The 144,179-nt window shown below is 44.5% G+C and overlaps 1 protein-coding gene across 6 annotated transcripts; it reads right to left on the bottom strand.

The window, feature by feature from the left end:
* Positions 1-57,129: 57,129 nt before the first annotated feature.
* On the bottom strand, positions 57,130-119,183 carry chl1b (cell adhesion molecule L1-like b). Of its 6 annotated transcripts, none has more exons than XM_068595262.1 (27): positions 118,926-119,183; positions 84,459-84,666; positions 82,989-83,006; positions 81,606-81,714; positions 81,253-81,443; positions 80,596-80,718; positions 79,710-79,880; positions 79,438-79,464; positions 79,139-79,250; positions 78,836-79,017; positions 77,711-77,842; positions 77,212-77,352; positions 76,279-76,390; positions 75,849-76,015; positions 75,595-75,760; positions 75,351-75,475; positions 74,849-74,950; positions 74,303-74,500; positions 74,007-74,077; positions 73,022-73,244; positions 72,165-72,280; positions 71,769-71,973; positions 71,512-71,634; positions 67,407-67,586; positions 61,822-61,953; positions 60,777-60,849; positions 57,130-59,110 (listed from the first exon to the last, which is right to left on the bottom strand). In XM_068595262.1, exons 2-27 carry the CDS (start codon positions 84,559-84,561, stop codon positions 58,903-58,905), a joined length of 3,510 nt encoding a protein of 1,169 aa, XP_068451363.1. In that variant the 5' UTR covers positions 84,562-84,666; positions 118,926-119,183; the 3' UTR covers positions 57,130-58,902. The 6 variants fall into 6 exon arrangements, with proteins under 6 accessions (XP_068451363.1, XP_068451364.1, XP_068451365.1 ...); XM_068595263.1 differs by lacking the exon at positions 118,926-119,183 and adding an exon at positions 118,552-118,744; XM_068595264.1 differs by lacking the exon at positions 118,926-119,183 and adding an exon at positions 92,920-92,985.
* Positions 119,184-144,179: the final 24,996 nt, after the last annotated feature.

The following is a 144,179-nucleotide window of genomic DNA, read 5'->3' on the forward strand; positions in this document are numbered from 1 at the left end:
GGCAGAATGAGGCGATAACCCTGAAAGGAAAACACGGTTTATATTCTGAAATGTGGAGGGATGCACTGACATGTACAGGTCACCTTTACTTCCTCCTCCGAAAACTAAATCCATTAGACAGCACAGAATGAAACCAGAGTTTCTGTGTAAAACCACATTATCAAAGCCTTTCAAATGTGTCATTTCCACGCAGTGCATCTTTGTGTTCACCTCTGTTGAACAAACGGTGGATTAACTGAGTCCTTATCCAACTCTGGTTCAACCACAAATATATTTAAAAAGAACGCCCTGCAGCACCCCTGGAAGACACATAACTTGCGTGCTCATTTTGCAAACGCCGAGAAGCAGCTCAAACTTTATGTTGGTTACTCAGCTGTATTTTATGCAGACAGCACTGCACTCCTGCTGGAACTAGAATGAAACGATACTCTTGTGAATTGTTTATGCACTGTATTGTCTCAGTGTTTGTTTCTTTTTTTCTTTACACAAAGGGAATCTCGGTGGCCGAAGGTCCGCCTGCCTCCGTCGTGATGTGCTGATGAGGATGTGAAGGGGGCCATATGTAGTCTCTCCATGACCCCCCTGAGAGTAATAGATGGGGCTACACGGACGTGGCAGGTTTATTAAGTCAGCGCTCGGAAATTAAGCCTCCAAGTGGAATATTAATCATCATTTTACAGAACTAAGTGACAGAGGAGAGTGATCATTGAATACAATTTTAGGGGTGGGTGGGGAAAAGAGGGGAGGGGAGGCATTTGACAAAAGAAATGGCCGGTGGCATATTTATTGTGCCCTAGTGCTTTACTGTGTGTGTGTGTGTGTGTGTGTGTGTGTGTGTGTGTGTGTGTGTGAAGGGGTGGGGGGGGGGGGATTTTCCTTTTAATGATCTTTTTATATGAACAGTTTCTGCACACACAAAAAAACAGCAAATTAACACGAATGACTCGAGACATCTGCAGAAGGAGGTGAGGCAGTGACTAAGCACTTGAAATGTGAGATAAACATCAGAAACTGCAAGTAAATCCTCGACACACACACGCACACACACACACACACACACACACACACACACACACAGACACACAGAGAGAGAGAGACACAGTCAATAAGAACACTAGGTGGGCGATTCTTTTCAGGATAAGCTTGAAACATTATTATTTGCTATCAAGGTCTTAATCACCCACTCGTTTTTAATTAATATTTAGGATACTTGATAGCTAGGGTATTAGTATTTGTTGTGAGTGTGAAGAGAAAAATATCTCATGTTAATAAACGAGAACTGTCGGTGAGAAAAACATTGTGTGAGGTGTCTCGCGCGCGTCTACCTGATCAATTAAACGGAGATGGATTGAGGGGAGGTGAAAGGCGCACCGTTGATGTGCGTCAAACAAACGGAATGATTCTTGCATTAAAGATTAACGCTTCTCCACAACGCGGGCAACCACATGCACCCGCGCAGACGGCTGTGCGCGGCAGCGCGACGGAATGCGCAAAAGGATCACGATGTTTGCCACTCCGGCACGGAATGAGCTGCTGGCTGCTTCAGTCTTGAACTTTCTTGAAAAAAAAAAAAAAAAAATGCTGAAAGATGATGACGCGTGGAAGTGTACAGCGCATCAACGGGACATCATCTCATTCTATAAGGTTCACGCCACGGCAAACCGCCGTGGCGCGGCGAGGCAGCGCGTTACCCGCACAGAACTGTGGAAAGGTCGCACATATTGCACATGGCACAATAACTTTGACGGAAGCCTTACCTGCACCAGCACAGGAGACGCGACGGCCAAGCAGGAGGAGAGAGGACGTCGGGCGGAGAGCCGAGGCGCGCGGTGCAGTGTGGATGAAAGGACTGCTCAGAACTCCAAAGTGCGTCTGTCTGATTTTTCTTTCCACGCCAATAAAGCGCAGCGAGATTCGGACCAGCCCCCTTTTGTATCAAACTCTGTCCAACTGTTTCCTCCTCATCACCATAAAATCCGAGCTGAGAATCCCAGCACGCATGCATGCTTTACTCGTGGACTTTATGGAGGCAATTGTATGCATTATGGAATGATTTTGCATCAGTTAAAACGCGATTACACGTGGCTCATATACCTCCCGCATGGTGATAAGCTTTGATTCAAGTTATCTTATGATAAATAATATTATGGTTTTAATATATTGAATCCGTATTATGCAGATTTTTGGAACAGCCAGCTTTGTATGAATGAAGGTATGAATGTTTGAATGAAGTATTTGAAAATGTGTGTTTTTCGGCAGAATTATTTTAAGGAGACATATTGTAACGTCCGCGGCAGGAAGACTCACAGACGTTAGTCTCGTTCACTTGTTGGTTTATTAGACCAAGGTTCACACACAACTATTCGGTAATGGTGCTCTTCGTTAACGCTAGCCGACTTAAGCGTTTTTCACACACTACACCCCAGAGCCAACCACAACACACGTACCAGCCCCGAAAAACCCGCCTCTCCCCCTGCTCCACCAATCACAGGCCACAACCCCACCAAACGGACGCTGCTTTCCTGTGATTGGCCGGAGAGAGAGAGATCCCTGTCCGAACATCCCCCCTCCCAAACAGATACCTGTATAGGGTCGCTACACTATCCCCCCGTAACAAAGTCTCTTGCCCCCAAGGGACAGCCTAAACAACCACACTACCCCAAAGAATGGACCCCACATGGAACAAAAAAAATGTGTACCTATTTTTTTTTTTTTTTTTTTTTTTTTTTTTTTTTTTTAACCGGAAGATCAGGGTGGACTACCATCACTTCCAGTGAGACCAGGGCGCATTCTTGCCCTCTCTGGAACCTAAGGTCTCACTTCAACTATTAACCGTCCTCTATGGGGCAACAAAGTCTCTGAACCGGCCCGGGGTCCTTCTCTGTCTTCTCACACGACCCGTCTGAGGGACTGAGTCCGCTGGAGCAGAGATAGCGGGGGGGACTGCCTCCGACGCTGCCGGAACACCCCCGCTTCGGGCCTTCGATGAGTGTGTGTCGGGTGGACGCGGCGGAGCATTCGCCTGTGCCCCTGATGACGGTGGAGTCGCGACCCCTCTGTATGGGGCTAGACGGTCTCGGTGCAGTACCACTCTCCGTCCTTTGGGCGGTAACTGCAACCTGTAGACGACCTCGCCCACCCTCTCCAAGACTGTGCAGGGACCGACCCATTGGCTGTCCAGCTTTGGGCACCGACCCTTCTTTCGCTGTGGATTATAAACCCACACAAGCTCCCCAGCCCGAAAGTGCTGCCCTCTTTCCCTCACGTCATAGTTACGTTTCTGCCGAACACCAGCGCTGTGTTGCTGCTTCCTCGAAAACTCATGGGCCGATTCTAGGCGATCTTGCAGTCTCCTGGCGAACTCGGGGCCCGGGGGAGTGAACGAGGTTTCAGGTGGGCGGCCAAAAGCCATTTCTGCGGGGGTGCGCAGTTCTCTCCCCAGCATGAGGAGGGATGGTGTACAGGATGACGACTCCTGGACTGCCGAGCGACACGCCATGAGCACTAAGGGCAGGTGCTTGTCCCAGTCGCGCTGGTGCTGCGCAGTGAGGATGGCAAGCTGCTGACCCATGGTGCGGTGGAATCTCTCCACTAGCCCATCACTCTGCGGCCGCAGGGGAGAGGTGCGCGTCTTGTGCATGCCCAGGCGCTCACACATAACCGCAAACACCCGTGACTCGAAGTTCCTCCCCTGATCACTGTGAATGGTCTCCGGTACTCCAAAACGACTGAACATGCCTTCCACTAGCGTCTCCACGACCGTCTCTGCCTCTTGGTCGGGGATAGCGTACGCCTCAGGCCACTTGGTGAAGTAGTCGATGGCTGTGAGAACGTAGCGATTCCCTCCGTCCGAACGGGGCAGCGGCCCCACCACATCCACGGCTACTCGTTCCATTGGTGCCCCCACGAGAGACTGCTGTAGCGCCGCATGTGAGCGGCCTGGAGGTCCCTTTCGTGCTGTGCAGAGATCGCAGCGACGGCAGAAATCCTCCACATCTCTCCTGCACTGCCCCCAGTAGAAGCCCTGGCGTAGGCGACGTAGTGTTTTGGACACCCCGAAGTGCCCTGACCCTGCAGCCCCGTGCATGGACTCTAGCACCGCGACACGCAGCCCCTTGGGGACCACCATCTGCCATTTTGCCTCCCCTGTTGCTGGCTCCTTCCAGGCCCGCTGGAGTACGCCCAGACTCAGGCGTAGTGATTCGAATTGTGACCACAGCCCTTTGAGGGATTTGGAGGACCCGGCTACCTCCTCCCACTGCGGCCGCTGCCCGGCGCCCACCCACTGTATGGCCGCGTGTACGTCCGTGTCCTGACTCTGTTGGCGTTTCCACTCGACCAGGTCCACCGCATGCCGCTCCGTGACCTCCTCCAGTCGTCTTACCACCGCACAGTCCCCCTCCTCCTCTCTCAGGTCCTGCTCTCTGGACTCCCTTCGGTCACAATACCGGCACTCGTCTACGGCACAAGGGCGCCTTGAGAGCGCGTCGGCGTTGGTGTGTCGTGCCCCGGCCCGATGCTCCACGACGAACTGAAAGGATTGGAGCTCCTCCAGCCACCTGGCCACCTGCCCCTCCGGCTCTTTGAATGACATGAGCCACTGCAGAGCCGCATGGTCCGTCCTCACGGTGAACGCCCGCCCACACAGGTAGTATTTGAAGTGACGGACTGACAGCACGACCGCCAGGAGCTCCCTGCGGGTGACGCAGTAGCGGCGCTCAGCTTTGTTGAATGACCGACTGAAATACGCCACCACCCGTTCTCCGTCTGGTCTTAACTGCGAGAGCACCCCCCCGATGCCCCTCCCGCTGGCGTCCGTGTCCAAGGTAAAAGGCAAGTTGGGGTCGGCGGCGGCCAGCACCGGAGCGTTAATCAGGGACCCCCGCAGACTGTCAAACGCTGCCTGGCACTCCTCTGTCCAGGAGAACTCCCTGTCCTTCTGGAGCAACTGAAACAGTGGCGCCGCTGTCCCCCCGAATCCCTTTACAAACCTCCTGTAATACGAGGACAGGCCCAGGAAGCTCTTTAGCTGTTTCGGATTGGTGGGAGTAGGCCAGTTGGCCACTGCCTGCACTTTCTCCTGCAAGGTGCCGACGCCTTCGGCTCCTACCCTGTGCCCCAGGAAGGACACCTCCCTCTGAAGAAAGTGGCACTTCTCCGGGTGCAGTTTCAGGCCCGCTGACCTGATCCTGCCCAGCGCTAACCGCAGTGATGCCAGTGCGCACTCGAACGAGTTGCCATGTGCCAGGATGTCATCCAAGTAGACCAGGCACTGCTCACGGGGAACCCCTTCCAACACCCTGTCCATTAACCGAACGAATGTGGCAGGGGCATTGCACAGTCCAAAACTCAGGACCTTAAACTGCCACAGGCCCCGTCCGGTGCAGAACGCCGTCTTTGGTCGGGACTCCGGATCGAGCGGAACCTGATAGTAGCCGCTGCGCAGGTCCAGTGAGGAGAACCATGAGGACCCTGAGACCAGGTCCAGGGACTCATCGATCCGGGGCAGTGGGTACGAATCTTTCCGGGTTACCCCATTCACTGGCCTGTAGTCGGCGCAGAGTCTCCAGCCCCGTGTCTTCTTCGGCACCATGACCACAGCGGCCGCCCACGGACTGTCTGAAGGCTCTATAATGCCGGCTTGGAGCATGCCTGCAACCGCTTCATCGCAAGCATGTTGGCGCGCTAGTGGGAGGCGGCGGGGGCGGCACTTAATAGGCCTTGCGTCCCCTGTGTCTATCACATGCACTGCTAGGTGAGTTTGTCCTACCTCTTCTTCGTTTCTGGCGAAGATGCCCCGGAACTCCCATAGCACCTGCCACAGCTGCTCCTGCTGGCGGGGGTGCAACCCGTCCCGGTTCTTGTCCCATATTGCTTTCATCGCTGCCAGCAATTCTTGGTCCTCTTCCTGCACAGTGGGGTCAGCCACAGCTGCGCTAACGCCCGATTCTGAGGAAACAGAGGGGGACAAATCTTCGGGTTCCGCCTCTGTCGCACTTGCTGATGGGACAGACAGGGGCAGAGTAGGGGAGACGGTGGGGCTCATTTTGATGCACGGCCCTTTTTGGAAGCTCACTGTGCCCTGTTGAAGATCCAGCTGGCAGCCCGCGGCCTTCAAAAAGTCCAGACCTAATATGCACGGGTCTTGTACTGTTGCTACCCACACCAGGTGGCACACGGTCACCCCCCCCACCGATAATGTCAGCCTCGCTCTGCCCTCCATGGGAGCCAACTCTCCCGTGACCGTGCGCAGACGCACCGAGGTGGGGTCAAGTACAGAGTTAACTGGAACCATCTCCGGTCTTACTAATGTCACTGTTGACCCAGTGTCCACCAAAGCCATGCAGGCCACTCCTTCCACCATCACTGAGACATAATAAGAGTCGCCCTTACCCGTACGCCCCACCGCCACTACAGGCTCCAGACCCGAGACGACATCCGATCCTGCGGCACACAGAGCCTGACTCCCCCGGTTGTGCTGCTGGGCCCCCTCCTCCGTTGTAGGGGACTGTGAGCCTGGGGTTGGAGTTGTCGTCGGGGTCCGCATCTTCTCCTTTATGCGGGCCCCGAACCGTTTCCCTGCGACCTGCTTGACGCGGGGCACTCTCGGGCTAGGTGCCCCGGTTGTCCACACCCCCAGCAAAGCCTTGGACCTGGCCGTGGCCGGTTGGTTTGCTGCAGCGACACAGCTCTGATCAACTCAGTCATCTCGGTCAGCCATGCCGGTCTCTCCTCCTCAGCAGGCCTCGCCATCGCAGTCCTCACAGTCTGTAGTCCTTCTCTCCGACCGTCTCCGGCTACTACACTCCCCACATTCTCCCTTTCCACAGCCATCTCTAAGGCCGCCTGGAGGGACTGTGGGTGCTGCAGCTGCACTTGAACCCGTAAGTCTGCTGGATGGATGGCCCGAATGAACTGGTCCCGTGCCAGCTCGCTTTGAACTGAAGGAGGCATATGGCTGTACGCCCTTCGTGATAGACTCTCCACGTCGTTAGCTAACGTACGCAGCGGCTCTCCTGGTTTTCTGCAGCGGTTGTTCAGCTCGTTACGCAGTAATCCCGGCTGCACGCACTGCCCAAACCGTCTCTGAAGGGACCCCACCAGTGCGTTGTAGTCTTGCCTTTCTTCCGGGCTCAGCAATAGCAGGCACGATAAAGCATCGTCTGTAAGACACAGCGCCAGCTGCAGGGCTTTTGTCTTTATAGGCCACTCTGCGGCATTGGCCAGCAGCTCGAATTGAGCCAGGAAAGCCTCCCAGTCCGACCGACCCGCGTACCTGGGTGTCTTTATTGCCGGAACTGCCACGGTGCGCCAAGCGCTGCTGTTGTCGCGCTCATTCCCCGGAGAAACGGCGCGAATCGCCGGCGACGGGCTCATACCTGCGTCCCGAGCCATCCTCACCGTGGCCTCTCTCAGGCGGTCCCGCGCCTCCCTGAAGCACGTGGACGCGCCGGCAGTCCCCCCGACAGCTCCTTTCTCCTCCATGCTTCTGTCTTCCTCCTTCACCCTCGTTCCCCAGCCGCGGTCCATTGTCGCTCGCGAGCTAGCCACTAGCTCCGCTCGGTTAGCTCGCTCGGTTAGCCGCTGTCCCGGCTCGAATCAGCTCCACAACGGCTTACTCACGTCCGGTAAATCACTTCTGACACCAGTGTAACGTCCGCGGCAGGAAGACTCACAGACGTTAGTCTCGTTCACTTGTTGGTTTATTAGACCAAGGTTCACACACAACTATTCGGTAATGGTGCTCTTCGTTAACGCTAGCCGACTTAAGCGTTTTTCACACACTACACCCCAGAGCCAACCACAACACACGTACCAGCCCCGAAAAACCCGCCTCTCCCCCTGCTCCACCAATCACAGGCCACAACCCCACCAAACGGACGCTGCTTTCCTGTGATTGGCCGGAGAGAGAGAGATCCCTGTCCGAACATCCCCCCTCCCAAACAGATACCTGTATAGGGTCGCTACAATATCATGCTCATGTTCAGGTTCATACTTGTATTTTGGGTTTCGACTACAACATGTTTACCTGCTTTAATGTTCAATAAAGATCATTTTTATCACACTGGTTCAATAAAGATCATTTTTTATCACACTGTGTCACACTGAGCATACTTATTTCAATTGTTCTCTGAAACTCTCTGTTTTAGCGCCTGTCTCTTTGTAAGAGACAGGCGCTAAAACATTGATTTAACAGCTATATTTAACATTTAGCACAGACAGATAGAATGGAACCAAGTTGCTCTCCTGTGTGTCTCATTGTGTTATTGACATAGCCGGGCCGGCTGCACGTGCTTTTAGTGCATGTTAGCACGTGTTAGCATGTGTGAGAATAGCTAGCTTGCGGCTGCTGTCTCTGGTTGGAGAGTTTAATCAGTCTAATAAAGTCTCCCTTTGCAGCTGATGACATCATCCTGACCAAAACTATTATCTGGATGCCTGTGATAAACTTTGTCAGCATTTTGTTACCAACGTGACCAACTTTTGCTTTTAGCCGACGGTTGAAAAATAGTCCAGTCTACAATGGTCCGCATTTTCCAAACTAGCACATATGTCTATTTTTTTTTATTGTTGCAGTCGGGGGACTCACGGCGCATTAAAAGCTGCAGTTTCTGAATTTGGGTTTTGGCATTTCTCTGTTGACTGACAGTTTTGATACTTTGATACAGTATGCAGAAAAGTGCAGTAGTTATATAGCACGTAAACCTGCTTTAAATTCATATAATTCATAATATATGTACATATATATATATATATATATATATATATATATATATATATATATATATATATATATATATATATATATATATATATACTCTATACTGTATTTTTTCAGGAAAACCTGGGATCGGAAAATGCAAAATCACAAAATCATTCATCAGTTAACAAATATTCCAACCCTTACTTCAGCTCATTGAAATAAATCATAACACACTGAACTCACTACAAGATCTTGAAGACTGGATGGTGGATGGTTAATGTGGGTGAAGTCTTGAGCAGCGTTCTAATTTGATTAAATAACACTAATAATACTTCTTTATAATAACAGAGGAGTCTGGAACGAAACGGCCGTGTGGCAATACAAAAAAAGCCAAATTGGAGAGCGGTCCTTTTGTAATTTGAATAAATCCAATATCGGAAGTCTGAAAGTCTTTCCACTCTGGAGCTCAAAGCCAAATCAGGGTGCCTCACCTCATCCACTGAGGTCACCGCTTTCGCACCCCTGTCCTCTGCTGAACCTTGATTAATTTGTTTGTCTCCTTTGTCTCAAGGTAATGACTTTGAGCTTCACCGATTTATTAGTTGAGTTCTGGGAGAGGAAAAACATTTCAGATAAAAAAAAATTAAAAACACACAGACAGGAAAAAGATAAAAGCTAAGTGGGCTAAAAGTACTTGAGATGATTAAAATTGCACGATAACAAAAAGAGAAGAGGAAGCCTTGAAACCCTCTGTTAAGTTGTGAATGATAAACAACCGATACGACGAGACTCTTTCTGTGAGAAGAGATTACAAGAGATTGACTTTACATAAGAAACAGTTCCTGGTTTGATAAGTTTCATGTTCAGGATAAAAGTTAACACAGAAGATATTTCAATCCATAGTCACACCATTTTCTCAATGAAAATGGAGCAGCCCTCGATAAAATTTGCACCTCACCATGCTCTGATCAAATTCTATTATACATTACCCGCATGGAAATACTGATAAAATCCTGAGATGTGATATGTTTTTTGCAGGGAGATTTTTCTCCTTGTCCAGACAATACAGAGTAGGCATTTGGTTTTTTGGCCTCATTCTGAGGACCTTGGCTAGAAAAGCAGCACAGAAAGAGAGAAAAAAGTCATTATCTTTACAGATGATAACTCCAGGGGCCTTTCATGTAAGGACAAATCCCAGAGGAAGGTATTCCTGCAGTAGGCACATCATTATCAATAGAGTCAAGTCCCTTGTGAAATACCAACCCCTCCACCTCTAGAATAGAAAGGAAGCTACAAGGGTAGATTTCAGTTTCATGATCTGTGGAGAATGGGCTCGAGATCCAGGAATACAAACTCCACCAAGGGCAAATATACAGTTATCAGAAGTGTCTACATAATTAAAGTATTCATTTCATGTAATTACTGGCTAATCCGGTGGGACAGCCGAGTGTTACATTATGAACTTCCTGATATTGAACAACGTGAGTAAGTGTTGCAGAGCACAGTAATCGTAGATGGGTTCAATCATCTTGGTGAGAAATAGTGACGGGCTAAGTCGTTCAGGAAAAAGATGTGTTCCCTGAACCGAACCAGCCTGAGAACTGAGAATTCAGTTGGACAAAGATTATCATTATCATAATAAATTGTACTGAAAACAAGAATAAATTAAAGTAGGATGTTTAACATATACTGCAAATAAAAAATGATTGAAGAAAAGAGGTGTAGTGCACGAAAGAGATAAGACAAAGTATGATACAACAAAAAACTTTTAATAATACAGATTTATTTTTCTTTTTTCAGATTCAGTTTTCTTTCTTACGTATGTCTCATCATATGTAGGAAGAGGTTCAGAGAAACAGAAGATTATCATTGGTGCAACTCAGAGCTGAGAAGTTGATTTATTGTGAGATATTTGATCATGCAAAAATGATGGCAAACCAACCAGTTGTTGTAAAAAGATGTATGTAGGCCCGTCAGACGACGGGACAAAGAGACTCCAAAACTTTACTGCTTGTAAAACAAAAGTTTGACCATTTTCTGGACAAAATAAATAAGACCTAACATGTTTATTTGTGAGCTGGAGAAGCAGATTTAGTTGAGGAGCCAGACTACCTGTTTGCCCTTGTTTCCAGTCTTTGTGCTAAGCTAAGTAAACCAGCTGCTATTTATTTAGCAGTTTTATTGATTTGCTTCGACAACACAAAGCACCTTTAGGGAAAAGATCACGTTGGTTAATCAACGCTAAATCAACATGTGTTTGTCTTTCTGGTCAACAGTGATCAAGTCCTCCACTACTACTGTAAGTAGCATTAACGTAGCCAGGGAACATCGTCTGCGTCAAAGTGTACTTTGACTTTTACCGGCTAAAATCAGGTCACGGAGGAGAACTAACTCATTTTCAGACATCTCATGGTCGACATATTCTTGAAATGAAGTAAAGAGAGTTTGAAGAAATGCTCTTTCTCTTTTGGCGACTCTTTTGGCGACTCTTTTGGCGTAACGACAAGTTACTGAGAGCAATAACACTCAAAACTCTGGGCGCTCCACTGTCACCTTTGTGATGCTACTAACACACTTCAAGAATGCTAGTCGCTGTGTGTGTGTTTGTGTGTGTGTGCGTGTGTGCGAGCCGTAAAAGCCGTATACCTGTAAGTCAGCTGTTCTGTAAGCAGTGTCACAGAGCCTTTACATCCCAAACAAAGAGCTAGCTTGGCGTTGAATCGGCTGCTGTTATGACACAAAGGACGGTTTAGTGCTGAATTTCAACCAAATCTCATCGATTGACTGTGAGGAGAAAATGAGACAGCTGCATTTTGATGATCCCATTGTAATTTGCATAATTACATTCATTCAATGAGGGTTAAATTGAAAACATAAAGGGCAAAGACTTTTGGCTCCGACATTGAAGTGGTGGATAGCACCACACAAGCTTGCGTCCTTTTATTTTCTCACTATAGGAGAGACACATAATACAATATGTCCTTCATTTCATTGCTGTGTGTTGAAAACAGACTAGTTCTAAAAGTGCGTACTCACCTATTACCTGAACTGTTTACTGCACAGCACGTTCATAATTATAATATATGGTATTTTAATATTGGATGCACTATGAGAGTCCTGCTGCTTCGGCTCTCTCCCTGAACATCTGTTGTACTTTGTGGTTATTTCATATCAACTGGATGAGATTTTCCCATTCATTGCACACTTAAACAAAAAGAATCACAGGGTTCTTATCACAGGAAACTGTCAAGCAAGTATTGTTAATGATTTATTGTATCCATTTTCTTTATCTCTTTTTGAGAAATATGTAAGGGAAGGCAAGTATATTCATTCAGCGTATTTCATACACAAAAGCCATTCGAAGTGCTTCATAAACATAATGAAACATGAGAAAAAGAAAAGAGGACATTTGGTAAAAAAGGAAGGATAAAAAGAAGATTAAGAAAAATAAAAAAAATACATCAATTATTTGACACATATGACCTTCACCTAAGAGATCTGTGTGAAACCAAAAGTCAACCATCTACTAATGTACGAAGGATGAACAGCGGCCTCCTGAGCCCACCTTGCGTGACAGGTCAAGCATAAATATAATCCAGGACTAAATATTAAAATATCATTTACAACGCAGTTTCGTTGTATGGGAACCTTAGAACCTTTAGACCTGGTTTGCAGTGACGTGGCAATGAGAACAACTGTTAAATGACTGGACAGGCTGTTGATAGTATGTTATTAACACCAAACACTAGGCTAATTGTCAAAACACTAATATTTTGTTTACGCTCTTACATAGTAATAATAATAATACAATTTATTAGTTGTTAATAAGCAATTTATTACAATTTATTACACCGTAAAAAGTATTAAAATACAGTTTTTTCCCACTCAAAGTTTGTTGGACCACATTAGATTGCAGTACAATCATCTTCCTCGTGTCAGATACAGGAGGTTTCTTTCATTTGCAAACCCTGGTATGATTTTTGTGTGACACCCATAGTCCGGGGTGCTGCACACTGTGTATTAGTAATGATTCATAGCATGTCCTTCTACTCGCTGTGAGTAACATTTCAGAGGAAATAGACAAATCAGAGATGCTTTTTATATCCAGACCTTTCAACCGAGATCTGACCCGTCTGTAATAAGTGACACCCGGGCCCGGCTGTGTAATTTATGTGCTGCCTCAACAAATTGCTTCACATGGGACCAGAGGAGAGCCTTTCTTTTCTGGCAGATAAAACCCACATAGACAGCGCCTTCTCATACTTTAGCTTCAAGCTGTTCCCACCCACCACACCGTCACCACCACTACCCTTCAAAGTTAAAGATGGTCACATAAATGCTTTTCCTATAAACAGCTGTGCAACTGAAAAGGAACATAATGACTGTGATTGTATAAAATCCCACCACCATTTGTCATATTATTATGGCTGTTGCAGCTTTAATCAGAAAACCTCACGGTAATGTGTCTGTGGTGGCTTCCTCTATTGCCTTAAGTCACACTTCTGTCTTATTACATCTCTGAAATTTTATTTGCTTGCTGAGGCAACACAGGTTCCTCCCTCTAATTGTGTCTTTGGGGAGCGGGCTCTTCATGTGTGAAGGAAGGGCTTTTGTCCAACTTTTATTTGGCCACAGACAAGACAGGGTGACTAACTGTAGGAACAGGAGTTTTAAAATCCGACCCCATTTTGAAAACGGATGGCAATCTTTGCAGGTGTCGTAATCGCCGATCTAAAAAATGCACACACTGTACAAGATACAAACAGAACATAATGGCACATCCCTCACGACAGGATATTAACAAGGTTATTGTGGCAGAGGGATTAATGTCACACCCCGCGTGTTCTCTCACATGATTTTTATGAGAAAGCAGATTTATAGCCATTGCGCTGGCTTTCTTCTCCCATTGGCTAAAATGCTCACATATGGAAATTATTGATGTTAGCATCCATATTGTAACTACTAAATATCAAACATGTTTTCAGTTAATAGGGCAACCTTGCTGAGTCATCAAACGGTTTGGGAGATTTAAGACTTTGTCTGATAACCTGGGCTGAACATCGGTACGGCCCAAGGGCCCCGTCCAGAGGAATTCTGGATAAATTGGGCCAAAAGTCTTTAAGTCTGAGCCAGGCCTAAGTTTAACTGTATTCTGAGCATAATTGGAGAGAAAAAACTTGCCAATACTGACATCTGTCCGATACTGAAACAAATAGCTGGATCGCGTATCAATGAGTCGAGGCCGATCTGGTATCTAATACCATTATTTATCTTATACCATGATTCCTGTCACCTTCCCACAGTGAGGCATACAGCTTATTAACACTGATATTGGATCGGTCGTCGGTATCCGCCGATAACCAAAGCCCAGGATCAGTGCATTCCTATAACAAAATGTGATGCATTATAAGGAATAGTGGATGCATAAATAATTCAACTTTGACTTTGGACAGATGGAGGAATAGCTTATGTTTTCATTATATTGTCATCCACATTGTATCGCTCAAGAGACTTCATTCTAGTACACTGTAGTTGTGAGGGGTAACTCTTTGCATGGACTATACTTTTCTGGAAGCATCTGGACACACTGCTAATTTTTGTGAAAATCAAGTGGAAATGCGACATACATTACAGGCCACAAGCACACTGTGCATTTCTGGTTTCATGAGGACCAAGCCGCTGGAAGCAGCGGGACACAGTATGCACTGCCCACCTTTGTTGGAGTGTGAAGAATGAGCTGTTCAAGATTGAGAGGTGATGGACAGCGCATTATTTTTTCATGAAAAGCTAACCATGTGCCTTGTGTCTGTGCCATCTTGTCTGACATGCCACCCCCAGAGTACGTGTGATGCTTATCTGGGCAGGGGAGAAAATGTTCCTTCTGACGCACAGCGACGCATCATCAGACTCGTCTCTCCTGCATCTAAATTAAACGTAACAGCTGATGAGGCTCCGAGACAATCCTGCCAGAAGGGAAACAATTAGCAACAACTGGGGAAAAAATGATATGCAACCTTGAATTGTCAGCATGTGATTGTCTCTAAATGTGCAATAATAGTTATGCAGATTTTTTTTTTAATGGATACAAATTTTACCAAGTGGGCTGTTTCTTGCCAGCAGTATCAATTGTCCTTTTATGTTTGTAAAGGTGTCCTGGGCAATCACTGCGGAGTGGACTTTTAAGTGGACTTTTAAGCCCATAATGGATTTATTTCTATGTAAATTTTCTTTGCAATCATCACAATCATAATAATGTTAGCTGGAAGAGTCCTCGGAGAGCACAGACATTCACAAAGGACGTTTCCATTAATGAAAAAGAACCCGTGAATCCGCCCCGTGATTCAGGTTCGCTCCAGAATGTACTCGAGTTCGTCTTTGGTCCATGAGAACAGTACACGTCTTTCCAATGAGATCTATAGACTACTCCACAGAAGTAGGCTTGAAAACCTGCAATATTCCTCAACACGCCATGAAACAAACATCTGCCATTGTAGTACAATGTTTACTATATTCACATCTTTGTTTACCATGGGAGTGTCATTCATTTTGCAAGAAATTGGCCGTAAAACCAACTAATGGGCCCATTTTGACCTGATGACGGCGTTATATGGAAAGTTAAAGGACCACCAATATTGTTACTGTTCATCATTCGTTCACAATTCATCCTCAAATGAATACAAGCCCCAGGAAGAGCACAACTTTTATGTAGTGGCCAAAAGGTGATATTACAGGTTTCTAACGTGATGCTATTGGGCCCAAAAATATCTTTCCTATATACCTACATTGAGAAAGAGATGTTTGGTAATCAGCAGATTTTTTTTTTTACAGATTTGTATTAAATGTCTGTGGCACCTATTCTGTTGGAGGCAGTAAAATATGATATCATTAGTATGTATTCTCGTAAAAGCTTTTGTCATAACCAATTAAACACAGGTGTTAAAAACTGAATAACATCTATTCAATCATAGGTTATCTTCACCTCTCAATAGGGGGAATTTACTGACCGTCAGCATACAACCACACGTCCATGGTTTCACTATAACCAGAAACCAGTGTAACTGTGTGTAGACCAGCAAATTAGTCTCGGCTAATGTCCATAGGCCAGCCAATCACCCATACCATGACACTAACAATAGATGTGCATGGAAAAAGACAGTAATTCTCTCACACACACCAGAATGAAGCCCACTTGGTGCCCAGGATGCTGTACATCACCAGCCCAGGGGGACAGCAAACCCAGTGCCCCGGTATGGTCTGTGATTATGAAGGTGATGACAGGTAACCCTGCAGACCTCGCTGCAATGCATTGTGAGATCGGTGAAGCATATAGCTTATTAATTAAACATCAATACTGTTATGGTGTTTTCCTGTTGTTTTTTTTGTAGTTCGTGTCCTCTGTGTCCCCACACGTCCTGTTGCCTGACTTGTCCCTGATTGTGTATTTCCTTCACCTGTCCGTGTTTCAGACACCTCCCTCCTCGTGTGCTTGTCTGTTTGATTGTCCTGCCTTTATTGTTTCTACCTGTGCGTCATTACTTTCACCCTCCCCTATTTATCTAAACCCTGTTTGTCTTCTGCTCCGGTGTCTGAGTGTACTGTGTGTTAGCCCGTTTGTGCCGCAGCCTTTTTGACCCATTATGCATCTGTCTTTTTGTTGTTTAATAAATTACTTTCTATTGTCGTACGCGTTTGGGTCCTAACTCCAACCAACCACCCGTGACAGGTACTCTGTGTTGGCCGATACCCAAAGCCAAAGTATTCTTTACTGTGACCAGGATTTTTTTTCTCACTTTTAACTATACCTCAAGTAACTGTCTTGTAGAAAGAATTTAAAGCAAGAGGAAGAGTGTCACATTGCACAGTAGGTAGAAATAAAGGGTAGTTTATCTTTGGAGTCAACCAACAATTTGGTGCCTGCTTCAATTTCGATTATACTATTTAAATGATAATCACATTTTATTCACACAAAGTGCACATTTCAGCCTTAATATTTATTGTGTATTATTCAAAACAATTTACACATGGGCTGTTCTTCAGAAGAGTTAGAAAAGCGTTAAAATAGGCCTGGATGTATATTTGCAATTAGGTCAGCATGTCAGCCGCTGCTATAACGCGCGTCGGACACACACTCGTGGTTTTCAGAGGCCAACCGGCTTCCCAATTCCCCATCTGATCCTATGCAGAAACACAGGCAGATAAAACAGAAGCAAGGTATACGGCGAGCCAGAAACCCCGGCATGACAGAGGAGGGAACACCGAAGCTCATTAACAGCAGCCGCCTGGACTGATCCCAGTACTCAGTCTGGGGAGTAAGAGCCAACTCGCTCCATTACAGGGAAGAGAGAGACTTCTAAAGGGCATGACCATCTGGAGCAATCCTCACTTGTTTTTTTTTTTCCTTTCTGTAATGGGTGGGAGGCAGAGCCCAGACTCATCAAGCAGGTTGATAATCAGGTGCCACTGAAGCTCATTCATGTTGCTCTGTGTCGGGTCAATTGTGGCCGCTGGTGAAATGTAGCAACTGGATGAAATTAAATGAGGGGAACAAAAAAAAAAAAGAAGCTTTGAGGTGATATTATGCAGAGTGGGTGTGCTTTGAAAAGCTCAGTGTTGGTGAAATATTTTTATATGAATCCAAAGCAGCCCAATCATTCAAAGCTACGGGACTAAATGTCAGATAGAAGTAGGACATGTTTTTTAAGTAGGAATAGGTGCAACCAACTATTTTCCCTTGTGTCGTTAAGAGTCCGGGAAATAACAATGCGATGGTGCGGGGACAGGTGAGAAGTGTGCTGAGATGACATTTGTCCCCCGAGGACAAATGGCTGCATATGAAAAATTGATATGGGGCAGAAAATAGACCTCCAGTTTGATATAGAGTAAGGGTGACCACAAGGCTAGGGATCCAAATTATAGCAGCACAATTTACCCAAATTAATTATTCACTGGTGCAGGAGCCATGGTATCAGTAGCTAGACACACAATTACAAAGACACGAGGTCGGGCTTGTTTAAGGGAACATCCAGAACAAAACTAACGAGGACTGACACACTGATTGATCGCACGGTCCTGAAGCCATTTGTCCGTCCCCCACAGCTAGTAATTTGCTGAGAAAAGTGTCTGTGTATAAGAAATATAAGATGAATTCATTAATGTTTCTAATGTCTTTCTGCAAAATTAAGGAATAGATGTTCTTTCGAAACGATCTGCCCCGCGACATATTGTCAGCAGTGTTGTTCTAGTAAACCCTCGGGAGTCTGAAGAAGAAAAAAAATAATTACCTCTTCAGAATGACATCACATTATACATGAAGTGCCCTCAAAAATGTCGCTGCAGTTACCCCTATTGCTTCCCAACTCAGGGGAACTGGTAAACACTCACAAATGACAGCGAGACTTAATAAGTCAGCTGGCGACCACGTTGCATGGGACACTGCTTCCGCGCTCGGATCCGTGCTCAGGGCAGATACATAGATAATCAAAGTGTGAGCAGGTTTTACATTTCAAATAACCCACGGTGCATTACCAGCAGTTATTTACAGTGTAAGCACTGCTCATTAATTTTTAAACAGGCCCTTAAGGTCTGGTTTGACAGACAAAGCGAGCAAGCAAAAGTAGGGGAATGAACTGTTGTTGTTTTTCAACTCGCACAATATGAAACATAGTAATGGCACCGAGCAAAGTGCTACGGCATGCATTATTAATGCGTTGATGATGCAATATGTAAAGGTCATGGCCACTGTCTCTGCTCACAGTCATTCATCATATGTTGTCGCCATGTACGATGATGATACACAATATCTGTGTCCGATTTGAGAGATTCAGCAAATGCTTTTATTCGAAACAACCGTTTAGCTGCACGTGTTGTTCGAGATTCATATGGTTTCAACCCTATTGGTAATTGATAATCCGGGGCAATATTGTTTTGGGATCCCGACTTGCAGTGAAATCCTCGCAGGAGATGAAAAGACAGCTTAGCAGGTGTCTTTTCTTGTCGTGAACCCGACGCCACTGGGAGTAACGTGAGTCCCAGACGCCGCAAATGAGGCCGCGCAGCTGGCGCGTCGCCGTCCGCGAGCCCGACGTTGTTGGGAATGCGCGTCAGGCGCGTACGTGCCGACGCACTCTGCGCAGTGCTTGGTATTCCTCCTCTCTGCGACGAGCTTTGTGATCTCATTACCCGTGCGTGTCTCATTAATTCCCGCCATGGCCGCGTGGCCCGCCTCTATACTGCTGCCACCACCTCGAAGAGACCCTGCGGCCGCCGCAAGCTAGCCCGAAGGCCTCCAAACAAAGCAGGGGGCGAGGGGGGAGGAGGGGGGAGCGGTGGCTTGTGAAGGAGCCACAAATCATTGATGAGGGTCAGAGTGTCTCAAACTGTGAGAACTCACCTTGGGCTCGGCTTCTTGCAGCCCTATAAATGAAGACCGTTGAGCTCTCTGATGGATGGTCTGTAGCACCATACAAGGGAATTGTCTGTCCATGTTGAGGAAGGCTTTGAACAGCTGCAGCGTCACATAACATGAGGCTGTATTTGTGTAAATGAGTTCATGGAGAAATAGGGAAGTTATCACTTCCCGCACTCAAAGTGCATAGCTGACGCTGGCATGACGAGGTCCATCATACTAATTAAACTAGATGGAGCTGCGACTTAGCCACGTTATGTGTTGTGTAATGAGGGTGCTAATGATGCTTTAAACGTGTTTATTGAAACGCTCGCCACAATGCGCTTACTTCACCCTTTTATTACACAGCTTCACGACCAACTTCAACATTTCCAAACGACAACGTTTGTCATCGGCATTGCTCAGATTGAAGTCAACCCACTGCGACTGAGTTTGCAAAGTGGAACACACAGAAATTGTAGAGATGATGAGATTGCTTTCTTTTACAATAGTAAGACGGGGACAATTAAGATTTCTTCAGATGATATCCAATGTGATGGAACATTGTGATCTCACAGGAGGGTGTTTGAATAGCACGCCACTTTTTAAGGTCAATCCGCAAGTCAGAATGTGCATTTTTAACATTTTCACGATTGATTTCATTAACTAACCTAACAAAACAAATCAACAAGACCCGATTCCACACAGGACATGAACACTGGACATCAACTGCTGGGTGAAAGTCCTGTGTTAGTGTTTCCCGTCCACTTACATGTTACAGCTGCTTGTAAGAACAGTTTTATTGTGATTATTTGATTGTTAGTTCACGCCATTTATTTATTTTTGCCACCAAAAAAATATGTTTTAATGATTTAATGTTTAATGTTTAATTGTTTCTTTCCAAAAACATTAGTATTGTGTTTTTGATTAACAACGTTTGAATAACTAACCCATCAGAGATTAATTGAGTTTAGCTTCTGGGTTTTTTGAGCTGTATTGTACATTCAGATAAAGTATGTGTCACCTATTTGCAATAATATTTGACTGTATACCACGAGTTCACCAAGAGTTTCATACTCGCTAGCAAAAATATGAAATACAGCAGCAACAACATCAACCTGATGGGTTTCATGATGCAGTCACAACATATGCAAAACCTTTTACCACATCATTTCCATGCACTCTTCTACCGATTTACTCTATGAAAATGAGCTTTTCATGCAATGTGCACAAGTCCAGTCTCCGTGATGTGATAGTAAGTGGTGTGTTTTGACAGCCAGTCATTGTGTGTGCACTCCAAAAGCTAAAAACAGTCCTTTTTTTTTTAAAGCAATTCCAAAACCATCTTTCAAGTGGTTAAAGTGTTGCTGCAACCGGTGAAAGAGTGGATGACACTTTCAATAACAAAGATCCCTGAAAGAAATGAAATTAAACTGAAATGACAAAAACAAAAAATGACTAGTAGGTTGTTGCCATGTTTTCTTTTTCCAGAGCTGCAGACATGTTTGTAGAGTAAATAGCAGCATGTGATGCACCTGAGACTAGTGTGCAGTCCTTTGGTGGCCCGAGTTCCTCACCACACATCTGTTTTGTGTCTTTTGGTTTCCTGTGCGTGTCCAGTCTAGGGCTGCGGTCAAAAGGTTATCTTTACTTCAGAAGGTTCTTCTCTAGCCTCGGAAACACTGGACCTTCCTTTACCAAATGAAAGGATATCGTGCCGGCACACAATTCCTTGCGGCGGCGACATTTAAAGTGACGCAACATCCAATAAAAAACAAACAATATGTCTATCTTAGAGTGGATGTGGCTCATGTCTGTGGCTCATGTCTGTCCTGCGACCGCAAGGGTCATGGTTTGATCCCTGGTCTCCCCATTGTTTGCATGTCAGTGTCCTTGAGCAAGACACAGGCTCCCTGGATGCTTCTCAGCTGTCCACTGCTCCTAAATTGCTATGGATGGATTAAATGCATAGACAAAATTCCATGTAAAAATATGGAATATGTTGAACGTAATCAAGTTTTATCACAGGTTCAACGATTATTTTCATACAGTCAAACTAATGGGACTCATGTTGATGAATATGAATAGACATTCTATTTAATGTATTCATTGTTGAAGAAAATCGTATCACAAATAGAAAAACAAATGTAACAAAACAAGAATACAAAATAAAATACAAAGAGAAAAGAATGCACAAAGGAAATATTCATATTGAACAGTTTCATTGATATTGCGTCTATTTTTACTGGAAACGGTGTTGATGGAAGGAGCTGCGCTTTCTGTCCTTCACACACCACGAAGCACACCTCTCACAGAAGAAGGTCGTAATGTAGCCTGTATGCAACACAATAAAAGATTTCACGGAATCACATTTTAGTTGCGTCTTTTGCGGTCGTGCAACGGCAGACCTCCACTGTGACGTTCATCATTGCACCATAATTAGGTAGCTTAGTGAAAGTGTTGTAAGATTTTGTTGACGCACCACAGTTGTCTTTTCCTAGCTCCTCATGAAGTCTCCTTCACATCTTTCCCTGACGCCGTGACGTCTTACATAGAGGTCAAGGAAAATTGGTTAGGAATAGAGGTTAGGAGGTCATCTCGGGACATTTTGACCGTGTTCAGATGACAGAATTAGCACAAGGGTAATACATTTTCTCGTTCCTTTAGTAACATGAGCAGTTTGTCGCAGCTGCTCGGAATTATGTTTTTAATTAAATTATTTAACGGTGTCAATTCATTACCGTAGTTGTTCAAATATTGCTCGACATTTTTCCTGTGTAACGAGGGATTATTACTGCAATTTGTAGGTTTCAATGATCCGGCTAGACCTTACAATTAGAGAGCCATCACAATTTATAGTTTAATCCAGACCTGAAGATATTTAATGAAAAGAGCTGCATCAACAAATGAGCCCCAAGTGTTTGTGTGTTGGTCTAAAATAATGTACCTGCGTATGGAAGGACCTTGTCCTCATTCACCTGTTGTCTCCATGCTCTCCAGGCCTTTTTCACAGTGTCAATGTCTGCACAGGTTATGAATTGTTTCAATCTCTTTAATATCAGCAATGCAATCTAAATCCATGGGAAGAAGACCAATAGGAAAATTAAACAGGACTCACTTGATATGCAGAACCTCTGCTCCATTGTTTTGCCGCACCGTGTACAGAATGTCCTTGCCTCTCCTGTTTCTTGCTGTTTTTTTCCTTTGCGGCATCAGAACCAAGGATTTGCCATCTCTATGAGCCGGTCCTGTCTGGACTGAGGCTGGCCAGCCTTTTGCATTAACCTAGAAAGTTGTGTAAATCACCAGAATCTTCACCTTAGCAATACATTGCAAAGACAGGGAAGCGATACAACATGTAGCGTCCATCAGCTGGATCAACAGCCTCCTATTTCCTCATGGAGTATTTGGACTGGGACTCCTCGTGGGTGCATCCACCGTCTGTTGGGACTGAGGTGGATGCCTCGACAGCAAGGTCTGCTGGATGGATTTCCCTTTAATGGCCCTGGAACCAGAGAAAAAACTCATTCAACTATCCCTTTTCCCTCTGGCCCCCTGTGTTTCCACTCTTCTCCTTTTTCCATCAGGACTGAGGCGGTTTGGCCTTTCGCATAAACATTAAAAGTGCTTCGAGAGAGGAAGCCTGACTGGAGTGGCTTGGACACTGGTAGATGGCGCACACGAGGAACTTTGTCCAGAAACTAAAACCCAAAATAATTCTTTACATTTGCACTGCAGGTTCTAGATGGGAACAAACCTTGTGTGTGCGTTGGGTATGACGCAGCAACCAGTTTGTTGTTGAATAGGAAACATCCTTTATGCCGTACAGTCTGTCTGCAGTATTCATATTCAGTGCCGGGTAAGCGGAGTGCAGAAGCCCTCAACCATTACACTCCAACTCACTGTTGGCTAACGCGAGGAGCTAGCTTACTGCTCGATACAAATAGGGAAATGTAAATTTGTAAAAAGGAAAATTTCCCCCTGTTGAAAATGCCGAAATCGTGTTTTCTACTATTCCACTATATTAATGTCACACTTGGCAATCATTGGACCAGTGAAATGTCAATATTGTATTCTGGTTGTTGATTGGTTAGAATGGACATCCTGCGCCAGAGCATTATTTCACGTGTTTTGATCGATAACAGTGTGAATAAAATAATGTACATTAAATTGATATATAAGGTACCGTCCTAATAGGACCGCAGGGCTCCGTCCTCTCCTTCCCACCTGCCACCACCTTCCTGCCGGCCCTGCAGGTGTTGCTGTTAAACCATTTTGTTCAACATGTCAATCATGTTCTAATAGATGTTTCCAAAGAATATAGATTATTTCATTTATGGTACTGATATTTAGCAACAGTTCATTTCAACCAGTTACTCTTACATAAAATGTTCCTCTTTCATCTCAAAAACAGACCAGCTTCTTTAATACCACGGGTTCGTCAACGGTTGCGAACACGTTGAAGGAAAACAACAGCAGCATCAACCAGAGAAAAAACCCTCAGGCATTTGTTTTTCTATATTAAATAACAATCAGTTATTGTGTATTAACAAGGGATCACGGTACTACTTTGATGATGCAATCAATTTCGTTCCATGTGTTCGTGACCTTCAGCACATCATTTCCATACACCGCCTCTTCTAATGGGTTTTATGTATGGCACCTGCAAAAGTTCAGTGTACATGATGTGATAGCAAGTGTTGTATTTTGACAGCCAATCCCTATACACACTCCGCAAGCGTTTTTAGCAATTCCAAAACCATGTTTCAGGTGGTTTAAGTGTTGCCACAACCAGTGAAAGTGTTGAGAGTGAGAATTTGACAGCTTCAACAACATGAATCCCTAAAAGAAATGAAATGGAAATGAAACACTTTGTGCTCGTGGAAGGCCCATGTGGCATGTGTGAAATTGCTCGCGGTATTTGTCGTTATCGTACGCCAAAGACTCACATGCAATCGATTGGTGTTGCAGCTGGATGGTCGGATGCCAACTTGGCGACACTGAACAAAAATATTACGGATTGAACAGATTTTTTGAATCATAATCTTCTCTTATTCAACCAATTGCGGTATAGTTTTTCCCCAACTCAATTAAAGTTATCAACTGCTGCTGCACAATGTTGGGAAATTAGTAAAAAAAAAAAGAAAAAAATGGGAAAAAAGTGCAAGGATTATACAATTATACTATAAAGTTGTATATGACTATTGCTGAAGAAAATCATATTTTAACAGTGATTATAAACAAAAGAAAAAAAAGATATTTAAATGATATATTACATGCTTGCCTGTGTCACTGTCACATGCAAGGTTTGCAGTATTCTCATTGTTCTTAACAGCATGACCTTTTCTCTACCCTTCTTAATTATGAATGTGTCACTGCAACATTAATAAGCATAACCATATGTCACAGTCCGCCCCACTCTTTAAGGTCTTTACGGTTTTTTCCTTGCTTTTGTGTCTTTCATTTTTGCTTCCTGTTTATATTTTGCATATATTTATTTTGATACCCTCCCCTCATTCAATTCACTTAGTGCCTTTTTTGTGTTTTAACGCCAGTTGAGACAAGATAAGATAAGAAAAAACTCACACACAAACCATTTTTTAAATGCCAATATGGTCGCATGGAAATATGAAACACAATGCATAGCAAACTATTTATTATTCCTTCATCCTACCAACTGGTGTTCAAACCCAAACCCCAGAGCTCTACTTTTGTTGTCAAATTTCACAGGTGCTTAATTCTATCGCTCCAATTTTTTATGATTTTGTAAATCAATTTGTTCATATTATTATTTTTTTCTGTTTCAATTAGTGCTTTTTAAATATAAAGGTATCGGGATCCTCAGGCACCTCCCTCAAAAGCCTCTAGTTGCATCCAAATAGAAAAGATAAATGTTTGGATCAAAATTCAAAGGATAAAACTCTATCAGTGGAGACAGACGCGAATGCAGCAGACACACATTTCCTTGTGGGTTTCTTGTTTTACACAATATGTAAATCAACTGTAACTTTCCAAAAAGAAGTTAAAATGTTGCTATTATTATTGTTGTTTTCTTGTATGATGGTGGAAGCGCTACGGAGAATTGTGTGAATATTGACGAGCCTTTCAAAATGACAATAATCTTTTTTTGCTTTAAATCAGAAGAAACTCAGAGTCAGCCATTTTGAGCAAGTAAAGATGTGCACGCACACTGTTAGAGCTACTGAATTATGTTGTCTGTCATTTTACTTTAGAGATTTTTGCAAGAAAGGATTACCTGTCAAAAACCAGCAGCACTCGATATCAGACAGTCGGCTGCAGCAGAAGTCGACTTCTTCCAGCTGTAGGCAAACTGCAGTTATGGAAAGGTGACAGGCACGGATAACAAAACCTGCAGGTTTGTGTTTGGCACATATGTCTTCCAAGTTCGGTGAAATGAAATGTGAAAACGACATGGAAGCTAAAGAAGATGTGTTGTGTTTCATTCCTCTAACAACACATTCGCTGCTGTTATGAGTTGATGGAGCATTCAAATCATTTGCTATTACTACTTTTTGGGGGATTATTCCAAAAACTACATCCATTTAGCACAGATGCCCTCTCTCTCAAGGTTAATATGTGCATGAAAATACGACAAACCGAGCAGAAAACACAACGTCCTCGGCGAAGGTACGTTAACGGATGCGTTCTCTTGTTGACATGTAATTATCTTTCGGTAGCGTAGAGTACCGGATCATACCGGCCTACTTTCACCACTGCACCTTTCCCCCATTAGCTCCAGCTCACCTGTTCTCACCCCCCTGCGTCTCCATAGCAGCCCAGTTCTTTTGCTCTTTGTCGGTTTGTCTTCATCTTTTGTTTGTTGTTCTGTTACCTGTTTGCCCGTGACCTTTCCTGCTATTTCTTGCCCGTCGTTTGGACTCTAAGCCTGTAAGCCCCGTCCAATAAATCATTGCATTGTTCCTCCCGTCTCCGCATCCTTTCTCTGCGTTTAGGTCCTCCCCCTGCTGTCTGCTCTCCCGAGCAGCGATGGAGATCAGACAATGGAGACCATCACCAAAAAAACAGGTTCGGCCTGCAACTGTCCTCAACACGGCTTTTAACAATGTTAAAGGCGTACCGAAAAAAAAAGCAGGCGCAAATTATAAGGCAAAAGGAAAAAAATAAACTTACTGAGGTCTCAATTTTCTAACACCTCCAACAGTTGTTTTTACGGTCGAGTAGGAAGATGCTCCAAACCATCTCAGCAAAGCTGTACATTGCTCATAACCAATTTTACCAAAGAATCAGAGTGAGTTAATGGGATTCATGGTAACTTTAGGAAATTATTAAATTCACGATATACTTATCATCTGTTGTGCTCTGACATTAACTCATTAACTGTATATCATTATCTTATGGAAATGTAATATATATATATATATATATATATATATATATATATATATATATATATATATATATATATATATATACATATAATTAAATGTTTTACTGTAGCATTAAATTGTTTATTTGGGACTTTTTAAGTGCCCTTGTATTTGGGATTATGTCTTTATCTTGATGGTGGTCATGTGATGTCATGGGAACTCTTTACTTCCAGCATTTGCAATCATGCTTCAAAAGTCATAGAAGTGGTGTTCATTTGTGAAGATGACCTTGCTGATCAAAAAGGACAAAAGAAATTGAGGGAAGCAGTGTAATATATTTGTGGTTGGCCTACAAAAACATATTTATTCCTGCAGCACTTTATTAAGCACAAAGCAAATGAAGCCTCATGTGAAATGCAAAGTTTGCTTCTCTTTGTTTTTACAGCTATCTGTTCATAAAATCCCGTCTATCTCGGTGTGCTCTGGAACCGAGCTCTGGAGTCAACGGCTATTTAAGGCACAAAGTCCTCAACGTGATGAAAAAGCCATTAAAGAAATGAAAGATATCAGTTAATAAGACACATTTCACTGATTACATTACTACTTCATGTCAAGACTCTTCAGGGCTCTGACTGTCTCTGTGGCTCTTCTTATTGTACACTCTGTGGATATCTGTGGTCAGAAACAATCTTTGGGTAAACATTTTAATAATGAAATGGCATCCCTGGATTGCAGGCAGGATGGAGTCTGTGTTCAATACTTTTCTAAATCATGACCTGCCAGAGGTTCTGGGCCATTGGCCAAAATGTTGAGTAATTAAACCCAACAGAAACACCGACTGAAGCAAACCCACCAGCCCGGTGCGTTTGGTGGCTACGACTATAATGTACAAACTATCCACTGTGTGGGCAGAGGAGTCAACCTCATATACTGTAGAGATATAATAAAGCAGTATCAATAAAACTGCACATAAAACCCAGTTTTGGCGACTTTGTGCTTCATTAAACTCATAATCTCCAATACAAGCCACCCACCCAATGAGACTTTGTACTGTTTTTACGAGAAGATAAAGAATGATGCTTTAAATGCTTAAAATTATTAGCTAAAATGAAATGTTAGGAGTAATCTTGAAATTCCAGCGTCCCGTTTACTATTCCAATAAGGGGAAAAAAACATATGCAGGATATTTGACAATTCGCTTGGCAGCAGAGACCTCTGTGACCACCAGGGACTCCATCAAGGAGCATTTGCGACCGGCACCATGAGTGATGAGTAACATTTTGCCGAACGGGGTCAAGGTCAGTGACGCTCTGGTTGTGTGCGCACTGAATACAAGGTCTCACGGCTCAGGGGCCAAGCAGTTCTTTGTTAATCAAGCTGTGGCTCTGTTTCCCTGCTGGATGACACATCACAGCGGGCATTAAGCACCAGTGGTTCTGACATCCCTCCTGGGAACAAAAAGAAAACTGTGGCGCACAAACCCTGAATGACAGCGTGGATCCTTTCTCTGTATCTTCCAGACAAGAAATGGTTTACTCCAAAGACCCGGCAACGTGTTGTACTCTTAACGTGTCCTTTCGTACAAAGAAAAGTAAAAATAGACACATTACATACACATTCTAAAAGAAAGTGCTTGTTGAATGGGCTGTGTAAATTCAGGGTGAATGTCTTTGATCCTCTCTCTTTTGTCCTTTACCCTCTGCAATCGCCAAGAGGGCTTGAGATGACACGGTAAAATGCAGAGAGCCACCGGGGGTTTTCACAAGACACAACAGAGGTATAAAAGCTGCATTACACGTCCACTCTGGATAGAAACTGTCAGAGACGATCAGGTAAAACGTAGAGCTCTTACGGGATAAAACCATGTGGGCATGGGAAGTTCATGCTGCGATTAAAAGCGGCTGTGTTGCCAGACACATACTGTAAGTCGGAGACAGAGAGCTGCCTATATATCACAAATCCTATTTTGTAGATGACAGTGGCATTTGCTTTTTCGTTCTGCTTTCACCAAGTGTTTAAGGCTTTACTTAAACGTGCAGAACTCCAAACTGTGAAAATTGTCAGCAAAAGCAAAATCCTACCCCGCAGCAAATAAGGCGTTACCCATTTCCCCGGTGTCAGCGGCATAAAAACACTAAACAGCCCTGACGAATCTCGCTCCTCTTCATTTTTTCTTCTTCTCTATTTCCCCCGAATCGACTGTCAACAGATCCTTGAGACTTTCAATTTTGTGACATTTGTGGGCGAGCGATTTAAAGCGCAGACACCGTCAAGAAGAAAGTATTGACATCTGCTGAGAAACTGAGGAAATGCAACGCATCCCCTTCACCTTCATACAGGGGAACTCACAATTGGAAGTTTCAGAGGGGAGGCAGTGCCCTCAGACGGAGCTCAAAGACATGGTTACTGGACTGTTCAATACTAAACGAAGACTTTTTGTCTCTGGAGACCACTGAAGCCTTCCCGGAGCGCAGCGCTGCAGACTTTTCCTCTGTGGCAGCCTCCAAGGTGCAGGAGATAAGAAAAATGAAAAATGACACAGAGGAGAGGCTGAGCACTCTTGTTCTGGAAAAAGGAGACGTGCTCTCTCCGAAGCATTGTTTACGTAAACTTTTTGTCCTCAGGAATAGTGTCTTTTGTCTGCTGCCATTGATGATCCCACGCAGAGCTGTTCACAATCAATTCATGTCCTATTCATCATATATTAAAGTAGCAACAGAGAAAAGTACACTTGAGCAATAATGAATAATGACAGCGTCAATTAAAATTCCCTGTAAACCGCACTTTTACTATCCAATAGTGGCCAGCGGGTTCCAATCTCCTGGGGAAATTATGGCCTGAGGGCCTCTAGATTACAAAATCTTTGTTTGTTATTATTGTATTCATGAAAGACTTACAGAATGGTGTGAAAACACATTCATAAAACAGATTTCCAATGCGAAATAAGAAAAATAACTAAATAAAATAGTATGACGGCGTGGGTTGTTTTTTTTTCCATTCAAATATCCTCTACAAACACATATTTAATCAAGCAAAAGTGTAAGATCATCAACAGAATTGTATATGTTCTCTATTAAATCAGACACAATGACAGCAACCCAATGACACTTTTTCTTCTCTCATGTATATCCAGAATCTCATTGAGCAGCAACTAAAACACTATCAACCTGTGAATGTAAAGAGATGTAAACAAAAGCTCAAACAACAAAATCAAGGGGTATTATCCAATGGGCATTAGTTTTTAGGATAACGCTGGCGGACAAAAGAGTCTAATGGGATATTTTTTGGATGATGGAGGTTCTGGAATAATGTCAGAACAATGGGCGGTCCCTGTGGAGGGTTGAGTCCTCACAGCATGACACTAAACATAGTTTACACCTCACCCTTATAAACAAGTTCAATTTAGTTCTAGGTTTTAGCTTGGCAAGGTTTTCTTTAATTGTGTAGGTAACCATGGCCTTTAAAACCTGACTAAATCAAAACCACGGTGTAACCAAGATTTAGTATAACTTTGCCACAGGAGATCAACAAAAATGTCAGTTTCAGTCCTTTTGGCTTCCGACAAAAGACTTGTTGAAAAAGAGAAAACAGTCATTAACTGGTGGCCAGCCAGAAGGTTTGCTTTATCATTTATTTGTACAGCTATTCATATTCCCACCACATTGCAGAATTCATAGCTATGCCCAACTTGAACAACACTTCATGACTTGTGAAGTTCAGTTTATATTTTCTATTCTCTAGTGGCCTTCTAATTAACCTAATTTCAATCAACCTGCAGGCAGCGATTATCTGGTGAATACACCCGTCTAATAGGCGTTTTATAAAAATATTGTTTTGATTCATGCCTCATCTTCAGGCAATGATGCAATTAAGTTTCTAATTATGTATCATTCTCGCAGAGATACTCCACCTGTCATTAGATTTGATGTGTTTTGCGCGTCAAACACAACACGATCTGCTCTGAAGATGCAGAGAGACGGAAATAAAAGTTTCCATCACTTGGGTTCTGCTGAGTTTTTGCCGCGAATCAAATCACGGCTCTCCATTTTGATATTGGCTTCACGAAGGGTTTGATGCTCCCTGCGTTGGCGACCGCGTTGAAGGGAATGAACAGCATCTGTGCTGCCAGCTGAGTTGACTTAAGCCTCCTGGCAAGCGTTTCCTTTGGAGAGCGGCTGTGGTGTAGAGAGAACACAACACTTCCCCACATCCCCGTGTTTGTTTTTATATTACATGGTTTGTTTCAGTCAAACTCCTGTCGCTCTGTTTGTCTCTTTGGGGCAAGACGTACTACGGTGGAAGTCTTCGGAGGATGGTTGCTTAGCAACAATGGCTGTGGTCAGGTAAATGTGTTCATAAAGCGTGTTTGTCAAAGTTTGTCGCATCGCTTTCAGAAACAAACGTGAAAAAAAAAACACTGGGGAAGACGTTATTAGAGGAGAAATGTGTTGGCATCCAACTTATTTTCTGAGCCTTATAGTGGTGCAACAATAGTGGCAGCACTTGCATATGGTCTGGATGTGATAAGAAGTGATAAACACAAATCCGTCAGATCGCTTCTTTAATTCAGTGAGCAACATCCCTTCAGTTTCAGAATTTAATCTTTTTAACCTCTCACCAAACATTTGCCCAAAAAACAAACCTTTATTAGGAAGTGTCTTCAGAATGACTTGTTTAAAATGTCACAGAGAAGCAAACAGAAGTTAACAACAATCCAAAACCACCGTAGCCGAGTATTATTCTCATGGCGTCCACTAGGAGATGCAGTCATTGACAGAGTTACCATGGCATTATCCAGTGGTTTATGCACTGTCATTTTTAACCCTCAAGTCCATCTTGGATTATCAATTCATTACCATTACATCTTTTTTTCAACTGACAAAAGAGGGTGTACAACAAAAACACATTATGAGACATTTTTCAGTGACCACAAAGGTTTTAATTAAGTTGAATGAACTGAAAACGCATGTGGTATCAACTTGTCACTCACAAGGTAGCCACGCCCCAATGAAACAAGAGATTAAGTCCATAAATAAATACACTGTTTACTGAGGGAATAAGCCAATTGAGAAGTAGAGTCGTTTTCTCATAGACGTCTATACAATTTGACTTATTTTTGCAACCACAGGAGTTACCGCCTGCCATTAGAAAAGACGTAGTTTTCATGGCACGTCCAAGTTTGCCACTTGGATGGACATGGCTTTTAAGTAACTCCAATGTGAACCCATCCGCAGCAATACCAGATACTCAGAGGAAGCTCCCCGGAAGAGACAACATCCGCACAGGGAAGAGGTCGGGGTGAATGGCTGGGTCAAATAAACACATTACTTTTACCCAGAAGCTCGTTGTTTGTGTCCCTTGTGAAACCAAAAGTCAGAGTTGACTTGTTAACATTGACTGTTTAATTTACGTAGACTGAGCAACACACACACTTATTTGAACTCTGACCATGATCTTTTCCTTTGAATTCACAATTTTAACCACGTTTTTTTAAAACGGCGACTGTGGTGGCATGACATAATACATTGTGTGCACCTGTGTGGAACATACAGACCAACCCACAGTATTAGGAAATTGTAACGTTCAGGTGGATCCAGGAGATGAGTCAAATTCCTCGTTTGAATTGACTGCGGAGAATTAATTTAAAAAAATGTATCAAGGTTCACATTGAAATACCGGCAGAATGTTTTCTCTAATATGACGAACAACATAAGACTCAGTCCTGAAAACGTCTGAAGAATCTCTGCTCTGAGAATCTTATTCTCAATCGGCTGTGATGGCTCCATGTTGCGGACAAAGGTGAAAAGACCCAGTAGTTGAACAAAGTTCTTTTGTTTTTATGACTTTGGTTAGAACCATTTACATTTATTAGGGCTGGGCAAGTTAACGCGTTAATATTGCGTTAACTTTTCAATCAATCAAAACGGCGTTAATTATTTGATCATGTGTTAACTGCATTTTTTTATTTTAAAAAAAATTGAGGGGGCTTTTACTTTGAAGGGGATAATTTAATTTACATAAAAACTATATATGTATGTACTAGTTGCTCCAGACTGATGTTATATTGTTCTTTTAACATTACCTTAAAATAAAAGCATGCAATACACATAGTTTTTTACTTCATTGTCGAATTTGGCGCATAATGCGGAATTAACTTTTAATCTGCGCGTGGAGCCTGCTGGTAGACTGCCGCCTGTGAGAGCTTTGTGGGGCGAAGCTGCTCGTTGCAGCACTCGCTGCTCAATGAGAACACAAGCTAGATAACAATACGTGCTTTCACGTCAGGCTCAATTCGTCAACACTGCCTGTCGGCGAGGCTATGGAAACGCGCGCGCACCTACATAACTCTCCATCAAAGTAAAAGCAGTGTCGCTGTTTTGCAGTTATGGCGTTTATCTTATTTATTTATTTTGTTTGATTGACGTCACACGGGCCGGACTGGGAGCGCCGTAAGACGCCCAGGTCTGAACTACACCGTCTCGGTAAGATTTAAAGCGATAAGCCCCTCCCAATGCAAAAAAAAAAACAAACGTGCAAAAAAACAACAACATGCAGTCAATGTATGATCAAATAGTTAACGCCTTTAAAGGATTGCCAAATTAACTCTAAATTATCGCGTTAATCTGCCCAGCCCTAGTTAAAACATATCCAATGTTGGGCAAAATTCTTAATTAATGACTCTTCATAACTGCTTATTTGATTTAAACCGAAAACGTTGCATAATATGAACGCCTCCATATGATATAAGGCAGAAAAACAGCTGTGCAGGAGGGCCATTATTCAGAGATGACGCAAAGAAAAAAACAACTACTGTGTCCTCTAGCGTACAGTATGAACTAATACACCATCCTTATTGTGCGTTCTCTACAGTTTCATCAAGCCCCGAAGAAGATAAATGATGTGCAAAGGAAGCCCTGTGGAAAGAGATCGGCCGTGTGAGGCAACGGCAGCTCCGGCTCTGTTTACTGTGCTTTGTAGTCACCGGGCCCACGGCCATTTGTCACAGTGTTGGGCGCATCGGCGTACAGTAGAGCCCGCCGCGAGCTGCTCCGTCGTTCATCAAGCCGAAAGCTAATGAAAGACTTTTGACTTAAATGAGACAAAATTGAACAGAGCCGTTTGTGTCGTCCCAGTGTGAGCATCCTTTGTCATTTAAATGCCTGAGATTCAAATGACCCACATTTGCTTGTCCCGACTTCCTGCGCGCGGAGAAAAATACACAATGACACAAAATTATCATTTAAATGAGACGTAGTTGTGTTATTTGTAACAATGTCATTATCTTCAAATATGCCAGGCATAAAATTGCAATGTGATTACCCTCCCTCAAATTGTAATTTAAATAAATCAGCATGACAGTGATATGAGCGCGCTTCAGTTTTTTTAAGTCGGTGCTGGAGTTTAAGTGAGTTGTTTGACGAAATGTGTTCCAACACGAGGAATACTATCCAGTTCTATGACGGCGACTCCTAGAATAAGAATAAATGTACCGTGTTGGAAAGGTTTCAATCAGCTCTAATTTACAATGCAGAGACAGTAGCCTTAATAGTAGTGCACAATGTGACGCAGCCACAAAAGTAGACTTCGCCTTTTTGTTCACAACCTTCATCTATGTATCATTAAAAGTTATTCTGTGGAATATAATACATTATGTTTTACATTTCCAGAGCTTCATTAACAGGACTAATGTTGTATTCGATACAGGCAGCGTTCTGAGGCCTGAAAGCCATTTTGAAATCAACCCTATTAGTTTTCAAGCGAATCAAACTAAACACATAAGTAATGAACAAGGCGGTAATGTTGGTCGAATTAAAACATATGTTTGGTTACAACAATAGTTATTGTTCATGCAAAAATCTTGATTAATGCAGCTTAAAATTTCCAGGTATTTCGGCTTTATCAGGGAATATGAGTTGCTCTGAGAAAAACTTTTTCACATATTGCCGTTGCAACGCCTTTCGACTTTTATCTATGATAAAAATGTATTTGGAGTAATAGATTAGATAAAAGACGGTGCTCATGCTTGCAGAGGAGTCTGGTCGGACCATAAAGCTGCTTCACTGTTTTTGACATGGCTAAAGTGAGATTAGACTATAAAAAAGATGAATTGGTTAACTAAATCTCAGTATTTCAAATCAAATCGTTTTGAAATATTTTTTTAATGAAAAGTTTTTCAAAGTGTCAAATATGTGTTGTGTAAGCCTCCATTTCACTAAGGCCTCAAGGTAACTCCTGCCTCCCCCGGGTTGAGACTTCGTGGTATCGAAGGACGTTCAAGGTGAGCGTCATCACAATGCCTCGAACATCTCCTGGTGACACAGACGAATAGCTCTTCACATACAAACGCTGATCCAACAGTGTGTGCTATAATCAAGAACAATTTCCACTGTGTTCTGGTATTTTTCAATCATTGTTGCATCAGAGTGCTCAAGAACAAGTCCATGGCAAATTACCGTACTTTTAGAGATACAAAAGGCTTTTTGCCGTATTCTTTTACAGCCGCCCTATTAGACTAAATCACAAGGGAAGACTACAAAGCTTCTGTAGGACAGGAAAGGACATAATGGGACTGGCTGGGACAGTATACCTAAATAATCCCAAAAGGGGATTTGGTGTGTTACATTAAGGACAGGGTACCAATGAATGATACATGCAATATAAAGAAAGACTATTAAAAAACAGAGTATGAAACAGGCCCACAGGGGCACATAAGTGGCCGTAATTATCCTCTTTAAGAGCAATAGTACATGTTGAGATTCAGCCTATTTGTCCTTGGGAATTTCATGTAACGCATAAAAGCTTTTCCACTTTGCATAAAAAGGTGCAACATTTGAGATTCAAACACACAACAAGATCCAAAATGAAAGTAAAGGACGTGGGAGGCACTGCTCAGACCTCCCAGGAACTTGCACTTGGGACAGGCCTTGGCATGACGTTCTTCAGCATTGTGATCCTCATAGTTATTTTTTGGGGACATCGGTGCAGTTAATGGGCAGAAATCCAGCAAGTCCCATTGATTGATTTTCCAGTGATGGGTGCTGCTGTGTAGCCTCCGGTTCAGACTTTGTACCATATGTTCCTCATTTTCAACTCCTCGAATGTTAACCAGGCGAGGGTGGGTCGGTGTCGTGTTAATACTGAAGCTAAAGTTTCAATCAGAATACCACATGTGGAGATCTCCATGGAGAAATTCTGGCGGTGGGCACATAAAATAGGGAGCAAAGAAAATATGAGCATATTTATTAGACTTGGAAATTCTCCCACTGAGATGAAAGGCACCCTGGGAAAAACATCCACAGCTTTATGTTCTTTGATGCTTTATTATTTGTATTATGTGACTTGTACGGCACGTTAAAGTATTAATCCTTGAGATTTTCACAATAGCAAACCAAGTTTTTGATACTACAACTATTTCTCAACAATAACCATTTAATGTTTTTGCATAAAGCAATTATGTCACCACTTTTGTTTGTTTTTTGTTCGCCATGCAAGCGAAATGCTGCAGCATTAAATCCTGCAATATTGTGGTTATATTTGATTCATAAGTAGCTGTTTACTGTTCAGTCTCTTTCCACCATGTTACAACTGTATTAAGTTACTGCTGGTGTAATCTCTATCAACGTATCTGTATATGAAAGCAGAATCTGCATTGATAGTGCTTTGTTTTGCTTTTGTAGTCTAAGTAGCATTGACCAATCACGTAAATGCAATTTTAAAGCCATTGTCTTAAAATCTAGCTTTTTTAAAATAATTTCAATCTGTTTACTGAGTATAACCTGGCTACTCATGAAACAATAGACATCATCTCTCAACTGTCACGTCTCAAGTTGCTAAATCGGACTGTGAACAATGACCAGCATACAGAAGAGGAAGTCTTGGGCCGGATATCCAAACAGCAACGTTAAGGCCAGTGGGCAGCGCACACGCACAGCCGTATGTTCACGACTTCTGGAAACATTAAACTGACTTTTACTAATTTTCTGGAGACTTACCATTCGTCAATGTGTCAAACAGAGTTTGCTATCAATCCACTACTTTAATGTTGAAGTTGTGTTGCTGTGGATCAACCCTTCTATTTGTGGGATGGAACTTTAATTTAATTTAGTTTGTTCAAGGACCGTATTCTTTTCATATATCTCTCCTCTGTTGGAAAGTGTGGTCCAATAATCATCAGCGTATAGCTGAATTTGTCAGCCGTCTGTAGTGACTCTGACAGTTATATTTAGTGCAACACCCAAAAAACCTCACACTTGACTTTTACTAACTGGCAGAGTAAAAATAATTTACGAAGATGACAAGTGAGATAATGACATGTGTTTGCTAAGTAAGTTCATGCCGCATTGCGAGAATTTGTGTATGTGCTGAGTTTGTGTTTCCGCCATGTTGCTGCGACTGGGTTGGCATCGTCTTTACGGATGTTGGTAAGCCTTTCATAGGATTTGGAATCTTAATTATGACCTTTTGTTTAAAGCGATTGCATTATGCTCCGGCATAAACTCAAGGATAAAGAAAACACACATTCCCTCGAGTAAAAATGATTTATCTCATAGCAAACATGGTATTAGTCATTGCTTAAGGCGCTTGCTCTTGTCAATTCAAATACCATCTGGGTAAACACAGTCCCCGCTGCCCATCTGTTTTTTTGTGTGTTTTTTTGTTGTCAATTTCAAAGAAAACAGTTTGCGCTGCTTACAACTTGACAGGTGGGAAAGGTTTGAAGTTGGCAGCTTGCCACAACATCACAGCCAGCGGGCTGGTTGGTCCTGTAGTATGTTACTGTAGACGGAAGCCATTGGACACTGATGATAATCAACGCAATTGGTGTCGGAGGTAACTACAGAGGAGGTTTTAAAATAATTTGTCAAATTTAAGCCAGCAGTATGAAGTTCGACGAAATAGTCTCATTAATGGACCTTTCCGGTATTATTTCTCACAGGTTCATAGTAATCATGTGCAATGTTTGTCAGGTAAATGTTGGCCTTTTCGTGTCATGAAAGAATAAGGCTGGGTATTTATATTTTTAAATATACTTTTTAGCTCTAATTTTTATGGATAGTGACACTAATGATGACAATGAGTTCATGTTTTTGCTATAGATAAATTGCTATGTGAAGATAGTTTGTAAAACATCTTTGAGTACTCGTCATTCCTCGGTACTTGCCCTCATTTCCCTTTTTTCCAAAAATAATTAGGCGAATGTCTCAATTCCCCTGAGGTGATTGGAGGGTTATTCAGATTACCTGTTGTGCGGGGTGTAAGGACTTGCTCGTGATTAACAATTGTGAGCAGTTTGGTGTATTTCCCTGAATAGGCAATCAGGGTGTGACTACGCCCTTTCTTTAGAGAGGTGGTGAACTGAACACCAAGGGCATTCTGAGCCAGGAGCCCTGCTCTTTAGGCCCTCCAGACTTCTTTTTTTCTGATTGGTGTGATTTGAGATGTCTTTGAGTGTTTTGAAACCAAGCGAGAATGAATATTAAAGAACAGCTTTTTGACCTGCATCAGGACACATTTTAGTGCTACTCTTTCATTCAACAATGATCGACTGCCTTGAGGCTTTTTTGTTTTAGTTTTGTTCATTCATTTATTTTCACTCAAAGTCCATTCATACACCCCTTTATTATCAAGGAGGCATTTTTTTTTTCTATGTGAAAGCAATTTCTTCAATATTTTTTAACTTGGGGTAAAGAGTCTAATCTTGGCAATCAGTATTGCCCCACAATTCCCATGAAAAGACTAATACCAACAATGGGCTCCACCAAGTGTCATTTAGGCTTTGAGTGAGGTGTAAGTTGAGTGCTATTTGGGGTGCTTGGGAATTTAGTTGCTGTAGGCGTAGGAACATTCAGATTTTTTCTTATTTTGCGCATCACTATTTGCATGTTTTTTTTTAAAAATATGCCGGAAGGGTTGTTGCAGAGCTTGAGGGTGTAGTTACCCTTGTTAAGGACTTGGATCAGGATCAGGGCCCTATTCCACGTACGTGGTTCAACAAATCCGATCAAATGTCCCATTATTCAGCTTAATCTAACGAGATGATTGACTACAGGATATGTCGGTTCCACGAAGGTGGATCCGCCCACAAACCGTCTCTGATGTTGTCTTTCTAAAACGGCAAATAAACTCTGAGAAAGACTGCGTCTTTTCTCTGCTGATGAGCAGAAGTTGACCATGACTACATGTGATGAATTTAAGTCCGTAATCATGACAAAATCTAATGGTGCTTTTACATTCAAGCGTATCGAATATTTGCAACACTCCCTGTTGTGAACGCAGCGTAACGCCGCGTAACACGAGTCACTTAAGCAGTGCAAAATATCAGACAAGTAAATGTGTCAAATAATAAATGTATCGGCTAATTTTAAGTGCCTCATCACCCAAATCAATCAGAATATATTTGTTTAAATGTGCCTGCTGGTAGTTGTATACAAATTAATATATACTTATGAGAATATATGTACTGTATGCACGTATGTATCATGAACTATGTGTATATTCATGTAACCTATGTGTGTTTAGATTACCATATAACTAGGAGTTTGAATATTTGTATGGGCGGATCAGTATGTATGTATTATTCATAATCAGAAATTCAATCAGTTGATGAGTCCACCTTCATCGTGTTCTACAGTAATGATATGTATCATGTACTAATATAAGTATGAGTGCTTTCAACACATCCATACGTTTCTTAAGCGCTAAATAAACGTTATGAGCAGCACGGCATGCAGCGGCTTTCACCATGTTCTCCGCATCGCGGACACAAACGTGTACCACTCGCAAAAAAGCGAGCTTTGCCTTTCGCTCTTTTTTTTGTTACACAATCCTTCTGCGATCCAGTCTGCATGTACACTATGTATTGTGTACAGTATGTATTGTGTACACTATATATCGTGTACAGTATGTGAGACGGACAGCGCTCGGCTGCGCCGGTGTTCAATGTACGGCTCCAGAAAGTCTCGTAAATAAATAAATCCTTGTCGGCAGAATCGATAGCGCTCATATGAAGTCACAATGATGTAAGAACGGATTTTGGGGATCTGGAAGAACTCTCTTCCTATAAAACTAATATTGCTCCTTCATCAATAAGGAAGGGAGCTGCTTTTTGTCCGGTGGGAGTGGTCAACCTATCCAGTGAACTTTCAGTAAACCTGCTCCGGACCAGGTTAGGGGATTCGATGTGTTGCTGTGGTGACTGATCTAAACTGGCTTCGTGGAACCGAAAATCCAGATCTACGTCATCTTATCCTGGAAATTATCCAGCTATATCAGTAAACCACGTACGTGGCACAGGGCCCAGGGCCTAAAAACCTTGGAAAATCCCTAATTTAGTATGCATCACAAGGACCAATCACATACTGTTAGTGACTGGTATAGTCTGCATTTCATGATAAATAATCCACAAAAGAGAATGTGAGAAATGATACAGGAGGTAATTGAGTGCTGGTATTTATTTTGTTTATTTTTTCAATCCACCGTCCTTTAAACCATTGAAGACTCAGCCTTGTAAAGACCGCAGTGTACAAGTGAAGGCTCACTAATGATGAGCAGTGGTCAAAAATGAAGGCCTGCCTTTGAAAACAGACTTTGATAAAAAAGCATTTGTATTGGGTTGTAATGAAATACTCCCCTTTTTTTTATTTCCTCCATGGCAATAAACCGCTCTTTGCTGGCTCAGCAAACATCAGATGATAAAAGGATGGCGGATGCACATTTGATTGTGAAATCTCCGCTATAAAAGCGAGGATAAAGTGATTCTAAATCAACCATAAAATTGCAGATGGTAATCCAGTGCACGCCAGTAAATATGTTAAATGACTATCATCATTATCGCCTCTCCCTGCATGACCCACGGCATACATCATTACCTTATCAATGAGATGGAACTTCATCTTTCTTGGAGGAAAGTGTTTTCTTTGATTTTCACACAAAAGAAAATACAAATAGAAGATACATGTAATATTCCTCAAATGGTTGGGCCAAGAAAGTAAAATATTACCCCTCTGAGGCTGTAAAGTCATATCTCTTCTGCAGCCGGTGAAGTTGAGGCTGTACTTATTAACCTTATACATTTGCTCGAACATCCCCAAGACACAAAAATAAACGCAAAGCTCCAAATTGATTTATAGACCGAGATCAAGTTGAGATATGCGATCTCTGCAAAGGCAAAGCAGTGGCAGCAGGATTCCGGTCAGTAAGACAAGGAAATCAGATAATCTGCTCCAACATCAGATAAGCGTCAACCTGTTGGCTCCTTCCATCTCCTCTCATGCAGAGAGGATCAATGTCAACGAGGTCATCATTCCTGTAAGTAATCGTTGCATGGTGGCAATGCTGGTGGATAATGTCAAGTTTCTTTTTTTTGGGGGGGGGGGGGGGGGGGGGCTGTTCAACTTGCTATGGACAACAACACGGTATCACTTTGAGCTACCAAATGTATTCTGGGTGATTTGTGTGTAGGAGGGAGTGACACAGAAAGGTTTCCAATCCAAAACCAACACGGTCAATACATTTGGCGACAGAACAAAAAAAAATCATACAATTGGTCCCCATGCAACATAGAGGACATCCTGCAATGGAAATGTATTCACACAGACAGTGCATGCAGATTAATTCATTAGTAAGGCCCTCGCATAGCAAAATACCACTTTAATTTAATGTATGTGGATGTAATAAAAAAAATGTTGTGATGCTCACACCATTAAAAATGACATTAACCAAGGGTCGTAACCTTTTCGTTATGAAGAGCCATTTTAACATTTTCTTGTTAATCAGTGTGACATATGAGTATCGGGTAACATCAAGGTTAATTAATGTGACACCACGTTGACATTAAAATCACTGCAATGTGCATAGCAACATAAAAAAAACAACTCTCAATCAGGACATTGTATTTAGATCCGTAGAGATATGTTTACACCAATTTGTAAGTTTAAACAATCATTTAAATTAATACAAAGTGCCCAATGTATACGCTTTGCATTGAGGATTAGACATTTGGGTTTTTCCTTTCAACTCCAAAAAATTAAAACAAAGACAAGAGTGTTGTACTCAACCTTTTGGACATTTCACATTGTGTTAAAAAACTTTTACTTAATAATATTTACTAGAACAGCGGTTCCCGAACTCAAGAATGCCTCGGCCCAATTTGAAATCTGAAAATCTTCTGCGGCCCACCCAAAGATTTTGTTGACGGGGGGGCTTAAGACCGCAATGACTGTACAAATGTATTAACCGACCGTATGTTTTGAATTCCATTTTCTTTGTAATAAACAATAAAACTAAAACACGCGTTTAATCAACGTAGCTGCTTTTCACTGCTTTCCCTTGGAGGGATAGATTGAATCCATTTAAGAACCCGAAAATGTCGGCCAAATACGCCAACTTACAAAGCCACTTGAAGTCACAGAATTGCTCTGACAGTTCAAACCGGGAGTTCACACAAAATGTCCTGACTTCGTCACGCAGTTCAAAAAGTCGGTGAGCACCTTACCAGTAAAGCCACCGGACTTCAGTGTGCAGGAGAAGCTGCCGGTGGTCGCTTCCCATCTCCGCGCATAATATGGCAAACAGGTGCACTGAAGGACTTTTGATTAAATGTACTGTTCTCACCGCTTCATCCAAAACCGCCTTTAATTCCGCAGCCATCGTCTTTGTTGCCAATGTCAGCTATTGTATTGTGTTTCCGGGGCTTTTATTTTGAAGGAAAAAAACGGAAGAAGAGGTGCAGAGAAATGTTGGTGGTGAAAAAGGGAAGACGTGAATAAAAAAGTCGCCGGCTTGGCTGACAAACGATCGTGTTATTATTTTATTAATACCACACAGTATAGGCGCAAAAAGAACCTACTGTGAACGTGACATTACTTATTAAACTGTGAACGTGACATTACTTATTGAACGTAAAGTCAACAATATTAGTTTTGTGTCAAGTAAACTTCACGTTTTTTTATGTCATTTTGAGCATTTGTGTAATTCTGACAACATTTTATGTCATGGATGGATTGATGGAAATATTTGGTATCAGTATACAACTTTTGCATCTTGTCTGACATTTTAAATAAAAGTTATGCGCGTTTGAACAACATTGGTAGTGAGCAGCTCTGGCAAAGAAGATGCTGTGCATGACAAATATTTGGTGAGGGAGAGAGAAATTGGATTTGAATGTGCATACAAGAGATGAAACTATAAAGCCAGAGCGGCATGTTAATGTCAGGTGGAAAGGATGCCACCGCCTGAGGACATTTTACCCTCTTTACTCTCCCTGCGACAGAGAGCTAAAGACAGAAAGAGAGTTTTGACAACCAAAATCTGTAGGCGAATGCTTCTGTTCGCTGCAGATTTATTATGGCCATTTTGCGGTATGTGTCAGCAAAAGCAAAGACTTGTTTATTTCTTAGCTCTCTTATTTCATCCACTTTTCTGCTCTCTTATTTCGTCCACTTTTCTGTTTTTTTCCTCTCCTGAAGGTCGAAAGCAACGGAGACAAAATTGCTATGACTGTGGTGCATCCAAACTGATCCTCTCAGAGTAGGAGGGTATTTCAAAGTGCCGTGTTAGGGACTCGGCTCAGAGCTTATCCCCCAAGTAACCGGTGTGAAAAATGTGGACCGAATCTTTTGAAAGACCTCTTCTTGCCTCTGCGGGCCATGCGGGGCCCCCCCACCTCTCCTCGTGGGGCGGCACGAAGGAAGTCGCAGCAGATAAGGCAAACCCTCACCTGATTGGATAAAAGTGTGGCGAGGAGCCTACGAGGGAGCATTGCAGCAGCTGGGAACCAGAGAGGGGAGGGGGGGGGTCGCAGCGAGGGGAGGGCCACTCAAGCCAGAGAGTCATTAGTTTTACCCTGAGCTAAGACCGGGGCCCATGAGGGACGCCGCTCACCTCGAACCAAGCGGTGTCAGAAACAAGGCTTTTTCTGATCGATTATTGTACAGACATTTTTGCTGCACAATTAGCTCTATATATTTGAACATCAGTATATCCTGCTTTGTTTGATGCATCATTTTGAGTTTTTAGCAATGAGTTATTTTTTTTTCTACGTCTTGTATGTATGTATGCATTTTTAATGTAATTCTCACACATATATATACATACATATATATATTTACACATATATATACATATATATATACATGTATATATACATATATATATGTATATATGCATCTGTCTGTATATATATATGTATATATATACATATATATGTGTATATATATATATATATATATATATATATATATATATATATATATATATATATATATATATATATTGAGGGAGAGTTGCTGAAGTATGCATCAAAACCCCACATACTCTAATCCAGCTATCTGCATTACACGTCCCCAGATGGTCTGTAAATAAAACAGCTAATGCCCTGAGACTCTTATGACAACAGATACAATGTATTAACATATGTATTGCCATGCACTTACATTAAGATGTCTATTTGTCCTTTGCAGAGGACGTTTTATTCAGGGTAATAATTGTCAAACCAACAACAGTGAACCAGGATTTGCAAGAGGCATTAAAGGAAATTTGTTCAGTACTCTCAACAGCACTTCAATAAATAATACAAGCAGCGCTGAAATTGCAGTGTTATTGAATGCAAGCCGGGGGCAATTCCTGGATTACCCTTTTTCTTCCTCTATCAGATCACATTACACCCAGAGTGGGAGTATTGATGGCAAAGGAACTTTATTGGATTTAATCATCGTTTGAACTTTTGACTCTCTCTAATCATCCACTAATGCAGCTATTACATGTTATAAGTGCTGCTACTGTGGGTTTTTTATGATTTCATATGGATCTATTGCATTTTCAGTGCTTTTAATCTTATAAGTATAGAGACCATGCTGATAATTAAATCTACGATTACTTATTTTATTGGCCACTTGGGGGCAGCGGAAACAAGTGGGGAACACATCGTTGACATATTATCACCTTTGCCGCCAGCTCGGTTTCCCTGATAGTACTTTGGTGGGGATTTGTACAGTGCAACTGAAATTGACTATAAAGGTGTGAACCACAACAGTATACAGGCAGCTACACAATGATCTGAAACTCACATTTTTAACACATTTTTAATGTAATTCTCACATATCGTATAATTTCATTGTAATTCGTAGTAATTATCGGGATGTGCATGCTGCCACCAAGGAAGTCTGGGAACAAAATCTGCATTAGGAGGTTGGATTGATTGGTCAAACAAACATTGGACTTTCATCCAGGTGGTTCCTCTACAGATTTATCTCTTAATTATCACCAATTTTGCAGCTCGACTCCACTTTACTGGGACCTTTTTGCTTCTTTTTTTTTTAAGGTCACTGTTACACGAGCGTAAAACAACCTTTTCTTTGACCTTGTTTCGGGCAGCAACAGGTGGCTATCTTGGTGAAAAACAAAGATACTTACATACAAAAAAAGGTGGATTCATAAGTAATAAAACCAACTCTTCCTGTCCTCCTCCTCTGTTGGTAGAGCAGGTGTCTTTCATTTTTGCTCCTCAGTGCAGAACGAGGCACGAACATGTGGCTGCAGATGAATGGAGAAGCGAGGTCAAACATGGAGCCACCTGGCTCTGAAGAGGCCGATGCCTCACTCCCTGACCTGACAGTGTTGGGCTGTGTCCAAGGAGGGGCTATCTGAGATGTCTAATATAGGCCCATCTGCCATCCTCCCTGGGGTCCCCCACTACCTTTGCCCCGCCATGTGTTCCCCTGTAGCCTACATTCCCAAATCGGTGGCAGCCCACATTCAGCATCTGTCTGTGCTAGATACGTCGGCTTGTGCTGCCTCGCTCGCAGCTTCTCCACGAGTACCGGAAAGGAGAGTCTTGCGTATTTCCATACCTCTTCAGTAAATGATCACCTCCCCAGACAGAAAGCGCTGGGTTGCCTGAGTTTGGATTGCGCATCGTCAAGTGCCGAGCCCAGACGGTTGACATTGCTGTGTAATCATCATTACCCTCACAACTGCCTTTCAAGTTGGGTCACAGGCGCTCAAGTATCATACAATAACAGCTATGTAAATGCTTGGATGTTCCAACTGCCCCTCGTCTGCAGAAATGCATTTTAGTGCTGGTTTAGCGGAGCTCAGTTTTGTGAAAACTGTGGTCTGTTTAATATTGCTTTTTATTTCTGTGGTTTGTGATCACTTAAGAAAATATACAAAACCTTCGATGATGAGATTTGTCGTTTGACCATAAAACAGTGTGTAGTAGCGCCCAGCAACACCTGTCGATATCGGTCTTTGTAACTTGGTTAGGTTTCGGAAAAGATAACTCTGGAAGTGTTGTTGCTTAAAACCAGAAGTGTTTTTTTTTTCCCCAGTAGAAAACCAAAATAGAAGTATGAACCTGAAAATAAAAAAATAAAAACTGCCAAGACATATTCAGACAAGAAATTTGATCGTTTTTTAAAATGACTAATAAAAGATAGTTTTTTTTTTGGTGCACAGCAGATCAGCTGACAATTCAGCATATATGAGGCTGACAATTCACTTTATATGGATGAAGTTTCCAATACAAATGGATAATAAATCAATGCCGTGTTCACACCAAACAATAAGATTTTTCACTTTGCGTCTACCGTGTCAGTTGTGTCACGCCACAAAAAAAGGGCGTTCACACCAAATCAACGCTGATTGACTGACGCAACTATGACTCGCGCGTTTTTGTTGCCAGAGTTGGGAAATTTCAACTGGCGCGACAACGTGTCGCGCCCAACGCTTTGTTAGCCCGTCTATGCAGCTCTGCATTGACTTTACATGTAATCTGGTCGTGCGACCAAATCTTGTCGCGTTTGGTGTGAACAATATAAGATTGTACTTTTCAATTCATCTATCCATAATGTCATGTCCATCAGAGAAAACATTATATTCCTTGTAATTATGACCGGATTTTTCCAGGAAACTTCATAGTGGATTAAGGACATACATAAAGCCTAAATGCATCACCTCCTAAACTAGATGAACTTCTCAACTGCAAAATGTTGAAACTGGCACAAAACGTGCACTGGTCTCGAAAAGAGTGAACATTGGTATTGCACCTCAACTGGAAAATAAAGCAATCAGACAGGCACCACTTCATGATTTAGTTCTGCAAATGTTCCACAATGCCAAATGGATATTCAGCATGTCAGAAAAAGAAAAAAAAAAGTTTCACTACATTTCTTTCCTACTTTTTAAAAGTTGCTGCTCACAGGGCAAAAAAATGTGTTGATGAATGAAGCTCTCATTCAAAGTGAGTTGCTGACAGCCCTGGAGACCCGGGGGACCAATTCATTTGCGGCGCAATACGTTGCGATCGGTCCTTCAGATGTCCCAGACGCCTGAGCACTTTGAAAGAGTCACAGGACTGTGCTGCCGCTGGAAATTCGGTGCATCTGCGCTTTAGAGCGCAAAGCTCCCGCTGCCACTGTTAGGCAGGATTTCTCATTACCCGACCGTATGAATCAGACATCAACTGGGTTTGATTTGCACTCATAATTTCCGACATCGACCGCAATGGCCGGTAAGTGGCTTTAGGTGTGTGTCTATTGAAGAAACGGATTGTTATATGTGTGGCTTTATCAAGGAATATGAAGTCATCTGGTATGAGGCAATGGCATGCAGACGTTTTATCACCCTTGCACTGTGAAATGATAATTGGATCCACTGTTTCCTTTTTGCTTTTGTGATGTTGGCCTTGCAGCGGTTTTTCCTTTTTTCCTCTACTTTTCTTTTTTTGGCAACATAGAAAGAAATTTATATGGCAGAGGAAAGGGTCCATTTTTCCTCTTTACTTAATGCAGCGATTCCTTTCCAGTTCATTTGAGTCGCGTATTATTTATACCTCTGATTTTGGTGAAACGCCGTCGGAGTGCATTGCCGGGGACAGAAGAAAAAAAAGGCTCCCGCACGTCATTGGAGCTCTTAAAAGTCCACCTTGTGCTTTAAGTCATTGACCCCCCTCTCCTCTATTCATCACCGAACAAACGGCGATGCCCGTAGAGAGACGCTCGCCTCTATTACCCGCTGTGAATTCCATTAGAGAGACGGACACACAATATAGCATTTCTCTGAGCCTTTGACTTTGTCATTGTTATGGACTGAGGGGTCATGGATTGATATGTAGGCGCACAAAAGGCTGGTTAAATATGATACTGTAGGCTACTTTATGGCTTTCACATTATCGGCTAATCCTCTCACCTCCATCCCAAGTGCCGCTCCGGGGTTGCTTACCTGAATACAGCATCGACGAATTAATCATGTGACCCCCGTGACCCGACACGATGCCTGTGTTGGTTTGACGGTGGCACTCGTATAAGTCCACCTATTCACGGTTCACCTGGGGGCTATTTCACAAAACCCAGATGGCGGATTAAGATTTCACAGCTATCCTGGCTGAATTCTAGCCGTGACTCGGTTTCATGAAAGCAGTGGCACATGAGTTACCTTGGGGATCCGTTCTGTGCAGCTAGCCTGCTCCAGACCAGGCGACCAGCCAGCATGGATTAGTCCTGGTGCCTTTTCTGTACAGTCAGCAGTCACACGCCAATCAGAAACCTTTGTGTTTTTATACTTTTTCCATGTTATTTTGTATGTATTTTACATTAAAAGGCCAAGGTACATATTGCATAACAATTAAGATGGATAGATATGTACTTTATTAATCCCTAAGGGGAAATGTAGTACTATTATTGAATAAATATAATATAAACAAATATAATGTATAAGTAATATCGGTGACATTGTTCATGTGACAACTGTCATTGACATTGTTAGTTATGTTGTGTTTTTATGAAGACTGCGCTCCTTATTGCTGTGAGAGGTTTGAAAAACATATTAGGCTATTAGTTGATGAAGCGAGTGATTTCAACGCCAATTAAAATGTTTTTTCAATGAAGCCTGTAATTAGAGTACTATTTACAGTCCTTTATACATCAGAGTTTCTTTCTTTTGATGGAGTACCCTTTTTCTGACGATGTCATAGATGATAAAGCGCTCCCACTCAGAGAGGGTTTTTGCTACAGGATTTAGTGTTTCCAGTTGGCTTTTACTCACTACTACCTGCCTGAGTGATACAGATTTTCTTGGGATGGCATACCTGCGTAGACTGCTGCGTCCCGAGATTCAGCATTTCAATTTTTGTGCTCTCGGGTGAATTTTCCGGCATGTTGCTGAGAGACTAGGTTATGCCTGTCAGCCATTTCAATTCACTCTCTTTGCAGATCCCCAGCCAGCAGCACAGCACACATACAATCTTGTCCATGCAAGTATAATGGCCTGAATAGAAAATGGCATCCTGCCTTTTTAAGTCCCATTTCCAGTTTCTCCACCACCTGAGAGTTGTCCAAGCAAGGCCTGTGACATCATTGTTGACTGCACTGTCCTTCGTCTGCCTCGGTAACCAAATGGCTCCCACAGTAGCATAAAGATGGAGCTGTGACGATACTAAATGCAATATCAATTATGTGGAAAACAGCAATAGCAGACTGGTCAGAGACCAATTTGTTGGGAATTGTTTTTAGTTAATTTATTCCTTTTTGATCTATTATGATAGATGTATGTAAATATATGTCTGTAGGTTTATAGATCAGTATGTATGTAGAATGTGTAGATAAAGGTATGTGTATATATAGGTATGTCTGTATGTCTGTAGAGACGTGTAGATATAGGTATGGATGTAGAGATGTGTAAATATAGGTATGTCTGTAGATATCAGTGGCGGGCCGTGAGATTCTGACTTAGGCCTTTAATGACTGCCATATAGTCCACATCAAAAGGCGGACTGGGAGGAAAAAGTGTCCCTCGAGCACAGACCGACACACTGAATACACGTTCATACAGTTCCCCACCAACCGCTCCGCCACACGGCTCCACCACGACCACACAGGGCGAGGGAACGGCGAGGGCCAGCGCAGCAAGGGAAGAGCACAACCCGTCGCGTCAACAAAAATGCATGTTGTCCAAAAACGAAAACCAGGACACTGACCCTGCACAGTGCAGACATGACATTGCAGCACAGCTGCACCAGCGAAAACCTCTCCCTGCGCCGAGGTGCATGGGGAGAGGCCGTGTTGAGAAGCACCAGCGGCCCCAGGTGCAGCAGCAACAGCGCTGTGGCTTGTTTATGATTAAATATGACTTCAAATGTAAAAAACAGCAACATAATCAGCATTTCACACACCAGATGCCATGCACCTCTGTGGGAAAGGGGTCATCAGTAAATCCCGATATTCTAGCTTTTAGGTGAGACGCTAGCTTTACCTACAATGTTCACAGCGCATGTTAATGGTCATGCGGGCCCTGTGACCAATCACATGTCTAAGGTCTCCAGAAGGCTCTTCCATGTATTTTAACTAGGCTACTCTTACATAGAGGTAGACAGGTGAAATGTGATTAGATAAAAAATGCTGTTAAGCAGGTCCCAAGAAGCCATACAAGAGGGCTGAAGGAGCAGATGAACAGCTGAAGGCAGCTGTGCAATGAAAGAGTAAGCTAATAGGGACAAACTATTATAATACATGTAGTGTATTTGTGAAAAACAATTACATTTTTTTTTTAAAAGCTATAACTTTTTATTATAAATATATATATATATAATAAATTAGTTCTAACTTTGTGATTCTGTTAGGCCTTTTGAGGCTTAGAAGGCCCTGACGCCCACCACCGGTAGATATAGGTATGTCTGTAGGTACAGTAAGGGCGTAGGTTTGGTCTCAGCATTGGTAGAGACACTACCAATGCATCAATTTCGAACACTTAGGTAATAGGTTTAGGTTTTATGGAACAGCCTTATCACATAATTCATAATCCAAAGTGCTGGTGTAGCGCCCTGAAATATGTTAGTTTATGTTGTACTGATTTATTACGACTGTCCATTTCCAATAATTTGAAGTTGATTTATATGTTGTTATTCCAATGTTTGAAAACATTGATTACCCGCACACGTACTGACTGCGAAGGTAAGACAGTATTGTATTGATCCTGTAGAAGACAGCGCTGTCTCTTACAGAGAGGAGGAGGTGCAGCATGCAGGCTGAAGACAAAAGTGTGTACTTGTGTTTAACCTGGATTGTTTTAATAAAAGTTGCAAACTGAAGAAGGACGTGTTTGTGGACAGTTCCTTTTAAGGGCGCAGCACTGACATAAGGTCACATTGCCCAAACGTTCTACAATCTCCTTGCTAATGCATGGCATTTTTTAACAAAATGCCATGACTAAGACCTCCCCTGAAGCCCTGATGGTCCAGCTGCTGCTTCCTCACTGTGTTTTCACAGGATTTCTGAGTTTCCTGAATGCATTTCAAAATAATGTAAATTTGCACTGTGTGGGTAGTTATTATACTACTAGCTAACTAACAACGACCTGACAGCTACTTAATACTTGCATTCTCCTGTCTACAATGCCCAAAAGAGGCAACAATATCAATGCTGAGACCAAACAAAATACTAATATGAGGCTTGATTATTTCCTGGCGTATTTACTTACCCTGTCAGATTACTGCCAGCTCTCATTCTGAAAGTCAAGATTCACGTAGTGCTTCTGACTCGCTACTTCAGCCAATTAAATGACAGCATCTTGTCTCACAGGCTCAAAGGCACATTGGAAAACATGGAAATCTACTTTTCTCTCTTCTGGGTGACGATCATAGTATAGATAGCAACACAAAGGAGTTTTCAAATGCTTTGTGCAAAATATTTTTTTCATATTGGTGGGAGCGTTTGTGTCTTTCCCAAACTCTGGTCGTGATTAGTCCCTATGGACGCTATGCAAACCTACACGGTTGAGGTATAGAGATGTGGAGATGGAGGTAGGTATGTGTAGCTATAGATAGGGAGGTAGATATAGAGATGATCGTCTCTTTTTCTCTTCCATGTGTCTTTATGACAATTTGTGGTTATAAAGCTTCATAATTGTATCCATTCCCTAAATATTTATTCCATATATATTTACTTATTTTATAGGTATTTATTTATTTTCAAAGTCAAATTTCCTCATTATCTTTTTATATCAGTTCAAGTCCTGCCGTTCAGTTGTGATAGTTGGTTTTCTTCTCTGACAATCTTTTTATTTTTTTGCGTGTGTGTGTGTGTGTGTTTGCTGCACAGACATCTGACAGTTTGTGGATTGTGTAAAAACATACATCAGATACAGATAGCAGTAGGAATAGTGCATGGTGTGAATGTCCTTCAGGTGATACTCAATGCATTTTCAGACTGGCTCTCAGGCTCTTTTACAAATATGATATTTCCCTATGAGCACTGCATCCCCGACACCTTATGCATTATGGACTAAATGAGCCTTTCCAACGAGACCTGATATGTGCGTCCTCCTACAGTCCACCGACACCGACGCTCACCTCGTGCATCAGCGCCTTCACCCTGCCACATTATATAGAACCAAGTGTTTGACCTGGTGTTGACAGGTGCCAAGCCTCTGCCTTTTTAATAAATAATACCCACTGGATCAAGGTTATTGTCTGGTGGCTCCACAATAGCAAGCGTGTTGCCAGACTTGGCGCGACAATGTCAGACTGCCCTCAACCATGTGCATAGGACTGGAATAACATCGCACGACCTTGAATGAAGAGGAGTCAGAGTCAAAGCTTGCTTCGTAACTGTCTGACGGCGATAGAGTGCTCTTCTATATTTTCTGTGTTTTGTGCTTGTAGAAAGTCCCCTTCACATTTTTATAATATTCTATACGAAGTGACGACTGACAAACTGAGCAACAGTTGAGTACGAATAAAATAACTCACAAGTAATTTGTGAAAGAAACTAGACGGGGGGGTTAAATATGCTTTCAACAGTATTCCACCCTGTGGGGACATTGATTAAACGAAAGTTTGCATCACTGGATTCTCCTTCTGTTAACTGTTAAATTGCGCCTCGAATGGTATATGATGACGGTTTCAGTAAAGAGCAGGTATTAGCAGAATGACTCTATTTTTTTTTTTACATTCAGTCTGCAACAATTTGTCTCACTTACAGAACGTCACCGTCAGTAAATCGGCGATCGATCTCGTGGTCTGAAAAGCCGAGAACGATGCATCTGTCACGCACACCCGGCTTCACCCCGTCCTCCTCCGTCCGGTGCTTGTAAATACAGAGAGCAGATACAGCTCCAGAAACTAGACCACACTTTGGTTTCTGTGAAGTATGATCAATTCTATAATTGAAATTGAACAGAACTTGAGTTGAACCATCATCATGCAGTGCAGCGGTGGCTCGGTAGAGGGCGCAATTCTTAAATCAGAGCCAACGAGCTTGAGGAATTATTATCGAATGTTTAATATTACCTCGAATGATGTCATAGAGTATGAAAAGACCTGCAGAACTTAGTCTAGTTTTAATTATTTTGTCGTATTGGGCTCTCTTCCCAGTAATGCACACCAGCTCAGCAGTGGCCTTCTCCTGATCCCGCCTCCCTCAAATACAAGTCAGTATACGTAGAAGAGGCACACTCTAAAACCAATAAAACAATGGATTTCATGGTATCCAATCAAGGCCTCGAACAAGGGATACTGCCCCTGTTCTGCTCGTGTCAATAATTGAAGCTTTGTGTTGCTAGCAGTGCTGCACTATCGCCGCTGAGCACGATGGGTCGATTAGAGATAATGGATGGATGTAGCAAGAAGCAAAGCTGAGCTGTCAAGTGGCGCGTGTTTGCTTTTCTCATTCAGTTGTTGAGTAAATGTTGGTGTCAAAGCTCAATGCGTAAAGCTAGCCAACATTGCTCATGTGTACATTTCAGAGTTCAATCAGTCACACCTGGTTGCCTCAACACCAGCTGCTACTGACGTAGACAAACTGTAGCATAAAAGGGTGCAGAAATAAATCAGTGCTCATAGTTGTGTATACATAAATGCACAACTGTTCTGAGAGTGAGACTTATTGCTGTTAATTTCAATGCCGGAGCATGTTTAGCTAGTTTAGCATAAAGACAGGAGGGAGCGGCGAGCCTTGCTTCCAGTCGTTATGCTATGCTAAGCTAACCCAAAGAGACTTCAGCTCGGTCGTTGAAGGGCAGACATCGATATTGATATTGAGATTGATATCAATTTTGGCATCCAGTCGTCAAAGAGAGGAAAGCAAATGAACTGCTTTGCTCTTAATGAATGAGCTCATTCGCTCTCAAAACCAAAATGTTGTTTTGGGTAAAGCAAGAAGAAATTCTCCCTAAAAAAAAAAAATAGCTGTGTATTATTGACCTTCATGAATGATACACTTCATTAATTATTGTTCATTCAGCAGAACCACAGGAGGTGAACAATCCTCCTTTTGTCAACATTTAGTGAATCATTTGCTCTTCCTTGGATATAAGAAGCATGTTTGTCGCACATTTCTTTCTAACTTCATTATTCCTTCATTGTGAAATGCATAAAGTCGCTGTCCACGTGTGATGTCAGTTCCTTAGTCATTGAGTTAAAAGAGAAAAATACGTTGGTTAAAAACTATTTGATGTAACATATGCAGCTCCAGCAGCAAGGCCTTTCTAATGGATAGGGACACACACTTACACACACATGAAGTTAAATGCTATGCGAATAAGGGCAGGCACGGTAAGTCATGATCATCAAAGCGCCATTATTGCACCGTGGATAGTACTGTGTCCTTTGAGGGGGGAGGGGTTTGTCTCTACACGGATTATTAACTCCTCCTAATGCTGGGCCAATGTGCGAGCGGTAGAGGCTCCACTCTCTGTCAGTGTCTTTGTCCGAGACGCCCAACATTCATCAAACTTACTTTGGTTGCTGTTAAGAGTTGTCAATCCAAAGATTTCCAATTCACTCTCAGACCAGATCTGATATCCAAGTGGAGCTCAGCTCTATTTTTAACATTACCTTTTAGCTTTTGTGGCTTCCCACAACAGACAACAAAATTCTGTAAGACATCCACCGTGCTGAATGAGATGTCATTTGAAAGGTTGCTGCTAATGGACGAGCAACGCAGCGAAGGACACCGACACCTCCAAGGCCACTCGGGTAGGAGGGTGGTGGGGGGGGCAATCTCCTGTTTTGAAGATTTTAAGGGTTTTATCGACGACACGTCTTCCTTTTCTTCTCTTTTTTTCAAGCACTGGAACATCTGCACAGCCTTTGTGCGCCATAGTTTTGCAACATCAGCCACCTTGGTGCAATACATCATCCTAACTGTAACAACAAATGCGAGCACGCCGTTTCTGTGTGCATCTGGCTGCTCGACGCTTTATCCCCAACTGGACGTCAAAGACTGTGGAATTGTCTGAATGATGGCCGCTGCTTCTGTGAATACTGGCTTGTGGCTCTGGATTTAGTTTGGGATTCAATATAAGTTATTACATTCAGTATTTTGTCTATATTCATCAAGTATTAAGTGTCAAGGCATGGCCAGTCATTTGACCCCTTCACCTTTTTATAGTTTATTTATTGGCCCCCTACCAGTCAATATATAACGTTCCAATATATCTGGGGACTGTGCAAGCATGCTGTTTTTTTTAAAAGTCCTAACTATATTTTGTATAGTTTTAGTCAACAAAAACAGTTTTTTGTCATCAACATTACATTCTACATATTTTTGGGTCAAAATAGACCTTGTTTATGTCGTTAACTTTAACGTAAGTGAGAGGCCTCAAGTCCTCCTGACTCCTGATATGGTGCGGGAAACGGAACTGCTGTATACATTTTTTTTTCATTTAAAAAATATATAGTTTGTCTCTTTTTTTGTAAAGGAAGAGGTAATTTTTCACTACTTTTCCCTCGTATTTTTTCTGGACGTTGATACAGTTGCAATCAGCGTGTAATGACGCAGGTGCCAACTCGTCATCGACTTGACTTACTCATGGGAAACAAAAAAAAGGCCTTTAGTTTTAGTTCACAATGACAGCTCAGCCAGAACATCGATGGATTACCAAACAGGCCGACCGGGCACAGGCCCAAGAGCCGGAGACACAAATCAACAAAGAGACACAAATCAACCAGGTGGACTCTCAAAATGACCACAAAGAAACATCAAATGACTTAAAAGAGGGACAACGAAGCAACTATACAAAGAGACACACAGTGACTACAAGGCACACCAAATGATAAAAGACAGTGACCACAAAGAGACACACAACCATGAAGAGACATGCAAAACAACCACAAAGAGACACAAAACTACAAAGGGAAATGCAAAACAAAGACAAATAGACACAAAACTACAAAGAGACACGCAAAACAACCACAAAGAGACACAAACTACAAAGAGACCTGCAAAACGAAAACAAAGAGACATACAAAACTATAAACATGCAAAAGGATCACAAAGAGACTCAAAACTTCAAAGAGACACGCAAAACAACCACAGAGAGACACAAAACTACAAAGAGACCTGCAAAACGAAAACAAAGAGACATGCAAAACTATAAACATGCAAAAGGACCACAAAGAGACTCAAAACTTCAAAGAGACATGCAAAACAACCAGAAAGAGATGCACAATGAGCAGAAAAACGCAACCACAGAGTGACACACAATGACCACAAAGAGTAATTCAATTTATTTCTGCTCAAAATAAAACATTCTTAACTCCTCGGGAGAACCAGAGGAAGAGGCATAATAACACCTTTGTATGCAATCACAGACTCTAAAATTCACTTTGCGTTATACCTGAACAGTTATAGAAATAACTTATAACTCGCAAAAGAACAGATTTTCTTTCCAACTCAAAGCAGTACTTACATGTTCACACAGTATGGATGTTTGAAGGCTGCAACTCAGAAACATATTGCTGTGACCTTATGTTGGACTTTAGAATAGACATTTACTAAGTGTGAGGGCTGTGGTTTCGGCAGATAAGTGAGCATTTAAGAGCACTTTACGATCAGGAACGAATTATCACAATTATTCTTGTATTCTTTCTTTGTACTTGCGGCCATGTGAAATGTTCTACTTCTCTTGACAAATCCTTGAACCGTATCGTCGTCTTAAAAGTACCAAGAGGCTTTGTCCAAACTGTATTTCTCTCGCTGTGAGGCAACATCTCCCTGGAGAGCAGTAATTATATTTTAGAGTTAAGCCCCCGTGAGCGCCTCCCCCACCCAGCAATGCTAATGACATGTGTAGAGACGCGTCCAGCTGTTCACATTGTCGCCAAAGAGCCGGGGACCTTCAAAATAGCAACCTGAGGGTCCATTATCAACACCTGAAGGTCGCATACAGGAAAGCTGTCATCACTCAGCCACGGCTCGCCTTAGTCACTGCGGCGTGGTTCGTGTGTGTGTGTGTGTGTGTGTGGGGCAGATGTGACGGTAGGGCGGTGAGAACCCTCACAGTGACACTCGGCGCTCCCTACCATCACCCATCAGACGTGATTACAGCCCTCGCTCCGTGATCCAGTGCCCTGTCTGAGGAGCTCACTCCTTTTCGGTTTCTCAGGATTCTGCCCGAGCAATCGAACCAGGAGCCCGACTCAGACGGAGACGCGACCCCGGCGCCACATTTGTTCAAGTCGTACCACAAACGGGAACAGTTTTGTCAAACACGTTCTGTTTTATTCATGGGGAATGAGGATGTTTCATCAAGCAGACCGGTGTCATATATAAACTTTTTTTGTGTGTTTTTTTTGCAATCGCTGACTGGAGGTGGAGGAAGAGATGTATTCACCCGTGTGTTCGTCTGTGGAGGCGTACAAACAGAACGGGGGGGGGGGGGGGGGGGTAAACGAGGCAGGTCGGACCATTACCACGATGTAAGAAAGTAAAGCAATTTTAATGACATTGAGAAAAACAAAAACAACCACCAATCAACATTCTTAACATGCAATGGCTGGATTTTTACAAAACATTGCAATTTTTTTTTTCATGGTGCTAATATTAATGCTGAGTGACAGAGTGACTGAGTGAAATGGCAGTATATCGAACGTAACAGTAAGGCCTGTTAAGACGGATGTAATGGTGACTACAGTCTATTTCATCTCAGCATGCAACCAAATTACAGTAATTTGATAACATTTAACAAACAAACAAAATGACAGGCGCTCTTCTTAAAGAGCCGCTCCACCAGATCACATGGAGTTCGACTCAGTGGACAAAAGTTGGTTCATGTTCTGTGGCTCCGGAGGTGCTTTGTCAAGAAGACTGATGATGATGTCACAGTGAGGTCACCGGGGGTTATCCCAATTTGGATTTTGAGACTGCGTTACAAAGCGGGGTCTGGGGTGTTTTCCGACAAGATGAATTCTGGGAAGTGGAGGTTTTTGTATTTTTTGGAGCTTTACCCGAAACTTGGCGCCGCTTCCACTTTTACCAATTCTAAAAAAACATTATTGGAGTGCAACACTAAATCACTGGAGAACTGCTTTAAAGGAATAGTTTGATGTTTTGAGAAATATATGATTATTGATTTGTTGACATCGTTACCTTTTATGGGACGATCGCTGCCAGTCTTCATGCTAGAATAAGCCAACCAGCCATAGCTGTAGCGAATATGCATATTTCCCCAAATGTTCCCACTATTCCTCTGACCTCCTCCAGTGTGAGGCGACTTATTGAACAAAATTGTGTTTTCGGCGCCACTTCATTTAAAATACCGGCTTTCGGCAACAGTGGCCTTGTAAAATAGTCAGTCTATAAACTGGATTTGACCATAGTGTTGCTTTTTAATACAAATTCAGGTATAAAAGTGATCAGGATTACACAACAATTTCTAATAATCGGATAAATAATAATGTATAATGGGTTTGATTTTCTGAATGTCTTTCGTGTCTGGTATGGCAGTGTACGGCGCTGTTTATCGTAAGTCCAGACATGTAATCTGTCTAATGCATCTAAATGCTAAACAAGAGACATTAAAGCTACGTTTTACTTTTCTTCTAACATCACAGGGAGATTGATGACTCGCTGCTTGTGATATGTAAATGTCCTGGTTATTTTGTCAGGTACAAAACCACTGGATAGAATAAGTTAATAAGCTTCCCTTTTCATATACATCTTCCATCATATTTAATGAAGCCATTTCAAATATAAAAGGTCAGTAATAGTCGGCTGCAATTGAAAAATATCAACTTGATATTCCCACTTATCTGAGAGGCAAAGCTGCACATGATGATGTGCAGTGGAGAGTGAAATGTTCTGAACATTTGTACAAACAGCACTGACGTAATGGAGATGACTTTTTTTTTTTTTAAAAAGCAAGAAAAGAAAATCCGAGCTAAATTTGTGGGTGCGTGTGTGTAATAATAATTATAAAAAAAGACACTTTGCACATACAATATACACTATATATACACATTATTTAGTAACGGTCATCCTGCTGCGACTCGACAAAAACAGAGCTGTATAAAATGAGGGTGGCAGTGTAGCGGTCGGCGATGACGCATTACAGTTGACACCAAACGCGTGTGCTCGGTATGGATCATGTCTGTCTTCTCTTTCATTTTCACCCCCCCCCCACCCTTGGCGAGTGTGATGAAAACGTTGCCGGGGGAGACGGATGTATGGATGGGACCGGCGGCCGTGCTCCGCTCACGCCGGGGTCTGAACGGTGGCCTTGATCTCGGCGGACGCCCTCTTCCTCTCCTTCCGCCCCGCGTACTCGCCGATGAAGGAGCCGTCCTCGTTGAACTGGACGTCCTCGTCGCCGTAGTCCACCAGGCTGTCCCCGCTGTCCCCGGCTTTGATCTCTCGGCTCAGCGAGTGCTGGCTGCCCTTCAGCGGCTTCTCGTCGTTGTCGCTGCGAGAGAGGGCGCAGTGGATTTAGAATCGCCTCATTTCACCCATGGCTTCACTCTTATGGTTTATAGGGGAGGACGAGTGGGGGGGGGGAGGGAGGACGGTGGGTGAGGTGGGACGCACACACACAAACACGCACTCGGGCTTTACTATCACTGCCTCTACGATGAGCTTCTGTGACTGGCGTTGGCCTGTGAAATAATGGCAGGGACCACCATGTTGAAACAGCATTAGCCCTCAAGCTACACGTGCATTGATGCATTTGACGAAGTGTGCGGCCGGACGAATAAACCGTGATGAGGTTCATAAGAAGGTAACTTGCCATGATAGCCGTTGACATGAACGTCACGTGACCAGGGCGCCGTTGCGCCAGCTTTTTTGTGTAGTCAAATCTAGCCTCGTTAAATCCCGAGTGTTTGCCGAGCGGACATTTAGGCGCATATTAGCACGCGTGTGTTTTATTTTTACGAGCGTCGCGGATGAAATTTCGAATGTTCATGAATATCCTCCGCTCTCGCGCTTCCAGACAGATTCAGGCTCTCCAAACACGCAACAGAAGCGGGACGTTGGAGTGACGAGAACTGCTGACTAGCGGGTTTGGCAGAGGTCGACACGCCGACGGAGTCAGTGCCTTTATGTCCTCCGTGAAGTCTGCTGGAAATGAGGCGATGTGCGTTTACATATATTTTTTAAAGCTTTTTTAATGCTACATTGCTTGTCACATTGTAAGTTAATTGACAGTTTAGCCTTGTGTGTGTTTTTCCCTCTAAAAGGGTCAAATTCCATCTAATTTTTGCCAATATTGAAGAGGGGATCACATTCAAAGTGTTTAGTAGCGCTTCTACGACTATTTCCAGGGTGTCAGTATCGACGTTATCACAAAAGAAGAAGAAAAAATGCCCCTGCAGTGAAAAAAAAAGTATTTTTTTAATGTATGGATTTTCTCATCAAACTTGCAAAAAAAAAGCCAACAAGCAGATATTCCAAAAATGTTGAAATGTCCCCTTTGTGTTTGAAAGAACAAATACCACAGTAAGCCGCTGGTCTGAAGCTCGTAGTCAAAAGAACTTAAGAGGGACTTCACACACAAACAAAACCTCCTGGAGTCGACGTGACGGAGTGTGAATCCTGTCACACATGAGCCGCTTCTGACTCCACCGCATCAGCGCTTGTTGCGCCGTGCGCAGCCCGTCGAGTGGGGAATTACACCGGGACCCTGAACACACCGCAGCCCTGAAGATGGGCTGCTTTCGGTAACACGGATTGGTTTGAGCATCGCGCTCAAGCGGCCTGCTTTCAGAGACAGGAACGGCTCAACCCTTTGGGGGACGCGGCGTCCATCACAAGGAACTAAGGGCGCCTGTGAAAAGGGATGCTACCACTCGGACAACAGCGACATGTAAACAGCTCAGGGATGCTACCGCTGTTCATCACATACTTTCCAGTTACTCGAGCCGTCAAATGTGTTGAGCGCAAGAAGAAGCGTTAGGCTCCGCCTGCACCTCGTGCATGCCGGGTTGTCTTTTCGCCGAGAGGAGAAAGAGAGTATCGAGAGAAGAGGACACCAGAAAGGAGGATTTCATACACTGTTGCACATGAATTGCAGTGATGTGGTGAAATAGTGCTCCAGGGTGTGTTGGGGAGAGGGGAGGAGGTGCTCCGCTTACCTGTATTCACAAAATGTGTCGTCATTCATGCCTTGGGACTCCACGTCTGGGTGAAGGTCCTCTTTTTCTTTCACTGCTCGCGAAATGAAAAGAAGAAGATATCAGCGATTTTCCCCCGAGAGACGGCCGCCGATGAAGTTTCAGTCTCAGTCCTCCAATTCCCTGCAACTGATTCACTGAATGAAAGAGCGCTGCAAGCCTTGGAAACAGATTGCGACATTTCAAATCGATTCAAGGACAGCCTTTGCCGTCTCATTTCTGACATTTTAAATCAAATCCGAGATCAAAATGAAGCTCCATCTCGAACAAACTACGCTTTCTTTTTCTATGAATTCCTACAGTATTCGTTAAAAATTCTACTCTCGTGTGTGATGTAACAGGAAAAGTAAAAAAAAAAAAGAAAAGGGAATGCAAGCAAAGCTTGTCGGAGCTGCGAATGATAATGAGAACTTAATGAGAAAACAAAGGACAGGGCTGCGTCTTGCTCTTTTTCTTTTTTTTTTTCTGCTGACGAGTGGAGCGATCGCTGCCCGGGCGACAACCTGATGGCCATTAGCCGTGAATAATAAAGCCGAGGAGGACTCTCGTGAACCCAACAGGATGAACATGGAGATACCGCGGCGCTTATGTCATCACTCCCTGCTCGGCCACCTCGTGTGCAGCATTTGCATTTTGTCTCGCTGTGGGCTGCACTTTGTTTATATTGGTGCTGGAGGGAGGGGACCAAAAAAAATAAAAAATAAAAAGCTGCGTGTCTTAATGAAGCCAAATTCAAATGTGGGACGTACAGTAGAAAGGCACATTTCCCTATCTCTACACAAGCCTATTTTCTGTATGAATTTGCATTGAAAAAATTGTTTTGTGGCTGGAAGCAAAAAGAAAACACAGCTTCCTGTAATGGAGGCCAGTGTGATTGATAATCTCGCTCATGGCAACAAACAGCTGAATAGAAATATAATGATGCTCCAAGCAGCAATTACTATTCAAGCAAGGTGTTATGTGTGTGTGTGTGTGTGTGTGTGTGTGCTTGGCGGCGAGTACCTACCAGAATACTTCCCCCCTTTATTTCTGTTGACAAAGCAGGCGATCAGCACAATGAGGGTGAGGAGAGCGATGGCGCACATCAGGCCGATAAACCAGCCCTGGGTGGAGACTCCTCCGTGGACGCTGGCCAGACCTGGGGAGGACAAAAGCCGGTGACTTTGACACGCCTTGGCCTTTTCAATCGGGACACTTGATTGAACGTTCGCGCCGCCGCCGGGGGCCTATCTGATGGCGGGCCGCGCCGCTCGTTTGGAAGCCATCCAATATTAATATTAAACAGCTAATCCCGCCTGTCTAATTAATCAAGTAAAATGGACGCTGTACAAATGTAATTCCTCTCGGCGGGTCCGCGCGGCGAAATTAAATCCAAGTGACGACGACGACGACCACACGCCGAGGATGGAGTCACTGCTCAAGGTCGTTTTAGGTTTGCCTGCATTGCCCCCCCTCCTCCTCCTCCCTCTCCTCTTCCTCCTCACCTGTTAACTTGGTCGTGATAACGTCTTCAAAAATGCTAGAATTATCAAGCCAGCTGTTGGGAATAAGGCGCACAGTGTACTCTGTCCCCGGGTCGAGCCCGTCGATGACGTGGAAGGTCTTTGAGGTGTTTAAGGCCTCTGATATCTTCCAGACGCCCTCACCTGTGTAGAGGGCGGCGGGTCAGGATGTGTTAGTACAGGATACAACAGCACACGGCTACTGAATTCACCAATGAAGGGGACATGGAGGCCGACTACAGGCACAACGCACCGTCACTAAAACTCACTCGTCACAAACTACCACAAACTACCAGAGGAACCAGAAAACACTAAAAGAGTAACGTGAGCTTACGGTTGTTCATATGTGCAATATAAAACTCTGTGTGCTCTCCTCCGGGTATCCAGCTGATATTTGCAAAGCTGTCGCTTACAGCTGAGCTAAAACCTAACAGGGCCGAGGCTGGAGGTGAAGTGAGAGAAGGGGAGAGAGAGGGAAAAAGAGCGGTTAGTGAAGGACATCAGGGAGGGAATGTCATGAGAGGAGGAGGAAGTCGCTCCTCTCCTATTAAAGAAAGAAAGCGAGCGAGAGTGCCCTTTTGTTTCCCAACACTATTGTAAGGAGGTTTCAATCAAGTCTGGGGGGTGGAGGCGCAGTGGGTGACCAGGAACAGAGAAAGGTGGATGCTGAAATGGGAAATTAAAGGAGATCGATCAAAGAGGTTTGCCAATTTGGCAAATCTCTTTGCCAAATTGACAAATTTCACAGTTCAACTGAGAAGAGTTTATAAAGCCGTAATAGTCAATTGGTTAAGTTATTATCTTTCAAACATGTGATGTATAGTTATGACACGTGTATTAAACACATATTGGATTACATTCTCGTCTGTCGGTCTTTCGCGTACGTACGACTCTGGAAGTGTAAAACCAGAGGCGCTATGCTAATGCTAAGGGGGCTTTGGCTGGAAAAAACCCTGTCAAATTACCCCTACAATTCAATTTTTACTTTTTACATTTTAACCCTATAAAATGCTAATTCCTTTGGGTTAAATTTATATTTTTAAAAGCAGTCAAATGACAATGTTTCAAGTATCTAATAATAGGGAAAGATTATCAGTAGATTAATTGACGGAGCATTTAGTTATTGAAAAGAGTGAAAAATGCCTAAAAGCAGTTCCCCGGAGATCAAAGTTGTTTCTGTCGATTAACTTATCAAATAATGGTTTCAGCTCTAAATCTTTGTTTAATAAAAAAAAAACACACAACAAAAACACAAAAAATCTGAATCCGCCTTTGAAGCCGACCATGTGTAATTTAATTCCCATTAGCAGCAGGGAGGACATGAGCCCTATGTCCTCACTGCTGACTACAGCCCCGGTTACACTCTTTTTCTTTGAAGATCCAATTATGAGCCGGCTTTAATAATTATATTTTATGTTATTTGCTTTGAAGGCGGAAAAGCTTTAAGCTTAAAAAAGGCAGAAGGGAGTTTGATCGTGCGCTGTCGCCTTTCGGATACCCGACCGCGAAGACAAACAATCTAATAATGCCGTGAATGATGTGCGTCATTAGTATGGGGGACGTGTGCTCTGACAGCCACCGCCTGAGCCGGTCAACAAAAGCACGATCCACGTCATTTCCCCCGCGGCAGACATGCAAATCTTTCGGGCCGCGTGTCTCCAGCTCAGGTGCGTTATTTGCTCAGGTGATCATTCTCCACGCGAGGACACCTGCGCCGGCCGTCCCGACCACCGCAGATGACGATGCCCTCTGACTAATGTTGATGGATTAGTCTGCGAGCTATGGTAATTCCAATCATTGGAACTGCCCGATGACTTCGACTGATAAACCTCCACCTCCCCCCCCCCCCCCAGCTCCAAAAAACACTAAAAATATCTCAAGGCTGGCTGCCGTGTTTCCTCACTGCGCTCCTTCAACTTACTATTAAATGCTGCAGGAAGCAGCTGCTCGCCCAGCGGGGAGCTCGTGTCCTGGAAGACGCCCGCTTCAAAGTCACATGGCTTTTTTAATTCATTTTTTTAGAAAAGGAGAGGCCAGAAAATATTTTCATACAGGAGCTTTCAAGGGCCCCCACTTATCTCAGTGTCCCGTAAATATCACCCTCCCAGTTTGAGCTTGCGCTTCCCCCCCCAGCGCGGCCCAGGACTTTATTTTTTTTCGCCCCTCTCTCAGCTCTGATGCTGCCCCGGACGGCTTTTTGTCCCTGTTTACCCAGTTGAAGATTTCATGGACATGTCACGTGACCGTTTGGTCAATACCCTGACGTGTCCACTACACAATCAATCGCTGCCGATTAAGAGATATTTGTCCACTTCGAGTGACTGCAATCTACATCTTCACTGTCGGGCTGTCAAATATAGATCTACTATCTTAGGTTTCCCTGTGGTGCAGCCGAGAAATTAGAAACTAGAAACTAGAACCAGCTGTTTTCATCAGCGTGCTACGGAAGCCCGGTGAGGACAGTGAGGAAGCAACGTGAAGGTGACCAGCCTTTTCAGTCTGATCTCAATGGTTTTCTTGTGGGTTTGCCAGTAAAAGCATTCCCTTCTTCTCTTATTTCAAACAGATGGAAAAAAAACAGATTTTTTAAAAAACAGACTGTAAACAACAACCAACTGAAAGCATCTGAACCCGAGGGTTTTGAAGTACAACGGTCGAATACGCGCTACTTTGATGCCACCAAAGCTGAAAAAATATATAAAATGTGACTATTTCCCAAGAGGATGATATATTATTAAAGAAATCGATAATTGATTAATAATACTACTATTTCTGGTTATAATGACAAACGACACCGGCGTTACCAGCTGTTACTTCACGTAAATTCTGTCTTTAACCTGACGGTTGTTTCTGAGTCTCCACGTAGCCAAAGAGTGTGCATGAGGAGCAAGAAGCCTCACTCAGTGTTTTTCAACACAGTGATACATCTTCAGTTTAGCAAAGCTAAATTCCCATTACCTAGGAAACATTTATCATATCAATAATATTAAAATGGCTTTTGAATAATACACAATTTTTGTACAGATAAAAAAACATATTGCCGGTTCTTTAGTCATGAACACGATGACATGTTTTTCTCTTTCTGACCTAATAAGACCTTCGTACCATGCACTCAAACAATAAAATGGAGCCATTTCTTTACATGTCGATCCTCATACAAAAATGTATCTGCGATTCTAATCTAATTAGCCTTCATAAAATAGCGGCATCGCGTCACCGAGCAAAACATAGCCCAGTGTTTAGTTTCCTGCTCTTCTCTATTCCACAGTTTTCCCTGACCCGGTGGACAGATGCTTGTCGTGTCATTATGCGCTGCCGCTCTATATGGTGGAGTGCTGGGAGGTGAGGGGGAAGCTGATTGGCCTGAAAAGAAAAAGGCCGCGTGGTTATCAATCGGGACAGAGCTCGGGCCGCTACGTTCTACCGTTAGCGCATGCGTGCTATTTTCAGCTCAACTCCACCAATAGTAACGAGCACGTCTACTGAGAAACAAGCTAGACTCTGGACAATTTTTTTACTTCATTTTTTATACACGAGGTGAGATGTTTCTTCCTTGTTTTCGTTCGTTTTTTTGACATCATTGATGGGGAGAAGGATGAATGTCTGACGCTCTCCCTGGGCTTGCCTCTTAAAGCATTATTTATTTCCTCAGCTTGAGCTCGGCACACGAGTCTGCTGTTGTCAGGATAAAAGTCAATATTCGTTTACAGTCACTAATGAGCCCAGATTAATATGAATTTATAATTAGGTTACTCATTACCATTGCTATTAGAGAGAGAGAGAGAGAAGCCACAAACTTTATCCGAGAAGTTGACAATGTTCTAATGAAAGGAGGCATCAGAGTGCTCTCTGCTGATGGCAAGGGCAAATGGCTGACAAGGTCAATGATCTGCAGTGGAGCCGAGTGTTTGGAGCTTTTTTAATTCCGCACAGGAGGGAAAAATAAAACGCGTTGACCTGTTTGAGAGTCGAGAAACCCTGGTGATTTATTCAGGCCTGCAGGATCCACACCTGTCCACACAGTTCTCCATCTAGAAAGCATGCAACCGCTACCTTAAAAGATAACGACTGCTGTACGCTGTTTATTCCCTATTGGGTGTGCAAGGTACGACACGTTGCAGTTTCTACGTGAACACAGAGCTACATACTGAGGCCAAGGCAAGTTTTAGTGAAATTCACAGACACACACACACACACGTAGCGGTGGCACGTGCAACGGCTTGACAAAAATCTACACCGTAAAAAAAAAAAAAAAAAGTCCTCTTCCCTCTAATCATTATTTTTTTTGCTGCAAATAAACAACCCCTAAGAGCCAATTCAGTTCTTTTCCGTGATTGTGCGGATTCTTCCAGTAAACACCAAGTAATCGCTTGTTGAATTCAACACCTGCAGCGTTTCAACAACAACTTGAGACGTGTTTTGTTGGTTTTGTTTTGGCATAACACAACCCGGATGACGCACTTGAAGCTTTCAGGGTTGCGCTTGTATTAAAAACAAAAAATTGTATTCATTCATTATTTCTGATGACGCTGTCTGTTCCAGCGGTTTCCCCCGTTTCATTTCCCGTCCGGTCGGCCATCGTAGCTGCCGCCCCGCAATCTCACAGGAGCTTGACTTTTGAGTTCTCGCCAGCGTGGAGTGCGGTGCGCAGTCCTCGACAAATGATGTGTAATTGAAAAGAAAAAGATTACACGCTGCAAGCCGGCTCATTATGATTACTTACCGGGCAACTCTTGTCGTGATTACACAATTCAGTATCAGAACCTTCAGTTTCCCCTCCCGCTCAATGCAATTTTCCTTCTTTGCTGATTGTTTCATAGCTCGCTCTCTCCGTCCAATCAATAAGCACTTGCTCTCTTGTGACAGTGACAAATGAAAACCTCCACTGCCGGCCGTATGAAATTGTTTATCCACAAAAATTACTTACATGGAGATATGAAAAGCTCTGCTGCCCGGGCGTGGATCACATCCCGCGAGTTCAATGCCGTTTTGAAATGGCGCCGTCGCAGACTCGCCCCATGCTCGCCCACAAGCTTATCTCCACACACACACACACACACACGTTTTGCAGGCCCCTCCCACCACTCACTTGTTTGCAGGGTGGTGGTGCACTCCTCGCTGACGGCCGGCCCGCAGCCCACCGTGGTGCAGGAGCGCAGGTAGAGCTTGTATTTGCTCACGGGCTCCAGGTCGCGCAGGGTCCACTTGGTGGTGCCGGGTTTGCTGATGTCCACCGTCTGCAGTGGCCCCACTTCCTCCGTGTCGTTGACTGGATGGAGAAATTTAAAAAAAAAAAAAAAACATGGAAAGATTTATACAAAAGTTGGAGGTTCTGAGTTGTGTGAGGTCAAGGTGACCTTGGACATGAAAGAACGAATTAGGCTTCGAAGGTCAAAGTGGGCGTTTTGTTTCAAATATGATGTGAAAGTTCATGTTCACAGACAGACAGACGACCCTAAAACGTGACGACTCAGGCTACGGCTGAGGCATTTAAAGGGTTAATGCTTTTGGTTAAAGCGAGCTAATGACGGCGTAAGTACTTTGTATGTAAGTAGGTGTCGTACTGGGAGCTTATTGACTTAATGACTATAAGTTATCAAAAATCTCTCCGTGTTAATCTTTTGTAAACGCAGCAACGGTCAACATCATTGTCGCAATAAGGATGTAGATCGAGGCATGGACACTTTTACCAGGACATAACCAACCAAAAGGTTGTAAACATGTATTTGTATTGGTAACTCCTCCAGTTTGCCAAACACAGAGACGTTTAACTTCCAGCACAAAGCTTCAGAACACTTCCAGCTGACGATCCAAAGGCATCACGAAGACGTCAAACACCGCAAGCGCACATCTCCCTTTTCTTTTCTTTTTGGGGCTCTGGCAAAATACAACTTGTGATTTGCTTGTTTAGCTTAATATCCCGTTTTTTTCAAATGCGATTTTTGCATCTAACAAACAAAAAGACGTCGGCCTGCACATTGGCTACGGGAACGTATCGCCGACGCTTTTGTCTACATTACGGTGGGGTCTCGTTTTTCACTCCCGAAGCGGCGCAGTAGGCAGGGAGGTGGCATTTATGTTCTTTGTGACAAAAAACAAACCCAGCAGGTGTTCAGACGACCTTTGCAGTAAAAGAGGTGCCACAGAAACAATGACAAGTATGTATCGGTCTGCCTGTTTGTTTGTTTTTTGCTCAGACACCCCCCGCTGTTATCAGAAATCAGGGATTTTTATTTTGTTGTTTCTAGAGAGTCTATTTTTGGTAAGGATTATGCAGTCCAGGCTATTGCAGGGAAGAGCCCACGAGCATTCAGTGTTGACCCTCATGGACAGATCCTCGCTCACTTATCCACAAGCACTCAGGCCTGACAGCCGGCACACGCAATCTTATGGACCGAACAGGCTGAAGGCTGCAGACTTTGGCTCTTCCACTGACTACAAGACAACAGTTCCAAATATTCCTCAGCCTTTCCCAACTTCGCTAGATATCGTTGGCCTCGTGGGGAACACGCGAGACGGAGCCAAGAAATTTGAAATATTGGAACGACCCCCACGATTACGAGTTCAGCTCAAATGGGAGAAGAAAAACAAAAAATGAATAGAAATGAACTCCCCACACGTGCAGATCAATGCAGTGCGAACTCCATTCCATGAGTTGCTCCGTTCGAGCAGAAATGGCGTGGTAGAAAAAAAGAAAAATTGGCACAAATACTGGATGTACAACTGCAGATAAAGCGAGACAATCCTCCAAAGAATTCTTCAGCTGTTTCAGAAAACAGTTGCGGTGTAAAATTACACCTATTAAACATTAAATCAACTTACTTTTATCCAAAATTCACTTTTTCATTCATGAATAAAGTGCTTCTTTCAATATTTAATCTCCAGTGGATTCTTTTTTTTTGCCCATGCGAAAACCCGTGACTCACTGAAAACGGGTCCGACAGCATATGTCATCCCATCTTATCTTACATGTACTCGTATAATTTATCCAACTAGCGCTCTCATTAGCGCTTCCTCTCATCCCACACATCTGCTCAGAGCGTACGTACAGTCATTTTAAAGTCAAACTGAAATTGAACTACTCTGCCGTGCAGCAAAAACAATAACGTGGTAAACCGGCCCGAGCAAACCGAACAACAGGGCGAAACGGGAGAAGAGCCCCTCGTCTTCACCTCCGTGACAGACTCTAGTTTGTAAAATGGTGCGCCGATAGCTTCCAGAGAGCCGGGGTGCTGGTGGTTTTGTCTGGACTGGCCCCGCTGTGCTCCGGGCTTCAGGCTGGATCAGTGGATCTCTGAGGCACCGTGACCGAGCCACCCACTCGACGCTGCTGGGGAACGCTGTGAGATACGTTCAGCCAGAATGTCCTCAGCGATGAAGAAAAGAAAACTGCCATCAACTTTTCCCTGTGAGCTCAGTGAATAAACAGTTGTTCTGGCTGCTATAAAGTGTGTCGGTATCATGCCCACATCTACTGGACGCATTCCTGCACATGTATTGGCACTAGAGGCTGCGCTACGTGAGGAACGTCTGTGTAACTGACCCTGAACAGCTTCTTTAATAGAGGGACTATTTTTTGAAAGCTTTTATTTTGTATATTTATATTTCGGGTGCTTTTATTTTGAAGGCCTTCTGGCGAGATCGGAAGTACATGTAACTGTTGTAACTTGCCTCCATTTTGCTGCACGTCAAAAATGACGGAGTATCATGAAAGTAACGGTGTATGTATTTAAAAGGACAATGTTAACGGAAAAGCACCTCGCTGGAGTGGGAACAAAGTACTTTATGATTTATTTGGGTTTATTATATGTTTTGTGACTGTTTTAGTCAACTTGTGTGATTTAATGTATGTATTAAGATGTTAATGTTAGGAAACCTTTTCGATACTTTTAAGAGCTAATTTTTGTTTTGTGTTTCGTAGCTCTGACGTTGATTTTGGAAGAAGGATTGACAGAAAAAGGGAGAAATTAATAAACTTATATTCATCAATCAAGCTGAGTCGAAAATCATCAGTACGCTATTATCAACATCCGGCTGGTGTCTGCTACAATCTGAGATAATGTTTTTAAATACCTAGATTAATTGGTGATAAATAGATATTAAAGTGCACGTGGTTAACACCTAACCAAGTTTGTATGCTACTTCATTCAGCAATAGATTGCAAGGCAAAAGGCTTTACGATTGATGAATAGTAGTAATAGTAAGCTAGTAATAGTATAAAGAGCGACACGGTGATGGTGGTGGCAGACGAATGGATAACATTTTGGACTTTTATTCAGGAGACTGGGGTCTCAGTTCGGTTACGCTGTCGAACAAAGTCAATGCAAAAATGGTCGGCGTGTTAAACGGTGTTACAACGAGCCGCTCTGTGAACCCCGTCCCCCCCAACCTCCCAGTCATCCACCAAGATTCACTTAGTGTCGCCGATGACACATCAACAGCTGGCTGCATTATACTCAACAATTGTTTGCAGATTACTTTCCTCAAGGGGGAAAAAAAAGAAGAGAAAAAAAGGCACACTTCAAAGAGCCCTTCAGCTTTATTGCTGTGGTACAATGAAAACGTCCTCTCATGAAAATACAGCCCGACACTTCAAACTGGGAAAATGCGGCGCTAGAGACGACGTTGGAAGTCAGTCATTGGCTTCGTGGAGACTTTTGTTTGAAGGGCGGGTGAGCTGTAGGGAAGATGCCCTCCCCCCACCCCCCCTGCAGACAGGATGGGGTCAGTAAAGCCGGAACCATAACAGACTGTGACACGGTGGCCTTGGTCAGCACTGGCTGAGCCGTGATCGTGACGCGCAGGCCCGCAGACATCAGTCTGACGTGCCTCCTATACGCACACTCTGATCCCACCGTGACCCCGGGCCCTATTAGAACGGCACAGTGAATTTCCTCCCCTTGCCGAGGATCATGGGTTAGACAATTGCAGCCATCCTCCTCCACCGACACACTCCTGTCCTGTAAATACTCTGTCCGCATCGATACGACACAGAGATTTTAAATAACGAGGCTATTAAAGTCCACGGCGCCACAGTGTCCAAATTGAAACATACGGCCTGCGGAAACAAGCGGAAGAGGAGCACCGAGATGTGAACGCTGTTAAACACAAGTGGGGGGGGGGAAGCAATACATTCCCAGGGAGCATGGCCACTCTATCCGAGTCAGTTAAGCATGAGGAGAAGGTATACGTACTGAGCTGATACTCAAGGAGGTACCCGGTGAGAATTCCATTAGGCTCCGATGGCGGGGCCCAGAGCAGAGAGGCGGTGTGCCTCTGTACATCCGTGACCCTGAAAACAGGATTTCTCCCAGGGACTGCGGGGGCAAAGAAGGCAATACACACAGTTGGCAGTCGAAATTCTGCAACCCACTTTCCTTGGTTATTATTAGACTTTCCCCCTCAGTAGTTGTGGATCAATAGACCCCATGCCGTTATTCCACAATCCTACCTCCCTGCGGGGTTTTGAAGTTGAGGGGGTGGCTGCCGGGGCCGTTGCCCCGCCCGTTGAAGGTCATGACGATGAGGCTGTACTCGGAGAAGGGCGTCAGGCCCGGCACCGTGCCGTGGCTGCGGTCCCCGGGAAACACCAGCGTGTGCTTGTCCGCGTGGCTTTTCTTCGAGTCCGCCAGACTGCGCAGGCGCCACCAGTTTACCTGTGAGAGGACGCACCGAGTCAAACTATGTATGTGTGTGAGAGACCGAATGAGTTAATGTGAGGTTGTTTTTTTCTCTGTCCATGGAAACATGAAGTAAAGGGGAGGTGGAGTGAGGCGAGACGAGCACACGTTGGGAGCACGGTCAGCTCCTTGGTCTAGAAAGCAGAGGTCTGTTTGTGAGGTATTACCCTGTAGCCTCCGAGATGTCCATGTAGACTGTCCTTGTGAACACGCGTCCAGCTGACCTTGACCACTGAGCTGTTCATCACCTCCACGGCTACGTCTTTGGGCGCGGCGGAGGGAACTGCGGAGGCAAACGCACGTTAGAATATAGACTGAAGACCAACTATGGTGAACCAGTTTGATAATTTCCCGACTGTAACTATCCAACTACCTACATTCACTGAACACCTATTAGGGATTGACAACAGTGGGCTCTACATAAGCTAATGTAACCTTTGAGCTAAGGGTGGGGGGAGGGGTCATGTAAAAACAGCTCATGTGAGAGAGGAGTCATGACCTGAGGTTACATCCTGCGGGCAAGTCCAGAAGAAAGCTAAACAACAGGAGATACAGTAAGAATCTGCATGTTCCGCTTTGACTGAAAGTCAAGGTCAAAGGTAGGAAAACATTTCAAAGCTTGGTAGGTAAATCATTTAAGAGAGAGACACACTTTTTTCTGTGAGATCATGAAGCGACACAGGCTACAAACGGGAGCAATGAGCTGGTGGAAAGTTTGTGACCTTCAATGCAGACACATGGTCACCTGGTTTTATCCACCTGGAAGTCTGCCAAATGGTTTTACCGAAAATAGCAGGATAATTAGATTTATTTTTTGTTGTTGTCAGGATAATTTCTCAAGTGTATGTTGTAATACTCAAAAAACCTTTCCACTTGTTCTAAAGTAATAATTGGGGGAAAAAATAAATAAATTTAGATCAGACTTTAAAAACAAAAATGGATCACCAGAATGTTTTTTTTTTTTCTCACTGGCCTCTCGGGGTTCTGTTAAAATCTGAAAAGGTGAACAAAGACCACTACTTACAGTCCTCCCCCGAGTAGCCGGTCACTATCCTGGGTTCGGGGCCCCAGCCCTGGTGGTTCTTGGTTTGGATCTTAATCTCGTAGGGCACGTAGGTTGGCGTGTCCGTCACCACAAACGAGTGTCTCTTCACCATGTGCTCCTTCCAGTCCTCCTCCACATCCTGTCTCCTGTAACTCACCTTGTACTCCAAACCGGGACCATTGTGCTCAATGGGCAGCAAGGGCTGAATAACGGGAGGAAAAGAAAACAGAAATGTGAAGGGTCTCATGAAGACATTCGCAGTTACTTTTCACCGCACAATGTCACTGCCTCTGTGGGATTACAATGACAACCCGGTGAACTCTGGCAAGAACACTGGCAGTGTTTTATCCCGCAATCTAATAACGGAACAACTGACCTGGTCTAGCAGCAGCGTGGCTTTTCTCTGATACGGCCCTTGCTAAGACGTCGCAGATGAAAAGATTTATCTGCTCACAGAAGTCGGACCGTGAGAAATAGAATGAGATACCATTATCCGCAAAAGCAAATCATTAACAATGGGAGAGCTCATGAATCCAGGATTCGTGGGACTCCGTCGTGATGACAGGGCAGCCAGATAATAAGTGAAGGAGAGATTTATCTTTTTACAATAAAAGCTGAATATATTACCGTACGTGTGAAAAGATAAAGGAGGGAGAAAAATCATTTTCACAGCTCTTTCTCTTTTCTAATCAAAGAAAAGGAGCCGCTTTCACTGCGATTGCATTCAGAGTGATCCCAGGAAAATGTATTTTCTAAAGATCTGAACCGCGGAATAAAATATCAAAAGTGGGCTGTTTCTAATAAATTAAATTCCTATTGGTAATTGCCTATGAAGCATTGATAAAACTTCATCTCCGTTCTTTGCCAAAAGTGTAGCGGATGTGAATGACTCACTATACAAAGGTAGCTGACGTTACAGAATGTGTGGTAAGAGGATAACAAAAGACCAAACTCTACTCCTTACCTCCCAGTTGATATCCATTTCATGTGGCAAATGACCTTCGATTTTGATATTTTCTGGGTTCTTGTCAGGGGCTGCAGAAAAGAAGGAATATAGATTTTGTCGCTTTTGTTAGTGGATGAAATCTCCGGCGAAATGGGCACACAAGCAAGCGTGGTTTTCAGCAGAAGCGGAATCAATTATGCGGCGAGTCTTTTCAGGGTCCGCGAAGCGGCGCCGCTGGCAGCTCAAGTGGCCTGGAGGACCTTATCAAAAAATACAGCCAACAATGCAGGGAAAGGAGGATGGCAACCTCTCACCTGACGGCAGGGGTTTGTATCTCTCTGTGGGCTCGCTGGGGGACCCCCTCCCCACAGCGTTGACGGCGGACACGCGGAAGCGGTAGTCCACGTGGCCGTGGAGTTTGGGCACGGCCTGGTTGTGGTTGCCAGGTACGCGGAGCAGCTCCTTCCAGTTCCCCGGCTCCCACTGGCTCTCCTCGTACTCGATGATAAACTCTGTTGACAGGCAGAAAGACAATCAGAGCGGGCCCCTCGCTGACATGGCTCTTGCCAAAAGGATTGCTTATCTAACCACCAGCTGTGCAGAAAACCCCCGAAAAAAATCAACAAAGAAATAAAGAATTCCTCAAACCCTGCTCTGGGCTTGTGCATCGCTGAGGGAGGCTAATCATAATTCATGCTCAGATGAATCAATAACGTTGTACAACGTTCATATTGTACATGATGTATCATAGAAATCCATCACCATGCAGGGTGACGCCCAAAAGTGTCAGATATTCAGTGCTGTATGTACCAACACCTGCACACACAGATGCTCCATTATTTTTTTTATTTTTTTTTTACCTGTAGTGGAGCTGTTGTGATCGTCCCCAGGGATCCAGTTCAGTTTCACACTTTTGCTCTTGTGTTCAGACAGTACCAAGTACTCGGGTGCATCAGGGACGTCTGCAAAACCATCACAACAACACAGCTTTTGAAAATCACAGACACATCAATCTCTGCGGCAAAAAAAAGGGAAGAAAGGCCAACGGAAACAAATGTTCAATCAAATCAACCCCGAGAGCCAGAGGATGTGGAACGAGCTGCATCGCTGCATATTTCTTTAAACTCTAACACGTTGAATAAAACTCTTCGGAAAAAACGCAGGGGGTGTCGGGTTGGGGGCGGGGTTGTTGAGGCATGGCAGTGAGCTAATAAAGCCGCGTGCCTGCATGTCCACGCTCTGCTCGGGCTCCCGTGACATATTGATCCCTTTATGAACGCCTCATACATAAATGTAGCACCAGTGGTTCCTGATCCGTTTGGCCCCCGAAGCAGAGGCATTGGTTGTTATTTGTTAGCTCACCTAGCACCATAAGCAACATCGAGGCCGTGTCGCGGTCCACCGGGGTTCTCGCCACGCACGTGTACACACCCTGGTCCCTGTGGCTCACGTTGAGGATCTGCAGGATACCGTCCTCCACAAAGTATCTGTGAGCAGAAAAGAATGGAGGGTGCAGTATTGATTGACAAAACTTGGGAGCAAAATCCAGCTGGGATTGAGTCTGAAACACTCTAGAAAGAAACAATAAATAAAAGCAGCCTCCTACCTTGAATTCTCAGTGTGGTTGAGGCCTATTGCCATATCGTCTTTTTCCCACAGGATCTCAAAGTCGTTGCTGAAGGACTTGTCGTACTCCGCGAGGCATGAGAGCTGGGCCGTGGTACCCATTAAGATCTGCTGGTCCTCCTGGGCCGCCACTATTCTGGTGGGATCTTCCATAGGCACGACCGCATTAGTCACATTTCAAGGACTGCGAGTAACAGCAAACACTTTTTACGGGAAGAACAAAAAGCTGTTTACCTTTCACGTAGAGCACGGCGTCGACGGCGGACGAGCCCTCCGTGTTTTTGGCTAAACACGTGTACTGCCCCGCGTCGTCCTTCTCAGCGCTGTAGATCTCCAGCGACCCGTTGTCGTGGACGGCGAACCTCGGCCCCTCCACGGATTCAGGGGAGTCGTCTTTGCTCCTGGTTGGACATTCAGAAGGAAGTTCAGTGACGGCGCCGTTTGATTCCAAATTAAACGTGAATACAGCGCCGGCACCACTGGAAAAACACGCACACTGTGGAAGTCTAACGGTGACAGGGTTCCTGAAGAAACACGCCACATGTGTGCGAATGTGTGTGCGTGTGTGTGTGTGTGTGTGTACAGAGGGGGCCGGGTGCATCCAGCGGTTGAGATCTACTGCTCTCTGCTGGTGGATGTGAGGAGGAGCAGGCTGCACACTCACCAAGTGATAGTAGGAGGAGGAGAGCTGAAGACCGAGCAGTGCATCATCGCTCCCTTGCCCTCCACCGCAGAGTAGTCCTCCCCCTCCTTGGTGAGGATCATGGGGGCCAGATCTGTGAGAGGCAGAATCTGATCATCAATTTTGAAGTTTGTTCGGGAAAGCGGGAGGGTTGCCCTGATGTGGATATTCCACCATTGAAGTTCTGCTTTTAGAAAAAACGTCAAGAAAGGAAAGACGGCACATCGTCTGGGGTTAAGTGAGGCGGCAGGGCTGTTAAGTCGGCTCCTTTTTTTTTTTGGCCCAAAAAGAAGAAAAAAAGACTTGACTGTCAGGTTGTCAGCAATGTGCAACTGCAAATAAATAAATAAATGAAATCAAAGATGAAAACAATGGAATAATAAGTAAGCTGGGCTTGTTTGCTTATCAGTTGTAGCCAAAGCTTCCTATTAAAATGCTCTGTCTCTCCTAATTGTTTACAAAGGCAGCCACTGGGACTTAGCATTCAGAAACTGTCCGGCTTTATTAACTCCTGTGTCACCGAGAACAAACTCCACCACATTCTGTCTTTTCTGTTTATCTGCACTTGTAAAGCAGCACATGTTTGTCTTATGGCCCTGAAATCAGAATGGAATTGGAAACTTGTTAGCATATAAATGGCTGGGAGCTGAGGCTTGTTGCTCCACGGGGAGAACCGCCAGGGCCCGAATGACGGAGTTACAGCTTGTAGACAGCCTTCCTTTCTCCGGGCTCCTCGCTGCTTTATGGGCACCTGCCAACATCAGCACCGGCTCGACACATCAGTCACCAGCGTTCTCCCGGTGACTCGTCGCAAAGTCTGTCGCAGAATCTTCAGATCCTGCTTCTTTTTTGGGGGGGCGGGAGGGAAGCCGAGATGTAAAGTGCCGACTGGCTCGAGTGTACTGCAGCACTTACTCATGATCATGATGTTTGCGTTCGACAGGAGGGTCCCGTGCTTGTTGGAGGCCTCGCACTGATAGACGGCGCTGTCAGACGCTTTGGCGTTGTGCAAAACTATGGTGTCATCCAACACTTTCCTGTTGGCTGCAGGGGCCCCTGTAAAAATTAACGACAAAATCACAGCCAGGTTTAGATTGTCACCATTCATGCGGCTCTGTATGCACTAGGGCTGCGCCAGCAGGGAAAAAATATAATACATTTAACAAGATTTCTTTAGGGACTAGCGAAGTAAAAGTACATAGCTGTATCCGATAAGAACCCTATGCTTTTGTAAAAAAAATAAATAAATAAATAAACATAGTCTAGATATGAATGTTGATGACACCCCCAAAGCCTGATAACAAGACAGAGTCCCATCCCCTCTCCTAATGATACAAACATAATGCAAAAATGAAAGCAACAAAACAAAAAGTCATCAGTAGAAAGGTTTGAAACAGGGAAGAGACGGACTGACCCCGCAGAGGTTCACCGTTCACGCTCCACGTTATCGTCGGCCGAGGGGTCCCGCTGGCGGAGCACTTGATTAGCACGTCGGAGTCGATCATACTGAGCTGACTCTCGGGCTCCGCCACCCACTCCGGGGGCTCTGGGAACACATAATCAGCATGGCATTATCACACCGAAGAGTGCCGCCGCCAGGAAGAACACTTAGGCGCTTGCAGAGAGGACGCAATCACGAGAACGATCGACTGACACACGTTATTCAGTATGTGGGGGCCCCGCTGCATTCGAGGGGCTCTGGAGGCCCTGACAGACACGAGAGGCCCTTCAGGTGCCTCCTGTCTCACCGGAGTCCTTGAGCGTTTTGAACAGATTCGGTTCATAAGGGTGCATTTGTACATATGCCTCGGTATTAAAGTCAGCAGAGAGAAGATTTATTCGGACGCTGTACTGATGTGCGATTCTGAGCTACTTGTACTTGAGCGCGTTGTTAAAGATGAACCCACAGGCTTCCGACCCTGTGAGTGATGGATTTCCGTCATCAGCTCCACCAAAGACACTTGTCCCCCGCTAAACTGCGCACATTTCATGTTTCATGGAGTAAAGATGAGAAGAAAGTCTAAAACATGAATACAAATGGTTGAACTTTGCTTTTTCTTCTGTCCTGCCCTATTATGCATCATGAGCCCCCTCAGGACTCGTCGTGTGACCCTTTGGTGGGGCCTGACCTTTAGGGTAGGAACCACTGGACTAATGGTTCATTGTAGAAAGCACTTAAAGAACTTCAACAATATAGTGCTGCTTACACATTGATGCGTCCGTATTAAAAAACATCAATTTTATATGTAAGGCCTTTTTTTTCATGGTCTTACTTCAATTAGCTGATAATGCTGCTGTCCTTTTACTTCAGCAAGCATCCGAGTGCAGGACTTTTGCTTGTCATGCAGTATTCTTACATTATCACGTTCTAACAAGAATCTAACAACTTCTTCCCCCACTGAACTCAAAGCGGCGGCTTCTTCAAACGAAGAGAAGGTCTCTCATGAGTATATTATTCAAATGACTTGGCTGCTGAACTGGTCTCAAACGCGTCAGGCGTGACGACGCCACTGTGGCCCTCGCGGCGCGCCACTGTTACCTTCCACCGTCAGTGTGAAGTAGTGGATGGCTTCTCCCAGTGTGTTCTTCGCCTTGCACATGTACTTCCCGCCGTCCTCCTGGTCCACCCTCGGCACAATCAGCAGCTTCCTGTGATTCTCCAGTTTGGCTTTGACGGGGAGCTGATGACCCATCTTCACCCACTCGACCTGCGGAGTTGGACTAGAGAAAGACAAAGAGGGAGAGAGTGCAAGATTGAGAGAGGGAGATTTTGCTGAAATGACATATCAAAAAAAAAAAGGGTGGTGAAAGAGCAAAAAGTGTGGGACAAAATAATACTTACAATCCCTCAGCAATACACTCCCATTTCAGGTCCTCTCCTTTGACTATCCGTGTCTCTGATTTGACACCAGAGGGTGTCAGGAGAGAGGGTCTTCTCTCAAGGATTGCATTAGCTGAGGACGCATGGCAGAAAGCAGATTGCATTTGTATATATAGTTATTCACACACACAGACACACACACACACACACACACACACACACACACACACACACACACACACACACAGAGACCTGCCTTGTGCACAGTTTACAGATGACGCACAGCTAAAGTGTGTTTTACTCTGAAACTTTAAACTTACCAGTTTCGGGACTCATGCCACTGTTTTCTGAAATGTAGGGTGGATGAGACATGAGACATGAAAAATAAAAAGACAAAAAAAGAGAGAGACAATGAACACGAGGACAGCGTGGATCAATGAGAGACATCACAGTGATTAAAACCACAACATGAAACCGAGGGGATGCGTGTGACACTTGAAGAGCAGCCGTGAATACGATGGCGAGCCCGTTGGAAACAGCCGGCGCTCTGAAAACAAACTCGTGGAGGACGGATGACTGAAGGGACACTTACTCGTCTTCACCACGACGGACATGGCAGTCTTCTGAACGATGGTGCGTATCCTAGGGAAGGCGGCGAAGCAGCAGTAGTCCCTCCGGCTGTCCTTCTCCTCGGCGTGAGAGAAGTACAGGTCTCCGTTCAGGCCCATGGAGACCCTGTCGTCCTGCTCGATGTGCTGCAGGTCTGAGCACAGGAGGAGGAGGAGGAGCTTACATCCCGGGGTGTTTATCAGCCGTGACACACAACAGGACGCTAGTTTTAATATACTCAAGTACTGGACTGTACTGTGGTACAATATCCAGGTACTTGACTTCAAACTTCTACTCCACTTTATTTCAGAGGGAAATATTACTACTACTACTACTACTACTACTACATGTCTGTGTAGTTACCGTTACTGTGTAGTTACTGTTAGTCACTTTTTTGATTAGGATTCCACATACAAAATAGTTTGTTAGTAGCTAAGTTCATAAAATATGGTGCATTTTATATGGTAATAATTAAAGCAAATATTACAGAAAAGTGCACACAAATGTACAAATTAGTGCAACAGAATTCATTGTTGCTTTTTTTTCGTACCCAACTCATTATCTCCCCACCCCTCAGATATATCTGACCATGTGGAGAAGGTGGCGTGGTTTTAAATTAAAGTGGTTAAAACTAGTTCCCGCTCAAACCACTGTAACAGAAAAACCACCTTTATGAACGATGTTTGTCTAAGAAGCATGTTGTCACAACAACTGATCCTCCTTTAAGGGCTTAATCAAGAGCAGAATTCGAAATGAACCTAAAAAAACAGCATGTCCTGGATAAGAATGAACGAGCGTACTGCAGCAAAAAATAAACTTGTATTTCAAACTAAATTGCACATTGTTGATTTATCATAAATATGACTTACTGATAGTCATCCAGTAGATCTGGAGGGGGGGAATGCCTTTAGGTGGATCACACTTTAAAACAAAAGCCTGGCCTTCCTCCACCACGACGGGGTCAAGTGTTTCTTTAGGAAACTTGGGAACATCTAGTATCAGCAACAACAAAAAGACAAACATGATTTAATCAAATATAGGATGCAGTTCTATTCTCCTCCAGGAGATGGCAGTCTTATCATTCTGGTATTTAGATGGAGGCTTTGTATCATTCAGTCACTTTGGGATTTCTTTGTGGCTCGTCACCGCTGAAGCCTAGCCAAACACACTTTTCATTGAGAATGTATGTACTGTGTTCGGGGAAGAAAAAAATTAAGAAATAAATATATATCTCAAAGGAAATTATGGAGAGGCTAAATCACACTCCGTGTTGAATTTTTTCATCCAATGCACCGCTACAGATGAGATGCTACGGTGGGTGGAGAGCTCAGGGAGAGCCTCAATGACTTTCTGCCCCGTCCAATACAATGAGGGGCTCACAATGGAGAGGGGCAGTCATTACACACGACTGCTGGTCCTGAATCACTTTGAAAGCACTGTAACAGAGCACCACACACTCTCACACACACACACACACATACACACACACACACACACACACACGCACACAGATGTATGTTACTCACGGGGCACAATGAACTCAATCTCCTTCGATATGGCGGTCCCCAGTTTGTTTGAGGTGTAACAGCGATAGGTTCCCTGGTACTCTGTAAGGTTTCCATTATTGGGTATCACAAAGGTCCCAGAATTCTCTTCTTTCATCAGCCGGGGGTCTAAAGAGGGGTCGAATTCCTGGCCATTCTTCGTCCATCGGAATCTACATAAATAAAGCCGGTATTGAAAAGTCATGTCCCTTCAGCCGAGGCGGCTCATTTTCCAAACGTTCTAAACCAAAATGCAACACGTTGGTGGCAAACTGTTGCTATTGTTGTTTGTGACTGGTGTGTGTCTGGGCAGACGGGCGAGGCTCGATACTCACTCTGGCTCGGGGTTCCCTTTGGCTTCACACGTCATGGGGAAGCTCTCGTCAAACGGGAAGGCGATGAGAGAGCTGGGCGACTGCGCTGTGATGGTGGGCAGCTGCTCAACTGGGCGACAATCACAAAACGAGCAACGGGAAGGTGAGAGACACGCAACACAGGCCGGGATTAGAGCTCCTTTCAGAAGCATCGAGTTCAGTGTGATACTACGGGGCAGTGGTTCCCAACCTTTTGTGGCGTGTCACCCCCCCCCCCCCCCCCCCCCGCAGGTTGTTTAGCCTCAATGGTGATGTCGCATTTGTGAAAACTTCAACTGAAGAGTAACTTGTAAACGTGTACTTTTAAGACTCTTGAAATCGTAAAAGTGGCCATTTCATAAGAAATAAGCAAACAATTCTATCTGGTTGCCTTCTCAGCTCTTCAACCATCTTGTGACCACTTGGGTTCTTCTCGGGGCCCCTTGGGTGGTCTTGACCCCCAGGATCAGGGGCCTTCCCTAGCTCAGAATGGGCCTTTACGCACCACAGTAAGCATGATCGACCCCCGTCCAACAGAAATCTGTGCCTTTTGATGTTATCTATGGCCAAAATCGTGTGTATCATGCTTGAGTAAATGGAACCCAAATGTAGCCAATAAACCCTACGGACCACAAACCATTGTTTAAAAGGTGCATCCTGCCACCCTCTGTCCCACTAAAGAGTGGAGATGCTAGTTTGGGAGCCGGCTAGTGCTAACGGGAGCTGTGATCCCGTTAGCACCATTGAGCTTTCACAGTGGAGCGTTCAGGCCCGGCCGAAACAATGCAGCTTAGCTGGCTTATCCGACCAAAGCCGCTAGTGGATGAGAGGGGAGTAGACTACAAGAAGTCGTATTTAAATTTCTGTTCGTCTTGTTCAACAGTTGTTTGATATGGTGATTTTTTTTTCCTTCCCTTTGGCGCTGGCTACAACATCGTTGGAGGGGGTGGGGGCGCCAAAAGAAATTCCTTCATTCAGGAAAAAAACACCCCGAGGTTGGGAACCACTTTGCTATGATGTTTACGATGTATATGTCTGTCTCCATAAAGAGTCGATGGTTTGCCTTTTTGTTTTGTTAGATTTGTTTTATTTTGATCTTGAAGCATGGAACGAACACAACACGATGGGTATGAACAGCACCGTGTGGCCGGCCTGTGGAGGTTAAACGGGGACATGCCGTAAGTCCTACAAGCTATAGGATGCCACGCGCTACGGAGTCCATGACGGATGACACATGAGATTCAGAGCCAACACATATGGCTGCGAGCAAAGCTGCCGCTGTGCTCGACGGCGAGCCGAGGAGATTAACAGACGAGAGCAGAGGATGTCACTAATACCAGCAACGGTGCGGCAGAGCGAACTTACTGTTTATATGAGCTAAAACTACAAAATCCATGGCAGCAGGAGGGGGGGAATAAACAAAGCAAAACAAAAACAGTCAGCGGTTTGTGAATAATCTCTTTATGTCACAGGCATTCTCTACATAAACCTTTTTAAAAGCACACACACGAGTAATGCAAAAACAGAGAGCTGAATTAAAACAATACTCTAACATCAAAAAAAATACTCTGGCCTTCTCTGGAAACCTGTTTGAACTGTATTTTACCGGGCCCTAAAGAGATATTTCTGAATAATTCAGAGGGAGAGGTTTGATATGCGTTTCCAAGGAAACTGGAGCTCCAACACAAAAGAGACACAAAAAAACACACAAACTCAAAGTAGAAAGTGGCTGTAAATATATTCCATTCACAGAATGCTTGATGATAGTAACAGTCCGCCGTACAACGATTCATCTGCCTCTAAATTATTCTACACCTTTTTTTTCCTGCTAAAAGCACTTGAAGATAAACCAAGGACAAGCTCTCCTCAGATGAGCATTAAGCGTTCTCAGACTCCTTTTGTAAGACTCCTGTCCTTTGCATACTCTGCTGCGTCTTCCTGCTTCACAAATGGCCCGCCTTGAGGAAGCTTTTAACGTGCGTTTGATAAGTAAGTGTCTGTAAAACGTCAAACAGCAACTGAAAACAGCAGATCTTTTATTAATAATCTAATAAAGATGGACATTTTCAGGGCCCTTTCAGAACGAGGATGAGGCCATCAGGGGTTGTGACTTGACATTATGATTCGACTGAATGTGCTGCCGAGTGTTTGCTCATATCCTGATGCCATTTGTTTAGAAACTTAATTTGATGTGTTTAGCAGACTTCCCAGCATGCATTGCAATGAGGGTTAAAACCATTAAACTAAGTAATGGGCAGTTTGGACACACACTGTGAAAAGGTTGTAAGGGTCGAAATCACAGGAACCTTAATAACCGGACAACGCCATGGTATAGACCTGTCAATGACGAGGTAGACCCGCCCTAAAGCATACTCTGCTTTATGATCTATTTTAATCTAAATGGGATAATAATAAATGACAAATCAAGAGAGTCATTTTCTCATAGACTTCTATACAATCAGACTTCTTTTTGCAACCGGAGGAGACGGTGGCTATTAGAAAACATGCAAGTTTGAGGCCCTTCCACATTGGCTTTACTTTTCAGACCTGGATATTGGGTAAAATTCTCTAGAAACCCTTCTTCCATGATAGAAAAAATGTATATACATAAGATCTACCCAAAGACCAAATGTTGAATTACTTAAGCTTCAAAATGAGTAGTATTTTGAAAGCAGCAAGAAAACATTCAAGTCAAGTGTACAAGTAATAATTTAAAAGGGGTCAGTTACCTCAAATTAGGAAAAACAGACTTGCTAATGAAGCTAGTCAACCTCAATTAGAGTGAACTGCCTTGTTGACAGAAGCAGACATTGAAACAAATGGACCGCCACTCACCCTCCAGCGGGATGTCGACGGCTGTAGTCACGTAAAAGGCACAAACGCAGGTGATCAAGGCCAGCGCGGCCAGCGATCCCGGGCTCCTCTGCTGCGACCTCATAGTTTCTCCTTGGATCTTGGGCGTCCTCAAGAAAACGAGTGCTGTCTCCTTCTCTCTGTTACTCGGTCCTCAGTGCATTTCCCTGGCGCGACGAAAATGCGGTACCTGTAGGGAAGCACAGACGGAGGAGGCCCCATGAATCCACCCACGCGCTGGCAGACGGAAAAAAGGCAAACCCCGAACACAACAAATCCACCGAATTGCACATTTTTCACATTTGCATCCAGAGGGACTCTTGCTCTGCGCCAGTTCAAATGTTGCTGTGACAAAGAAATATCCTCATAAAGGACTCCCATCACCCCCTTCCTCCTGGGACGCAGCTTGTTTTGTAGTTTGATGTCGCTGGAAGTGTGAAGTGGAGGTTGTATTATTGTTTTTTTTCTCTGTTCGGCAATGGAAATAAAGAAATAAAGAAACGTAAGGGGCCTGTGGATTTATTCATGCATGGCAGATGTTCAGCATTAGTGTGGGGTGGTGGGTTTGGGGGTGGAGGAAGGGGGAGGGACAAACCAAGATTCAAATCAAATTCACCATCAAAGTTTGGATACTATTCGGCCGATTTAAAACGCAGCTCTGTTTTCATCTGTGCCTGCATGTTTGCGATAACAATGACTCAAAGAGATTAACAATGCAGCTACAAATTTCCCCCATTATAGCAGCAAACAGGGCTGCTTGAGGGGTGTGAGGCATAACTGGCTCACGTAGTTAACAGTCAGTGAGAGTACGCTGTCTGCACTCACACACCGACAGGATCATTTTCCAGCTAACAGACCAGAGTCTGGGCCATAATCGGCGCATGATCGGTCCAGAGTGCAGAACTGGCGGGGAGGGGGAGCGATGTATGGGAATTTCAGTGTCGGCGGCTACACTCTGGGGTGTCGGTTCATTAGTCTTCCTCGTGTCGGCTGGGGAATCCAGCTCGCTGGCTCACGCTGGAGTAATTAGCTGAAGAGCTACAGCAAACACCACAATAGCACAAAGAGAAGGGATGGCAAAAAAAAAAACGTGAAAGAGTTTGAGAGAAATCATGAAGCTGGTGGGCCAGAGGGAGTGTTGCTGCTGGTCATGCGAAACAAGAGTGATTTAACATGCAAGGGGCATCACGCTGATGGAGAGCCAAGCAACTGCAATTGCTGTGTTAGTGTTATTAGGACATCGAGGCGTGTGTGCTGTCAGGCAGTAGAAACAAGACATGCACAACAGCTGGTGTACGCTCAACCAGCTCTGCAATGTCTGGAGAAGAGTGCGCTGTTCACAATACTGCCTAAAACCAACTCTGGCTTCTTTACTTGTTGCCCTAAGGTCCTGTTGAAACGCAAGTCTGAGCGTCTTCAGCTTCAGCTACACCCCCGTTAACGCGGAATATTTGAGCGCCTTGCGGTTATGGTTAAGAGGATTATGATCGTTTCTTTAGCCCCGTGGTCACCAGAAGTAAACACTGGATCCTTTTTTCACAGAATATTCCCATAAAAAAATAATGTTTTGCGAACCCGCAAGGAAAAGTGGCATGCTGACAATGTGACTGTTAGCTATGTAAATATCTCATTAGCAAATATTATTATGTTGCTTTCATCCATCAGCTCAACATTTACAACACTTCCAAATAAAGGGGCTCCACACACACCTCCTTGGTCGCTAGCATCCGTCCGATTTTAATTTACAGGAAGAAAACAAGATAAAGTTTTGCATAAATTTTTCAATAGGTGCACAATAGGACCGGGGATGTGATCTCAAAGGGTCAAAAAGATCATTTTTCATTTAATCTCTCCTTTTAGAAATTCAATAGGAAACACTGAGGTCAAACTCCTGTTCAAGGGATGCAATTAAATAACTGACCACAGGCTAACAGAGTCGATTTCATTCATTTTGCGAAGATCTGTTTTCAGATGAACGTGCACTCTGAACTTTCCGACCATACGTCATGTTAATGGTATTAACTCAATACCGGCTTTCTGAACCATTGTGACCCCCGCCCCACCCACCGACACGGCTTGAGACTCTTGAGTGGGCTGTACATTATATAAACCCACTCCGCTCAATCACAATTCAGGCCTATTGAATTTATTTCCAACTGAAGATTGGAGTCTCGGAGATGTAAGTCATTCTGAAAGAAGAAGAAAAAATGCCTGAGGCGTTCCTTTGTTTTCAGTTTTTCCCAGACATGGTGATTTATGTTACCAAACAACAGATACAAATCAAAAAGGTAAGAGCTGTGTGCTAATTGGCTTGTGCTTTGTTGGTAAGATTGGACTGGTAAAGAGGAGAGGGAGTAGGGAGGGTTACAATCCCCACAAGACATTGTTTTTTCATTGTCCTATTGTTCTTGTCAAAATCCCTTAATAACCCAACAGCACCTTAGATGGATTACATTGCTCGAACTGTGCTCGGGCATTTGCCTTCTGATTTAATTTGTTCTCCCCTCGTTAAACATTTATTGAGAACCAGCTCAGGCCATCTGGTTGAGACAGGTCCGCTCTTGGGGTTTAACTGCTGCAAGCGCTGATGTCTACATTCATGGGGTACGGTCCCTACCGGACCCGTATGATGCACACGAGAGGGGCCCCCCCTTCAAGATCGCCTGATTTACAGACAGCAGGCGGTTCCTAATCCCTGCCCCTTTCAGCAGCGATCCCGCCTGCCTGAGATTGATGAAGCTGGCATGAGGTTAAAAGCTGCTCACTGTGGGAAGGCCAATATGAACCCTAACCTTGCTTAGCCAAGGCTCAGAGGGGACAGAAGCTCTGTGGTGGAGGGGGCACAGAGAGGGAGCTCAAGTCAAGTGAATTCTGCTGCGGCACTTTAAAGCTTTCTCTAGAAGACAGATGTAGAGCAACTTGTTCCCTGTCGTCAACAACAACAACAAATCACTTTTGAATGTAGACCAGTTTGGTACAAAGGCATTTTAACCTCATTTTCCCCGTCATCGTTTAAGTGTGACTTTGGTGTTTGTTTTACTTGGAGCCTATTTCTCCATGTTTTTGTGCCTAGTTTACTAATGTGAATAACAATTCTTCAAATTCCAGTATTTAAAGAGAATGCTGCAGCCGTGAATCAGGCCGCAATGTAATCCTATGGGACAACCCCTCATTGCCAATGTACATCCTTTAAAAGTGCTTGTTTTTGCCACTGACAGGCTCAGATTGTTAATATAAGTGTCTGACAACACGATAGCAACCCCACAGAAAGTCCTTTCCTTGTTTTTTCGTCTTACCAAGTCGAGCTCAAGGAGGAGTCTCGTTCTGAAGTCTCACACCTCATCCAATTCGTTGAAATCGGATAAATATTCAGCCACGACCTTGAAAATCTTCTTTAAGCTACTCTTTCTGTACGCCAACTCCTACTATGAAAACACCAACACTCCTCTCTCCAACTTTTTTCAAACTTTCCCAAATCATGTCATGAACTCCTTGTTTTGTACCAATTATAATTTCTCATGTTCAACAAATCTGTTAGCGCCATTTCATTTGCTGTTAAACTAGCAAACATAGTTAGTTGTGTCTGCTAATGAAGTGACAGCTCAACAGTTGCAGGTGGTTGTGAGAGTGTCGTTTCTCTGGGACGGGCTAATTGCTCGCTTGCTCTTGCTTTATCAAACGGTGATGCATGTGATTTGTGGTATTTCAGGTCTTAGGTAACCCCACCCTGATTCTGTCATGTCAGCCTTTCGCAGCTCCAAGGAAGCGCTCACCAAACCAAAAAAAAGGCATAAAATTGTTTAGAAATAGCTTTGTCTCTGAATCATAGGATATGGCTACACTTTTCTTTTCTTAGAGAAAATACTCTATGGCTACTGTGAGATATATTATTATTATATATATATATATATATATATATATATATATATCCCTCTGCCCTACTTCGCCTCAATTCTCTTGTTAGAGACTCTCAGCTTTCCTCAAACTCGTATAGGCTATGTCCCCTTATCGTTGCGCAGCTTCCACGGACTTTGGCACACTTCTGCGGTACAGTTGGCAAGCTGCTCTCCGTTTCGTGACTCGTGCGGTGCGGCCATCTGGCGCCACGTTACACCTTCACTCTGGCCCATGAACACAGTCACAAGCATATAAAATGGAACCCGCGCTGGAAGGATGGCATGGGCGAGATTTCAAGGAAATTAACGGCACAACAACGAGCCGTTTCCTCGAGCATTCCGCGCACTTGTGGATGTGTTGTCTAGTAACGGGGTGGGGTCCAAGCGCAGCCATTCAAAGTTCACTGCAGTAGGCTGTTGAGCCGCTACCATCTGCTTCTCTCTCACACAAAGACAACAGGCGGAGACGTGTGGGCCTACTGTAGTTTAATGTGCAAGCCTGTAATAGGATTAAGCAGATCCTCGTCTTGTCAGGCTGGATTAAAAATATTCTCTGCGTTAAAAGACCTGAGACGGGGAAGACGGCAGCCCCGCTCCCCTCTACGGTCCTGATAATGCCTCCACACTGATTCCCATTTGATCACTCCAGAACAATTAAGACAAAAGGCCGAGCTGATTAACACTAAGCGCCGATTGACTCGCGTTGACTCTGATGTGCGTAGTAATGAGCGCAGTTTCTTAGCTCCTCGTTTTTGCTCTTTTTTTTTTTTTTTTGCTGCAATCAATAGCTCATTTAGCTTGCAAGTCAGACGGTCCTTACTCTTGTAAGTGGTAGATTTATTTATTTTTTTGAAGTAGAAATTAATTTCCCTCTGTGTTCAGACTAGACTTAGTTTCCCCCCACTTCAGTTATTTGAAAGAGATTTTATTCCGGCCTTTGTAAACGATTCACGCGCCCACGTTGTACTTGCTTGGCCATGCGATTCATCTATTATTGAAATATCAGTCGAGGGAGGGGAAAAACAAAACAGAAACAAAGTCGCTAAATGAGATTAGGAAGTGGGAGCAATATTAGATAATATGCTTGCCTAATTGAGATTTAGCTTGTTCTCTTACTGCACTTCAGGAAGCACGGCGGTTCAATTACCCCGGCATTAATATTTCAGGGCTCTGTGGCTTTAGCGGGATGAGGGGACTGGGGATTGGAGCCGGGTGGAAGAGGTTGGCAGGAGAAAGGTGGAGGAGGCGGAGGAAAGCTTCGACGTGTGGAGGAATGAGGCTCAGTCGAGGAACGATATAGAGCAGCCGCACTGATGACCCCCCTCTGTGTTCTATATGAACTAATAAGCACGACTCAGGATGAACTCTTCTCACCGGGGGAGATACACCACGCCTGACCTGCAGCGACCCCGCAGAGCCTTGCCCCTCCACGCATAGTATACTGCAGCGAGATGATCATGGACAAGTGATTGTATGATGCAGTTCACTTGAAATCAAATGCACAAACAACTGAAGAGGTTTCCAACCACTAGAGGTTTCCGTCTTGTCAGTAATGGGCAATTTTCTAAAAGCTTTTCAGTTTGTTTTTTCCCCGAACAAAAAGCAATGAGACTCCCCGGCGCCTAATTAGCTGCTCTCTTGTCTGTTCGAAAGCTCGTGTTTGTCTGTGCAAAAATATAAAGTTGTGCACAGGCTAATCAGGCCATACAGCAGTGAAAGCTGTACTGAATAAAACCTCCACATCAGGGCCGGGCGAAGAAACCAAAAGATGTCACGACACAATCTTCCACAAACACAAGTGTAACATGAACAGCTAATACGTTGTCGCCCCCCGCCATCGCTGCTGTTGTGGCGGAAAATTATACAAACACCCTGAGCAAAATGACTCACTGGAGTATTAGCATCTGATCTGTAAATTATGATCCATAATTAATAGTAATTGAAAATTATGAACTGTAATTAACCTTCTTTCTTTAGTTTCTTTGATGCTCTGAAGGATTTTGTGTCATGTCAGTATGTTCATGTAGATGAATGCACATTTACAATGCACATGGTGGCCTTAGTTAAAAGATAAAGATGTGTTTTTCAATGTCAACACAATAATTCACTCACTCAGTTATTCCCACATGTAATGTCTCCATAATGAATGCAAAGAAGGGGGTGGGGGGTGGAACAATAAAAATTTGCCCCCTCACAAAAAACGGTAAATTGAGCATTATCATTATTTATTTAGTTCTCGTCTTTTCTATGCTGATTAAAACCACTCAAACTGATCATCAAGACGTGATAATGAATCAAGCAGAAAGCATGAGCTACTGTTTGTCGACTAAAACTGCATACGAGGTGCGGTCAGAGTCCTCACTTTGAAACTGTTAATATGTTGAAAGCACACAAAAAAAAAAGAGAAAGAAAAGGGTTTCCGAAAGTGCACTGCACCTGTGCCTATCACAGCTTACGGCTTTTTTTCCCTCTCATTTTCCCTCTGATCTGCTCTCTTTGAAGTCCCGCAGGAGTGGGCCCTTGCCCAGGACAATAATCACATTAGTGTGTGATCCTCGGCGAGTAGCCGGCTGAGAGATGAATTCGCGAGCCGGACTGCAGGGACCGGAATAATATTTTGTGTGAGCTAACACAGCGTGCTCTGCTCCGCATGCATTCGCCCCGTCTGACTGATGCCGGCAATTTCCCCAGACGAAACTGTGCCACGCAAGGCCGATGATCGATGGCTCTTATACACACACACACACACACACGCACACATATATATCCCAAATCCTTACCTCCATCAGACCCAGAAGGAATTTATTTTCCAACCAAGAAATTCTGATGCCCCCAGCTTGCACTGAGCAGCAGCAAAAACCACATTTTTACAGAAATACCTTCATCCATATAGATATTTTTTAATCCCTTCAGGTGTCGAATATACATACAGTCATAATCATAATTTCAGCTTGCGAAATGCAAGTTTCTCTGCTCAGCGTTTGGATTTCCTGTTCCGCGCTGGAGCCGAGCATCTGGACAGCGTTACTCCGGGTAAGCTGTTTGACACAGCTGTCGGATGTTTGGCCCAGTTCCTGTTCCTCCCCGTCACTTCCCAGGGTCGGGCTGAGGTTGGGTTGGGACGATTGTGATAGAATGAGCTCAAGACCAGACACGGACGACTGTCAGATCCGACGAGGCGGTATCTCACTGTTCTCGTTGGATGCTCTACGGACGCGACGAACAATAACGGCGGCACAAACTGCATTCTCCACAAAAAAGGACCACGCCGTTGAATCAACGCATCTCCAAAAGAAAATTACCTTACCTTCATTTTGGAGGATGTAGTTAGTCGGTGAAATACATCCTTAGTTAATTAGGTACAAGCCAATTTGTTACCAAGCAAAAGCTCAGACAAGACAAGGGAAACAGGAAGGAGTGTCATTCGTACACCTCCTGCTTTGGACTCCCTCTCTACAATGTAGAAATCTTACAACCAACTGTGTCAGGATTTTGTCCAACCTGTCTTTGACACTTCTGTTATTTGCATCTAAAACAATAGTTTGATTTCACCTAAAGTTACTGATACACCTACGACATAAAGCTACAGTAGAGTATCTCAAACGTAATGCAAATCTTGCATTTCAAGAAAAATATCTTAAACACTCTACTTTCTAAATGAGAAGTTAGATGTTCTAGCTTTTAACCCATAACCTTAACAAGTTATCTCAAATATATGATTTTCCCATGTTACATATTATCATACTGTGAATATTCAGCCCCATGATAAATAGAGCTGTTTGTAGGTCTATAGTGAGGCAGGAGGAGGTCGCTTGATCTAAATTTGCTTTGACAGGAGGCAGAATGTACTTTCAGTAAGCAAACATTTAGCAGGTGTTGCAGAAATTTCACTGAAATACTGTTTACACCTTGTACGTTCAGTCTGCTTCACCAAATCCGGTGACATTTAAAGCTTCTCGGAGATGTGTACTTCTAGACCTGAACCAGTTTAGACTGTGATTAAACTCATCCTGTGAAAACAAACAAGACCTTTTTAATCTAATCAATGAACTGGTAAAGCCAGCTGGTGTAACGATGCTTTGTTTGTTTGTTTGTTTGTTTGAGTCAATGTAGGGAAAAAAGTGATTTACTTCCTTTCGTTAATTTAAGTTGTCATAATTCTTCTCTTAACATGCTTTGCATACAATACAATGAATAGCACGATTCTGAATGTGCAGCTGCAAAGATGGTACTTTTAAGCACTTGTGAATGTTGCAACAATTCAAGTATCAGCCCACTCACACTTTTTGGTAAATAAGACAAGAATGACTCATGAAGTAAATATTTGCGTAGTTATAAACTGTTGATTTTTAGTTATTTGGAGTTTTGAAAACTTTGTCGAGTCGTAGAGCTCGCAGCATATTGCACTCACAAAAGCAAGAAAACAAGCATTGGCTTTTGTAGAGGAAAAACATTTTAAATCTACAGGCTGTCTCACGAAACAAGCTCAACCCAAATCTGCTGCAACAGCTTTTTCCAGACGTCCCTACAAACTACGAGATACTTACAAGATTCCCCCTCTTTTTTAGCTCTGGGCCCCGTGAGGGGGGAGCAACCATTCTTTTCAAGGTAATACCATCCACAAGGAGAAACGGGGAAAACCACGATTAAGGTCAAAATCAGATTGTGCCGGGCCCGTTCTGCGTCGCACCCGCTGGAGACGGAGAAGGGAACTGAGGCACTGTAGCTACATGTGTTGCCAAAGCTCCTAGCTTGGCTTAGAGGCTCATTAAGCGACTGACAATCACTCCCACAAAGCCCCATCTGAAGGCTATTCACAGTGGGTGTACAAAGGAGAGTGGAGGAATGCAAGTTCCATCTTGCTCCCCACTTCCTATTCTGTGTCACTCATGAAAGACGCCCGCCGCACCTGAAAGTCGCGGCGAAAAGTGCTGCATTTACAGTGATCGAATGAATATGCACAGCATACAGTGTGTGTGTGTGTGTGTGTGGGTGGGTGGGTGGGTGGGTGGGTGGGGGGAATAGATCGCCTGCTGTGTGAAAATCTGTTTGCCTGCAATCTTCCTCCTGTCAGCTGGTGACAATCTCCTTAATTGCTAATGCTGGTGAGAGATTGTCGCTCGCCGTTCGTCAGCTTTTGTTGGAGCGACGCTCCTCTCTTCCCACCGTCAGAGAGGGATTGTGGGTCTAAAAAATCTACGAGTATGCGAGCCGGATTTGAGGGGACTCTAGATTGTTCCACGCTGGTGAACAGAGACCCAGACTGTGCAGACAGACTTGAGTGGAGGCTGGTTGACATGTCAGGAGAAAGCTCAGTGCACAGGGAGTGTTGAGACTGTCGATAAGAACCCGAACACACACACACACACACAAGGAGGGGGGAAGGGAGGAAGCGCCCCCAGTCTGGATGATGTATGGTGCGGACCCTAGTCTGAGACTTGGGGTTTTAACAGGGTGAAAGGCAGAAAATGAAAGGGGGAGGGCTGGGGGGAGGGTCATGCTTGAATTATGCTGATGCGGGCTGTAACCGCGATAGGAAAACCAACCGTAGGCGAGGCCGCTTCCACAAAACTTGCCGCCGCAAATAACAAGGTTATTATCACTCGGGCCTCACGAACGCTGACAGTTGTGTAACGGTGGAGGTAAGATTGTGTCCCTTAACGGCACTGGACACATGTGTGTAGTCATTTAGCGGCATGTCCAGGACAATTTAAACTGATTACATAATTTATAGTAGATTGCGTGCCTTTATTTAAATTGTTTTGATTTATTTTGCAATTTTCTTTGCTTGCTATTTGAGTAAACGGGTGGGTTTTTCACGTCACCTAACTCAAAGTTTCCATTTAGCAAAGGCAGGCAAAGAAGGCAACGATGCCGATAGTGGCGGCTGAGATTCAGAGCTGTCAGTGGTGGTGGGGAACGCGGGGGACACACTGGTCTTTTCATAATGAGAGCAGTCAGCCAAAGTCAGTAACTGAGAACACTCACAAGGCCCTCGGAGCCCATAAGCACTCTTTGAGCTACAACAGGATGGAGCTGCCATTATGGCCACACTAAACAAGAGGGAAGCCTTATGAACTTTGCACAAACGCTTACTGCTCCGGGGGCCGGACAGCTCTGGACGCCGAGGGGAGGGGGGTAGATGGGAAGGTACCGGGGCGGGCTGCCAGTTCCGAAAAGCTTAGTGTTCATGCACCCGGGGGCCAGACAGACCTGACATTGTCCCGGGCACTGCCCCGGAGGGAAAGCCTCTTCCTCTTTCTCTACAATCCCTTGGCTCCTTCGCACTTCCAGTCCAGTTGATTCACGGATGTTTTTGGAACATGACTTACGAAGGCAAGAAGGCAAACATTTATTCACACTCTGAACCAGTTGTTGAAATGCCATAAACGCAGACACAGGGAGAAAGTTTAAAGCAAGCCGCACAACTCAATAAACTCTCTTAAATTCTGACCGGCTTCTTTCCTTGTCATCTGTCGCCGCTCTTTGCCGGCACTTGATCTGTGGTCAAATGCTATTTAAAAATGAGACGGGCCCACTCACTGCGCTCTCACAGAGATTTTTTGTGTTATGTTTACAACACTTTTAATATATGACGCAGCTCTTATCTCCCTGACGCAGAAATCATTAAAGGTTATCTGACCACGACAAGATGCAGTCGTATTGTGTCACTGGAATTAAAATAATGCTCTCTTGACCTGTTGCCCCCCCCCCCCCCGCCCGTCTCTCCTCAGGCGAGACCGGGCCAAAAGAGGGAACAGCAAAGACACACACACACACACACACAGACACACTGCATTGAGAGCACAGAGAGAAAAATGCAGGTGGTAAGAGTTTATAGCCTGCGAAAAACCCTCCAAAAGGTAGCTCACGTACGAATCTCCTTCAGGTCAAGACGAACGTTCGTGCATCAAAAGGATTCTTTTTAAACGCGTTAGTGAGGGAGCCATCGACGTCCCCGGAGGACAAGCGAATCGCTGAGGTAGCACGGAGACAGATTTACATTTAGTTCCACCATTTGGCGAATAGGCCCGCCGCACACAGTGTGGCGCTTTTAATTGCACTTTGGGCGCACGGCCTGTTTTCTGCTGCTCAGTCTGTCAAAAAAAAACAAAAAAAAACAACGGTCAATAAGCCTCGAGCCTGGCAGACAAAAGCGGGCCAGTCTGCCTTTGGCTGATACCATGTGCTTCATTCTCTGAGATCCTAATCAATATGAGAAACCAATGCATTTCTGTGTATGGTTTTTATAAGTTGCCATGGCAACAGGTGCCCCTATCTTCACACCGATCGCTGAGGCATTTGATGAAAAGTTGTTGCTCTCTGCGGCCCGCCACGTGGGTTCGGGTGGGGCACGTGGGGGACAATTTGAACTCTGCAAGAACCAGATACGCGACCGGTTCCTGGACCCGTGACGGCGGAATGGAAAACAGACGGAATTCCGGCGATGAAATTGCCCGCGTGCACGCAGACCTCTCCATTAACCGTGGCACTTTAACAGTCTCCTCAATTATTGCCAGATCCGCTTTGACGACTGATTTATTCGCCGCGCCGCAGTTTAGAGACGCTGATCAAACAACATATGTCTGGAAACGGATAACACCCCCCATCTCTCACAAAGAAATGACATTAAAAAAAAAAACCCATCCGCGACGGGGCTTGCACACTTCATGTGGTTTATCTGAAATGTTTACCCGTGTAATGGTGGCGTGGCTTAAGAGGTGTTGAGTGGTTCCAGGTTGTTGTTTTTTTTGTTTTTTTTTCAAGATGAGGGGCGTGGAGGCAGAGCTGGTGAGGACAAGGGGAGAGAGAAAGAGAGCCGCTATCCGGCTCTCTCTCGGCCAGACTGCCGGCCAATCGGAGCGCCACAGATGGTTCGCTCAGTGATCATGGCAGCGAGCGGGGATCTCTGCTCCTGATTAGCACACCTACTGAACACAATGTGCACAACAACGTCTGTTCCGTCTCCGGCTGCACGGCACCTGTACGGGGAGCCAGGCGACCGCTGCTTTCACCAGCACTGTGCCGCTCATGGGGCTGTCTTTTATAATAATCTGATGCTCTAGTTCAAGATGTGAAAAGAGACTAATAAACCACAATTGTTTGTTTAACAAAAATGTTATAGCCCAATTTGTTTTTCTCATTAAAACTAACAATGAAAAAAGGAGGCAATTAATGTAACCACATCAAAGAGGAAATATCAGCGGTCTCGCACCCGGACCAAAGCAGACTGTCTCCTATCCTTCCCTATTCTCTCCTGAGGACAAGTTCAGATGAAGTGTCCACTTAGACCTCAGTTTAATCATGCTTCCCCCCCTTCAAGAATCAATAAGCTATTTCACCCAAGTGACTTTTAGCCATAGAAGGGGCCTCTGCTCTATGGCTGTTTAGAGTGTGTACACAGCTGACAGAGCGCACAGAGGCAAACATAAGCTTGAAAATGAACTCGTTAAGAAACGCAGTGTCTCTTGGCAAAAAAAAAAGAAGAAAAAAAAACACACACAAAAAAGCGTGTAGGCATGGTAACCGGGCTCGGCTCGGTTACGCCCTGGACATGCACGCAGCCTGTGTGCGCAAACACACACACACACACACACACGCTGCACGTGCAAAATGCATGCTGTATCGCCTGAATTGAACCCCCTTTCTCCAGAGGAGGGTGGCTCGCTTGTAATGCAAACGGAAGGTCCTGCAGGCAGGAAGCTGAGCTAGAGGATGATCTCCATCAGCGCGGGCCCACCTGTCAGAGAAGACGGCTAACCGGGAAAATACTGCGGGCGCCTAGCAACGTGTTCTCCTCAATATTATTATACCAACAAGTAGGATTAATTATTCCCGGAAAAGAAGCTTTTTTTCCCGCTTATAGCCCTGTGACAAGGGAGAGCAGGGCGGATGATTTAGCTGCACGCCCACTCGTGATAAGCAATGAGGATCTAATAGCCTTTTAAGGAGCGTCCTGCTAGCCACCTCTTCATGCACACACACAGACACACACACACGCACACACACACACACACCTCGAGGTCAGCCCTTCTAGCTGCACTGAGGCAGAGCAGACCGTCGCGCTACACAGTTAATCCTGCGTTGGAAAATGTCGGTGGGATCCGTCCCGTTGCGCATGGACGCACAGCGAGAGATGAGGAGGCAGACCAATATTTGAGACGAATTAAAAGTGTGTGTGGGAGGCGGGTGTTGAGGGCGAGGCTTCTGCTGTGTGTGTGTATGCGTATGTGTTTTTGCACTGACATGCTCATCAATAGACTGGCTGCACAACTTTTCATCCTCATGGCCATTCACTGAGCACATAAAGAACCCTGGCAGGTCTACATACGTCTGTGTGTGTGTGTGTGTGTGTGTGTGTGTGTGTGTGTGTGTGTGTGTGTGTGTGCCGTCAAGCAACAATGGAGGAATCCTTGCATCTCCTATATTTGCTTTAAAAAGGTGTCCAGTTAGGAGAACCTGCCGCCCCGACAGCACCACACACACACACACACACTTGATCCTCATTTTGCCGATGGGAAGCGCAGTGGTGAGAAACGTGTAGCCCTATTGTTCTCGGACGCTCTCTTGATAGCCAATTAGCACATGTGAGGTGTACTAGCTATAGCCCACAGGCACAATTCTATAAAATACATTGGGAAGTACGCATACCATGCAAATAATCCCTTCTGGTCCTGCTTGATGGATTTCGCTTATCGGTGTCTCGTTATATTTTTATGCCGCATATGTTGCAAGAATAAAAAAAAAAGCATGGGCTACGTGGTGTTCGGGCTCGTAGTGGCTTGTCAAGAAGAAGAAAAAATACCTGCAGTCAATATAAATTATTCACTACCAGGTACCTGAGACATTTATGGATGAGCATGAGGCAGCACCTGGTGACTTGCTCTCGGGGCGTACTATTGAAAGGGCAATTGTCATTTCACTGTTTTTGTGATGATCTGTAGAGCAAATCTTGAAGTAGGAAGTGTAACCACATGGATAATGTTGGTATCTAGAAATATCAATCCGACATCAAACCACTCTGACAGAGCCAAATCAAAAACCTAAAGCTCTCAATGTTTTCGGAGAGCCGCCACCACCACTTGAAAGGATGCGTGAAACAAATGGCTGCTTCAGACTGAAACGCTGGGCACACCCAGAAAGTTATCTTTTCACCACTTGAAAGGACACATGGGGCATCAGGAAAAATGCAGTGAAAGGGTCTTTTGGAGCTGGTGCTTTTGTCAGGCGAACATCAAACGCTCTGCCTGGAGACAGAATATAGCTTTGTGTTGCCCGTGTGTGGGTGGAGGTCGGCTGTTTGTTGTGCTAAAAGTCACATAGAGGAGGAGCAGCCGCCCATTTTATAGTCAATACACATACACTCCCAATTTGTTTCATTTTTTAAAAATAAATCTGGAATAAAACTCAGAACATTTTAGAAAGTTGTTTTCCTCAGCATTAAAAAAAAAAAAAATTCATTAGCACACTGTTAGAACACAACATCAACTTCTTTTTCAGACACATCTCAAGAACGAACGGCACAGTGTGTTGAGCTCTGGAAGAGACGCTGACGTCACCCATCTGTACACCAATCAATGCACTATCAATGAACTCCTCTGTGTCCAGATTATGAGTCATGGGCGACCTTGGCCACTCTCGTGTTTCCATTTATCATTATTGCACATTCGTTTTTTTGTTGTGGACGTTTTTTGAGAAGACGGAACAAGCTGCAGAGCTCCGCTGGAGTCGAGCAAAACACGCATTTTCAACTTCCAGTGTTGCAGGCTGCATACAGGGTTAAGCCGCGGGAGGTCGAGAGGCGACGGCGGTGAGAAAGCTCTACATTTCAAATGAGCAAAGGGGAAGTTCAGGTCTCAAGAGGTATCGAGTGGTGAGGGTAAAAAGAGGCCGCCGCCGTCCTCAGGTTCTGAGTATATGTTCGAGTGCTGCGGCTGCCGTGTTGCGGTTTGGCATCCGCACTGAGTGGGATGAAATCTAATTTGCTTAAGGGGGGGCGGGGAGAAAAAAAATCGAACCTCTAACAGGCCAGGGTGAGGCAAGGAAATGGAGATGAAGATCATTAGTGTCAGCACCCTATCAGTATCTCCAGCTTTGGAAATAAAAGTACTGCAGTCTTGCATGCTACTTCAATAAGCGGCGTGCTATAGATTTGCTTTGTGGTCTGGACCGCATCCCGGGAACAGGTTGACCGATTGGCTAGCTGAGCGCACGGCTGCCCCCCCCCCCCCTTTCTCCCAACCAGCGGCTCCATGCGGTGGCTGAATAATCGGGTTAAGCGACGATTGAAACTGCAGCATTGTGAGTCCTCGCAACAGGCCGTCTAAAGGCAAACAACACAAAGAGTGGCTAAAAAATAGCCGGCACCCTCGATCTAATTATGCCTTTAGATGCACATGTCAACAGATTAAAAGCAATGTCAATGATGTCACGGTGCATTGTACAACAAAGGTGGATCATCAGAAAGGATGCAGCATTGACTAAGCAATGGGAAGTGATTTATGTTTTGTCACGGCACAATGGAAGTCTATTTGTTGTACAGAATCGCTTTGAAGAGCAGCCTTTAGACATGGTGGGAAACATGCACTCACGGCTCACTGTACTGAGCATGACATTATACTATAATGCTGACTTTTACAAATGTTGAATACAGAACTATATAAAAACTAGGGGTCCAATTCCAAATGTTTTGGATTCCAATACCTCAAATCATTTTCCTTTCCAATACAAGTGCTGTTTTCCCCAAAAGTTTTAAATCTGTACACCAGTACTCTCTGTAAACAGATGTTTGTACACGATTGCAGAATCTGTAGGCGATAAGATCTCTGTATCGGAAGCCTTTCTGTTTGGAGTACATTTGTAGTCAGAGTAGTAACGACCAACCATGATTATAAAGAAATTAGCACTTTAGTGGCACTTAAAGGTCTCTTACTTATAGCACTTTGCAGCTTTAGAAATTGTACTTTCTTGATTGTTGTTGTTCCGAGTTTGTATCATGGTTAAATGCACTTATTGTAAGTCGCTTTGGATAAAAGAGTCAGCTAAATAAAATGTAATGTAATATTTGAGCAGGCTTTGGGTGTAGAGTGTGAAGAACAAAAGAGGCAGAACGTATCGGCCAAAATACAATCTCAGATTCCATCTGCTATCATCTGACAACGATTTAGCTTTGTATTTGTTTAACTCCAACTCCATTCTCACATCATAAGCATTTAATTGAACTGTTAAAATGACTGCATACTACACTGAGGAGGAAGCCTGGAGCTGGACCCTCACTGGCTACACCGGAAACTCCCAAAATATTGTCCGTAGCCCCTGGAAGCTAAATCATTAATTCAACAATGATAGCCGTTGGGGTCCAATATTGGCTTACTTATTGTAACTCCCTTCATTTTTATGTAAAGCAACATGAGAGCAGGGATTACTATGGCACCAAACACAAAGTAGGCAGCCGGTCGCGACTGAACAAATTTAAAAGACATACAAAGCAAGTCGATGCACCTGAGCGCAAATGTTGACCGCTACGTGATATTTAGATGTTATAACTTTTAAATGTTCCAACGGTAACATTGCTCAGAGGAAAAACACAGAAAGAGCAATCCCACAAATCCTTCACTCCAGTTTAAAAAGTAGCATTGATGGCGGCTCGTCTCAGATGTCCTTGCGCAGTCCATTTACACTAATGTTTATCAAGTGTTTTCCATCAATAGGACTGTTGAGAGCGTAGTCTCCCTCTGAATATGTCAATAATGTCGATCCAGCCGCTGTCCCGTCAACCCTTGTCCATTTAAAACAGCATCCCGCTTTGGATCACAAGATGACGTATTGAATACGGGTTTGGAAGAAAAGTTTGACATACTCAAACGTGTTGTCCAATCACTCAAACTGGTCGATACCACCTCAAACCTGTTCCACAGGTTGAGCCGAATGTCACTGAGGAAATATCTTCTGAGCAGTTGACACAATATCAATCAGGGCAGAGAGGCTAGAGCCCGACTCTGCAGAGTGCCTTCCTTCCCGGCACCCATACAGATAAGGAGTAATTACTTTCCCAAGCAATCGCTAAGCCCTGCCTGTCCTTCATTTATTTGCTTGCAGAAAGTTTCTCCAATACAGAGCCTTGTGTTGCCACCATTTACATACGGGAGCACATAGTTACTGGAATTCAATATTACCCACTGGAATGGCCAACCGTTCCAGTGACGGTCTCTTCATTGCCTCTCCACCCACCCCTCCTCATCCCTCGAGTCCACACAATCTATAAGTCTACCGATGGGTGGGCTGTTGCGGTCACAAAACCACACAATGGCTTTAACTTCGAAAGATATTTGAAATGTCGGGGTCCATGTTCAACACAAAACAGAGGCTGCAGTTACCATCGTGAAGAAAAGACAAAGAAGAAGAAGAAGAAGAAGAAGAAGAAGAAGAAGAAGAAGAAGAAGAAAGGTTTAGTGTGACATGGCACGCTTGTGTGCATCTTCCAGAGGGAGAAAAAGGGGATTCATAAGCCCCGTTACCCAGGAAACCTGCACTCTTGTTGTCATATTTCTCATGTTCTGCTATGTGTCTGGCTTTTTTCCTGCAGTCCCCCCAGCCACGGCCCCCATTAGGGTGGACCATGCCATGTCGTGACATGGGAACTCTTATAAACGTGTTAAGAGCCGAAGGCATTAGCATTTTGGACGCTGCTGAATAGGGCCATTTGTTCCTCTTCCTGTGCCTCCCTGAAAGACTCTATTAAAGGGAGGTTTAGGAATTGCTCTGTTTTGGACATATTGAAGTTGGGGCATCATTGAGGGAACATCCAGTCGCAGATTTTTTCCTTGAAAACATTTTTAGTTACAAATTGACAAATTATTAAATAATCCAAAGTCTGAACAAAACAAATTCACCATTTTCCAAGGTTTTAGGCATCCTTGCATAGTTTCAAGAACCATTGATGTGTTTCTGCTGCCTGTTAAAGATTGAAGCATAGACTACAGATGCAAATACCGCATGCTTAATAGTGTTTGCTCCACTATTAGGCTACCATGTGAGTGAATGGGGGTTTGAATCAAACAGGACAAGTCAATATGGAGCGGAATGCGCTTCATTTATGACCTTTTATATGACAGAGGACAAAATAGATCACATACCCAAATCACAACATATCTTTTACCCTTGTTTTTCACATAACTGCAGATGTGACGTGTCCAAAAGACAGAAGTGCTTAATAAATTCCACCTTTATAGCTTTTTAGGAGGCTGGAAGCATGCGGACTGGCCGCTTCATTCACGAAAGGTTTCGATTGATCTGTGATTCGCTCTCACACTGTGGTCGCAGCAGGATCTATGGTCAGTTCGAGGCGGGCTCGTCACTGTCTGGCATCCATTCTGGCTTTAACTCAAAACCTCGAACAGTTTGTGTGTTGCATTTAGAATGACTGCATCATCCATAATGCATATTCCACGGCCCTGCCTAATTATGAACAATGGTCGGTACGCTGCATCTTGGCAACGTGCTCACACAATAAGCGGCTTTGATTCTCCATCAACACTCGTCTGCGGTGTCTGAGCACTCTGCTGCGGATCCAAAATGAGGTTATTGAAGAACACAATTGATCAAAATGCAAGTGAACTCGACACAGTATCTCCGGCCAGCAACACCCACATCAATGCATTTAGCTTTGGAGATGTTTATGTTGAATATATTTTTTTGTGTTATTTTTTTTTTTACTTTACTAAAAAGAAACATAATCCTCACTGATATTGAAGATAAAGTCTGGTTACTTGAGAGCAAAAAGGTAAGGAGATGTCATAAATGGTTTAAAAAGTCTGTGTTCCTGTGGAACAACCTCTTGTGTTTATTTCAACACCCTCATAAATATTCCAAGCATGTCTAAAAAACACATCTAATCTGTATCTTGGCAACTGCTTTTTGAGGCTGCATTTGTAAACAGCAACACTATCTAGTGGACATGTTGTCCAAGGACATTTAAAAAGATTAAACCACAATTTAACTACTTGGAAAACTGACTGTAGCCAATTATGTGATTTAGTTTTTCCCATTTTCATAAAACTAATGAGATTATCCTCACTGGTCAGGAATCAAAGGTAGCGAGATTAAAACCCAAAAATGTTGAGCCGGGCTGATATCATTGGCTTAACAAAGACAGATTGATATCAAGATATGATATGGGTAGCATATTTCACATGAGAACAAAAAGAGTGAGCTCATTCTTTTTTTTGTAAAATATCCTCCTTTTTTATCACCTCTCCTTGATAATTAAAACTGAAGAAATATCTGCTGATATATCACCTTTAAGGCAATTCTTTATCTGACTGGCCCCTAACAGTCCAGTTTTAGTCCTAGCCTCGTCATGGGGGATCGATCTTCTGCACTATGAGTATTGATCTGCAGCAGGTAGGACAGAGCGCAGCCACCGGGCTAATCATCATCAATGACGCCCTATTTGCCAGTCACATTGGATTCAGCAGTCAAATATACGGCATGCACTGTCCGAGGTGAAACCCTTACAGATCCAGAAAATTCGAGCAGAAAACCAAGTTCATCCTCTCTGCTTTACTTTATAGTCAACCCTGTAAGGGTCAAATAAGAACGAAATGCGCAGATTCTGCCATGACATCAACTAACGGGCCTGTACCGAAGCCACACTGATCTAATTCTACCCTCAGTGTGTTATACAGTGAATGTACAGCAAGCTCCCAGGGGCATGCAGGGTTAGATTACTGTGAAAGCCTATTGATTTGTAAAGTGTACATTTGGAGGAGGTAATGATTGTGCCCAAAACCAGGGGAAGGGCTACCCACAATGACTGCAGGCCCTTCAGTAAAGAGTTCATTTGGGTGGCTGAAAATCTATACTGCACACTACAGTCCCAACATGAAGGGGGTTGGACTCTGTCCGCCTTTGCATGTAATTGGAAAAAAGATGGCCGCGTAACGCTACTCAGCGTGACAGAAGAAATAAACAAACTTGATGAATGTGCCTTGTCGTGACCCTCTATTGATTTCCAAATATCGCATTTAACACTTTGAGAGACAGAGGCGATGGATCTTCATTCTTCTGAAGTCACGCATGCAGACAGTGACTGCCCCCATCTTTTGATGCTCGGATGGTCATTTTAAAAAGGTGCTGATAAAGCTATTTGATATAAGTTAAAACACAATTAAGAGGCCATAGATAGTACATCTACAACTCATCAATTTTACCAGCCCCATCCCCCCCGTCCATTTCACACCACTATCGCCACTGTTTGACTCTTCCTCTCCCCCCTCCCCACCCTCCTCCCGCCCCTCTTCTTCTCAATATTGAAACGAGTAAACAAACACATCTTTTCCGGGCCTTTACATGAAGATAAACGAGGACAAACTCCCCAATTAGCCTCCTTTCATTATTGGAGGGTGGTTGAAAAAGGGGACGCCACTGCGGAAGGCACTTGCGGTGGTTCTTCACTCCACAAAAGGTTCTCCTTGTCCCGCATCCTGCTATAAAGCGGGAACAAGGAAACCGTGAAAATTCCTCTCTCTTGAATTAATTCACATGTTCACCACCCCCCTCTCCGAGTCTCAGATGAGCCTTCCGAATGTGCCGAGGCAGCAAGAAACTGGGGACAGCCATTAGTGTCCACAGCAGCACAGCTCTAATGATGATGGCTGTGGACTTGCTGCGCTGTGCATTCTGGGCGCCGGAGCGCCTCGGCTCTGGTCAGACGGGGAAGGATTCTCCAACGTGCTCTTGTGAAGATAGCCGCCTTTGCTGCGTTTACTGGGTCAAGACAGGAACCGCAATGGCTCAGGACGATATTCCTTTGACGCAATAAAGCACATACAGCTTTGATCAGGGGTTGTTGTTTTGTTTTCTCTCTATATCTGTCTCTCTGTTTCCCTCTCATGTGAATGTTGTACATTGTTTAAGTCCTCACCTCGCATCCCTTGTTCTACAAATAAGCCGTGTGAAGGAGAAGCATCTTGACAGACAGGAAATCAAAGCAACCCTGGGCTTCTAACAGGGTACAGTTTACTGACAGTGACATAGAAGCAAATCTATGCCATCAGTCTGATGGCCCCACCTCCTGCAGCAGGAAACTGGAGACGTGCAGACTTATAAATCAGCGAGCGTGAGTGTGGGGGGAAGAAAGGCCATTTTGATACCATTTTCACCACTTACTGAGCAAAACAAATCCCCCTCTGGTTCCTGGGGCTTTTTCAGTCTGAGCATTATAATAGGATCCCCCACCGACCTGGAGCTATGCTTATGGTCGGCTTCGTCAGTATTGCCACCCAATTCACAGAAAAGGAGACGGACATACGTGACTCCACTGGCAATACAGGCGCACTCCCAGCAACAGTATGCTCCTCTAGACGTGTCCAATGTGAAGGACGGTCTCTATGGATGAATAGCCGTCACTCTCAAGCACCACATAGTCCGTGTGTTTTGCCCATCTCTAAGGGAGCATGCACAAGATGTAGGAGGATCTAGACCGAGGAGATTAATATGATCTTTTTAATTTAGATCACAGCTTCACCACCATCAGGAGTCCAACTGTTAACCTTGTGCTTGAAGGACAACCCCCTCTACCACCTGTATGAAGCTTTACTGGAAGGAAATACTTCAATGTCCATTCCATCATCAGCCTCAAGTAGGACATGTGTTATCATTTATGAAAAGACCAAAATAAGCACTGTAAGCGGGCTATGAAATATAAAAACAGCATCTGTATAAGAATGATTCTGTCCTCCACCCTTTGGTCCATAAAAGCGGTCCGTCACTGTAACCAAGAACACTAGAAGTGGTTTCCACTACGGCTGCATGATAATGGCCAGAATCATAATCTTGATTATTTGTATCAATATTGCGATCACATATCTTTTCGCTAGTGTCTGAAGCCTTCACTGAATTCACTGAGGTATTATCTGTGCGTCTCAATTACAGATCAATATTATGAAACAGATATTGTTTAAATATGTTCCTTGAATTTGTACAGATTTTTTTGTTATCTCCAACATGGTGTGTTAAAGAGTGCAAACGGCGTCCCTGAAGTACAGGACAACATGTAAGAAGGGCCTGGGTTTCAGCACATCTTCTGCTGTGATTGCTGTAAAATCCTCTCTTCACTGTGACGCTAGCATGCCTTTGTCAACTTACAAACTGAGCACCAGTCTTTCTTTGTGAATTTAAGCTACACTCCTTCAGACACAGACAGACACACACACACACAGATGCACGAGAACACTCAATGTTTTCCACTCAGTTTAAATTGTTCTATACACTCTCGTCGTGTAGCTAATGAGAGGAAGGATGCTCGCTGACTCCGCAAACTGAGGTGGCTGAAACCGACCCCGAAGAGGACCAGCTTCGGTCTGAACCGGGTTGAGAAATGAGGGTGGCGTGAATGAGAAGAAAATATCGTCCATGTGCACGAAGCTCCTTTGAAAGTATCTCCGCACGCTCACTGCAAAGAATGCCGTCTGTTCTTTTATGAAGAGGAGAGGTGTCTGCCAGAGGCCTGGCCTTCACGGAGAGGCACAATGCACAGGGTTAATAGCAGTGCTTCTGGCACACTTTCGACCCCGGCTAAAAATCCATCACACTGCAGGTGTTGAATTATATTATGTTAAAGGCGTAGGTGGGGGAGGGAGGGCGCAAGTATTAACCAGGCCTCTGTGTGTTAGTAAGAACCATTCGACGCGGAACCACAGAGGAAGACTCACCTCGTAACCTTCAAACTATCCCCACCTCTTCCAATGAGCCACAGAAGGAAGCGAAGCCATCTGTAACTCTGGTTTCATCTGCGAACGGGGAGGACCCGGGGCTGCTCTCGTCGTTCGGGGGGAAGGGGGAGGTGATCCAAATGTTTCGACAGCAGGTGAGTTAAACCACACGGCAGAGCCTAACCCCGCCTGTGCAGGCACCAGTTCAACAAGAAGACAAGAACACGCACCCTGGGGAGAGGGGGGGAGGGGATCAGACTCGTGGACAGACCTCCGCGACGGCATGTTGGCCGGTGCTTCACCCCACTTCACACTCTGAAAAAGGATAATCACAAATCCGCGACGCAGGGTGTAAACTGTGCCTCAGCTGGGCCAAGCGGTTGTTAGAAGAAGGGATTACTGAGGTGTAAAAAGGTTTAGAAACAGGAGGTATGAAATTGTTATCTGTGGCGGGCGGAGGTCGAGGGGGGGCCCCCCACGCATGAATTAATCAGCTGTCAGGTAACTGACAGGCCTCAAGGCTAATGGTGTCAATTATATGTGCTTTCTGGGGTGATCTCTGCAAACATCCCGTGTCAGACTGTCAAATCCTGTGAGCACCACGCCGCCCTCCTCCCCCTGGTATTATCATGACCCCTGCGGAGCTGGCAGTCTCGACTGTTGACTGTTCTTTGCGAGGTGGATAAATCACAGGAGTGACACCAACATGAGTTGAAAGTTCCAGATTAATGTGCATTTCTAAAGGGAAAACGTATGTCAAACAGGTGTTATCCCCCCTTTTTTTCATGACACGGTAGCCACAGGGGATATTGAGGCCCCCCATTTAAAGAACTACATATAAAAATCTGTCTGCCTTATGCTGTGTTCACACCAAACGCGACTTGAAGATTCTTCGCGTTGCTTCTACTGCGTCAGTTGTGTCGCGCCACAAAAAAAGGGTATTGACACCAAAAGCAGCATGACAAATCACGCCGCCACAAAGGGGGTGTAGCTGCTTTTTCCCGGGAAAAGAACGATCTTTTCCGCTATCGACTTTAGAAGAAATAACCACTAGTTCTGCTTTATACTTGATGTGGATGTCACAAAAATGTCGGAACATCAAACGCCTTCGCGTTTGGGTTTATAACACCATCCGTAGCCGCACACAGCTCAGTGAATTTCACCAACTCCAGGAACTGCGTCTGGCTTATCAAAGTAAAACTAGTTACCGTCTCCGTCATTCACCATAGAAATAACCGCTAGTTCTGCTTCATACTTGTTGTGTAAATTCCCCAAATGTCAGAACGTCAAACTCCATCGTGTCTGGGTTCATAATATTATCCGTAGTCTGAACAGCGTCTGAATGACGGTCGCTATCAGCGCTACTTCAGGGGGACCGGCAGCAATTGGATTCAACGACAGGCGGAGCCTCTCAGTGCTGATTGGCTGACGCAACTATGAGTATGACTATAATTTCAACTCGCACGACAACATGTCGTGCCAAAAGCCCTGTTCGCCCCGCGACAAACACGCTGTTTGCGTCGCCTCAAACACGTCTTGTTGCCTCAGCCGCCGGAAAAGTTGCATCTACACAGCTTCTACGCAGCTGTGCATTGACTTTGCATGTAATCTAATCACGCGACCAAATTTTGACGCGTTTGGTGCGAACACAGCATTGTAGTTCAAGAGCCCCGTGTTGTGTAGTCGCAGAGCTCTGATGCAGTGTGGTCTCAACCTTGGTTTTTCTCATTGTTCGTTTTGTTCATCATAACACCATTCTGCACAACATTTTTTCTCCTTCACTCCTGATTAATTTGCGAGAAAAGCCACCACACATGACTGACTACAATTTAATCTGCAGTTTTTGACAGAATTTGTGAGACTCTGTGGCCGCTGTGTGGCTGCGGCGCACTCTGATAAACAAAGTTGGACGACAATTTTCACAGAGTAATAACCCTGCTCCTGTTATCACACGTTTAGCAGATGCAAGAGAATTAGAGGCAAAGCCCCGAAAAAACTCTCTCTCTCTCTCATTCTCTCTCTTTCTCTTTCCCTCTCTTACTTTCTCTCTCTCTCTCTCTCTCTTTAATGAATCACGGCGGCCTGAAGTCAATATAAATGCAAATGTCAAAGTTTAAGACAACGCCCCGCCGACACAGCCGTGTCTTAAGGAGTGGCGACACGCTGCCCTGACGTCCTCGCCGGGAAGATGGCGAGCAACAACTCCACGGCCGGGAATTGGGAAGGGTCAGCAGAAAGCCACTGAGCAGTGAGAATCCATCCACCCAGAGCCTCCCCTCAAAAAAAAGCCTCTGTTGCATGTCACAAGAAGACTGATGGATTTCCAGGCTGAAGCTACGGGATATCAAAGTAGGATTTCGCTTGGATCACCTCTATTGATCTGTTTTTGTTTCTCAAAGCTGGCGCTTCGAGCCTCTAAGCCATTTCAAATTGGCAAAGCTCTCGCACAGGAGTGGTGTGAGGTTTGTTCATGCGCACGCTCGGGAGGTTTGATGGAGCTAAAAAAATTCTGGCTGGGACCGATGTGGATTTGTGCCAGGGCATGAAATGCTGCAGACTGTAGTGAACCCAAACCGGATTCTGACACATGCCTGCTGTTGTAGGAGAACCAGCGCAATATTTCATCGTCTATGTCCTTTTCTTTAGCATAAAATAATACAAGTCTCCCTAAAACTATTTGAAACGAAGAGTAACACAAGCCCAGATAAAAAGCTTTTTGATTGATGAATGTATTAGCTGCAAGGCACTATTTATTTATTAATTTCTTATCTATAAAGTATTTTCTCCTCTTATCATCAGGATTAATCTGAAATAAACATATGTTTTTTTTTCCCACGACATATCTGCAATCCTCCAACAAAGTAAATTAGCATTTGGCAGTTAATCATGTATTGCCTCTGCGGCAGAACAATGTCATCATCATGTATTTGTCTCCATGCGCCCCTCCCGCTGTGAGACTTTTACTTGCGTTGTGCAATTTTGTTAAGTTCACCGTATTAGTTTATTTACAGACATTGTTTCTTTGTCTTGCCTGCTCTAGTCTCTTCATACAACACACACACACAGAATACAGTTGTTTTCTCACTTGGGATCATGGCAGATAAAAAAGAGCCTGCAGCTGTTTGTTTGTTTTCTGTGAAGGAACACGGCATTGTTGCCATTTCAAGAAGGAGCTCAAAAGACTTGTAGGAAATCGGCGAAATAATTTTACTATTGCCGTCTGTTTTCTACGAAACGACAAAAGAGCAGTGAGGTTTAAACAAACAAAAGGCATGTGAGGTGTCTACCTGTACACTATCCATTCAATGCCACAACGCTACAGTGTTTGCTCGCTCTTTTTTTTTTTTAAAAGGACAATAATTCCAATTATATCGGCTGGCATTTCCTAATGAGCACTAGACTCCAAATTAACCTTACTCTAGTAGTTGTGTTCAGGAACGTCTGCGTTATACTGATTAGCTAATGCAATTAAAACAGCATTTACCCGACCACTTCCCTCTTGAGCGTTCCAATGAGTCAATTTGTGACTAAAAGGCTCAATAATATAGCACCCAGCCATTTCCTGTAAGCTTCAGCATCATAGCAGCTCAACCTGAACCGCAATGAGAGCCCCCCCCCTCGACGGTCGTTGAAACTCCACTGTAAACCGAAGAAAAATGTTACAAGGTGAAATCATTTGCCAACCGAATACGAGGCCATAAAAACGGGCTCTGCAAGAAGTCTCGGTTTATAACCCCCTCCACCCCCACCCACACAAAAAAATCTGGAGTTGTATAAATAATGAGGTCAAGAAAGTCTGTGGTTCATAGCTGGTGGTCTGCGGGTCACACTTGTAAAAAAAAAAAGAAGAGAGAAGAAAATGCAGAATGTGCCCTCTCCCTCCCCAAGATGATGAATTAATTTGGATTGGTACCAGCTTGGCAAGATTCTCGCACTAAACATTTGCTGGATCTGTGGGTGAGTAAATTAAGAAATAGACATGCTGAGCGTTGGCTCTGTGTCGAGGCCCTAAAGGAGGACTGCAAAGACTTTCACAGGTGATCGCAACATTAAAAACTGCTGAAAGTTGTAGTGGAGGAAATGAATCAGGTTCGGACACAGATAAAAAGGGCCGCTATGTCCCTGCAGCAAAACATTACAATGGGTTACCGGATGGCCAAGACCAGAACATGGCTTTAGTACCACTCTCTTTCTTCTCAGTTTTACATTGTAAATAAAAGGTCTATAAAGTCTCCTGTCCCCATTAGGGTAAAAAGCGGAGGGAGTTTGTTTGTCCGCAGCAGCTATGATCAAACCTAAATGACAATTTGGCCAGAGTGAGTCAACGCAACAGCTGCGACTGGATACGAATAAAAAAAAGAGGAGGGGATTATAGTCCTCGATCGTGTGTTTGCCCACTTTGCAAATTGACCACTCAGCAGCACGTCCTCTTTGTTTCATGACTCTAATCAAGCTTGATCGCTCTCTAATCTTCCATTGGAGGGATAGTGTTGTGCTGGACCCCAGGGCCTCGCTGGACCGGTAAACGGGCTCTCGCCATACAGAGCGGACGCCCGGGTTTGCGTGTTCGCACCAAATCATGGCCCTGCAGTAGGCGCGGGATCCCAGCGGTCCACTTACAGCACCGGCCGGAGCCCGGTGCGGCGTAATGAGGTCCCCCGGGGGAAGCCTCTGGACGTGGAGCGCTGCTGGCCCTCACTGCGGACCCCGTCACACTGACACATATTGCTCACCTACTTCCAGACCGATTGCCACATTGTCCCGTAAAAAAAAATGAAGAAAAAAAAACAATGTACACATTTGCAAGGTATTATATCACTTTCTGGAAATGTAACGCAAATGTATGGTGTTCTGTGAAAGCCGGAGGGAGTTTCCTGACTTTTATGGACCCTTTTCACGGCAGACATTTTGACATGTCGTTTTTTTTTATTCATAGTCCCATAATACCACTTTGAGGTCTATATTTGTGGGATGAAAAGTCTCGACTGCCCTGAAATTTGGCACATTCATGCCCCCCGCCCCCTTAGGATGCATTGAATTAACTTTGATGATCCCTTTTCATCGAGCGGCACCATCAGGTGAACAGTTTCACTTGTCCATGCTTTGGTTTATGACTGAATACATGCATAATGAATTGAACGCAGTCTCAGCTGTACTTTGTGTTTAGTAGGAATGAGCAAGGAAACCATTATCTGTATCAATTCTACCCACTGAATTATCTATATCAAACTTGCAGTGGGCGGGGTTTAAATGGGAAGTGGGTGGGGCTGAACCAGAAGTCGATATTTAAAGCATGAAACTGACGTGGGTTGATTATAAGTTCATATATTTAATAATTATTTTGAAATGAATTGATAGAACAGCTTCTGTAGTGGGCTACACAGCAATGTTTTGGATCTCCAGTGTTTACAGCTCGTGATGATCACTGTGAAGCTACCGTGGTTGTAGCTTGCTTTCCTACAGTATCCTTTTGTTCTCTTTTTTTAAATAGAGGCAAAGTTTCTCAAACACAGACAAAGCAGCCGTTAAAGACCTATGCATGAATAAAACACGGTCGGAAATTCGAACAAAAATAATTAAAGGAACCGAAATATCGTACTAAATATTACACGTTTGAGAGTTTTTAGGGCGTCAAGTCAATCAAACAACTGACTTTGGTTTCTGACAATTTGGGTCAGTGGGAAACCGAATGAGCTGTACAGCATCATCGTACGAGGCGTGTTTCACTTCTGTCCCGGTAAGTCCTCTGTGTCCCCGCTGCCTGTCACATGTGTCCTCCTTCATCCCCGGTGCCCTTCACTTCCCTGTCCCAGGGGGGGGGTCCACGTGCAACCTTTTCCAAGTGTCCACGCACAATACCCTTCATGGGACACAAAGCCAATGATAGCGCGCTCCTCTGTTCCATTCTCTACATTTGTCACTTTTATTCCTGCAGCCTTTGTTCGCCTTACCTCTGTATGCATGAGTTATCCCAAATTGAGCCCCCGCAATTGAAATGGAAATCACCCCCGTTTCCCAGTGACTTGAGGGCAATAACTTCTTACTCTTTGAGGCGTAGGTGTCATGTTTGTTGTTCCTTGGAGAATCTCATGGTTGTATTGCCCTTTTCACCGGGGTTTTTATTTTTTTGATTCAACAGCAGCTTTGTAAATCGGAGCAGGCATGTAAGAATGGGGACAACACGATTGGAAAATGGGTTTTGAAGCTGACAGCAATGCACAGTGGGATTAAAATTCTCCTCATAAAGCACCATCGCGGTGGTTCTCTTTAATGGTTATGCTTGTCATGTGAGCATAATCTAAATTGATTAATTAAACATTACAAAGAAAATTACAATTCTTACGCCATGTGAGGCAGGAAAACAGCACAGTCTTTGCACTAAATCCAAAAGAGGACGAAATACTCTGGGGGAAAGAAGAAAAAGCCTGGAGAAAGAGATAATAACAAGTGCAGACTGTGCGATAATGTGGTCACTTCTGAATGATGGCATGTAAACACTAGGCATTACAGAGAACACGAAAAGCCTGAAGCCGGATGCCATCGGCAATAACTTTGGGTTAAAAAATGCCTCGAGGGCAACTGCTGGCCGATCCATACCTTCAGTGCGTGACACATTGTGGGCTGGTGACCTCTCGCCCCCTCTCGCTCAGAGAAGAAGCATCGAGCGTATGAGATAACGCTGACCTCACTGCAGGTTTGTCCTTCGGTATTAACCGCGCTGATAAATTGTCCGTGAGACGCCATTGATCACGTTCACCCGGTGGCCCCCGAATGACGCAGTGGGCCGTTAAATAAGAAATAGACCTTGATTCCGATGATAAGCACCTCTTATCTTTGCATCTCCTCCCCCGCATGCCGGGGAACCATTTCCCGACACTCCTCTATCTATACCTCAGAGCCGGTCGCAGGTGTCATAAAAATAAAATGATCCAGGAAAATAAATATGCGCGCTGCCGGAGTGCAGGCGAGGATATGAATATTTCATGTCGCCAAACACATTTCCAGCACACAGCGGCTCGAGAGAGCCTGCCCTGACTGTCACCGGTGACAAACATGAAAGAGGAGGGCTCGGGTACGGCGGGCGTCGCGGCACTCTCGACTCTGCCCGCGGCGCCGTGATTGCTTGTAGTGCCGGAGCCTGAGCTGCGCCCCAATTAGGGCCCGCCAACGCGCTACTCAACATCTCATCTCCGCCTTGTATCAGGGAAATGTTCGTCATAATCACAGCTTCGGGTTAAGACTTTATATCCGTGGACCGGTTTGCACAGCTGCGAGGAAAATTGATTAAAATACATGTTAGAGATATTGCTTTTTGTTTTGCAGCAACACCCATGAGGGTCGGTAACATGGACGCTTAAATGGACACTCAGCCTGACGCAGCGATTCGCTCCTGCTCGCTGTTGTTGAGACTGCTGTTTTCTAATCTCCAACAGCCATCTGATACTGCAGATTCCATCTGACAGACTGAATTAGAGTCTGAAATTGCTTTGCTGATGTTCATGAAGAGATGCGTCCAGTGCAGTCGGCGCACCGGTGAGACACCTGAGAACCTTTGGGAGGCAGTTTCAATGCACACATGAATTTCTATGACGGGATCAATCAGAAACTCTCTAAATCAAACAATCAAATGCAGGTTCCAGTCTCCCCTTGGCTCAAACTTTCGCCTGTATCGTATCACCGGGGCACACAGGAGGGAGGGGGGAGGGGGTGCATGCCGAATCTTGATACGCATCTTTCAATCTGCACCCTCAAAGCCCAGGTCTACACAGCGCCAGCACAAAGAAAGGGTTTCTGTGTCTCTCCACTCTCGAACCCATTATCTCGCTCGCGTACACTGGACTACGGAGCGCTCACGCACACGCGTGCGCGCGCGTACTGTACGCGCAGTGTCTGATGCTTCAGCCTGAACACAATGCCAGTTTGAGACGCCTGTGTAGGAGAGCTCAGGTGTTCTTCGTCACTCGCCTGTGTGACCGAGTCTGTTGATGCCGGCAGCTTCCCTTCACTGGCTCCCTATCCATGTGAGATCGGAGTCCGTTTTAAGGGGCTTTTGATAGCTTACAAAATTGTAACAGGACAGGCTCCTTCAGTGTGATATCCTAATAACCTCAAACTCCATCCAGGACCGGAGACTGTTCACAAGCCTCGAATTCACCATTTGGCTCTCACTATCTTGTGGAACTAGCTGTGACGCGAGAGGGCGGAGCTAAGTTACACACTGTGAAAAGTGTAAACAGAATATGTCAATCACAAGGTAGCCACGCCCTAAAGCAGACCCTTTAATGAACATCTGTATTGCTGTATGCTGTATTAAAGAAGACTTGAAAACTGGAGATTGAGACATAAACTCCTAGGAAATCAAGAGAAAAGTAGTCATTTTTTCATAGACTTCTATACAACCAGACTTTGTTCTTTTTGCACGACCCCTGCTGGAGAATGCAGGTTGAAGGCACTCCCACAGTGGCTTCATTTTCAGAAGCGGAGCTTGCCTCATCAGGACTGTCCGCTCGTTGAATTCGACCCTTCATGTCGATCTCAACACACCTGTAGAGGCTGTGACTGCATCCTGCACGAATATGGCACTACCGTCCCACGGACAGACATTTAAACAACTGGCAAAACACCCAAAACCACTTCTGTGGTAGTTCCTGCTACAGTAGGTTTCTCCAAGACACGACACATATGCAAACTCACAACGCGACACAACACCAGCCACACACAGTGCACCACATGGCTTTTCCTATGGTACCACCTTCCTCTGGAATAACCTCTTGAGAATCATCTTTTATTCGCCCCAACTTTCAGTCAATTCCTCACTCTTTGATTACTTCGGGCCTGTGACCATGAATCGCCTGGCTGTTAACCTTCATGACAATTATCAAGCCTGAAGTACCTCATGTTTCACTTGCCGACGGGAATACTGCAAACTTTCTGAATGCCACTCCGTCTCTCTGCTGTGTCTCTTTCTCTTCTCTCTCTCTTTCTCCCCCTCTCCCCTCCACCTTGCTCACTCTTTTCCCTCAACCTCACTCTTTAATTATCTCTTTCTCTCTCTCCTTCTCTCATTCCAGATGTTTGGATCTGGATACGGTTTGCTTGCTCCTACCTGTGTGAATGCTGTGCTTGATTGAGCTTTACCTTTCAGCGCGTTCTGTGTAACCCGTCCTCTTTCCAGATCACCCTGCCGGAGAAGAGATTGTGTGGGCTCAGGTTTGTCTAAAGTTGCTCGACATCCTCCCCGATCCTCATTCTTTCCCGGTGTTTACAACTGTTCTGTTGTCATCCTGACATTTAAACTGTGTTGATCGATCCCATTCTCACAACATCTGTTGCACAACCTCCAATTTTTGTTTTCCTCCTTAAAAGTTTTTTTAGGGGGGGGGTTGTGCCTATCCGAACCAAGTCTTGGGAAAGAAGGTGTCGTACGCTGTTCAGGCTGTAAAGCCCCTTGGGGCAATCTTTTGATATTGGGTTATGTGAATAAAATTGACTTTACTGCATATTCACAGTGGCTGCGACTGGGTGTCTCTCCACGTACGAGTGGACATTCGTTGGCGGCGGAACACGGCAGCGAATGAGCCGGGCCGCAGCTACAAAGGATGTTCTGTTTCCAGTATTTTGTAATCTAAATGATTAAAAAGGCTGAAAACGGTCCATGAAATGCGTCGGGCCGGTGCTGCATATTAAGTGGACGAGAGTGTGGGGGGTGGGAGCTGGTTGACACGGACCGGCAGGGAGATGGTCGACACTTTGCTTGTCCAATTACTGGCTCTCGCTCAAATTGTTTGGTGAGAAGCATTCGACCTACTTCTGGACACAAAGCACCACTGCCCTGAATACAGAGAGGCTGGGGACCACGTGTGATGACAAGTGCCATTAGGGGCTCTCGTCTTTGGCCTAGAAATGGAATTCGGCCAACGTACCTGATGTGGGGATAATCCCGACTGCGAACACCCGAAGAAGGTACATGCGTCGGCCTGACGGTAGGAACGCTGGGCGACTCGAACGGGATCTCCTCTTCTTGAAGGGCAGCTTGAGATGATTGCAATCACGAATGGCAGTCTGACCTTCAGAAGGTCTTTACACAATAAGCAGCAGCAGGATCAGTATTAGCGCTGCTAAGTTCTATTAGGGGTGTGTGGGGGTGTGGGGTGTGTGGGGCGGGGGGTGTTGTCGTCATTGAAAATATACCACAAACTGTGCTACAACAATATAGGCCAAGTCAATTTTGTTGTGAGCCATAACATAAAAAGAAGCATCAAAAGGAATACAACTATAAGAATACGGGTAAACTATGAAACACGTCTGTTTCCTGGGATTCCCCCTCAAAGGCATACTCTATAATGAGACACTACACCACAATGCTGAGGAAACATTTGAATTTGCAGCACAAATTTGCATTCATTGTAAATATTCATATTGAGGGAATCACTGTGTGATCACTCCCGATGTACAAATGCAACACGTTTAAGCGCACAAACCCGATACACAACCGTTCCAGTCCGCATCCGCCTCCCCGTCGATGACCAAAGTTCAGGAGGGAACCACCACCACACCGAAACTTCTGATTTGAATATCACAATCATGAGATTTTTATTTAAAATGTATTATGACACTCATCGTCGCCGCACCACTCATTTTAATCTCGAGTCCGGCCCTCTTTGCATTTGTGCCACAGCAATGTGTCAAGAAAAGCAATGTCATGACAGCATGGAGAAGGGCAAAGGAAAGAGGATGAAGTCACTGTTTTTTTTCTCAAATATGCATTGTGAGTCCTTTTCAAATGACATTGGAAAAGAAAAAAAAAATCTGATATTTCTTAGTTAAAAAAAAAACAATAATACAAAAACTTTCTGTGCTGTTCGAATTACCGCACGTTACCTTTTCACAGTTAAATAATCAATCTGCTGTATTGGCACCTGCGGACATTAAAAACAAAATCTGCACACAAAATATCCCTGGAGCTCAACCACCAGCAGGGCTTCTCCACACAAATGCTCCCCCAACCCCTCACTAACCAGAACTATGCCCGTGCCCTGCACATGCAGGAGGAAATGCATGCATTTACACACTGGATGACAAGGTTGTGATTCAGCTCTGCGGCTCAAGCGTTCAGCACGAGAGCCAGAAGAAGAAGAAGAAGAAGAAGAAGAAGAAGAAGAAGAAGAAGAAGAAGAAGCAGGCTGAGTTTACGGACACGTGTAATGGGGCAGCGTGGTGGTAAACAGGAGGAATCTCCAGCCAGGGGATTTATTACAGGCAGTCAGAATATATAAGACACCAAAAATAAACTATCATCTCAGAGTGATATCAATTAATACTTATCAACTCTAGCAGTTTAATTAAACCCTTGAAAAGCTTCTTTGTTTTTCCCCGCTGGAGAAGGGGGATAATTGTGCCCGTGCAAGGTGTGTAAACCAGGTTAAGCTAGTTTAGCCCTCCACCGGCTCGTCGCTTGTGACTAACCTGCGATGATTTAATCCACGCGTGAACACGTTACGACAGCGTTACAACAGCAGCAGTCGTGACTAAAGTCGTCCCCCCTCTTTCTCCTTCTTCACGCGTTTGAATTAATTCCAGTTTTTCCACCGCCCGCCACGCGGAGGTGAGACCTCCGCGGTCCGCACAGGTGTTCAAATCCTGGCAACCCAGTCGCGAGCTCCGCGGTCAAACGCTGGAGCTGGCAATTTGTAACAAGTGCCACAGAAGTAACAACACGTATTAAAATGGGCGGCAATGTCAAATACACTCTTTTTTTGTCTTCTTTCTCCAGTGATGTAAAATGTAATTACCAACAGGAACACAGAAATGGCAACAACAACAACAACAAAAAAACTCACCTTCAGGTGCAACTCATGTCGGAGCACACAGCCGTGGATAAAGTTGAATTGTCTCCACAGCCGCTGGAAGAGGGGGAGGAGAGGAGAGAGGGAGCGAGGAGAGGAGAGGAGGAGAGGAGAGAGGGAGGGTTCACCGTGCGCGTATCGCGGCTCTGCCTCGCAGTGGGTCTGAACCGGAGTACCTCCCTCCTCCCCTCGGATGCTACTATCGCTTCACACACACTCACACACACTCACACGCACAAACACGCACAGACACGCACACACCCCTCCGCCTCTGTAAAAAGAAAAAAAAGTAATAGGGGTTTCTTCCTCCTCCTTCTCCTCCTCTTCCTCCTCCTCCTCCTCCTCCACCACAATGACAGACTCGAAAGAAAAGAAGGGACCCTATCGCAGTCAATAGGTTTTTACAAAAACCCCATGGCAACTCGGAAAAACCGCGAGCAACTTCCCCGCGTCGTGACCGGGTTAAAGTGCCCCCCACCCCCCAACAACAGTGACAGCGACATTATTCCCACCGAGCTTCAGAATGAAGCAGGCCTATATATATATATATATATATATATATATATATATATATATATATATATATATATATATATAGTCTGCTTCATTTTGAAAAACTAAATATTGACTATTATATATATAATAGTCAATATTTAGTTTACTCATTCACATGCGTGTTTATTTTACTAGTAAGTAAAGCCCTTTCCTGTCTCATAACAGTCTCACTACATATTCTGCCGTTGGCCACTCATACCCGCCTTGTTGCACAGCTCCATCTGCATGAGTGTTGCACGTTTGAGAAGTCCCGATCCCCCCGTAAAAGTGTCCACAAATATTAAAGTGGTGACAAAGAAGGAGAAAACAAAAGGCAGACTGTCCGGCTCGTGGAGAAAAGAAGGGAGTTTATCTGTGACTCTTCTCGTTGTTGAATGTTTCCCTTCTTCTTTGGGATCCTTCTCCTAGTCACATCCTGTTTCTCTCAAAGACTACTTACAGGGGCCGACTGTGGCTCAGTGGTGAGCAGAGTCCTCTTTCATTCAGAGGATCGGCGGTTCGATCCCAGGCTCCGCGAGGCCATGTTGATGTATCCTTGGGTAAGACACTTAACCCTTCATTGCCCTTTGGCTGCGCCTACGGTGTATGAATGGTTGGTAATCCTGATGATGTGGCACCTTCATGGTAGCTCCTCTCATCAGTGTGTGAATGGGTGATGTTGTGTCAAAGTGCTTTGGGTGGTCTGAAAGACAGAAATTACATTTAGATCAGTGGAGAAAATAATGTTTATTTTATCGATATTTGTTTTTTATTTTTCATGATGAGCCTCGCCTGACCGCACGTCCCTGCTGACCCGCAATCACTGGATACTGTAACTGCTTTGCTCAAGGGCAGCTCTAACCACATGCTATACCGCCTGATCGGATATGTACTTTTACAATATTCCATTATTAGTATAATATTTAGTATAATATTAGTTGTTACAAAGTGACCTTCACTCCCTTTCTCTTCATCCGACAAGAAACAACTTTAATTGCAAAATGTTTTTTTAGAACGTTAGTTGTGTAATTAATGTTAACTAAAGAAAAAAAAGAAATGACCATTTTTGCAAAGTTATTTTTAAAGTGTCTCCTTCAAAATGACTGACAAAGCGCCTCTTACCTCCCTGAGAGACTGAGAGGCTTCTTAAATGTGGTCCAAAGCAAACATAATATTCATGTATTCAATTGTTAATATTAAAAACCGCATTGACTTCCATTGGATGCTTTTCACCAGTGTTCCCCATGGACCACAAAACATTAGTATTTATTAATAAAAAAGACTAATTAAAACAGAAACAGAAAACAATGATATCTTGGACAAAGTCATAAACAAGTAGCTCCATGTTGTACAGTTTTTAAGTATAAATGTACTTGGTTACGTTGCGCCACTTTAGGCCTAAACAGTGTCACAACTCGGATGTGCCTCATCAGAGACACACACACTCATGATCAGTCGATCTCCATGATGAACAATAGAAGATGTCATTGGAGATTTGATCAGGGTCACCAAATACATTCGCAGAATTTTTTCTATTGTCTTTCATTCAACATTTATATCTGCAGCACACTGTTGAGCCACACGAGGAAGCCTGAATCTCCGTATTGTTCAGATAATTGTACCCTACTTATACCCCTGAATGTAATATGAAAGGCTTGCATTGATTACTATACTATAACGTCTTTTTAATAATTTTCCACATGCTATACTATGATTTTTTTTATTTCGTCATTATAGTTAACAGGCTCTTTTTTTCCCTCTCATCACTGAAACGAACGTATAAAAGTTTTTTAAAAAAGGAAAGAAATTGCACAGTATAGTATGTCAAACAAGTACTAAAATAAAATACAAATTATCCCAAATATCCTTCTACAAAGATAAATACAACACTTGTGCTGGAGTATGTGCGGTCTCCACCATCTACTACCAATAACAAAGGCTGGAATACAGGATATGTCTTTAAAATCTTTTTCTTTGCTATCTGAAACAATAAGTTAAGAGAGAAAATGATGTCATTGTGTTATATTTCGTAAGTATTCACTGGTGTTCCCATATCCTTGGAGTTGGTCCAGCATCACTCTTGACTCGCAGGCGGCTGAGCTGCTTCTGAAGAGCATCCCTGTGGTTCAGCAGCTGCTCCTCCAACGTTTTTTGGAGGACGGCGACACAAAGACGCAACACATTACAGACACACGGTCAAACATGAAAACCCTGTCGTTTGACTGTTGCAGTTTCCAGCTGTGTACAGCCTGTAGTGTTTCACAGGACCACCTCGCCTCACCTTGACGTCCTCGTCTCTATCTCCTGCTGCTCTTCCCCCCCAACACCTCGTGTCTTTTCTTTGAGAAAGACAGTAGATGGGGCTGTGATTTAGGCTTCAGGTATTCTGACGTTGTGGACTTTAATTTATTTCAATTCAATTCAGTTTGTTTTGTAGAGCCCAAAATCACAAATACAAGATTTGCCTCGGAGGGCTTTACAATGTGTACTCATGACATCCCTATCCAGGACCTCACATCGGATCAGGAAAAACTCCCACAATAGTAGATGATGGTAAAAACCCTTTCACAGGGACAAGGGAAGAAACCTGAGGCAGAGCAACAGAGGAGGATTCCTCTTCCCGGATGGACAGATGCAATAGATGTCATATGACCAGAATAAGCAACGTAACAGTGTTACAGCACATTACCGTGAATCAGAAAAAAAACATGGTATAACCCCTCCCTAAAAAATAAAATAAAAATAAAACGTGTTAGGTATAAAATGAAACATAATAATCAGGGCTACAATAATATATAATCCCCATGTACAACACAACTAAAACAATACAAAGGGTTAGGGCTTAAAGGGCTACTGAAGTCAGAATGAAAGTAGGCTCTTTGCTCTCAATATTCAACAAAATTAAACATAAATCCCACCCCTTCAGCACAAAGAGCAGGTTGTCCCGGTTGGTCCAACGTTCCTCCTCTTCCCAGATGCAATCCATTGAGGAACAACAATACACTCAGCATTGACAATGAAAAGCTTATTACGAACTAATGTAAACTAGATTCTGTTGTGTCTACTCCGATAAGGTAGGTGGCGGTGTGCAATCCACCAAAAAACACAAAGAAGATACAACTGAAGGCTCGTCCATATGGTTCCCGAAATCTCGTTAACATGCAAACATCAGTGTAATGAAGCAGAATACATAAAGTCATCATGATTTGGAGATTCAAACCAGCCTTTGTGGACGGAATAAAAGGTGGCACATTGGTAACATCTGATCTCTCTCGCTCTGCTGTCCTCTTTGAGTTGGATTCTGTATTTCTGAGTCACACGATCTAAAGAAAGTGTAATTTCTTGAATATATTTTTATCATACGTTGCTGTGACGTAGTGCTCACTTATACAATTCATATTCACCGTAATTATTTATTTGTGTGTGGGATATTTAATTATGTTATTTCTACTGTTGTTTGCTGTCACCACTGTGAGCTGTTAATGTTAAATCATCTGAGGTAATTTGGTCAAAATGGTTGTTTTTACATTGTTGTTTGGTCCTATAGTGTCTTTTGAAAACGTGAATATGATTCATAAATTATGCCCTTACTTGCGAGAAGCTAAAATTAGCCAATAACCTTTATTGGCCAGTTCTCGTTCTCTCCCTAGCAATTTTTTAGGTCTGTTTTTTAATAGGGATGTTGTATTAGACTGCATTATGAAAACATACGATGAAAATGTTTATGCACAATAGATAAATAAAGTAAATGTAAATGTACTTTAAATGTAAAGTAGATACATTGTCTCAGCACAAACACATTACAGCATAAAAAATGACCATCATTCAACACAATTTCATCAACATCACTATGAGGTCTTTCCAAAAGTGAGTGTTTCAAGCACGGCAATTTGTGTCCACTGTATCGGATTGCGTTGCGTTAACAGGTGCTCACGTCGTGGTGTCAAGAGGCCGTATATCAACACTGTTCACTCCCGTCATCATAATGCCAGCCCTGTGTATTGTGGACTAATAGTCTCCGTGGGGATGTGTGATTTTGGCACCTTTTGACAGCACCGGATCATTAAGAGCTTTTTGCATCAAGGAGAGGGCAGTAAAGGTCGGATGGGAATCAATTTATCCAATAACCTCAGACCCACGGTCAGAAATGGAGAGGATTTCCAGCCTGGAAATGGCGAGGTGGAATCTTCAACACAGCCAGACGTGCTCCCTGGCATTTCTGACTCAGTGGGTCCTTTTTGATTTCATATCTCTTTGTTGTCCGACCAAGTGACCGGATACAGGGCCAACAACTAAAAGATTTGGTATTTAATTAAAAAAAAGTGTCTTCTTGTCAGCATCAGGAGACAGCTGTCACCTGTGCCGTGGTCTGGGATCAGTGTCACTGTGGACCTGACGCCTGTCTAACTTTAGGTACACTACTACTACCACTACTTGTTGTATAGAATCCTCCCTCCCAACATACCATAGCGTCCCTCTTGCACCGAAATGTTATTTATGTGCATATTTCAAATTTGATCGGTTTAGTTGTTTAGTATACAGTATTTATCAAGATGCAATATACTGTAAATGCGGTTTCAAAGCCTTTCAAACGGGGGCTGGCCATGGATCTGTGCTTTAACATTGTTTCACTCTAAACGGTGAACCTCCTTTCCTGTTTTTTGTCGCAGATATTTCTCAAAACAACAGCAACTGGGACTCTCTCAGGACCAACTGGTTGACATCAGGAGGACACCTGAACAGGAAGGGGTCGCAGCACAAACAGAGAGCCGACTCAGGTTGTCTTCCCGTTCGGTCCACAGCGGATTCGTCATCGTCCAACTGGCACCACAAAGGGAAGACTGAGCTCCTCTCTGTTACACAAAGAGGGGAAATGAACAGATTGACTTGAATCCAAATAACCTGATTTGGGGTATCACAATCACACTGAATGGATTACATAATAAGCTTGACTGAACAATAAATGTAACACGATATCTTTGTGAGGTGCTCCGTGCTAGGGTGAGTGCTCTTACGAAATCAAATTAGATTTGGTGGAACATCTGCTTCCTTTTTTCTTTTTTTTTTAGCGGGAACGGCCTCTTCTGTAAGCGGTAAATGCGATAGTGTAGCTTCAGGCCTCGTTCTCGGCTGACCCTACGGAGGCCCAGGTTGAAAGGTGCAATCAATTCTATGTAAGTTGATTGAATATGTTCAGTCCAAAAAAAATATCCCAGAAAAATGCTGGAAAAAACACATTTTCGGACATTTGTCGTACATAAGTAGAGGGTTTTGAAATTTTGAAAAAGATTTTTAAACTCTTTTCGTTCGTCTTTGTCTGCGCGGTTGAAGTGAGTGAGGCTGAGTTGGAAAAAAGTGATGTCACAACCTCGTCCCTGTCAATCAAATTGACACCACATCCACACAATCTTGGTTGAGCAAGTTCACTGGGTGTTGACGTACAAATACATTAGACATTTAATTTTAAGAGCAAAGGTTTTTGATTTAAGAACTATGCTGTTTTAATTGTAGCCCCGAAATTCTAGTTACAAACGAGTAATTTGCTCTCAAAACATAAGATGCAAATAAGATACAAATCCACCTTCATACTCATGCATGACTCGTGTACTATGACCTCAATGTAAACCAACACATTTCTGATATCTGATCAGTCTGCATAGGCCAGTACCAAAAATATGTATTCTGAAGCAAAACCATCTCATTCAGGTCCTGCTTATTTTCAGAACCAGCCCCAATGACATGTTTTAGAGGGTATAGTTCTTAAGCTTTCCCACAATCTATTAAAATGCTGTTCCTTACACGTTGCGGTTGGATTTTGACCCGCAGTGTTGTAATGCTTGTTATAAAATATCCTGTTATACAAGGTTCTTCTCTCCAACATCCTCCACCCTCTTGATGTCCAAACTTCATCATTTCTTAGGTGACATGCTGTCGGCCATACAAACCACAATTACTGGAGGGAAGCGCACCCAAGATATGAAGTCGCGGCACCTCCTCAGCGCGACAGGGCCGGGCCTCATTACGTGACAGGGAACTGGGAAATTTCCAACGCAGACTGAGCGAGAGGGAGGGGGGAGGGAGGGAGTGAGCTGGTGTCGTCGGCGTTACGGCTCTGAAAACAGTCCCTACGTTGTCAAAGGTGTCAAAGTTCACGGGCAGTGCATGAATGAATGCAACCCCCCATCGCCCCGCTTCCGTCTTGTTTTTCCTGATGTGTGCCCCCCCTCCTTCTCTCTCTCCCTCGGTATCGTGGAACATCACTGTGGGGCAGAAATCCCCCTCATTGACGTCTGCAGGGCTGCATAATGAGAATAAATGAGCTGGAAGTAAATATGCAGGCTGTGTGCTGTTTGCCGCTCTATACCAGTCAGCCCATAGGCTTTCACCAAAAATTAAGATGGATCGTGTTGCCAAAAGCCCATAACAATGCTGCGCAGTGTTTTATTGATCTAAAGCGGAATTCAAAGGCCTTTTAAAAATGTTATTTGCGGAGGACGTAACGTGTCCATTTATTCCCATTTGGACAATTCTGCCGAAACGTTTATCCTTGTCGATGATTTTACACTTTTCGAAAATTAGTTTGGTGATGATCTGATCTGCTGAATTGCATTTGCGGCTTCATTTCGCACTTCACACAAGCAGTTCACGTGTTTGGCATGTTTTTTTTTTGTTTTTTTTTATCGCAACGAAGAGTTGAACCATGTGGAGCTGTGGCGCTCTACTGATGAATCACCACCTCCTTCAGCTGCTCCTCCCCCCAGCCTCTCAGAGCACAGTTGGTAGCTTCATTATTATGATGTGGGATACAGGCACACAGGGATTTTATTCTTTTTTAGCTTTGGGTCAGCTAGCTGTTTCCCCCTGCCTCCATACTTCATGCTAAGCTAGGCTAAATGCGTGCTGGCTACAAGCCCCATTACTAATGCACCGACATGAGCGGGGTACCACATTTCTCGTCTCTCACTCTCAGGAAAAGAAAGCATCAGGGTGTCAATTTAAACTCTGTGTTTGGCAGTCCACAACATTATTGTAGCAATAATGAGACGCCGGACCCTAAAATCCAATATTACCTCGGAGTCCCGGCACAGCAGATGTCTCAGAATACAGATTGCATCGGTTTGGCATATGCTCGTGCGAGCAAACATATTTTATTAATGCGTGATTTTGAACCTTGAAGGCATTAAACTGCTGAATGAAATAGTGCGACTGCACACGTAAAGATCCTCCTTCCAGGAAACCGTACGGCCGAAGGTCTTGAGCAATTATTTACACGGTGCTGTCGGCGGCGTTGCAGGAATACATAATGGGAGTCGACGCAGGAGAATCTTTGGCTGAGCGCGTGGCTGTGTGACGCTGGAGAGGCAGCTGTGATTTATTGCGTGGAGGCTTTCTGCTCGGGCTTCCAGCGGCTCGGCTATTACCAATCCACCTGCAGCAAAAAAAAAGGATCTGAGGAAAGCTGGAGCCTCTCCCACTTACCACGATAAGAATGCGGCGAAACATTTGCAGCTCTCGAGGGCGGCTCCTGTCGAGCCGACCCTGTGCCCCCATCCCCCCCCCTCCCAGTCCCCTCAACGTCACACAGGAAGCGCTGGAGGCACAACCGCGGCGTTTCGATTCGTAATTAATATCAACAGCGGGTTGGGAGAGAGGGCGTTTTTTCTTCTTCTTCTTCTTCTTCTTCATGTATTTTCCTGTGGCAGATTGCTCTGTGTGTAGGCGCTCCACAACTCCCCAGAGACAACGCATCGCTCTGCTCAGAGAGCTTCATCGTCTGCCTTCGTGGAATCATTTGCTCTTTATGGGAGCGACAAGGAGCATCCTCTCACCCAATAAAGGAGGGGAGATACCGTGGTGTCTGGATAAAGGCAGGGGGGGGGGGGAGAGTATGAAAGCTGTTTCCATAGCAATCCAAATATTGCAGCTATGAAATTTGAGCTGAGACGGGAGACCGGTGCCAAGCGGCCGTCAATCATTTAACAAAGGAAATGGGGAATAAGCTACCCCTCTCTTCCTACTGTAATATAACTGCTGGACCACTTGATTAAGATAGAGTGCTCTCATTAGATGCGAGCACACATGCGCTCAGGTTTGTCTGTTGCAGCTTTGCGTTTTGGGAAAACGCAGAGGTGAGGCAACTGATTCGAAAGGATTGCGGCATCCGGATCTATCGGGACCATTATTGCCTTTTATTGTTGAGAGACAAATCGGCCCAGGTGAAGCCGCCCAAAACGTTGAAGGCGGAGTCAGTAATCCAGGAGACAGATCGATGGGATTTGAACTCTCCCCATTGCCCTTACGTTTTACTCTCACCCCCACGGCCTTCCCACTCTCCCGTGCTCTGATTGGCCGATCAAGTGTTGCACGGCCCGGCCCGAGCAACTTTGTTTGTTTCCCACTTCCAGAGCCATGGCTGTGAAGGGTTTCTTTTGTTGTCGTTTGTTTTCACTGCCCGCAAACAGAACAGACAGCTGGGGAAATTTGACCCCAAAAAAAGTGTATTGGATTTGAACCACCGACTTCCCCTTTGAACACAATTCAACCATCTGAGAGGCTGAGCTTCCAGCCTGCGAATTTCCCACATGTGGCGCAGTTTATCTTCTTACGCTGTGGTAAAAAGAAGTGAAGCCCTCGGAGGCGCCAGAGCCACCGCGCTTCTCTCGTGAAAGAATTCACTATTAGATAATGAAATTTCTCTGTGCTTGGATGCAACACAATGACTGTGTGATCATGCAAATAATTGCCGCTCCGCTCGTACTCGGGCGGATAGGTCGACCCGTTCTGGGTCGTATCAGATGTACACACGGCCCCCCGTTTTGTATTTTAATTCAGTTTGTTCGAACGGACGCTAAGGACAAACAACATCATCATCAGGGTTTCGCGACGAGGAAGATGTCACACGGCAGCTGTGTTGCAACGGGGAAAACATGCCTCCCGCTCTGACCGGCCCTGCCCTGAGCGTTCGGAGATGAGGTTTGAAGGTGTGAACGATGCGCCGGTGTTTCGGCCCTCAGGGGAGATGCACACCGAGGTAATAGAATTGGGATCACGGGATAACAGAGGTGTTATTTTGTCTGTTTCAATTAAATGTCTGCGGGGGACCTCCGAGGGGACGATTACATGTTTGGAAGAGAGTGGCAAGCGCTGGCCCCCGGGGGTCGGGGGTGGGGTTGGTAATAACTAGCAAAGTGGCTGGAAAGGAGTCTCACAACAAATCAATAACTTTAGATCCAGAAGCCCATCTAATCACGAGTTAAGCCCTGGGGCTGATTAAAAAGAAACAATTAAAATCAATCGAAAATAATCTTTCACATTTGCTCCAGTGTCTTCACACTTTTCCCTCCATATCTGGAGCATTAGTCCGAGGAAAATTTCACACTATCGCTAATAATCTGCTCAGATAGCGAAAGCTGGCTTTGTGGTGTGGTGCAGATATTTACACCAGATAATGCATATCATGAGCAAGTGGCACGTTCAGTCAGTGGCTGACAATTATTATTTTGGCAATTAGGAGCTATTGCATCAGTGTTTCTTCACCTTTTCTGGACCTTGACCCCGTCTTTAGGTCCCAGGATTCCCCAGAGCCCCATCAGGGAGAATAAGGTTGTCATGTGAATTTAGCTGTGACATTTTCCGTATGCTATTAAAAAAAAAAAGCATGGACGGAGCGCCATGATTATTGACTGTATATTAATGGGGTGTTGTGTGATACACCAATTTAACAGTCTAGACATGGGGAGCGCGAGGCTTCCTCAGCCTGGAGGAAAAAAAAACATTCGTTTTGAAACTTCGAATTGGATTTCGTTTCAGTCTCTTATGAGTGTTAGTCACATTTTAGTCGCCAGAAACAAACGTTAGTTTGGCGTTCACCAGAAGCTCACCAGATCTGGAATTCGGATCACCGCTGGAGGGAAGGGAAGCACACGGGAGACAGCCGGGACCAGGACCGCGCAGGGCCGACTGTCAGACCCGGCTGCAGTAAAATAATGGTTTTTTTAAAAAGATAATCTAGTGCTCTGGTACCATAGGGGCCTGACAAAATCCACACAAAATCAAAGTTCCTCTTCACAGCTTTAATGCAGCGATGGACCTCTAACCAACATCAAGGAGAAGGTTCATGTCGAAAGACAAGATGCTCATTCTGAATCTATCGTTTTGGGAGTTTGACTTATCCATGGAAGTAAAAGTTTCCTGCTTGAGTTCAGAAAATGATTCCTTTATCTTTCTTCAGCACGCGTCTGCTCGCCTCCAGCCACATGGACGTTGGTAAGTCGTCAGAGAACCCCTTTAAATAAAACATCGGACACGTTACAAAGCCGCCTGTATCTTTTGACCCTACATGTGGTCCGGACACACGGTTAAATAACTCAGCATGAAACACGATATGTGTGTGTTTGTCTTTTTTTTTTTAATACAGGTTCACGTTGATGTAAACGCGAGCCAGAGAAGATAAGTGTAGCAAAACCCCCCCAAACAAATCGAGAGTTTGTTTAGAGGAACCAAACATCTGCAGCGTGTTCCCCGTGACGCCTGTTTCCTGTGTCGCAGGAGCAGGACGAGACATCCTGGATCGTGTTACCTGTCTGATGTGGACACATGATCTGATCTATGTGTGTGTGTGTGTGTGTGTGTGGTTGGGAGTGTGGGGGGGTCACAGAAACACCATAAGGAGGCCCGGCAGCAGTGATTCAGGACTGGTTCATGTCGCTTTGACAGAGAACAGAAGGGGGCCATGTTGGTGTCAGCCAGACACCCCTGCTCCTCTTCCCACTCCCTCCACCGCGATCGCTCCCTTAATGGCCTCGCGCTCACAATCCAGCCTCGTACGTCTGAGTCATTAATACCCGAGCGCCCAGCAGATATAATCCCTGTCCAATCATGTGTTGCGTGAAATATAACCCCGAGTTTTTCTTCTCTAATAACACGAGGAGCTAATAGCAGTTGAAATCATGATCACTGATGTATTATTCGGACAAGGAGGGAGAACAGCGGGGAAAGCTTTGAATACAACTTTTCTATCCCCGTCCTGCACGGAGGCTGTTAAAAAAGCTAGCTTAGTTGCCACGGCGATGGAGGCGCCGTGGAATTCAGTAAAGTCAATTAGCGATCTTCCCCCATCTCATTAAATGTTGTCTGGCAGCGGCGAGAGGTTGAGTTTGGGATTTTGTTGATTTATTATCCGGGAGAGGGACTCTCGGACGTGTCACAATGCGGTTGGCTTCGGCGGGCGTGCGGCGAGTGAACTCCTCGTGGCATCTGTGGCCCGTCACCGGTCACGAGAGGTTGACGACTCGGGGGCTCCGTTTAGACGCTCTGGCGTGGCCATTGTGGATCTTAAATGAGGTATAATCTGGAAGGACCGCTTGTTTGTCCGCGCTCGCTTCGCCGGGGGGGGGGGGGGGGGCGGTCACAAAAGGCCTCGCTGATAAATCTGTCTGTGCAACAGAGTCCTCAAAAGACACACACACACACACAGACACACACACACACACACACACTAGCCCGCCGAGATTTGCATCAGCATCCAAAAACACTCCCAAGAAGAAGTTGCTTGCTTCTCTGTCTCGCAGCTCTATTGTGTCTCTGAGGATCAAGGGGTGGAGCAGGAGCGCCACCACCGAGCCAACCCCACCCCAAACCCCCTTCAGACGCACCGACGAGCGGCTCCTGATATTGCAATGTGAATTCCAAACATCCTCCCACCGGTGCGAATGGAAAGGCAATATGGAGCGCGGAGCTTATCATCAGCGCCGGATGTATCGCGGCACATATCACGGAAATGCTAACGCGCCGGCCGTCCGCGATCGGCGCCTTGACCGGCTCTCTTTGATGAATCCAGCGGCAGAGGGGCCGCTGATTGTGGCGCAGCTCCCGGCAACCGCAAGGGCTTCCTGTCATCGTCTCTGACAGGCAGGTGACATCAGCGTGGCCTCGCGAAAGGCAGCACTGGGGATGAGGCATCTCGTCCTTCTCAAGCAAATATAAAGGAGGGCTTTGATGGTATCATCGCCGAGTCGTAGTCCCCCCCCCACCACCACCACCACCACCACCACACACACATACACACTGTCGCTGTCACACGACAGGAGACTTCCATTTCCCAGTAATTGAGTTTCTGTCTCGCCTCTTTGTGTTCAGATGAAGAGCTGATGAAGTCCCCCCACCACCCCAACACCACCAAACCTCTTTCCCCCCCGTTTACTGCGTATAGAATACCCCTCCCCACCCAACATGTTTGTGTCTGCTTATTTCCCCCTTCAGTACACATAATGAATATTTATTACAAAACTTGTATTCCAGTGTGAGGTTGGAGTTGTTTTTCCGATAAAAGTGTGCCAATGTTGGATAATTAATTCATAGATTCTGTATTTAATTTACTAATGTGTTTGAGATAACTGACATGCTATCAGTCAAGGGCTAGACTTGTGATTTTTGGCGTTTGATGATGGTGTCTACTTGTAGTAGCATGTCAGACGTGTATGTGCAGTTTGCTCTGGGGACTGTGGAGTGTGTGTGTTTGTGTGTGTGTGTGTGTGTGTCGGGCGGGGCCTCAGAGAATAGGCACTCCCCAGAATAATGCAACTGACAAAGAGCACAACAGGTAATCTTTACTCGTCTCCAACTTTCTTCTTTTTCTTTTGTGAAAAGGTCTCACTTCGTGACAAAAGCATGTGCTAATTCTACATACGCTAATGGATGAAGTGAATAATATCAAATTCCCTTCTGTGTTTTTGCCGTACACAAATGCGTGTGTTGATGCTGTCCAATGTAAAGTCACCGCATGATCATGTGACGCGACCACGCTCGACTTATGCGGCGACTGCACCAAACGCGACGCGTTACGAGTGCCTGCAAGGGGGAGTGGCTTATCTCCGTGGCTTGTCTCCGTGAAAGCAGTTACCGTTTCCGCCATCCACCATGGAAATAACCACTAGTTCTGCTTTATACTTGTTGGGTAAATTCCACATACGTCTGAGCATCAAACTCCATGGTGTCTGGGTTCATAATATTATCCGTAGTCCCACAAGAGCGTCTGAATGACGACCGCTACCAGCGCTACTTCAGGTGGATCGGCAGCAGTTTGATTCAGCACCGGCAGGATGAGGGCAGAGCTTCTCAACGCTGATTGGCTGACGCCACGCAATTTCTTTTTAGCCGAGTTCAAACATTTCAACTTGTGCAAATTGTGCAAATCATTTGCATTGCGTCATTCGCGTCATTCGCGCCGCCTGTGCATTGACTTTGCATGGCCAATTTGCAATGCATTTGAACGCAGCATCAGGCCCTCGGTGGCAGTCGTCACGCCTCCCAATCCGACAAGCTGCAGAACGAAAAGAAAAAAAGGGAGAAGAAGAGGAGGAGAATCCAACAAAGCGCCCTGAATTAGATTCCTTTGGCTCTTTTATGAACAGTCGCCAGCCGACGGTGTGTGAGTGCGTTCATAACTAACTATAAGCTGCGCCGGGGCCCGGCGATAATACCGCACACCGCTGGGGCCCCCGTCTGGTTCACGACAATGAAGGGAACGCTTTCTGGTTCCACGTCAGAGGAGGAAGCTGGAAAGGTTTGACAGGTGAGGATGTGGTGACAGCGGCACAAAAAGTGACATGAATGAAAAGTGTCACTGGAAGAAAAACCATTATAATCCGATAAAAACTCAACTCTAATAAAACATGATGAAACAGTTATTCAATGATTCATACAGCATGTAGAGAATGTATTTTATGTCATAGAGACTTTTGGGCTCCAGCAGGTGCGGGTTCAAGCCTTTTTCAAAACAGAAAAAAAGAAGAACCCTTCTCTTCCTCTTGTTAAATCTTCCGCGGTGCTTTTTCACTTTGACATGTGCTCCGGTGGGCTGAATGGCCGACTGGCTGCCCTTACAAGTAGCAGGCTTTGATAAGTAGATTTGTATTCGCCCCCACACTAATAATTTGTGTCACAGTGTGACCTTGCATCAGTGGCAAGATCAGTGATGCTTAGGGATTAATGTTCGGCGGCCTGCTTTGTCGAACATCGTCTGGATCCTTGGGAATTAAAGGGTGACGCGTTGAAGAAAGATAACCTCAGATGTCTCCTCCGTGGGCAGTGACTGACACAAATTGATTCGCGGACTAAGATCCACTGAAACAATCAAAACCATTTCAAACAGCAGGCCCTTTCTTTCCGAACACATGAGCTGCTGGTTTGGAAAGTTGTGCTCTGCTTCTCTCTGTTGGTACAATTAAGAATTACATCTCTAAAGCCAGAGCTAGTTCCCTTTTCCCTTTTTTTCTTCTGATTTGGTGTTCTCAGCGCCCTCCTCTGGCTGTAATTGTTACCACACAGTTGAAAGCGGTCCTTTAAAAAAAGAAGAAAAAAACCCCTGTGTGATTCATTCATGACATTACTTACAGTGGTAAAATGAAAATGTATATTTTTTTCTTTTCTTTTTTTTTACAATAGTTAGTTTTTAACATCCAGATGTCCCGTTGCTAAATTTAATCCCAGTGTCAATCTGGTGAAATGTCTGAAAATAAATCAAGCATCATAATTTATTACCACTTGCCCACAGAGGGGTGGAGGGTGCCAACACCATAAAAAAGAAAAAAGGAAAGAAAAAAAAAGAAAGATGTTTTTTAATTCCATATTCTTTTCAAGCTCCTCTTGACTTTGAGCTTTCCTTGCCACTGGGGTATCCCATTATTTTCTCCCTGCCATTTTCTCTTGAATATATAATTAAAGTCCTCTTTTTTCTACGGTGTCAGCAGCGTGTATTGCACAGGGGTCAATAGCCAAGTGATTTAACACTCGGGAGATGAATCCAAAGAGCCACTCCTATTCATGCCCTTCAAGGGCTCCTCGTCCTTAATTGCCCCAGTAAAAAAAAAAAAAAAATACAGTTGTTCCAATGTGCTCCTGTATGTATAAAACACATCATATTTCTTCAAGAGTTATGAGCCGGGGTTGTTATTAATGAACTCCAGCAGCAGTATCGTCCTGCTTTATGGGAGCAATAACATAAAGCAGTCTATTTTTCCCAGCGCAGCCGTATGCAAAATAGGGCTGGTCAGTGATTACTTAGTAATTCATCCTGTTATATATAAACTTCTGGCGCATGGTTCAGTCCAGGGGGAAAAGTGGAGCATAAAAAAAAAAGAGGCATACAGTGCTCTATGCTGTCTGTCTGGATTCCCTTTAAAGGGAGACAGAGAAAAGCAGAAAAAAAAGAACGTTGCACTTAACGTTGTTCCCCCGAGGTGCTGGAGAAACACAGACAGAAGCTGGTGATACACACACGTATGTAAATCAACTCCTCCTCAACGCTCTGCTGCTACACTTCCCATGGAGAAAATCTCTTTAACTCCACCCCCTCCACCCCTCCACCCCGCTTCCCCTCTTTCCTGCCACGCGTCGACGCCGGTCTAATCTCGCACCCCGCGCCATCTGCCACCGACAACGTGGCGCCCGGCGCCCTGCGTCGAGCGAGGACGGACCAGTTCGCGCCTCTGCACACATCGACCGATTGCCCCGACGCCGAGCGGAGCGCGCGGGTTATCAGCCCAGACGCAGGCGGCTTACGAAGAAAAGCCCGGCAAACGATGGGGCATTTGAAGTTCTGACGGCCCGCCAATTATTCATGAGGTAATCGGTTGCAGGAAGAGTGCCTCGGACCACAGTGGTGGAGGCCGCGTAGGCCCCGGTGCGTCGACTGATAGGAACTCGACTGTTTGTAATGCGTGCTTTTCTTTTTCTTCTTCCCAGCAGCTCCGGTTGATTCGTTGCTCTTTTTTCCCTGTTTGTAGTCACGTCTCTCGACAATCAAGAAACACTCGGGCCCTCACTATCAGCCCGAGTCTCTGAGGCTGATAGTGTTGCTCTTTACACCGAGGGTTCTCAAAGTGGGCTTGGAACGGGCCGTCAGTTGCTGTTCTCACTATCACGCTGTGTTTGTGAGCCACCAACACCAATGCCTGACAAGTTCTGACGCTGTACTTTTGGTGCAGTTTGCCCGTACACGCCGTAATCATCGTGAGTATATTGTTTGAAACCAATGTGGATGGAATAAAGGAAATGTGGTCGACATCAAGGATTTAGCAAAAGCTTCACAGTACATGAAAATGTACTCATTCACATCTATTTCAATTCATTTGCCTTGGACCGTGGCTGTCTGGAGCTGGTCCTGCCCCCCCGCCCTCTGCCATGGATCCTGGCTGTGTCCGGAGCAGGTCCCGCCTCGCTCGCCATGGCCCTGCTGATGCCCCTCCTCCTGTCTACCTCTTCCGCTGACATGGACTGTGGCTATCTGGATCGTGGTCCACGCCTACTAATGATGATATGAATCATTTCTGTCACATTAACGTATTCATGTGCTGTAACTCTGTTACCTTGTTCATTCTGGTCACATGACATCTGTTGTTTCTGTCCATTCGGGGAGAGCGATCCTCCTCTGTTGCTCTCCCTCAGGTTTCTTCCCTTTTTTTTCCTGTTAAAGGAGTTTTACTATCTTTATTTAGGGAGTTTTTCCAGATCCAATGTGAGGTCCTGGGACAGGGATGTTATGTGGACAGATTGTAAAGCCCTCCGAGGCTAATCTTGTATTTGTGATTTTGGGCTATACAAACTAAACTGAACCGAATTGAATTTGGACGATTTTTAAATGAAAAATGTGAAAATAAATGTCGGGGCTGCCATTAGCTTGTGTGAGGGATCACAAGCCCCGCCCATGGTTCCACTACTGAGCTGTGATTGGTTGCTTGCTTTTCTTTTTGGCACGGGTCCTCAACTTTTTGTAACTTAAGGCCCGCCAATAGGCCATATATAATACCACCAAAAGATGATTCTTAGTGGTTTATTAGTCAAAGATGACGTGTCTCTTAATAAAAGAAAAAAATTAAATGAAAAATAAAACTGCTCCCATGCTGGACAATGCAATACAGCTCTCCACTTGGCTTTCTCTCTTCCTGTATTAATTATGCAGCAATGAAAAACAGTGAATTCCTTGAAGCTAAACAATTGTCCTTGAACGCTACAAGACCCCCGTTTATTGTGTGACTTCCCGCATCATTATTATTTAGTGAGCTGCTGTCTCTTTTGCGTTGCAGTCAGAGCTGTACCGTCAGCGCGGCCGCGTCTCTCTCTCCTCGGGGTGTGTGTCGGTTGCAGTGTTAGAGGGTGCTTATTGCGAATAGACCGCTGCTTCTGCCGCAGCAAACATAAAACAAATATTATGTTACGGTCCCGGTGGACTCTTCCCTGGAACGACACCGGGTGTGAAAAGAAAAAAAGGAAGACGCCAAAATCAAACTTTTCTTGAACAGGGTTGAATCCAGCCTGCGGTAAATCTGCTGGAAACTGCGAACGGAAAACTAGACATGTAGTAACTGTACTCTCTGGCTTGGTGAGAATGAGAGCATCTGTTCATTTGGACTAATTGAAAACAGCTTGTTTGGCTGGAAGGTTATTTGTAAAATGTGTACAGCCAGTAATGACTGGCAGCTCAAACACTTGTGCTGTACCCTCATACTTCAAATTATTTCCAAAGATTGAACTAGTTGTTGCTCAATTAGGGCTACAGGGCCGAGACAAGAGACATCACGCTTCCCCACGCCGGATATCCTTCCACGACAGCGTACCCGTGTCCATACGAGTAGCGCGCAGTAATAACGAGCCGGTCCTCTCTTCATCCTGAAACCTGATTGTAATTAAACAAAACTATTCATACAGTAGTCTGGCTGGAGCATGTGCACTGGGAGGCTGCAGGATGCGGTCTGTAATGAAGATGGTTCGGTTGGTCAAAAAATAGAGAAAAAAAAAGCTGGGACTTGATGCAATATAACAATCTATGTCCACGTGGACAAACAATGCTGCAGCAGATATTTAATTACAGCACCGGATCACATTTGGCATCCAGCTTTAGCCTCGCTAACAAGGCCTGCAGAGTTCCCAATTATTGCAACCGTCAAGACCACTTCTCAAGGGCTGCAATCTTTGGGAAAAAAAAAAGGAAAAGCAAACTGAGTAGCAGAAGGCCTTATTTGATTAATCGGTGCAGCCAGTGTAAAGTGTGTGGCAGGCCCGGAGGGAGCAGGGCCAGTGAGTAGGGAGCGAGCACCCCGGCTGGCTGCAGAAGCTCTCGGGAAGGCTGTTGACAGTCCCCAACCTCATTAGGAGGGCTAGTCAGAGGCGGCTTGTTGCAGTGCAGTCTGCTGGAATGTGTCTCCACCGAAACACCGGAAGGGCTGTGAAGCCTGCTGGTGCGTTGTAGCCGTGTCAGGCCGGGAGCAGAGCTGGAGTCTGTTTTTTTTTTTTCTTCCTTTTTCTCCCCCCCACTGCACTGTTTTGACATTAATTATCCTCCCGCAGCTTTCAGGCTGGAGCTCACACAGCCAGCGCTCGGGAACTTGCTCGACGGTGGCGTTTATTTATTTATTTCCAATGATAGTTTTAAACTGTTCCTTGGAACTCTTTCTTTTTCTTTCTTTTTTTTGGAGGGGGGTGGGGGCAAATAAGCCGCGTTCGCAATTTCATCTATCTCTGGGAATTTTTGTTCTCCTCCTTCCAGAACTGGGTTGAGACTCTGCACCGCTGGACATCCTGCAGCTCAGGTAATGCAAGATAAAACTGACAGCGCAATAACATTTCTACCTTCCCTAAACGGCTGCGATGGGAGCGAGGTGTATCCAGAGGAGCAGACGGGGTGGTGAAAGCGGCACTCGGGTACTTATTTATCGCAGACTTCAATAAAATGGGTTGGAGCCAGCCGCGCTGCCTCGTATCCCTCCGTTTAACTGCGGCACAACAAATTAATGCAGCTTCACCTGGGAAGAGACACATCAGCAGTGAATAACCTGTTGCAGGAATAAAATACTGTAAGAACGAAGAGAGCCGGGCGTTCATTCTTCTTTCTTTTTTTTTTCTTTCTTTTGTCGAGAAATAGTGTTGTGATTCTCCCGGATCGCAAGAGTGAATACAGCAATGCTTCATCGCTCCCTGGAGAGAGAAACATTACACTATTTACAGCCCTGCTCTGTCCCAAGAAGCCGCTTGAAAAACAACTTGTGTCACCCCGCCGATGGGATCTTGAACCCAAGTGATTGCAATGCGCGGCACAATTATCAGAGCAAGGCAACACGCAGAAGGCGGCGTGCCGGTTACAGTGCATCCTCCTCGCTGCTGCATGAGGAGCACCGCCTCTTATCAGGGAGGGAAAGGTGCATAAAAAGCCCTCCTGTTGGTGTGATAACACAAACAAGTATAATATGCAAAAACGTACACTAAAACGAGCAGGAAAAAAAGGTATTTTGTTTTTTGGGGCTTTTCATGAGGGGATGATACACTTCATTAATAAAACAAAAAAATATATCATACACATATGAAACACATTTAAGAGAAAATGGGTGGTATAAATCATGTTAGATGGGTGTAATGTCTTCATTAAGCCGGCGGAAAGGGCTGTTTGATGACAACGTAACATATTCTTATTATACGGTACATTTAATTGGATATGGATCTCTTTTGTTTTAGGGGAAATTAAATAGGTTTTTGCTGCTGCCCCCGTCCACAGCAGAACATTGCTCTATTTACATGCTGGTACTCCTGGTACACTGGGAGTGCCGACCGCCATCTCCTGCAGTAATACACTGATTATGTGGAAGAACCTCATACAAAAATACAAACTATCCCTTTAATCCTATGAACAAATAATGCAAACACTGAAAAAATGATCCCACAGTACGAACTTCATTCATTTATAAACAGGAATATGCAAAGAAAAATACAAACGCACCGCAGGTTTTACAGCCAATGAGTCATATTCCATGCGGTGTTTAAGGAAAGGACAATACTGGCACGCCATCGCGGCAAACTGACCTCGGAGTGGGTTTCTCTCCACAAGCTGTAGCTCCCTTACCATCACCATGTCAGTCACATATTCTGTTCTCGCACACATCTCACATTTCGTTGAAGGCAATCAACACTTGAACTCCCTCCTGCCCTCCCTTTCCATCCTCTTCATCGCTACAGTGGAGGGACTTGTTTCGTCGCTGAAGATCACATAATCACAGATCAGAGTGTTTTGGAATCACCTACAGAGACGCTGGCAAAAGTCTCACTCGACCGTTCGCGGGCGTGTCCGTGCCGCCAATTCAACTGATATCGGATTCGGTGCAGCACACTTGGACGCGATTTATCTTGCACATTTCCACCGGATGTGTTGGTTTCAAGCCCCTCGCGCGGCCCACAGGAGCCTCTTCCGCCCTGCTGTGTTTCGCCAGTCTATATGAAACACAAAGAGAATAGACAAGGACATAGGGGTGAGGGGGGGGGGGGGGGGGGGATGTGCTATACACATCGATGTTCGAGTCAGGTTTTCCAGCTATGGCTGTCAAAAATCCAGATTGGAAAGTGCACCTACATCATCGCCCTGCACTACAGCGAACAAAGAGACTGAGGTATTAGCCTGCGCCGCACATGCGCCACTCAGTCAGAGATGTTGCTCTGGAGCAACATCCCGTGATGCCTTGGAGTGGGTCTTAGGATTTACTATTGATACAAACAGCGCTGTTGGTATAATTACCATTTATTATTTCTAACCCCTAGGCCAGAAGACACTCCATAATGTACACGTGTGTACACATTGTACAGTGGAGGCCACGTTGAAATGTTAAAAAAAAGAAGAAAAAAAAGCCAACAACATGCACCCTCAAGGTTCATTATAAGCATCATAAGACAGCAGTTTCCTCTCACATCAGCACTCAGCACTCCACAGAGGCCGGCTCGCACCGTTAACAGATCATGGTTGCGCGCACATATCAGCGTGTCAAGCCCTTTGTCCTTGAGTTGCACCCTGAAACTAATTTGCAGGGTGGTGAGGGGCGCGCAAAACGGGGGAGCCGCAAACGCGGCAATTAAACTGACACTCGGCTCACTTGTCTCTCAAACACACGCCGGGGCGAGTGCTCCAAAGCCCCGAAGTTCACGAGTGAAATCCCCTCGATCCCTGCGTGAGAGAAAGCGGAGGCAATAATTACTGGCCGGCACGTTTGATTTATTGGAGCTTGCTGGACTCCCCCGGCACGGTTGCAAAATACTCCCCAGACCGGCCTGGGTGTGACGCGGAGGAGCAGCCCACACACATACACAATACATTTCAGGCTTCATAAGACTTGTAGGTTTAAAAGAACATTTCAAGAAATTTGAGGGAGCGCCTCCAAAGTCAACTCTTTCTCAAATCAACTGCGAAGAGCAATGTGGACATCTCCAGTCAGATGGATTGACGACTGCATTGGTGCAGGGAGAAGGGGAAAAGATTGAAGACAAACCTGATATCGCTCTGAAATCCGTGATTGAGTCCCCTCTCCCGCGGCTGGGCCGCTGGAAAAAGCTTTAAATATCCAGCCAGTCAATACGACGCAGAAATAATGAAATAAAAAGGCAGCAGCATTTGTATGAACGTGAGGGAGTACGGCAATGTCATTTGAAAATGTGATACAGAGTGTGCCGGAGCCTGACTCAGTCAAATTTGAGATCACTATAAAAAAAAAAAAAATCCTTTTACCGCAGATCAATCCTGAGCCACGGGGTCAGATCACATCCCTTTAAGAGCCGCACTAAGAACCTCACGGAGGCCCGGTGCATCCCGAACTGAGCTTGAAAAACTGTAACACAGTATTTCCATTTATACCTCGCAAGCATGGCATTCATACCACGGACGTTTGGTTTTTTTTTGCGGAAAAATGTGGTTTACAAGGGTTAACGGGCTCTAATGGGTAATGCATACTGTGATCATGGAAAGGTTACATCAGTCATTATCTATCACTGTTGTAGCGCTGCAGCAGCCACAGCTGCACACCTTTTATTCATCATTTGAAGTCATTTGAATATCTAACATAAATCACATAATTAATTCCGCTTCAGAAGTAGTGCGCTTTCGAATGAAGGCATGGGACTGCTGTGCGGTTTCTCTGCTCCTTCTCTAATTATAATGAAAAATGTCTTCATGATAAGATCTTTTCCTCCAAAAAAAAGAGGAAGAAAACTATGTTTTTTTTATCTAAAATACTATGTTAATTATATATTCTTAACGGAGAACATAAGGCAAACTTCAATATGTTTCAAAGGCAGTGGGATTGCAATGCAAATACATGGTTGGAGGCAAACAGAAGCTTATTCCTGCTGGGCAACATACACAGGCGGGGGGTGGGGGGTGGGGGGGAGATGCATGTGGATGAGGTAAACATCTTTCAACCTGGCAACAAATTCCAACTTTTGACACAAATGAGGTCAACAATTGTCACGGCGACTTTGCGACGGTTACGACCGTCACTGCTTGTGTGTTTGTGAGCAACCATCAGGGAAGAAGGGGTCGCGTTCCCGGTGCACGCAGTCACACAAAGCCATGCCGAGAAATGAAACCAGCGCAGAAATGTGGCAAAATCTGCAATTCTTTGAATGGCAACTTGAAGCATGCATACAGTACTGTTTGAACGTATTTACCTTCAGAAAGCCTTCAAATTATGGCTTTATACATTCTCATGTCAATTTCTCTGAAACCTTTGTATGTTGACGCCGCACATAAAACTTTCTTGCCATGACAGCAAGCCAATGCTTGCATGTCTTTTTAACGAGAAAACTTTTCTTTCATGACGAAATACTACGGTTTTGTCACGATAATGAGAAGAATATGTCATTATAACATGAAAGTACTGTATCTTCTTATGATGTGGGAGGTAGAGGGGGAGTAGCTTGACAATTTTTTTGTTCTGTTGTTGAGGTTAAGTCCTCTGTGACAATATCTGCTCGAGGAAATGTCGAGGAATCAAAAGGGTGTATGATTGCTGCGCTTTTTGCCTCCTCACACTCCCCACTCGAACAACCAGCAGCCCGAGTGAGAGGAGGGAAGGCAAAGTTCTGTGTATGCTTGATGCGTTTTAAACATTTCATTACAGTGTGCCGATTGCGGCATAAGTTCTAACGGATTTGTCTTCACCTCGAGGCCTTTAGCCCTTCCTTTGCTAACCAGGAAGCGGATAGCCACAGTGCAGCAATAATTACTTGTTGTCCAACAGAAGGCTCCAAGCTTCACACTGATTTCAATGCTTTCAGCTCCACATTACTATTCAGCTTTCATGGAAACTTGAGGCATTGAAGTGTGTGTATATTTCAGACGAAGGTTTAAGACTTTTTTTTTTCTTCTTTTTTGTCTTTCTTTTGGAGTTTCAAAGACGACTGTTCTCTCTCTACCTCCCTTTTCTTTTTTAGAATCTTGGCTTCACGTTACAGGAATGACACATTCCCTGACACCTGTTTCTTTTTGTACCGTCTCAGTTTTACAGAGAATAATAACAGCTGTCATCCTTTCCAGCACAGCAACTTAAGCAGAGCAACTTCACATCTCTGGGACGCCGAGGGTTGACTAGAGTGCGACTAGAGAGATGCGCTGATGCAATGGTTCGCTCGTGGAAAGATGAATGGGCGACGTGCTCTTTTGTATCACACCGTGGATACAATCCAGCCTTTGTTATCGTATCATTTTTTATTGTGATTGCTGAATGGAAGGTGTCCTCACTGCGGCCTTGATCATCACCATCATTTAAAAGATGCATCCATTGTGCAATTTTTCACCCAGCTCGCCTATTGACGCCCCCCCCCCTTCCTCCTCTACTCGATCTTTTCAACGTGCCTGCCTTTCGTGCTCTCCATCCTGATAAAGTCTAGATGACATCTTAATAAAGGCAAGATGACCTTTGCCTCGCAGCCTGAAACCTATCATCTAGCACACCTGATCGTCTAGCGGAGGACCACAAATCTCTCGGGTCTGCATTATTGCAGAAGAGGATTTATGTGCCGCTGATTTGAGAGGAACACAAAGGTTCCATGCAAACAAATTGGCCTGTTTCAACACAAGCGTGTTTAAAAGGCTTAAGTGCAAACTATGAAAATAGCATTACTGTGTACCTTTTATAAGCACTTACAGTACTGAATTTGCAACTGCTGGTATTGTGCTACTGTCTACGTTGCTGAGAGAAGTGTCTAGTCTAATGCATGGGAGTCCAGGAAAAAACACTTTAATATTTAGAATTTTAAACCCCTCTGACATATTACATCATACAATGTATGAGCTGTCATCACTATAGAAATATGTAAACAAGAAAATGTCAATATGAATCAATATCAGTGATTTACATCAACATGAATGCAAAATTTTTATTCTGGCCTCGGGCTGCATTACTCTTCTACTACTGGGTCTAAACAATGTAAGCGTACAGGCCCAACGACGAGGTAACCGCAGGGCAACTCTACGCAACAATTGACCTAACTGCTGAAAATCTGAGAGCCAGTCAAAATAACAGTTGTATCTTGTAATATTTGCATGGTAGCGGTGCCATATTTTCTGTTTACTGCCCCACTAACCGGGGGTTGTACCCTTCAGTTTATGGTTGTCTGTAGTAACATGAAGTCAGCCACTGCGAACCCTAGCGCCGAGTGTCTGATCCCGCCGGGTCGGCAAACTTCCTGATCTGGCAGCAGTTACACAGGTTGGATCCAGCGCTGCCGCTGCCGGACGTTTCTGACATTTTGGATCTAATCCAAATAAACAAACTGTCAAAAACGTACATGGACCCTGTTCCTTCTACCCGACAAGACCTCGGATTAGCTCTCCGTCTCGGTACACTGGTGTTGGCCTGAGGCCAGACTGGACGCCACGGTGTCTCACGATCGCCTCTCGAGGCA

This window comes from Clinocottus analis, unplaced genomic scaffold (assembly GCF_023055335.1).
Source record: "Clinocottus analis isolate CAN_PGR_092001 unplaced genomic scaffold, fCliAna1.0.p SCAF_3, whole genome shotgun sequence".
Lineage (NCBI taxonomy): Eukaryota > Metazoa > Chordata > Actinopteri > Perciformes > Cottidae > Clinocottus > Clinocottus analis.

Bases quoted from the DNA above. Each gene is read 5' to 3' on its own strand.
- chl1b (XM_068595262.1), bottom strand. From the start codon at position 84,561: ATGAGGTCGCAGCAGAGGAGCCCGGGATCGCTGGCCGCGCTGGCCTTG. The intron at 75,476-75,594 runs GTAGGAGGCTGC...TTCTGCTCACAG, and splicing joins AACCACACTGAGAATTCAAG to ATACTTTGTGGAGGACGGTA. The intron at 71,635-71,768 runs GTAGGATTGTGG...TTGCCCCCGCAG, and splicing joins CTTCAAAACCCCGCAGGGAG to TCCCTGGGAGAAATCCTGTT.